The sequence below is a fragment of the Chironomus tepperi genome, unplaced genomic scaffold, assembly GCF_022539635.2.
Source record: "Chironomus tepperi strain 1889 unplaced genomic scaffold, CSIRO-AGI_Ctep_v1 contig_364, whole genome shotgun sequence".
In the NCBI taxonomy this organism is placed as follows: domain Eukaryota; kingdom Metazoa; phylum Arthropoda; class Insecta; order Diptera; family Chironomidae; genus Chironomus; species Chironomus tepperi.
The window spans coordinates 1,683,660-1,814,865 of record NW_027226486.1 but is presented as its reverse complement, the minus strand read 5'-3'; the positions used below and the strand labels follow the sequence as shown (position 1 = coordinate 1,814,865).

Below are 131,206 nucleotides of genomic sequence, written 5' to 3'. Positions count from 1 at the left end.
TTTTTATGTTAATCATTTGTCAAGTTCTCGATTCTATTCCTCCTTTTATTATCCACAACAACAACAACAAGTCTTGTGCCTTTTTATTATATTTAATTAAATTGTTTCTTTAATGCAATTATGCTTGCAAGACATGCAATCGCAATTTCACATGCAACATATGTGAGAGAATAAATCTTCATGAAAAAATTATGAGGTTCGTGTCATTTGCAGGAATTTGATTCTTTTGATTTGCATCTAATTTTCTCAGTCAAAAAATGTGCAGCCGTCTTAGATTTTTGTGGATGATGCGTTGATTAGAATGGAACTTTTGTAGTTTTATTGGTACGATTTGAATTGTAGAAAAATTCGAATTGTGCATGAATTTATAGGAAGTAGGAACTAAAATGTCTCTACAGTGCAGGAGTATTGCATAAACGTATGATGGCTGATTATAGATTCTAGACACAGCAATGCACAATAAGCCATTTGACACAATTTTCCATTTAGCAACCATTTCAAAGACGTACAGAGTTATATGTCCATTTGAAATTCATGTGAACTCCATATTAACTGCTCATCTTAGTTTGTGTCGCTAGAGCAGGCAATCAAGTCACAAAAAAGTCACATTGCCGAGAATTATCCTTTTTTGTCGTTCGAGGGTATAAAGGTTCGAATAACTTAGTTTAGAATCTATGCTAATGATGACCAACCGGTGTGTTGCTGAACTGAATGATGTGCTTCAGATAATACTCCAGTAATCCACAAAAAGAGCATGTTCAAATATCTCGATTGCATATTCTCATGACCAATCTGAATAATGCAAATCAGTTAATCGATCCATATTCCGATAAAAGGTCGACGTGACTCTGTCATTTTGCCAAGTTGAAGGCAAATCCAACACATAGTCAACCTCACGTCGTCCTGGTGTCGTTCCATAGTACGAAAAAGGTTGTCAGTTACTGGATTTTTATAGACAATTTCTGCATCCAGCTCTTAGACATATGTGGTATAGAATCAAAAGAATTAATAAATTTTGAAATTGATAAGTTTATGTACTCGATGAGTATAATTGAGCCCACTAAATTTCGTGAGCATACTCAAAAGCATGCTTTTTTTTCATGTCTTAGTATCAAAACGGATCCTTGTCATTACTGCCTCGAATCATGATAAATTCGGACAAGTTTACATGACTTTTCACAGAAATTTCAGCAACATTTTTCGAATCACCCATTAAAATTGAGTCGATTGGTATATGATGACTAATATTGAATAAATTTTTAAAAACAAATTTTACATCCACACATATTTTATATTTTGAAAAAAAAAATCAAAACAAATCAGCATGATGAATAAGGCAAATATAATCTGTGTTTGCATTATCTTGCCGAGAAACTACAAAATTGTATATGAATAATGGAATGTGATATCCGGAAATTGTCGTTGCATATGCTGCATAGAAAGCAAAGCCACATAATATATTATTAGTATAGCCTGCCTATTGCATTATTGTGGGGGAATTTTGCTTCTGTTTTCTTCAAATTGTCATGTTATACAAGCAGAAAAGTGCAGCGACACAATTTGCACCGACAGTAGCATTAGCAGCACGACATTATTATTTTTTTATATATATATTTTAATTCGATCCAATTCTCGAAACTAAACAGATATTTGATGACGTAAGATTGCATAAAAAATTTTCACACACAAATAGTCTTTTCCTGTCATTAACTATACTTTATTTTTTCAACTCCAGCACAGAAATAGACATGACGTTAAACTTTCTATTCAAATTAAAAATCAATTTTCTATTTGCTTTGCATTAATTCACAATGAAATTATGCTGTATTATTGGAAATAAGTAGTCAGGGATAGGGAACATGTGACTTTTGATGGACCCGAACAGCTCTACCTTTTCACTAGAGCATCACTACGTCTCCACGTCATCAGTACCAAGCACACTCAGCAGCCACCACACCACCGCCTCATCTTACTTACAGACCGGCACATCACGTCTATCATATCGTAGGATGCGTCACAGTTACTTTGAACTGAATTAATCAATTTTTGATTCCTCATACATTTTCATTGCCTGGAGATAACTTGTCGTCGTACAAGCACGTGACTCGTGACTCAAGTCCATTGATCCTCATATCAATGTCAAAAATTTATTAAAAATTTAAATCAAGAGAAATGAATTATTGAATGACTGAAATAAAATGTGGTTCGGTGACAGAGTTGGGAGGGTAGTGATTGTTGTGGATGGGCATTATGAGTAGTAAAGTGTTGAGTAAACTGTGTGCCGCGACACACTAGTGTAGCACTGAAATATTTTGAAAATGATAAGAATCAGATGTCGTGTACGGATTTGGTGATCGAGACTTACTACCAAGTTATTCCGAGACGCAAAAAAGTTTGGACAGCACTGAAGTAGTAGGAACAACTGTATATCCATTGAGGGGCTTAAGAAGTCTAAGGGTGGTGTAATTTGTAAGAGTTTGTGATCGAGATGAATTTTTTTGGTGAGGTTTTGACTATTTTAGAAGAATTTGGTCGAAAAAGACGACCCATCTCCCAGCATACTCACTCTCCATCAGCATACGATCCCTGTGTTCAAGCTTTGGCCTTTCCTATCACTCTCTTTCCTATTGATTACATGAATTTTTGTATAATTTCCTTAATCGGAGTCCCTAATCAGACATGTCATGCCGGTCCAAGTCAGCATCAAAAATGAGTCCATTTGCATCCAACCTTCAGGAACAGACAGACTACTCTACTTTAATAAATACAAAAAATTCAATTCAGCATCATAAAAATCCCAAATATTATGTATACGCACATAAACCTTCAAAACCACGTCAAGCATACCTCTGACTCATACTTAAAATTCATAAACAAAAGTTTGCCGGCAATAACAACTGCAACCTTTAAGCTCATCCACCACTCCGTCATTAAAATCCGGATATCGAAAGCGTATCACAGACATGACAATATTTTATGAATCACACAACTCTCGTACGTCTGTGAATATTACAAAATTCAGCTGAAAAACGACAGAAGATACAATCACTTATCGCGTCCCAAATATTCATACCACAGATTTACATTTCAATTAATTCCGTTACGCTACATCTCTTTATTATTTTGCGTTTAACGTTTAACCTAACTAACGTTATTCCCGATCGGCTATGTATATTTGTATTTATTCTCCCCCTTTTCTTCTTAAATAAACCACTAATGCCTCTCAATAATACTCGATGAAAAGAAGCAAAAAAGATCTTTCTTCTGTTTTTTTCAGGTCAGGCACGCTAATGGATTCACGATTTTACGGTGATTGATTGTTTTAATGTTGTTTTATCATAATTTGATTTAGACGAAGAGAATTCACAAGTGTTTTGTGATGTGATGTGATGGAGATGTGTTCAGTTGATGATGGTGTAACTAAGGTAGCTAGCTGTCTAGGCTGGTATAGGCTTTAATAATTTAACGGTCACAAATAATTTGAAATTTTAAAATAATATTGTCAATTTTGAAAACGGTCAATTTAAATTCAAATTTTACCGACTTTTTGACATTTGAAAAATTTAAATTTGAAAATTTGAAAATGTAACTGTCACAAAATATTCAAAAATTTACTCATTAAAAATTTGATAAGATTACCCTACCAACATCGTACCGTATATCATAAATTTATTAATGGATTCAAATTTCGGCACATGAGTTTTGTGACTCTGACTTGGTACCGAATTTGATTCAAATTGAGAATCATACCAAAGTCACGCCTATTTGTTGTCGAAATTTGGATTAATTAGCCGACTTGTGCTTTTCGGGTGTCCAAATGGCGTCCAATTGGACAGTTTAATTAGAACCAAGTGTCATCCACTGGGCACTAGCTTGGCAACTCTTTGGTGACTCCTGTCTAGATAGCGACACTTGTTGCTAACTATACTGTTTGCTTAGTACCTGCGTGAACATCACAACAATGTGTGCATATCCCATATACAGTATATCCAAAAATCCAAATTTTCAATTTCAAAAACGTTCAATTGAATTTCAAAATTTAACGGTTTTTTAAAATTAGAAAAATTAATTTCTTTTCTTATTAAGTTCGCTCTTTGATGGAGATGGGTCTGGACATTATGCAACGATTAGACAGAGGGTCTAGAAATTGAAGAGAATCGCCCCTTTGTCTAAAATTCAAATAAATTCAACGGTCATTAAAAATTCAAAAATTAACCTCAAAATCACAACAAAATTTATTTAAGTTCCTTATGCCTTATTCCTTATTCATGCCAAAAAACACAAAAATTTATAATCCACAAGAACCAAATCCGAGCGTGACGAGATTTCATTACCAAGAATAATATTAAATAAAAGAAAGAAAAGAGTCATATAATCCACGTAGGTTCCTTTACTCTGTCATTGCCAAGAGTGAAGTTCATGTGTAAAGTAGGACACATTAAAAATTCCACTCAATAATAAAAAAAAAACAGAAAGAGAATGTGAGGTTGGATATGCATTGGAAAATAAAAAGAATAAGTTTATTCTGGTTGCGAGAGTCAACAAAGTACAGCAAAAGTAGGACAAACGAGCACTGAACAGTTATACTTTCTTCAATTACCTCTTACTTGATACTTTTTTATAATGATGATGCATGAATCAAATGCTGAATGGAATTAATATTTTATTATTTTTATACGCTTTTATTTAGGTTGCTCTGTTTAAGACTTTCAAATTTTCAAGTACCTACTTCGACCACTTCTACTTAACTTCAAAGGCTGAAATTTGGCATAGTGGTGTATTATAGGCTAATATAGAACACATTGATAAGATTTTTGAAAAAAATTTAATTTTGCTAAAGTTAGGGCCAAAAAACTAGTTTTTTAAGGCCATAATCTACGATTTCTTGATATATTTCTACTTTCATGAAAGATGGAGAACTGAAATTTGGCATAAAAGTATATCTTAGATTACTCTGTATTATAGTAAAAAAAATTTTGCAAAATTTTAAAATTTCATAGTAGTTAGGGCCAAAAAACTAGTTTTTTAACTCAAAATTAAAAGAATTTTCGACATATTGACCACATTTTTTATCCGATTGATCTGAAATTTGAACAAAATCTTTTATTAAGCATTCTCAATAAAAACCAAAAAGAATTTTAGGAAAAAATTGAAAGTTGACGATTTTATAATAACAAACCCTAATTTTTGGCCTGTTTTAAAGTATGAATTTATCTTCATGGAATACAAAATCGAAATTTTTTAAAATTTGTGTACTCTGTTCTATTTAGGACCAAATTCATTTCGAATTAAAATTTAAATTGACATTTAAAAGCGATTTTTAGTCTTCAGTATTTACCATTCGGATACTAACAATTTTTGATAGAGAAAACTAAAAAGTAAAAAATAAAAATATGTAAAAAAATTTTTTTAAAGATACGCTTTTATTTAGGTGCAATGAAAAGTAGAAAATAATATTTAGTTTCCAGTCTCAAATTTAAAAGAGACAAATTTTTAAAATTCGACAAAGAAAATTATAATAAAAGCGTGGGCTTTGATAATGGCTTCTGTAGATTCGCCCACGCTTTTATTATAATTTTCTTTGTCGAATTTTAAAAATTTGTCTCTTTTAAATTTGAGACTGGAAACTAAATATTATTTTCTACTTTTCATTGCACCTAAATAAAAGCGTATCTTTAAAAAAATTTTTTTACATATTTTTATTAATATTCCTGCTAGAATGTTCGAGATGTGATGTGAAGGAAACAATTTCCATGGAACTTGGATTTAGGTCAATTGACGTTATAAAAAAAAAGTTTATTTTTATTGCCGTATCTTATTCATGCATGTACGATAATTAAACAGTAACCTAAATCTGCATTGACAATCTTAACCCGAGCGGCAGGAATGAAGAAGGCTCTGCCATGGAACCAATTTAATATTGCTGGATAGGTCACATACTGTCGAAAGTCACATGCTTCGAAAGCGGACTAGTGTTGTAGCTGAGGTTAGAGACACAAGCTTGTTAAGCCGTTCCTGAATGGAATGCACAAGATAAAAGGCGTCCTGGTGCTCCAAAAGCAACATGGCATAGAACGGTAATGAAGGTACGCCAGCTAGATGTCAAAACAGAGAATGTTTACACGCTTTTTGATTGGGTCAGCAATTGAGTCAGATAGAGGGCCTTATGGAGCAATCTAAGCTCCAAGTCGGAGGATGGTTCTAGTAAGTAAGTAAACCTCTTTTACTAACACCAAATGGAATTTTCGGCAGCTGTATGAAAAGCAAACTAAGGCAGCTTCCTTTTTAACGTAGTTCTGCATAGTCACATGGATGTACTTACCTAGGCCATAATTTGACTAGAATTTGACTAGAAAAAGCGAAAAAGCACCCAATTCGACTCGCCTTTCCCTGGGATCGAACCCGGATCGTTAGAGTCGGTTGTCCGACGCTCTAACCGCTACGCCACTGCTGCTTAGGTGGCTTTCATTTGGTGTTAATAAAAAAGCCTTAAAAGCTTCATTGGCGAACACTTATTCTCTTGTTGATTCTAACCTAGGATGGAAAAAGCTTGTGTCTCTCTTTCAGCTTCAACACTATGCCGCTTTCGAAGTGTGTAACCTATCAAGTCATATTAAAGAGGTTTCATTCCCTAACTTAGAATTCTTCATTTGTGTCACTCGGGTTTCTAGCATACAGAAAATTCAGAAACACAAGTTGATAAGCCTCACCGCAAAAAAAAAAAATCATTTCTATGTCTATTTGTGGCTGCTTTTATTTTACATCATCAACTTTCTCTCATTAATTATTAAGGAAATTTCAAATGACTCTAGGGTTGTTCAACTCTCATAAGTATCAATTTGATGCAAAGATCTCTAAATTTTATCTTTCGAGAAATTTTTTTTGATTGTTGTTGAGTGAAAGCTTTTCTATACACGAGACGAGCGAGAGATTTAGAGGCTTGGGATATATTCAATCTTATTTGAATGTCAAAAAGCTATGGAAATAAAAGATTTTTGATGAATGTACTCTTGAACTTGATGTTTACTAAATTATAGTCATTCATCATTTGAATTTTAAAGCTCTTTCTATTTTTTGATGTGCTATTTATAGATTGAAACTTTCTTAAAAACTCGAGGCTTATCCAAAAATATTAGACTGTGGATGTGCTGAATATTCAGCAAAAAATGATTTTAAGGAACAAAAAAATTACAACCAAATCACTTAAGATCGAAAAACAATAATTTTCTATAAGATTCGAACTTAGTTCCTCTTTCATAGTAAGAATTTTGATGAGTCCAACTTAATTCAGCTTCACTCTCATTCTTGCAAAATTTCCTATTTAAGCTAGCAGATTTCATTTAGTGGTGACATAGATGCAAAGAAGTATAGCCCAAAAAGCTAACATTGAAATTTAGTGTCAAGTAGCAGACAACTTAAATGGTAAGTGATCAAAAATTATAAAAATAGTAGTAAAAGGTTCAAATCCTAGCATTCGCGACTGCATCTGTGAATTTTAGATGCATCGAGTGCTTAAATTACAAGATAAAGTCGAAATTAGAAACACAAAGCAACGAACGATTAGGGCACTGGAAGTAGGAATGGGAAATTACAGCACAAAAAATCGGAAAGAAAGCTATATGCCCTAACAACCACAGAGTATTCATTAATAATACAGATAGACCACTGTGGTACCTGAATGCGATCTCTTTGCCTGTTAGAATGATTGTCTAACTCATAATGCGCACCTGAAAGAAATTGGGAAAATGGTATTCTTGATCCTACATAGAGACATGATTGAGCTGAGCTGAATAAAGAGTATTGATCATGGTATTAGGAATATTGGCAAGAGGTAGACATCTCACTATGGGGCAAAATGAAAAAAAAAGGGACATTCACTTTGTTTTTTGGACTTTTTCGAATTACATCTAGTGTGTATTATTTTCTTATACTACATATAGCAATAGACTTGCATGCCAAATTTCAGGTCATTTGGTGCTGTCTGGTCGATTCTGGAGCTGTTTAAAGTTGAAAAGTAGTGAAAAAACTGATTTTTTCACATCCTGTTTGACTCGGGAAATTCCATATTTAATAAAAAGATATTGAAAAACGGTTTTCGGTTCCTAAATGTACTATATAAGAGCTTTAATTTTATACATTGGAAAGTTTATATATACTGGGTTTTAGTGGCAGGGCTTTAGAAAATGTATGAAAATACCAGGAAAAAAAGCTTCAGGTGTCCGGAACTAACATTTTTAGGTCGATTTCCCCCATACGGAGCCATACTAGCTTAAAGTACTTACTTTCTAGTTTTCAAAACCGTTAAAACCTTTACAATAAGTACTGGGGAGCCAAAGTTATTGCATTTTAAGTTTTGGACGAATTTTTTTCTCAAAACTAATATTTCTAATATAAATTTGGAAAATATCATTTGGGAAAAGTTTTTTATGTGTTTGTATGCATTTAGCTATTTAAAAACGATTTATGAAGAAATTTTTCCAAAAAGTTCAAAATTCTCAGAGTTAGAGGTACATATTCTATTTGACGACTTGACCCTTTTTCTCGTCACTCAAACTGCTATAACTTTTACATGACTAAATATTTTTCAGTTCTGTTTCTTGTTTAGTATAGCTTATTATAATACCTTTCCAACAATATATAATACTTAATAGTTGGAAGTAGTCTTGGTCGAGAAAACGGACCCTGTTTGTGACTGACCCTTTACAAAGAAATTTTCAAAATATTCATTTCTAAAACTACCACTTAGAAATTAAATAATATAATGTTTTTGCGTTTTTTAGGTCAAAATATGATAGTTTTGAATCTCAAAATACAAAAAATCTCATTTTGTAAACTTTCTGCAACTTTAGGGGCCTTCATAGGTAATACTCAGGTAGTCTCTCCATTCTCAGATATGAAACATTTTTATTGACTTTTTTTGATTGATATTGAATATTTACACTTATTTTGTGCAAAATATATCAATTATAAAAAATGTGGGTCGAAAAAAAGTGATTTTTGCCTATTTTGTTAAAAACAGGCTAAGGTAGGTCACATTTAAGGCACTCCAGTAGTTGCTATGATTATGTTTTATACATATTTATTAAGGTATTAGTAGTATCTAGTAATAACAGAAAACAGAATACAAAAATATTGGTTCTAAAAAAAGTTATAGTCATTTGAGTGGCCAAAAAAGTGTCGAGGAGGGCAACCAGCATAGGCAAAAACACAAAAATTCAAAAATTTAATGAAATTCTTGAAGTTTTTTGAGTAAAAAATATTTTTATGTAGTAATAATTCAAATTATTGCGTTTTTTGTCAAAATAAACGTAAAATTATAAATTTTTGTGTTTTTGCCTATGCTGGTTGCCCTCCTCGACACTTTTTTGGCCACTCAAATGACTATAACTTTTTTTAGAACCAATATTTTTGTATTCTGTTTTCTGTTATTACTAGATACTACTAATACCTTAATAAATATGTATAAAACATGTATAAAACTTAATCATAGCAACTACTGGAGTGCCTTAAATGTGACCTACCTTAGCCTGTTTTTAACAAAATAGGCAAAAATCACTTTTTTTCGACCCACATTTTTTATAATTGATATATTTTGCACAAAATAAGTGTAAGTATTCAATATCAATCAAAAAAAGTCAATAAAAATGTTTCATATCTGAGAATGGAGAGACTACCTGAGTATTACCTATGAAGGCCCCTAAAGTTGCAGAAAGTTTACGAACTGAGATTTTTTGAGTTTTGAGATTCAAAACTATCATATTTTGACCTAAAAAACGCAAAAACATTTTATTATTTAATTTCTAAGTGGTAGTTTTAGAAATGAATATTTTGAAAATTTCTTTGTAAAGGGTCAGTCACAAACAGGGTCCGTTTTCTCGACCAAGACTACTTCCAACTATTAAGTATTATATATTGTTGGAAAGGTATTATAATAAGCTATACTAAACAAGAAACAGAACTGAAAAATATTTAGTCATGTAAAAGTTATAGCAGTTTGAGTGACGAGAAAAAGGGTCAAGTCGTCAAATAGAATATGTACCTCTAACTCTGAGAATTTTGAACTTTTTGGAAAAATTTCTTCATAAATCGTTTTTAAATAGCTAAATGCATACAAACACATAAAAAACTTTTCCCAAATGATATTTTCCAAATTTATATTAGAAATATTAGTTTTGAGAAAAAAATTCGTCCAAAACTTAAAATGCAATAACTTTGGCTCCCCAGTACTTATTGTAAAGGTTTTAACGGTTTTGAAAACTAGAAAGTAAGTACTTTAAGCTAGTATGGCTCCGTATGGGGGAAATCGACCTAAAAATGTTAGTTCCGGACACCTGAAGCTTTTTTCCTGGTATTTTCATACATTTTCTAAAGCCCTGCCACTAAAACCCAGTATATATAAACTTTCCAATGTATAAAATTAAAGCTCTTATATAGTACATTTAGGAACCGAAAACCGTTTTTCAATATCTTTTTATTAAATATGGAATTTCCCGAGTCAAACAGGATGTGAAAAAATCAGTTTTTTCACTACTTTTCAACTTTAAACAGCTCCAGAATCGACCAGACAGCACCAAATGACCTGAAATTTGGCATGCAAGTCTATTGCTATATGTAGTATAAGAAAATAATACACACTAGATGTAATTCGAAAAAGTCCAAAAAACAAAGTGAATGTCCCTTTTTTTTCATTTTGCCCCATAGTGCATCTGTAGAGCTAATTTTAAGCCAAGCTCCTATGGAAAGCCATAAATTCTGCAGCCAAGCTATTTGCTATGCCCAAATAGCTGCCACTTTGTGAAAATTCAACATGAACTCAGTAAACTCCCACCAAAGTGCCACTCTGACAACATTTTTAAACATATTCCATTTGAGAATATCAACTGAAATCCATCAATCAAAACAATCTCCGCTTCCTGGTTGACTCTTTCAATTAAAATAAAAAATAATAATTTCTAGAAACTCTTTCATTCCATTAAATTTTTTCTCTCACAAAGCCAGCAATAAAGCAAATTATCATAAATAAAACATTTTTTTATTTCTGCACACCATAACACTCGAGCTCAATAATCGCAACAAAGCCGAAAATGATATAATCCAATGAATCTGTTTTCATTTAAGTTTATTCACCTCTTATTGTCAAAAAAAAAAACGTAATACAAAAATTCATAATTAAAAGCCCGAGACGCAGAAGAGTACGATGTGCACGATACACGATTGTGGATGCGTTTGTGAATGGAAATTAGTAGCCGGGTTCGTGTGGCAGGCATGGATTATAGCGCTTCTATTTAGAGTATTAGTGGACAACCTGTTTGTCACGGCACAAGATTGTACTGCCTGTCTTCTTAAAGTTATTCTGTTAAGATCCATACTGTTTCTCTTTAAGACAGTGGTGATCAACCTTTGTGTCGTGACACTCGAGTGTGCTGGCAGTATTCTGTTGTTCATTGAAGTTGTTCTGCTTTCTGTTAGGATCCATACTGCTTCTTTTAATGGCAGTGGTGGGCAACCTGTGTGTCACGGCACATGACATTATGCTGGCAATCATTTTGAAGCTGTTCTGCTTTCTGTTAGAATCCAAGCTGCTTCTATTTAAGACAGTGGTGAGCAACCTATGTGTCACGGCACATGACATTATGCTGGCAATCATTTTGAAGCTATTCTGCTTTCTGTTAGGGTTCAAGCTGCTTCTATTTGAGACAATGGTGCGTAACCTGTGTGTCGCGGCACTGGAAACGCCATGAACCATATCCCGAGTGCGGTTTTGGTCGAAGCTTACTATCTAGATCTGCCTCGAGAAACATAAGGTTGGGTTCCCTGCCACAAATCCTACATCAAGTCTTCTTCTTCATTTGTGTCACCCGGGTGTGCCGCCTTTGCATTAAATAAGTATGAAAATCATTAAATAATGTTCACTTTGTATGTAAACCAACCGGCACTGCTTACTTATTTTATAATCCATAATTTTATGTTTCCCAAGAATCTGATTTTCAACTTTTAATGCCGAAAAAAAGAGATTTTTTTCTCTTTCCTGATTTTTTGTGTTTGCCTGCAAAATCTGCATACTAATGAGTAAACAAACATTAACACCTTTATCAAGTGATATCTTCATCGACACATTTGCAGTCACACAAAAAAAAATATAAATTTTTTCGATTGTTTGTTTGTCCCATATTTTTATTTATTTTTTTTCGGTTGAATTCCTTGACTCTTCTCGTTATTAGCATGTCTTTGTGTTACTCATGCCTTTGTCATTTCATATTCATATTAAAAGTAAGTCGATTTTGTAATAAAAATATTTGGAGATGACGAATTTTTTATTTTATTATTGCTTGGGGACCTCAATGAGTTCATCTTATCAGCTTCTCGCTTTTACTGCTGGAATTTTTTAATTGTTGTATATGAATGAATGAATTACTGGGACATTATTCAGACTTACTGTAAAAGGGGTCAAGTTGAAAAAGATGTAAATTTTATACAATTTATATTCCTATATTTGCGAATTTATATGTGGTTATTCTGGGTATGAGAGATACTTGTTGTGCAAAGCTGCAGGTTTGCAGCCTGGGACAAACTATAAGCTACAGCTGAAAACAGCAGGCCTACATGCATCTCTAACGCAGGAAATACAAACATGCGATTCTCTGCCGAACCCTAGTTTTTAGTCAATGAATGAGTTAAGCATGACTAAGAACAAAAATTCTCTAGAGCCTAAGTAGGAGTATCCAATTTTGTGACTCCAAACACAGGGACCTAATAAATAGGTCTGTATTGGATACTAAGTCATTCTCTTACTTCCAAGGCCACACCATTTGTTGATTTGATAGAAAACGTATAGTTCCGAATAAAAAATCTCAAATGGGACTCGAACCCACAAATCCCACAATTTCTGATCGCATACTCTAACCACTGAGCTATCAGGGTTTATTTGACTGAATGACAAATTGTGATATTTGAATTAAACATTTTTCCCAACCTCCATACAATTGTACTTCAAATTATAAGCCATTGAGAGGACATTACAGGAATCCCATTCCAAAATCATTCGATTTTTAATCTGTTAAATGTCTCTGCAGAGAAATCGGGATGATCTTTGGTCCAAATATTGCGCGATACGATCCCAGGTTCGAAACCTGTTATTTGTGATTCTTTTGAAGACTTTTAAATACAAGAACTACTTACTGTATGAGATGAAGACGAAATAGAAGCTTTGGACTAACTCTAACACAGTGGTGGGCAACCGTAAATTTTTACGGCTCACCTTGGTGGCAGGCCTCGATCGAAACCGCACAAGGTGTACGGTTCTAAGCACTTATATGAATTTTTGGAAGCACGCAGTTTGCTCTAACACTTTGTAGGTCTTCGCTTTCCAAAACTAATCAACAGCCATCATCAAATATCTCTAAATCCATCAATTCATGTCCATTCAAAGAGAAATTGCCATAAATTCCAAATAGACTCAAAAATTCCGAGAACATGCGAAAGCATTCAGTGATTTATATTGTTTATATTGTTTATATTGTCAATTTACTCTAATAATTCCACGGAAATTGTTACTACACATAGCTTTATAGTGAAAAGAGGCTCCATGATACATCGATGGCATTTTAACTATTTGTGTAAAGTATGCAAGTTATAAATTGCAATCGCATGAAGCAAAATATAATAATAATCCATAGAAATAGCAACAAGGCACACTCATAACAAAACAAACAAAGTTTGTGTAAGCTACAAAAACATGAAAATTAATGACTTAGAAAATACTTTCATTAACTAATTTGATGTTTCCGGTTTTGATAACTATTGAACATGCGGTATTGGATGGATCATTTTGGTATTTGACGATTCATGAATATTCTGGGACATGATTGGAAGTATTATGAAATTTTGTTGCATTTTGGGAATTTTATGGTGTTTATGAGCTGAAAACAAATAATGCAACAGTTGAGTTACGTTGCGAAATATACAAAAAATTGAATGGGGGTAAGTTTGTGTATTAATACACAATATGTTTCGTAACTATTTTTCCATCAGCATCTAATGATGAACACATTTTAGTGTATGGAAAATTTAGCATATTTCTCTAATAGTCGGGAAAGATTTGTATTTTGTGAATTTTAATTCGTATTCATCCAAAGCTGGAGGTCTAAAACTGCACACTTGGAACAGAGACAAGGTACAGTCAAAATTTTCAGGTCTGCGCATCTAAAACGCAGGAAATTCAGGTTTGGGGTTCTTAGGCAAACTTTCTTTATAATAGGTACATTAGACCAGTGATAGACAACCTGTGTTGCATCAATAATTGACGGAAATACCATGAACCGAATTCTATGTGCTGTTTCGTTCTAGGCTTACCATGTCCACGAGAGTGCAATATATTTAGAACCAAGTGCCAGCCACTTGGAAAATTTAGTTGTTTTTACAAGTGGCTGCCGCTTGGTTCTAAGTATATCAAGTATGGTGTAATTGTAATTTAAAGGCTCATGCAAGCCTGAGGACGCTATTTTTTGACTATGTCATGCCGTATTCCTTTCGAGTATCTGTTTTTGTCAATGGCAAGTCTGATTTTGTAGATGACAAAAGAGCACGATGGCGGCTAAAGAACACTGTAGAGAGGCTGTTGATAGAGACAGTGATATTTGATAATTGAGAGTAGTCAGCGAAAGAGTCAGTTTAAGACGCCAACTGAGATAAGCTATGAATCACAGATGATCTATTTGGGCAGCGAAGTAAGAAGGAAGTCTTTCGGGCAGTGTCTTAGATCGTATATCATATAAGCTAATTTTAAAGAACAGTCTCACTACCAAACCTCGAAATAGCAAACATCATATTCTAGTAGAATGTCCAAAATAACAGCTAAAGATGTCACAAAGCTGATTAATGGTTCTTAAATCTGAAACCACGCCAGTGTGACTCTAATATCACCAAATTCGTCATCACACCAGCCGTCACATTGCAATCACGAGATCTTATCGTTTTGACGTCAACAAGTCATCGTAGCTTCTTCTAAGAACCATGTGATGTCGCGCAACAATAAATCATGCAGAAGAACTTTAACATTTTTGGCCAACCACGAAAATATTGATTCACAGTCAAGAATATTTCACTTATTATGTTCTTACCAAAGAGATGAATGATCGTGCTTTCTCTAGAACTTTGTGCCCTGCATTCACACAGCACTTAATGTAATAAGTGTCGCAAAAAAAACGACAGAAAGTCTGATGACATTTCTAATGAATCCACAGCCAAAACAGGTGTCAGTCCTCCCTATTTACACTAAAATGCCGACATTTAAAGTACAAATTTCAAGAATTTTAACAATTTTTTGTTGCTTACAATTTCTAGATTCAAAGAAATAAGTTCCAATGCGCATTTGAGAATAATTCTTTTTTTTTTTGTGCAAGGCAAAAAAAATTGAGCAGAGAATATAATAGAATGCGAGAATTGAGTGAGGCATAAGGAAAAAAAAAAGATAGGAAGTGCACATTTAAGTGTATTTGAAGTTAAAGAAATGTTAAGTTACAACATCATTACATATTACATCTACTTGGAAAATTCACAAACTTACTGAGAATAATGTGTTGAAGCGCCGTAGTATATATACGACTATTTGAGTCTCTTTCAGCACCCACACCATGACATGAACTAAAAATTGAGAGGATTGAAGCAGCAGAGACTTATTAAAAAAAAAAAAAAATTGCGTATAAAATAGAATTCCAAAATAAGAGTAAATAAACACGACATGAGAATGTCGGGTATGAGTCGTCGTCGTCACTATATAGTGGGGAGTCACTCACTCACAAGATGAAGAAAAAAAAAGAGCTGAGCTGAGTTGATGTGAGCGAATGAATTAAAGATACTGAGATACATAAGATTCGAGTTTACTAGGCCGGTGAATGAACTGAAGTTTTTTTTTTTTTTTTATTTATTTATGTACACAAGAACTACCACCACAAATGAAGATGCAAAATAGATGCTTTCGCGATATATCCATATGAGAGTATAAAATAGAGAAATAGAGAATCTTATTCGTCGTCGTCGTCGTCATCATCGTCGTTGCTGTTTTAATTAATTTTAATCAATTTTCTTTGAGTCTTTTTTCCTTGCTTTATATTCTTCTTTAAGGTTGTAAGTAATTGCTTAGAAGATTGCATGAGATTCTGGTCTTTATTATATTTTTTTTTTGTACCCACGTGCACTATTATACAACTTCTTATATGTACTCATGCTTATGTGCTCAGAGTTGGAAAATACTCATGCTCATTCAACGGATACATCAATGAATGATTAGTGTTAGTGACAGAGTTGGTGTTGTGGTTAATATTTCTTTCATGCTGCTCTCCATGTGCTTTTTTATTTGGTTTGTTTTAGATTCATTTTTAGGCAAGTCTGCAAGTTAACTATGAGTTAATATACAATATTTAACACTAAGGGTTCTTGATGCCTTGATTTTAAAAAGGATTTTGAGATCAAGATGGATTCTGGATTCTCCAGAATATTACTATTTTGTCATAAATTCGTTTCAACTCTCATTAAAGAGGATTATTAATGTCTTAACGGCGGAAGATGCTTGAGATTGAAATAAAACAGAACGAATCTCGATCTGGATCCCGTTTAAAGAAACCACACGGAATGGAAATAATAGGTCAATCCGGTCTCAATACAGACCTGACTCTTCTGGTCAGGATAGGTTTTGCCAAATCTGACGAAATATGAAGCTCCTAGCCGGCATGACTCTATCATGGAGCAGGATTTGGTGAAGTCTTGTTAATTGCCATACTCACATTAATCTGAAATTCTCGTCTATTCTGCATCGTGTGCCATTTGGATCTGTCATAGTGTCAGGTTTCATTGAATTTGTCCTAGACCATAGTCACGCTAGACTATGACTGGATTTTTTATAAAAATTTTGTTAAAAATCTTTACCAAATCCAGCTTTACACCTACCTAAATCCGGCCTGTCTCTGTCTGATAACATGTTATCTGCTACAAACAAAAAGCATGATCTACTAGTGAAATCACTAATGCTTATCATCCTCAAATGGACTCCAACAAGCAAACCACACCAGGAAATGCAATAGAGAATAAGCTCTTTATACTCTATTTTATGATAAATCAGCTAAAAAATCAAGATTGATTTACCAACTATACCACGTGTTTAAATCTTTCGTTTTCTCATGAAATTACAGAATACTAAAGGAATTGCTGATACTACTAAGATTCTATAGACTATAAAGCAAATTAGATCTAGAACTTAACACTTTTGACTACACAACTGACTAACTTTATACTATAAAATTAAAAAATGATCCAATTTAAACAATTTCCATCTGAATTCCGAAATTCCAACCCTGACGTCAATGAACGAATGTCTATTCTATTTTACCCATCATCATCTTTTTTTTTTCTTTTTACGTCATTACAATAATCAGGTTGATGATTTCTTGTTGTAATTTGTTATCACAATAATGATTGCATTTTATATTCTATCATAGTCATAGACATAGCTTGATGAATCTATTTATACCCATAGAAAGAATGTAACATGAAATGAAATGTTCTGTGTAAATCATTATACGTAATTCTCACATCTATCAAGTCGCTAATCTCAAAAATAAATGTTAATGATCTATAGATATAGATATAGATAATACGATTGACCTTTTTGGAGAGTATTTGAGCAAATAAATAACACAAAAAAGGGGAAAATGTCCGAAAATAGTCAATAAAACCTTTTTTTCTTTATTACCATATCCAGCCGAAAACTATTGAGCGATCGATATAAATGCATAGATGTGTGCACAAAGTTCGTCGAACTTTGATTGTCGATTGGCCCACGAATCTTATCTATTTTACATATTGTTTTGTTTTGTTAACAAAGTATGAGTAGTGCGTATGTACATACCAAATGGCATTTCGATAGGTGCTTAACTCCACGTGCTTGTCATTCGTCACCTTTTTATTTTCATTCTTTTTTTCCCATTACTGTGATCACTGTAATCTCCCATGCATTTCTTTTGTTGACTGCATAGTTCATTTATTCTTATTTTTCATGTCATTAACATTTCTTTTTTTGTCTTGTTGCTCTCTGGATGTGTGTTTTGGATTGATTTAATGCCTTTTTGATCAGGCTATGATAGATTTGATTGAGAATTTTGGGAATTCTAGTTGAAAATATGTTGAATTTGTGATTTTTGAGGTTAAATAGCAATAATCAGACAATTTTAGTCCAAATGTCCCAAATTTAGCTGTTAAATGCTTTAGCTGACCTTATGCTGAACACAAATATCCATAAAAATTAGTTGCTCTATGGCCAGCTAGCATATTTTTAATGATATTCTGACGTCATAGCGGTGACTTGTCGATATTTTGAATGTATTGGATTAAGGGCTCGCCTAGCATTAACACATCGAAATGTTGGAACTACACATTACGAGAAGATAGTATAATTAGAATCAAGTGACAGGCAAGTTATGAAAATAACCAAATTCTTCTATTGACTGTATGTTGGTTATAAGTTCTAAGTATACTGTCGTTATCGGATATCTAGCCGCAGTCTAACTACACCATTGTCATTGGAGAAATACAAAATATTCCCAAAAGCTGCATGATACTAACTATTATTCAGAAGATGACAGACTGTGGAAGAGACCATAGTCGAAAGTCGGCAACTTGCGGAAGATGAACTAATAAGCAGGAAAACCCAAACTCTGAAATTCAAATTTCCAAAAAATGTCTAAAACTTCATTAGATTCCTAAAATTCCAAAAGGTATTCTAACCTCAAAAATCCATTACATACCTAAACTCGTTGAACTTAAAATACTTCCGATATTTTTCATACTTCTCAGACATTTGTTTTGCTCATATTTTTTTTTTTTACAAAAATTCTCTTCTTATTTTGTGTTGTTCCTTCTTTTTTTACAAAATCGTCAAAATCTTCAACACTTACTGCTGACACCTTACAACGTATAAGTCATTTTTTGATGCATAAAAATATGTGAAAGAAATAAAAAATAAAAGATTAACATAACATGAGAATGAAGCGAACGACACGAGGTTCATTATATGTACATAATGTAAAGGCATATCTTAGCATGCATATTTTGAAACCTACATGTTGTCATAACTTTTTTTTCATTATTTCCATTCCTATGAAGTTCACTTTTTTTTGTGATATTTGACAAAGATTGTTTGTTCTTGTTCATCAAACATAGCTAATGTTTGATAAATATGACTTTTAATTACCATAATTTAATGTCGTATAGTTTCTGTGTAAGCGTGACACGTGCGTCTTTAAGAATTTTTCATTCTAAAACACTACCGAGTGCATTGCTACGAAAATGAAAAGAAACAACAATAAAAAAAAAGTAAATCGTGACATTCGGATATGCCATCTGGCATCTGCAAAAGAAGAATTTCATCCACAGATATCTAAATAATAATAATAAAAAATTGAAACTAAATCGCTATGAGCGTCAAAGTAATAAAAAATTAAAAAGTTTTAGTTCCTACTGAGTGACTAAAGCGCATTTTTGTCTGAGCAATCAGAAATTGATCAAATTGATTTTAAGTTAGATAAGTTACTTAATATATGTAACGGTTGTTCAAAATTCAAATTTTGGAGTTCAAAATTTTCATTCGCAACCAACTTCAGGTATATTTCCGAGTTCAAAATTTTCATTCGCAACCAACTTCAGGTATGTTTTCAAATCAATTAAAAATCAAATTAAAACTATTAATTATCAAATTTAGGAATAGTTAGAAGACTTAAAACCATGTGAAGTACCAATAACTCAATAAAATTGATCTAACTAAGCTAACTTGGACTCTCTATGATGACAGGTTTAACAGTATTTCACTTGAAATTAGGAATTGACAAGCAGTAGCCAGTAATTGAGCTAGTTTTAGACGATATCTATGGTATAATCATGGAATATAAATCATCTGTACAGTCAGCGGACTAAGTATGTAAGTACGATGTCTGGAAACGATGGCCAGGAACTCCAAAAGCTATTTGGAACAGCACAGTGATAAAAGAATGTCAGCTCAACTTGCGGAAAGAACATTTTTACTAACTAGATGACAGATCCAGCAAAAAAGTCAGATTTAAAGCCTATTGTTGTAACCTAAGCTCCACATAGGAACATGATAACTGGATCTGGATATCTGGTTAACGAGTATTCAACAGCATCCAATCAACTAGACAAAGTGTATCATTAAGCTGCCTTCTATTCAGAAGAAAGGAAAAGGAAAGAAAAAGAAAAGAAAAGTAATTTAAAATCATAAAAAACAAAATATCATCCATTAAACCGCACACACATCCTAAATAACATCACTTTTACCATCATCTGAAAGTGAATAAGAATAACCGGCAGCAAGGATGATGATCGAAAAAGTGGCAACTGCAATCGCACCATTTGGAAATCGAATTTTTTATTTCTTCTATTAAAATTCCGGCACATTCCGCTTTCGCTTCCTTATTGTTGTTAATTTCGTAGGTTTTGGTCCTTAGATTGCAATCATATACAGCACAAAAAAGTGAAAGAACATCTTTTTTTATTCATCTCGAGTTTTTTGTGTGTTTTTTTTTTTTGTTCTTTGGCATGAGACACATGGTACACATAAAAAAATAATTTAGTTCCTTCTGTATTAAAAGCATTTCCGCAAATCTCCGCCTGATTTTTTTTATTATGTTCATTACTGTGTTTTTTATTATTCTTTCGGGATGCAAACAAGAAAGAAGCAAAAAGTGAAATTTTTTTGGGTGTCTAAATCTCTGTTTGGATATTAATGAACACACATGTACAATAATTTGACTACCGGGTGGATTTCAAGTGAGAGTTTCTTTTATTACTTAAATAAATAATTTATTAGCACAAAAGAAATGTGCTTCACGTGTCTTTGGTGATTTCTTTGTGGGATTTGTAAGTAAATGATGATGTAAATGTGGCAATTGGGAAAATTGAGGCGCGTAGACTAAGTTTCATTAGTGACTAATTAATACCTGCAAAAATGGTACAAAGTATAATCGCTAAAAATTCCAACAAATACCAGCGATTACTAAAAAATCATAAAAATGTTCTGAAATTATTTAAAGATTAGGAACATTCATTGCCATAAGGCAGTGGTGGGCAACCTTAGCAGTTAGAACCATTTGAATCCACACACAGCACGGTTCATGGTATTTCTAATTGTTCCGCAGCACACAGTTTGTCCACTACTGCCATATAGTCTAGTATATTCCAGTACCTTTTTGTAGGTATTTTGGGTTAACTAGAGAATTCTTTATGCTAAGCTGTTAATTAGTTTGAGATGGACTTTGATATGAACGTAAGTCAAGTTTTTGACAATTAAAAAGCATTACAGACATTATTAAAAGTCAATTATTTAATCGATGTCTGATGGATTAAATATCAAATAAGTTACAAGCAAGATGATCTTCAACATATTTTCTGTGAATTTGAAGAGCCACGTCGGACTGGTGCCTGATTTTGGATTTATTTACCGACTTGTGTTATTTGTGTATCGGCATAGTTTAATCTGCAATACAAATTGATACGTTTTTCGATGATTTCAGGATGATGTACTGAAGAAACTAATGGAAGGAAGCTATTGATAGAGACAGTAGTGGATTCTGTATTGGAAAACGGCAAACGATAACATGCTTGATGTTCTTAGAGAAAACAAGAAGTAACAAGAGAAGGTGAAACTCTTGAGGTTTGGTCAGCAACCGAGACACATCTACAGCCTCCCCAACTCCCTTAATGCTGTTCATTCATCAAAATTCAAAAGCAAAACCATTTTTTTAAGAATCTTAAATCTTCAACATCAACATCTGACAGGAGAAATTAAGCATCAACAAAAAAAGAAATTAAACGCGTGTCAGAATTGAAAAATCTGCCCCGAAACCAAAACTTCCGTGAACCGCTACCAACGTCAAAATATAAAAAAATAAAGGTATAAAAAAAAAATTGGATGTAATTTTTTTTTCCTACTTCCATCACAATTATAATGATCGCGATTGTGCCTTCCTTTCTTTCCATTTAAGCATAAGCATAAAAAATTTCGGTGCACATTTTTTTTTCTTCCTTTTTTACAGACAAGAAAGTCTGTATAATAATGGAACAGCATAATGGGCACGCTTCTGTTGAGCAGTTGAACACATTTTTTTATTCATTTCCTAGATATGTAAACAGATTGAATTGATTCAAATTTCACAAAATGCGGTTTATGAATAGGTGAAATTATCAAGTGGCTTTATTCTACCTGAAAATGATTTTTTTTAAGGGATGTGATGTGGCAGCAGAAGTTTATTAACAAAAAAAAAATCCATACTCACATTTTTTATGCTTGCAGGCATCAATATGATGTTTTCCTTATGACCACCCTCCAGTTCTTTAAGTTCTGTAAATCAACACAAAGCTGGATCCTTCAACAAGAACAAAGAACCGAACAATGATTAATGATTTCATTAGAAAGGAAAGAAAGAGACTCCAAAAGTGCGTAAACATTGATGTCGAAATGTTATTCTTACTGTTACAAGGATGTTTATTTATGTGCTCATGTGGCGTTTATGCTGTCAATACCGTTAACTTTTCTCTTTTTTTTACCGAAATAAAATTCGATTCTTTATGTCAATATTTTGATCTATGAGTGGGGGATAAATGTTTTACTGCTAATTTCTGGTCGGTTCCTTTAAGTCAGAACCATTTTTTTTAGTGATTTATAACTTTATTTAATTTATTTGCTTTGTGGTTCTTTTTGTGAATTATTGGCAGTGTTGTACGAACTTTTTTGTGGTAAGGCACACATTGATGGCAAGGATAGACACAACTCATCTTGGTGACATATCACATCTTGGTGACACGGCACAACTTCGTGTCACGAAACATCTTGGAGACACGGTACACCTAAGTGACACCACACATCTTGGTGACACAGCACATCTTGGTAACATGGCACACCTTGGTGACACGGCACATCTTGGCGACACGGCAAATCTTAGTGAACATTTATGCTGAAAGGCACACTTTGGAGGTTAGCCACATCTCGGCGTCATGGCATTTCATAGTGGCACACAGTTTAGTCATACCTGCCTCATAATCTCCACTTCAAATGGTCACCTTTCGATATATTTTTTTAGACAACAAAAGTTAAGGTGCATTACATGCAGATGCTGTCCATAACCATAATGCAAATCCATCATAAAATGACAATTTATGCCATTTGTTGTCCATCGTCACTTCCTTCTTTAGAATATTCCTTAATCCGTACAGTAAAAAAAAGGCTTACGTGAATGATAGATTAGTATCCAAATGGTACAGAAGCTAAGCCTTTTTGTGTCCTCACCAATCATCGAGTTCTTTTGTTAATAGACTTAAATCTTCAATTATTTGATGACCATAAGGTGACCCATTTTTTGTTGCTATTGTTATTGTATTCATAGACATTAAGTCTTTTCCTATTATTATCCACAAATATGCATAACGCAAACTGTCTTTTATATGCACAAATGCATATGCATGTACATGCTTGTAAATCAAATTGGAATTTCAATTGACCATTTGAAGAAGACCTAGAAAAAGGTAAATTTGCATTAATTTTTAACATCCTGTGAATAATTTTAGTGCGGCTTTACTTTCTTCATTATTAAACCAAAGTTTGTTGAGCATCCTGAGCTGTGAAATTGTGTGTTAAATGATTGTAATTTTAATGTTTTTGTGAATAAAAAGAATCAAGCTGCAAATTGTTCTTGATCGTCCGTTCTGGATTTACAAGTTTTACTGACTTTATTAATTTATGGATCATGCTCTAGGGTGATGGTAAACCTTTAATTGCGATATTTGCAGAGTTTGTTCAGCTTATGTGTCTTGTCTATAATATGTTATGTAAGTTGAAGCATCTTTGTGGGGTAATGAGCAATTTTTTATTCAGCATTGCTGTCAAAGTTTATATATTCCTTTCAGATTTCTTCATTTTTAAGGATTTAAGGCCGGTTTGACCTACCCGGGATAATCTAATCAAAAAACCCTATCCTACTTGACCCGGTTAGATAGAGCTATCCAAGGATGACATACCTACTCTATTCTTTCATCTTAAGGCTTCCTAGGATGTCCCACTAATCCTATCTTAGACATTCTATCGGCCATATGTAACATTATAATACAGATTACCTAGGTTACTCTACCCAAACTTATTCTTAATACTCTAGGCAGGAACCTGGTAGTAAGACAGGATATTGACTTTGGATAGTTCTACCTACTCAGAAAGGGCAGGGTGGGGTACCGTGGGTATGGTAATGTATCCCGGATAAGATAAATTAAGGTAGGTTCCAGGTAAGGTAGAGTATTCCGAGTAGGGTAGGATATCTCGGGTGAGGAAGAGTATTCCGGGTAAGGAAGAGTATACCGGCTATGATAAGGTAATCCGTGTAGGATATGGTATCCCGGTTGGTATATGATATCCCGGATAGGGTAGGGTATACCGGGAAGGAAAGGGTAAACAGGGATGAGTAAGGTATCGTGGTTAAGATACAGTATTCCGGATAAGATCGAGTATTCCTGGTAAGCTAGGGTGTCCCGTGTAGGTTGACAAGCCGACTCCTGGAGTTTTTAAGAGATGAATTCCTATATGATTTAACTCAATGTTCATCAGTTGACATTATATATAGTTAAAAATTTGGCATTTGTGGAACAAGATATAAATTGTCAATTTTGATGCTAGACGTACGATCAGCTAATCGCAGTCACTCGGGAATCATTATTTCATCTGCCTATAAAATGCGTTCCGTCACATCCATCAATCAACGCACAAACCCATCCATACTTAATAATTTAATGCATGTTTATATATTTATTTTTATTAAGCGACATGTACTATACATACATTGTTGCAGTTCTTCTTCATGTCTCATTTTTATTTTTTTTTTCATTGAACTTGATGGAATTCCTACTCGACTGTGCTTCTCTCACTTTGCGAATCGAAGCTCTTCTCTTGCTTAATATGATGAGAATATTTTTTTTTAATTTCACACATATTGTGCTACTTTGTCGCCGAACGTAATTCACTTCCATTCATTTTGACAAATAATAAAAATTGCAGAAATGAAGCAAAAAGGTACGAAAAAAAAAATCATTTCCTTCTTTCACAAGTTGCAAGAGATGGTTTGGACGCGAAGAAAAGTAATATACAGCAGAGATATATACATTGAAGAATATCGAAGAGTTGAGTCGTCTTTGAGAAAAAAAGTAAAAGAAAGGAACAAAAAAATAAAAGAAAGAAAGAAGAGAAATGGTCTTGTATCGCGATGTTGAGGAGTTCAATGAACCTCAATGGCAAATTCTGAAATTTTTGACCCAATTTTATACATTTAAAAATCTCTTTTTTGTTCTCCCTCTTCAGTCGTCTGTCTTTACTCAAAATTTTTTTTTTATGTGCCCATTTATACACCATTGAAGGAACTAACGATTGACTGTGTATATGTGCCATTTTAAGTTCCACACACCGAAAATTCTTTTTTTTTTTATTTTTTCTTTTACCTTTCCTTCATTCTGATCATTTCGCGAATATATTGCAGAAGAATGGAATCAACTACCTACTATATTTAATACATAATGAAGTTTAACGATTTTGTGCCGGTCAAATATATCTGCATATGTATGGGTTATGAGAAAATCTTTAATTTTTCATTTTAAAAAAAAAATGTTTAATATCAGGCAGGCAAACACAACAAGGCACACAACACAATCAACATATGATTCTTTTTTTATAAAAATAAAGCATAGCTATAATGGTAGGTACCAATAATAAAAATAAATTTCGCGCCGTATCATTTTGCTGCTAATTTTAAACTTTTTTTTATTTTTATTTGGTAGAGAAATCTTTCCAGGAAGTACTTTTTCACATTCATGAATTGACCTGAGAAGTCAAAGCGGATCAGCGGAGAGAAATTATTGTAATTCTTGTGGGATTTCAATCAATATTTTCCATGGAAGATGTGAGAAGAGTGCGAATTAAGAGCTTCACACAGGGGATTAGAACTGCTTTGTCAGGTTTGACGGACTTTTTTTTGTCGTCGTTGTCGTTTGGTGATGTAATGAGGATGGTGTCATTTTATTTGGGGATTGCTGTCCAATTTTGGGTGGAGTCTCCTACTTAATGCAAGCATTATGTACTAGGCTACACTAGGTATCACTCTGAAAGGCTATGTTAAATCTTTCAGGTATACATAGTGACCAGAGCGACAGAAAGAAAGCAATCGTAAATCCCAAATAAACCCCGAAATCTGCAACTCTTCTAAATGGATTATAAATAGAGTCAGGGCAAGTTTTGTCCAAAACTGAATATTTTTTACTAATCTTGACCAAAAAGAAGATAAGTTCAAGTTAGCTGCTCCATATTGTTTCTTTATTATGACAACGTCTTCTTTGACGCTCGTCAGATCAGCACATATTCAGATGTTCCAATCATATCACCAAAACATCCATAAGCCAAGCGCCAAGTGGATATCAATGGATTAATTTGACCATTTTCTCAAATCAGCCGTTACTTTACGTCTTGTCGCAGTGTCATCATTTCAATACATGCCAGAGGTCGAAGGCAATATCTAATTGGAAGACAATAGGATTCTTATGTCTATATGGGCTTCATACAGCTTAAGATTCTCCTCAACCTAATAGACAAAAAGCATGCTTTCCTGATACAGAAACAGAGCTAGAAGTCGACTCGAATTTTGTATAGAAGTGTCGACTCGACTCCATGCAGAATTCAAATCAACTTCAAGCTATGATATACGCCGGTAAGACCGAGTGCTGCAAGACCTTCATATACCATCAATTCCAAATCTAAAGACCTCCAGGCCATGAATGCTAAATATCAAAATTTGATAATCTTTCAAGTCAACCTCACTTACCCCATCATCACTACTCCATAGAAGGGTATATATCAAATATTTTGCTTATGGCATCAAAATTCGGTGCTTTTTTTTGATCGACTGAATCTGGGCATTACAATTTTTTTTTTTTTGGTTCAATCTCCTCTAGCTTCTCGGATTCTTTTACTATTTTGGGAATATTTTACGACATTCTGAATATAATACCCAAAGAATTTAAATACAAAAAATTCCTCTCGAAATAGAAGTTTAGGCTAAAAAAGATGAGAAGAACGACGTAATAGGAGAATTTCCAATTTTATTCGAGAGAATACAGTCATATTCGCGGAATTTAATACTCAATTCACCTTAAAACGACATATGTACATTATTGATATATCCATTCGCAGATGCGGCAACTACGTAATTATTGTGTGTAATCCTTATTTTATTGGTCGCATCCAACCAACTACGCACTTCATCTCTTTTTTTGAGTACGCATTTATAAAACCTTTTTTGTATTTGACTGGATTGATGGAATGTGCGTTTTACTTATCCATTTCTCTTGGTACTTTTTGCTGCTTTCTTTACATACAAAAAAAGAAAAGAATTTTTGAGAACAGAAAAGAGCATGCATGGGAAAAATGTACATGAATAAATACTTACGTACAAAATAAAACATTATTTACTATAAAAAAAATATATGATGTAATTCCCATGTGGCTTTTATATCATTCAATTACATAATATAGTCAATGAGCTCGGAATAATTATTTTTTTTTTTATTTTTGTTGCTCTGCAAATAAAACTTGGCTGCTTATTTTCGTTGGTAAGTAATGAATTCTTAAGCTTTATAGTCGAAACACAGTCGAATGAAATTCGGTTGCTGTAGTGTGAGGTGATTTTATTTTTTTTTTTTGAGCGACTGATATGGAGTTGAATGAAATAGTTGCATTGTTTGCGGAAAGGCTGTGAAATAATGCCGGTTCAAAACAGCTTCTTGGTTTTGTCGACGATGAAATTGCTTGACAGGGCTGTAAATTGGATTCTGTTGGAAATTGGATTGGAACCTTGATGTCGAATCCAAATCGAACTTAAGAATCTATCAACTGACCAATCAATTGCTTCAATTTCATAACATTTGTAGTCAGCTATGCAAACATGCTTGTTCATGTGATGAGAATATTAATGTAGGGATATACACGGTTTTAGAGATGTTCGAACGATTTTCGGAGCTAATTTTCATACAACTTTGATTTGAATTTTATGCCGACCCGAAAAGCACAAGACGATTAGTCGATCCAAAATCCGACATCAGACTGAGGTTACTCTGACATGGTACCAATTGACATGGTCCTTACTTACTTACTGCAACCATGTTCCTATGTAGAGCTTACATAGTATTCAACTTGAATCAGTTGTCAAGCTATAGTCACGCCAGTCTGGTCAATTGATCGATTATCCGGATTCTGCGATTCAGACGAGAATTTTAGGAAGTTGAACTCTAAAAATGTATCAATCCCGAATGACACAAATGGATAAGTCTGCGCGATGATTCCTTTGAGGTCTTGGACATATTTATTAGCTGAACGGCACAAGCAAGAAGTTCATATGAATTGGAACCAAATGGACTCCGAACTCCATGTGACTTTCAAATGGAACTTTGTATCACCTAGGTTAGCATTGTCTCTTTGGAAGCGGCATACACTGGCAGACAATCAATAATTTCAATGAGCGTGTTCATGAGCATACTCAATCTTTATAGTTAAGTATGCTTAATTTTACGAGTATACTCTTGACTATGCTCCTTGTTTGTTCCGCATAGCAACCATTTTGAAAAGGCAAGGAAGCTCATTCTATTTGATGTTAATTAGTTTATTCATGACTAAGCATTTAATAACTCGATGACAGACTATTTTCATTTTTGCAGCTCGGGAATAATGCGTATGCAAAGCTAAAGATGCACCTTGAAAGAAACTTCCACCTGAATGACAAATACACCTTATCCATCAAACCTTTCTCTTCCTAATTTAAAATGCATATAAAAATAATTCAGGAATAAGAAATGAAGATTTACAGAAACTTATCATTAATAGATGCAGCCACCACTTCGTTATACATTAATAAATTAATCATGATCTTTAAAAAATTTTGTTATATGCGGCAAAATGGCCTTCAGAAAAAAAGTTATACAACACAAGACAGTGAGGAGAGGAAAAAAAAGCACAACAATCGAACACATGTTCATATTCAATGACACTATGGAATATGAGGAAGACTACGTTATTGATATTGAAACATGATGTAAAGTTCAAGCTAAAAATGCATTTTTTTTTTTTGTGATGCGCAGAATAATTTTGGATACAATGAAAGTAATCAATCAATTGATTATTATTGAGTCACCAATACAATCAATAGAGAGTCACCGACATCATCACATGAGAGAAAATACAGAACAGAATGAATTAATTCTCATAATAAAAATATCTTCAATACATTTGTAGAAGGTGGAGAGAAGTGTAAAGGCAAAAAAGAAAAGAAAAGAAAGAAATGACAGCACGGAACAGAAAAACTTGGGAGAAAAGTTACAAATACAGACACGAAAATGATGAGCAAAAGTCAAACAGAAATGTGTGGTGAGTATGTTTCTTTCTTTTTTTTTTGATGTATTGCGAAATCTCAAGTAAGGCCAAAAGAGCAATGAACTAAGAAAGAAACTTAACTGACCTACATCTCGTTTGTGAGTGAGGAGGCAAGTGCATTGTAGTTGAGGAATTCTTTTTCTTTTAATTTCTTTTCTTATTGGCTCTTTTTATTATGTTCGGCTTTATCGATTGTTAGAAATGTTCAGTACTGTCTTCATTGATCTGGGAAAAAATTTAGATTTTGAGGTCTAGAAACTCAATTGACAGTACTGGATTAGCAAATGAAGATTCAGTAATGTTTAAGATTGCATATTCAATGCAGAATCCTTTACAAGATCCAGAAAGAAGAGATTTTCAAATTTCCCGCCAAAAACCACGCCGACGTCACTAGATGACATTGCACTTAATATTATTAAATCATTGACATTGACTGTGGTATTATTCACGAATTTTGCATATGATGTAAATATGAATAACGCATGTTCTTCAATATATTCGTGTTAAGTATGTAATTTACATTATGACACTGACCATTCAGCAGGCAGATAGCTTACCTCATATTTCTCGTAAATAACTGAATATTTTTTAATTAATAAAAATGTAATTTTCATTGGAATTTGATATAAATACTGCTTAATGTGCAGTAAAACACCAAAGAATGAATGACCTAAGTGCATATTTATCATTCCTGAACTAAATATCAATTAGAAAATTGATACAACGATTACATTTCGATTAGTGCTGCTTTGATTTTCATTCATATTTCTGGGAAACTTGAGTTTTTTTTATTATTATTAAAATAGAGGTAAAGTACTGCTATCAAGTTTCCTCGTGTTTGAGGTCGATGACTTCTAATCATAACGAAAAAAAATAATATTAGATTACTGAACTAGAGTAGATTCTTTTCGTTTCTTTTTATTACGGAATAAAATATTTTATTGATAATATAACTGTGTTATTTTTTGTTGGAGCTTCCAAAATTAAAGCTTCTGTTAAGAGTGGATTAATACTTAATGTTGACATTCTGCTAAGCTTCGAAGCAAACACTGAGAGTTTATTGATAAGAACACAGCATATAAAGTCGTAAGAACGTGGGTTCAATTCTATATAGAGAAGATTAGATGCTGTATAACTGACCTGGAATGCAAATGACATATGAAAGGCGAAAATTCTGATTTCAGGCTGGAATGACTATTGCCGAATATGGCGAAATGCGAATTTCAATTTCTCAGTGAGCTTATATTTCAAAATGCCGCTCAGCACAATTTAGTCTTACAATTTGAAGCAATCATCGCAGATTGGAAGAAATAATCGAAAGAGCCAATAACGTGGTCTTGGGACTTCCCTCCTTTCTTGGCTGGGGCACACGAGATCTCATTGCCTCGTTTAGAGAACGTCTGTATTCAGCTCTCTCTTTCGATAACTTTTGCCAATTCAGGATATTGAGAACTCTAGCTTTCTTATCAACACAACTAATTCAGGACATTATCGGTCTTCTTCTCGGCTTATATACTTACTTATTTTGCTGTCCGTACAGATCAATTGTGATTCACGACCATCCATAGATGTCGCCTAAAACTACTCACTTGTAAATTCCGATTCTAAGTTATAATGCGTCTTGATCGATAGCTTCTTTTCATGAGTTCTTTGGCCTCAAACATAATTGTCATCTCCAAAGTCAGACCTCAACTAATAAAGTTTCCGCCTAACAACATGTCTAATCCATCTAAATATGTCCACTTTAGCTAATTTTACATTGTCAACATCCCTAAAGAACTGATATATTTCCAACATTACTCCTGTCATTCTATCTTGATGCCGGATTTCTTCAACTTTTGCTCTCCTAAATAAAATGTTTAATGATCTAGACAACCTGAATTTTCAGTTCAATAAACTATCGACAAAAGTTAAGGAGTGTGTAACAAATCACCTGCCTGAAGCAACGATTTATAGCTTGATCGATTCACACAACTTTAGTTTCCTTTAATCAGTCGTTAATTAATTAAATCATATCAGAGCACACACACATACACAGTCAATTTCCAAAAAAAAGAGAGCTTTTAGTCCAAGAGAGTCGTAAAAGGAAGCCGAAAAATTGAGAATATCGCTAAATAGACATTAAAATCGCTTTTTATGATCCCCAAAAAACTTGATTAAATGAACGAAAGATAGGGAATGATGAAAAATTGAATCTTTTATCGCTCTTACCTTTTATTCGCATTATTGCATGATCATGTAGGCATAATTCTCGATTCTCAACTTTAATGTGTATATTTTTATTTCTTTTTTTTTTGTTGCTTCTTGTGTGTATCATGCTTGCACTTATTATTGATTCAAATTATTTTTCTTTTCATACCCTTCCGCGTTTCTGTTGCCATTACATTTTTTATGTCTTTTTTTTTTCTCTCTCTCTTGCTTGCTTCTTAATCCTCTCATTTAAATGCAATCTTTATTTATTGAAAAATTACAAGTTCAAGTTTCATTCATTGACGTTCCTATAATAAAGTTATATAAGTAAGTGAAAGAAAATTTCTTTTTTTTTTTGTTTTGCCTTCCGAGAGTCAGTTTGGTGCTTAAAGCATCATTAATGTTACACGTTTTTTTCATAGATTGTGATTGTCAGTGCACTTTAATCTCTCATCATGCATAGAATATAATAAATTATACACACTGACATGCACATCTTAATCTTTAAAGTTTTTGCCAACTCATACCTAACAATGCCTACTTAATGGCAAATCTTGTGGTATTTAATTAGAACTCACATACACGGTTTCTATAGATGCAGAAAAATAGCATCAATCGACTGTGTTAATAATGAAAACATGGAAGTGCATATTTTGTGTCTATGAAACTTTCATTTTGTCATTTATATTCAATGATTCATCATTTTCATACGCTTCCTCGATGTTCACACGGTGAAATTGTAGTGTATAGCTTTTATAGGATGAAAATATCCTACAATGTGTTTTATCTAGATGATCAGATCTATTTTATTGTTCTTTAAGATTTGCTCCAGCATAAAGCTTTGCCACACATCATGTAGGGTTGCATAACGCTTTAACTTACATGAAAATCGCAGCTTACTTACTTAGATATTGTTTTTCAAGAAGTAGCAACATCAATTAAATAACTAAGAATCTTAAAAGCGTAACTCATTATGATATCTCAAGCAGAATCACAGAAAGCAATTTTATGATATCTTTTACATTTGCCTAGACATAGACCTACGCATGGCTCTGGTGTAAATGTCAGTCAATGTTGTAGTGTAAGTCACAATACTTGTTTATTGATAAGTATAATAAGAAGAACTTCCGTACGGATTTGATAAATGAGATGTTTATTCTTTGAAGTTCTAAATCAGAAAAACAAATGTTTATTTGAAGGGGTGAACAACTACATATTCAAGGGGAAAATCAACTAATTGTTGTTGCAAATATAATTTGAAAACGAAACAGCAGTTGGCATATTCTCAACAGTCAATACTTATGCAATGGCTTATCAGTCGCCATCTCTGGTTGTCTATTCATTCTTCCTGATAACTTCTGTAGAAAGCTTATTCTTATTCCCAAAATTTAAGCTTTTTAAATTGAAATTCTTGAACAGGTTTAAGGAAAAGGCTAGATCAGCTTACACAACAGTCATATCTACGATAGATAGTTCTTAAGAATAGTTTGGAATAGCTAAAATAAATGTCTATGATTAATTATTACCTTTAACAGGAAATCAGCAGATGACAATTCCATTTTCCACTTACAAGCTCTAGATAGTCTCAAACAGTGACAAAAATCAACAGATTTCAATATAGTCTATTAAATAGACAGCCATGTGAATATGTCATCCAACTTTCAAGCCCCTTCCTAACAGTCTTCATGAATAAAATACGAAATTATTATTTTTAGAAATTTTGTTTACAAAAAAAATGCCGATCGATCAGTTGCATAATGTGCATTAATGACGATCGATGTTAAAGGAACTAAAATATTTTACAATGAGTCATTCATGAAACGTAATTTTTTATTTCTTAGTAAATTCATTACGGTTTTGTTAATTTTTGAGTGATTTTTTTTTGTTTCTCTTGAATATGAAAAAAAAAGTCCACCGAACAGAAATATAGGCCATTCGATGAAAGTTCATTAAACTCTTGTAGCTCGTTATATAGTATGAAGAAAAAAAGATGGAAATCTTTCTTACTCTCTATATATATACATTCATATGTAAAGGCAAGTGCCTATTTGAGCTATTTTAGTTACCAGCAAACTTAGAGTGGTAAAACTACCGTGTAAATGTCGTTTGGTTTGATAATTAAACCGAGTGGCAAATGCTTATATATGAGCGTGATGTTAAAATAGATGAGAACTGCCTGACTACCATAGGTATGCAAAAGAATGTGGCTTCAAAAGACTTCCTCATCGTAAATACCATACTTACATACATTATCTTGAATAAATCAAACTGTTTGACAATAAGCAGTATAGGATGAATGCAACAATGTTAAATTGGAATCAACGCGATTTCATTCTCATGCCTTCATATCTTTATATCATGTTGAGATGCTAGAATCTATTCTTAAGATTAAATTAACATTTTTACCTATTCCAAAAAAAAAATCGTGAATTTAAAGTTCTAACGGACTAAAGAACTGTCCATAAACTTCTCACTCATTTGAATGCGTACCAAAAGAATGCCAAGAAATTGATTTTTTTAAGAATCTCATACCTAAGCCAAAAAAAATTACATTTCTATCTCGCAGGCCAATCAAATAGACGAAAAAAAACGAGAGAATCCCGTTAAGTCCAAACGCAATTCACTTACGCATTTACATGTGTCCATTAGAATTTATGTTCACATCAGATGTTTCATGCTATTTCTACATATATGCCCATCAGCAAGGTTTCTAATAAATGGTAGTATGAATGTGCGTGAGTTGAGCTTATGCGAGGCGCTTTTTTAAGGTTGTTGACCTTTGCTCTATATTCTTTAATACTTTAGAAATAAGAGGAGATAACGCAAATTTGAGGCTGATTATGTGTTCTGACCTAAGTAATACTTTTCGGATTAGCTGTTGATGATGTAATGGATTGAGATTATGATTGTCTAATCTAGCTTTTGGGTCCATTTGGACTATCGATTCAATCTTTGACTGACATAGTGTGATACTTTTAGGTTAGTTCTATCAATGCTCCATTCTTAAGGTAATTTTGCAGTTCTCGTTCTTACAATTTCCGCGAAACTTCATACAGATCAATTGTAATGCATGGCCTCTCTTAGATAGCGTCAGATGCTGGTTCTATAGTCCGTTCCTTAGTACAATGTTGTCAAAAGTTCCAATTTCGTCTTTATCTTATAAGATTAAGCAGTCGAAGTATCTAAATTTCTAGAGATTAGAGATACCTCAAGCATATATGATCAACTGCTAATCAGGTTCAATTGTTCCTTAATACAACATTGTCAAGAGCTCCAATTTCCTACTTGTACATTAAGCAGTCGAAATATCTGAACTTCTCTAGATATCACAAGGAAGTCTTGAAATTTATGATAAACTGCTAATCAAGTTCCATTATTCCATCCTCTTATTAGAATGTAGGTCAATCCAGGTAACAAAGGAATATCCCCAACAAAGCACAAGTCCAAAGTCCACAACAACTCAAACCATTGAGACAAACAAAGAAAGAAGTAAGAATTATTCCAAGAAATATCGAAAATAAAAATCATCTGACTCAGACAGTCATCAGTTCAAAGAGAATGCATCGACGCAATAATACAATAAAAAAGACGAAGAAACCGGGTAGAACTTGTATAACGGTTTAGCTAATGTGGCTTTGCACTGTGGCCTACATTTCAACTGACTAATAAGACGGGATAAATATTATATAATCATACCAAGACCTGCCTTCATGATTTAACAAAAATAAATTACATCTGAGATTCTTTCTTTCTTCATACGTCTTCTGAAAGCTCTTTTTCATATTATTCATTTCTACTCTTTATATCCATTTTCTTTCAAAAATTTCAATTGTAATTATTAATGACTTTTTTTTTTATTATTTTATTAAATCTCCGTCCGTCATGAAATGGAATTTAGGTTAATAAAGAATGATTCTTGAACTCATCCAGAGTTGGCAGGACTTTTGGGAGTCCGGACTCTAAAAGTTTGAAAAGTCTTGATTCCATGGAGTCTAACTCCCCTTTTTTTGAGATTCTGGACATTATTGAGTCAGAATCCACTTTTTTTGGACGAGTCTCCACATTGGCAGGCGGAATCAGTTTTAGGTGACATCTGAGGGATGCCATGGATCCCAGTTGATCTATACGGTCATCAAAGTAAGTAAGTAAGCCTCCTTTAACATTTGAGTCCTGCCAATGGAGCCTGACTCCACCTTTTTTTCAGTGTTCGGACTATGTGGAGTCGGACTTCACGTTTTTTTTGAGAAGTGCCTCCGGACTCCAGTGAAACAACCACCATATTGCAGTCCTGCCAACTCTGAACTCATCATAATTATTATAGACATCCAATACAAGTTTTCCCCGAACATAATTAAAAGAGAATTAATTTCTTATAAATCTTTCGTAGGTGAATGATAAACCGCTTGTTGCTGTCAGAGTGTGGCCGTCTCAAATTCCAGTTAAGTTATTTTGAAATAAAAATTTACGTTACTAAGAAAAGTAAAAGTAACGGTCAAATAAAATTTGAATTTTAACGACAAAAAATTATTTTTGAAAAAAATTTAACGGTCATTTTTGAGACAGCCACACTCTGGTTACTACATACCAAGATGAAAAGATCGAATCATAAAAATGTTCAGCCATTCTCTTATCTTTCATTTAATGAAACAAAAATTTCTGTTAATAAAAGCTTTTTATGAGTACCTATAATATATTCACACGGTTCTTTTGGCCATTATTTATGCATGATTTTCGGTGTTTTATATTTTCAGTAGCTTTAACTGCTGTTTCGCTATGACTATTGTAATGAGATTTTTCACAAACTGTTATTATCGGAAAATTCGATAGTTATGAAATGTAATGGATGCTATATGATTTGTGGCTTGCTCTCGCTCTCTCTGTAATAACTATCTTCTGCATGATTTCAATGGTTAATGCTTAGCTTCAACGAAAAAGTTTTTTTTTTTTGAGTTTAATGAACCTTAAGATCTTCAAGCATTCGCGTAAATTAACTATTTGTCGTTTCTTATGTCAGAACGTTTTTTTTTTTGAGTAGGAATTCTTGGAATCTGTAATTGATTTTAAATCACTTTATAGATCTTTGGATGCTAATCAATCTCGGTTTAGTGGTTAGGTTAGCTACAGGAGTCTAAATACCAAATTCCGTTTGCGGTTTCGGTAACCAAGGTATGCCGTGGCTCAAACAAGTTTGGACAACACTGAGCTATAACATAGATGAAACCTTGTTGCTAGGGCCTTCTAAGAAGCATCAGGATGCATCCTTTTTTGCAATTTGAATTGTTTGCGATGTTTCAAGGATGGAGCGTAGCCTTAAGGGACTTGATGTATTATAAATGCGCTACAATAAGCCTTACTCTCATCTTTGAAGCTTCATTCCTATCTGTACATCCTTTGCAAATAAAATCCAAATCCAGATGTGATTAGGAAGTGTCCGATGGACTTGAGAATATTGCTTTTGGTATTAGAAATTAGTAAGTGATGGTCAGCGATAGAGCCAGTTTCAGGTGTCAAATGAGATAGGCCATGGATAACAATTAATCTGTACTGATTTAGACGTCCTGCATGTATAAGGTTTGATCCTGCATGGTCAAAGAGGCACTGCGGTCGCCGATCAGTTGACAAATCGAAGACAGTACCCATACACTTTAATGCTTGAAGGACCAAGCATTATGAGCTGGAGGCACTGCGATTTAAATCTATTGTACCACATCCTTTTAGACCTACAGTTTATAGTACGATCCGAAGCACTTGCACGCATACACTGAACTAAAAAAAGTCCAGTGTCTTGAACCTCTAAATACGACCACCCATTCTGTCAAACTCGTAAGCTTATGATTACTACTATTAAATTGATATTCACTGATCAAAAGCTTACTACCATTTGATTTTACATATTACAGGATTATGATCATTTAGCAAACTATGTTGTAGTCTCCAATATCCACTAACGAATGAGACTTTAATACCCCAAAAAAAATACAATAACTTCCATTAAAAATTTTAATGCGAAACTTTTAGCCCGAAACGATATTTGATTACAGAAAAAAAATACATAAAAGCAGGAAGATTAAAGCTTTCCATTCATTCAATAATCTTAATTTTTAATGATGTAAATTCGCAGCTTTTTTATTAACGAAAGAAATTTCTCATTTCTCTTTAAAAATCCACCAAAAAAAAAAAAAAATGAAAAAAAGTTTAACTTAACGGTGAATTTTGGAGAAAGGTTGGAACATTTCTTTTTCTCATGACATTAAAAGAATACTTTTTTACTATATCGAAAAAAAAAGACTCGAGAGAAAGAGATTATTTCCAACATATTATTTTATGTATCCATCAAGTTGATTCCAATTTTATTCAATGACGGAAATGTTTCATTGTTAATTTAAGTACAAAAGTTTCAAAAATGTCTTTCTGTTTATAATAAGACTGTTAGCCTCATATGAACAATGAGCGATATAAGATGAAAGCATGAACTCTTTAAAGTAAATGCAATTGACTCAAGCTCAACAATGGAGCACCAGTTGGTTGATCTGGAACATCACCAGCACTACCAGCAACATCCAAATGAGTATATTTCAATGGAATTGATGAACTTGCATCGTGCTTATCCAAGCCAGATGCAACAATCAAAAATGCTGCTGGAATTTGATGACCACGTGGTGTACGTGAACTTGGTGCGTTATTGCATTGAAGTAAGTCTTCGCCGTATCCTTTTGATCGATTAAATTCAAAATCTTCTTTACGAACTGTCGAAATTTCTGATGGATCTCCAATCAAGGCACCAGCTTTGCAGAAACTACTGTTATGTCCAGCATTCTCAGCTACTTTGTTGTCAAGTACACCTGTATAGTCACCAAGAGCAATACATGCATGTCCAGTTAAAGTTGCAATTGTATACAAGAAACAGTTTGGCAAATTTTCTTTTACAGCTCGTTCCTTCATTACACACAATGAATCAGCCATTGCCATTCTTCCTTCTGCATCGGTATTTCCAATACGAATTCTAACTCCAGCTCTTGATGTCATTACTTCATCAGCAACATAGCATTCTTCACCGACACTATTTCGTACCATGCAAAGTGCAGCTATGACATGAACGTCTTCAGGTTGTCTCAATTCAACAGTCTTCATAAAACCGGCAATTGCTGCAGCGCCACACTTGTCACGAGACATGCCAGCCATGATTCCTATGTAACAAATGTTAAGTTAACTAAAGAATTATTAGAAATTTGGATATAAAATTACCTCCAGCCTTAATATCAGCTCCACCAGTGTCATAAGTAACTCCCTTTCCGACAAGCATCAAGGTCTTTCTTGCCGGTTTTGGTGGTTTATATTCCATCCAGATAATACGACCTTGATGTCTAGGAACAGATCTTGCAGCTCTATTAACTGCTGCAAATAATGGATATTCTTTGACAAATAAGTCTTGGTCCGAAATGATGTTGATACTAATTTTTCCACTAGTAAATGCTTTTTCAACATAAGCAGCAACATTGGGTGGACTCATTCGTTCAGGATCACCGCCACCAATGTCTCTACAAATGTATAGTCCAGATTCGAGCCATTTTGCTTTCTCGATTAAGTCTTGAAGTTGATCTTTTTGGCTCCATGAAATGTAAAGGCATTTAATTCTCTGAGCCTTTTCAGGAACTTCCTCACGGTATTGAATTGGGACATACAATGCAGAAAGAGCACCAAGAATTGTGCTAAGTTCAGCATTCTTATATTTTGGTCTTGATGGAAGAATTAATGATGGATTCACACTTCCAGCCTTAACTGCACGTTCAATGCCCTTCTTTGCGGACTTAAAGTACTCGCGTACATCAGAATAATCATTTATATCCAATGGGGAGTGAATCACCAACCTATTATCATGCTTAAAACACGATACTTCCGAATCAAATCCCTTATCAATTTTCTTTGTTTCAGTTATGTAGTTCAATATGTCACTTGGCATACCATCATCTTGAACAACAACATAGCTATCAACATCTGATGTTGAGATGTTGGTAGAGTACTCTACAGCCTTTATCTCGCACGGCAAAAAACTAAAATGATAAAGCAAACAAATCTTATCAGTAAAATTATGTTGGAATTGCGACAATTTGATTGATTGTTACATTATAATCTATTACTGCAGAGAGTGGGTATTAATTCATGTCTATAAATCTTTAATAGCATTGTATTACTTCTATAATAGCTGTACTATGACTAAGCTATTTTAAAAAATTTCTTTGTGTAAATTTCTTGCACTGGATCTGCATTTATGTAAAATTTTACAGATTTTCTATTTTTATCGACTCTGATCACTTAAACTTCATATATTATGACTTGTACTTACTTTGAGCTCATTGTTCCAAGCAAGATTTCGGCAGAATGAGAATCAAATAATGAAATTAAATGATTTTTATATCACAAGTAACTTTTCTCTTATCTCGCTAAGTAAACTCTACAAAATAACAATAACAATTTATGAGGGAGAATAATTGAATGTTTTCAGAATGTTTTGTATACTCTGTACTTACTATTTCTTACTTAAATTAAATTTAAAATCGTCGATCAAACATTGGTTTTACAGAAATCAGAAAAAACAAAGATTGTTTTGGTATTTTAATTCAGAATTTTCCGAAGTTCAAATTGGTTCAAATATTCAATGACTGTTAAATTTTTAAATATCAAAAAGTCGTTAATTTTTTTAGAAAATAATTCAAAGCTTTATTTCGTTAACAATTTAATTCAAGCATCTTACATCAATTTCATGTAATTTAGATAGCACCAGAAATGTAGTCGCTTAATGAAGAAATGATTTCAGGGAATTTTTTGCCATCAATAATCAAAATCTTTCTAAATTGTGTCATTTTACCACCAACGCCTGTATCTTCTTCCACTGAAAACTCAAAACTGCCCAATGTCTCTTTTAAGAAGTGCTCTTCTTCTGGATTTGAATAAAGATCCTCAACGGGAGGTCCTGATTTACGGTAAAACTTGAGTGGCATAACGAGATATCCGAAATTATATGGCTTATTCTTCTCAACTGCTCTCTTTATCTCTTTACAAAGATTCTCAAGCATTGGAACTGAAATTTGTGCTGGGATGTTTACATATCGTTCATTTATTATTAATCCAGTATTAATTGAGTCATTTGAGAGGATGTTTTTAACTAATTTCAAGACACTGTCTGTTGCGTGCTTCTCAGCTTTGCTAATTAGCAGTTGTTTTATCTCCTGCACGAATTTAGTGTCTTTTCTGGATGTGAGATTGAGTACTGTTGTTACACCAAATGCTGGATCTTCATCATTATCATCCTCATCATCTTCTGGCATGTTTTCATCCCATGTCTGTTTAATAACAGATCCAATATAATCTTGTGAAATTATTGTATTTGTCATTTCTGTCAAGCTGATTGGTGCTGATAGGAACAATTGATGTAAGAGCTGCTTAATACCATTGAAATCTCCATCTGATGGATTACGTCCTTCAAAATCAATCATGATTTCCTATAATATAGAAATTCATTGTTTAGCCGGTTTCCCAATTTCTTGTAATTTCATATTTACCTCATGATTTTCAGCTAATTCTGAGCCTGAATCAGATTGATCACTGCTGCTGTCATCAGAATCTTGCATGTTATCATTTTCAGACGTTTTTTTGATCTTTTTCGATGTCATTTTTAGTTTAATTAATATTTCTTAGCGACTTTGTGAACAAAACGTGTTTTTTGGTGTAAGTAAAGAAATCCCTGGAAAGTGAGTGTAGTTAAAGCGCTTTTTCCGTTATTTTTGAACTTTTCGCGTGTTCTTTGTTTACAATTTTATTGATAAAGTTCAAATTTTAAGAAATTTTTTAGAAATTTAATTATAGCAGGCTATATTAAGTTTTAATATATTAAAATAGTATTATTTAAAAGGTAATTATACTTTGTAATCATGGCAATCAAAGTTATGTCCAAATTAATTCAAAAATCATCAAAATTTCAGATCCAAGAATTTTACATAATTTGAGATCCAGTGAAAAGGCCAAAGTGATCACTTCTATTGCCAGTAGTACAGTCTAATTGTGCTAAAGAGTACAAAAGTCTCCATTAAACAGTGACTTACCCTTCGTGACTGTAGAGAGTTATGCTTTTCTGATTTTTTTCTATCGCTCATTCAGTTTATGTTGAAAAATTCGTATGAATGAGCGTGATTGCATAAACAAGTAAAGGCACAGGCAGAAAGTAAGAGTGAAAAAAAAGAGAATTTTCGATTAATTCAACACCAAATTAGATGAAAAGTGAGAGTTGCATGCGGAAATTAACAATTTTAAATAAGCAATAATCTTAAGCATAAGCATTAATCACCTTAAAAGTGAATTTAACGCCAAAGAAAAAAAATATAGGAATTGTGAATAAGTGAAAAATTACGGAGTCTCTAGGAAAAATAGGAATTTTCTCAAAATGCTATCGTCCATAGCAGAAGCAACTGGGGCAAGTGAAGCCGCTTTACGACTTCTAGTATCTGTCTTAATCGGTAAGTTAAATCAGTTTATGGAAGTCTTACAAATTTTTCACTATCGATTTTTCCACATTTCTCACGTTATTCATTTTTCCTTATTATTGACTTTTCTTTTTTTCTCTCCCTTTTTTTTTGTCCACAGCTTATCCTATCGTCATATTTTATCGGTTGTTTCTACATAAAAATAGCAACATAACAAGGAATGAAACTAATTTGATATTTACTGTGTGCGGCATATTGATTTGTCTCTTTAATTATGGATATGAAGTATATCACTCATTGCTCAGCGTCACTTTTACCTATATTATCATTAATCTCTTATACAAATCAAAATATCTCGTGCCGGTATCGTTTATATTCCACATTTCATATTTATTAATAGGTATGTTCACTACAACTCATCGTTTGACATGTCATTGAAAATTATGTCATGGAATTTTTTTTTTTCACACAGGCTATTATAAAACGTCAACAGAGAACTATGATATTTGCTGGACAATGTGTCACTGTGTTATGGTATTACATCTTATTGGACTTACATACGATGTTTCGGACAGTGTGAAAAAACCAGAAGTGCTTGGTATAACGGATTCAAGACCATACAAAATTCCCTCACTGGTTGAAGTCTTTGGATTTGCATACTTTCCACCTACAGTCATTATTGGACCTCAATTCTCATTCAAAAGATATTACGAATTTGTGGATCATCAATATGATGTGGGACAACAGAATTTTACTTTTGGACTCAAACGTTTCCTAACTGGAGTGCTTTATCTGAGCGTTTATCAATTGCTATTTATGTTCATAGTACCAGATAGCTTCTTTATGACAACTGAATTTGATAATAAGAATCTTATCTACAAGCTCCTTTTAGTTGGTCTTTGGGGAAGAGCAAGTTTGTATAAATACATTTCATGCTGGATTCTCAGTGAAGGTGCCGCAATCTGTGCGGGTAAGCAATTTAATGATTGACGCACATGCTTTATTTTTTTATTGATAAGATTGATTAATTAATTTTTAATTGCGTAGTTCATAGATTATTTTTTTAATCCGTTGGGTTAATTTTTTAATCCAAGGATTAAATTTTTAATCTTCGTTTTTAAAGGTTCGGAAATTAAAAATTTACATAGTAATTTGAATTAGATTCATGCTGCAAGTCTCGTGTCTAGACATTATTTGCTCTAGATGCATTGACCGATATATCTTATCGCATTTTCTACTCTCTTTAAAGAGGCATTGACATTACATTATTTTTTTGTTTATTTATTTTATCGACAGGCTTAGCATTTGTATCAAGAGACGAGAAAACAGGTGAAGAAAATTGGAGCGGCTGTTCAAACATAAAGCTAAGCGTATTTGAAAATACATACAAATTTGGTGACTATGTGAACTCATTCAACGTACAGACAAACTTATGGGTTCTTAATTACGTCTACAAACGGCTGAAATTCTTAAACAATAGAAGCATAAGTCATATTTCAGCATTGATGTTTTTGGCTGTGTGGCATGGATTTCATGATGGATATTATATTACCTTCTTCTTGGAATTTATTATAATTCATTTCGAAAAGGAGGTAGTTTTTCTTTATCTAAAGTCCATGTGTTTAGTGTTCGGTTACTAAAATGACTGAGGAAAACATTGTTTCCAAATTAATCATGAGCGAGTGACTTCCTACTCGCTCATAAAATTTCTCAATCATTTTAGTTTCTGACAATATTTACAGCTTCAAGTGGAACAGAATCCACTGAAAAGTTGTTTAAGGGTATAGTGCAAAAGATTCAAATTCTACAAAACGAATCGTCGTGCTTCCACTTAAAATTTTTATTAGAGTCGTTCGGATATTATGTAAAGTCACGAATTGTCAAAATTCCAAAATTCAAAATTTATACTTCTAACGGTTTTTGAATATTCAAATTATTTGAACTTCTAGAGTTCAAAAATTTGAAATTAAATTATTCGTTAAATCTTCAAAAACCAAAAGGCTGTTAAATTTGTGCAATTTTATGACATGTAACATAATTGCAGAACGACTCTAAATCATATACATATCTACATAACATTTTTCTACTTTTGTACATTTAACCTAGATTGAGCCAATGTTTAAGAAAAATCCAAAATTCGTGGAATTCAATAAGCAACTTTGGGTACAAGTCATCATTTGGATAATCCTGAAGCTCTACACATTCGTCATTGCCGGCTACTGTCTCATACCATTTGTTTTCTTAAGCTTCTACAAATGGTGGGCAATTTACAAGAAACTTTACTTCTTTGGATTCATTGTAATCTTTCCAATGCCAATCTATGCCCAAATTATCAAGAAAGTAATGAATATTGTGTTCCCATACGAGAAGCCTGCAGCAGATGGAGTTGCAGCATCATCAAAAATGGATCAAAATAATACGAAGCATGATAAAGTCAATTAACGAGATAAGAGGACATAGTAAGTAGATTGAAAACCGTTTTAAAACGACAGATTTCATTTCTGCCCCGGAAGACAGACAATATAAATATTTGGAACTAAAAGAAGTAAAAAATTCTGGATAAGAATTTGATTGAAAGACGCTTTAATATATCAAAACCACTATAAACTAATTAATAATTTAATGAAATTAACAAAAGAAAAGGAAAGAAAACAAATATTTGGTAGAATGTATCTAGTCAGTCAAATATGAGAATCGATTCTCAATCCCCCCTAAAAACATACTTTTTTCTTCTATTTGATCTACGACATTTGTAGCTATATAGTCAATTATTAAATGGATCCACTTATGGATAGTAAGGAGGTAGGCAGGAAGGGGTATGAGAAGATTTTAATTGTTTGTGGACGACACGAACCATAAGTGAACAACCTAAAGTGAATTAATAATTTAAGAGAAAAATCGAAAGAAATTTAGAAATTGCCATAGAAATATGTTAGACTAAAGGAAGCACTAACGTAAAAAAAAAAACTATTAATAAACTCACGATATGTTATTGAATTTATTATTATTATTTTAATCATTTTTAATCGTAAATGACTCAGACGTCTGAGATCTTATTTATACTCAGCACGACTTCATCATCTCAATTACTATCCTATATAGATTCAAGGGTGATAAAATGTATTTTTAACGGTCAAAATATATTCAAATTTTATGTAGTCCATTTCTTTTCATAATCATTATGAATTAAGTCCAATAATCACCCTTAGATATCGAGTTTAAATAGTTATATCCACTTAATTGATTATTAATCTTCTTCTATTATTGAATTTATCGATTTTTGTGTGTATTATATATATTTAAAAAAAAAGTATATATTTGTCACGTGAATCATCAACCTGCCACTTTTATATTAAATAAATAATGATTTACGTGCGTTGTGATTTAAGAATATGGCTGTAAATTAAGCGTATATGACATTTATGAAGAATAATTTTTTGAGCTTAAAAGGAACATAAATTTATGCTCTAATTTTCATTCTCAATTTGTTATAAACGATTTTACAGCTAAAATTGTTAAATAATTTTTAAACAAAATGTAGAGACAAGTAAAGAACAAGAACAATGATTAATGATGAAATTTGATTGTTATTCAAATTATCGTTGCTCTTAAAGCATAAATCTCTTTTCTTTATTTTTGAAAAACGAACAGGAAGAATTCATCATTTCAATAGGTTAGAATAGATTTAAATATACGTTTCCGGACATATCTTTTGTTAAAGCGCATTGACTTTATTGTCAAAATTTACTTTTATGCTTATTTTGAAAATTTAACGGTTTCTATAAATTCAAATAAATTGAACTTTGTAAGTTCAAAATTTAAAAATTCCTTTAGAATTCAAAGTTTATAAAGCCGTTAATTTTTTCTATTTTCAATTGTGTTCAAAGTGACTACAGAAATACATTTTTATAGCAGAATTGTGCTAGAACAAAGAGTATGTAGCTCTATTAATTTCCTTCTTTCCGTTCCCTTTTTCAACTCTCAATAGAATTATTTCTAGTACTTTGACCTAAAAGAATGATAATGAAATATTTGCTCATGAAGAAGATTGAATTGATTCTTAATACCTAATAATATTGTTTTAAATGGCAGGAAATAAAGACATATTCGAAAAGATTTCCTGAACAATGTTCTCATACAAAACGTAGAAAATCTCATTCACAAAGGCCTATAAATTAAAAGAATTAAAAAAAATGCTAAATTACATTCACTAATACCGTATTATCTCTAATAAATAAATAAAAAAATGTGTACATATTCAATTGATTTTTAATCTATAATTGACATATAATTGTCTCTCGTCTTTAAATTCAATTTATCCCTTATCTTAACTTGTTAATAATTTTTATGATATCTCGTACTACCTAAATTTTATTCATTTTCAAATACGTTTGACTTGTTATCAATAGTGTCTCATTAATCGCTATTAATACCTCTTCAATTTTAGACAGTTAATTGATCGATCCTTGGGGATATTTTCGCCAAATTCGTGTGAAAATTTAATGAATTTGAAGTTAAATCCGATGGATTTAAATTAAATCCTCGGATTAAAAAAACGAATTTGATCCAATTTGGGAATTAAAGTTGATCCAAGGATGTAGAGGCTTCTTAGTATTGTCGGTAAAGAATTAAAAAAGTATAAATTCAATGAATCTAAATTCAAATGTGATAAAAAAGAATAAAACAGTTACGATGAGAAACCAATTAACAACGATTTTATGATGTAGATTAATGTAGGTACTACTTAATTTTTATTTCTGATTCACAAGATGATGAATACTTGATGATATAAAAAATCCTGTAAACAACTTTTTTTTGTTAACAAAATAAAAACATAATAAGAAGTGAAAATGACATAAAATGGATAAAATTTGAATAAAAAGTGAAATTGAGACAATTTTGATAAGTGACTTTATGCTGTAAATCAAACATAATATTTTATTTTTACAGAATGATTGCATTAAAATAATTCAATTGTATGTCCTCTTTTCATAAAATGACTGTGACTTAACAACAGCACATTTAACTTTATTGCAATGGATTTAATTCCTTTTTTTTTGGTTTAAAATTTCACTTTTGTTCCATTAAATTTAATTAATTATTTTTATAAAATATATAGTGCTTTCCACTAATAATTTCTTCACATCTCAGGTATAGTATAGAAAAAAATTCATCTTGTATGACCAGCATAAAAGATATATAAATTTGTTATGTATCAAACACCAACATAAAAGTTAACAGCATTAGACTTTTAAATCAAAAATTTCACGCAACAAAGGCTCGACTTGACTTGGATTAACATCCAAATAGACGGATATGACTTCTGCAAAAGAAAAAATTTAGTATGGATTATGATAATGTCATTAATCATTAGCATAATTACCTTCATTCAGTCGACGTACTTCCTGAAGTTTTTTCAACAACTGAAGGAATATTGAGCGAGCTTCGCAGCCTTCGTAAATGCTTTCAAGATAACGTCGTAGTAAAAAATAATAAGAATTCTATGGGAAGAAGAAAAAATTTAAAATATTAAGCTAGTCAGTGATTAAAATTAGGGATTGTAAAGTTATAATTTGCTCAATAACGTTCAGAAAAATTTAACGGATTTTTAAAATTTAAATTTTCATCCTAGTTCAAAAAAGTTCGAATTTTTTAAACAAGTTCAAAAAACTTTGAACTTTCCAATCAAGTTCAAAAAAGCTCGAACATTGAAGTTCAATAAAATTCAAACTTCTCAACCAAATTCAAAATTTCAAATATTTAACGGAATTCTCCAGTTAATTCAATTTTAATTTACAATATTATTAAAGAACATGCAATATCAATCATGAGCTTATCAGCAGATTCACAAAAAAATTAACAGAGATTATAACCCTACAAATGCGAAAATAATCAAACATTAAACCTCCAACAATCCAGTAAGGAAGATAAGAAAGTCACGACTTAGTCACCAAAAAGTCATGACGAAATGTACACACCTGTTCCAATTTTATGACATCGTTGTGTATAATATTAGCACGATCTGGACAAAATAAAGTGATTGCACAAAGTATAAGAACAACTCGTTCATCTGTCCGAAGTCTTACATCGAACGTTTTAATGAAATTCTCGTGTTCCTCATATACATTCCCCTTTGGACATAGCTTTAATATATCAGCTTTTAAATTCGTTCTATTCATTGACGGAATCTTCCATAATGCATTGTCTGAGTCATATTGCATGACACTACGTAAAATCATCATTTCTGTACAGCCTCCCTGTAATAAAAAAAAATTGGATATGAGCATCAAATGGAATTAAATTATAGATGCAAATTTACTCTTACCTTCAATAAAGCTATTTGATCTTCCTGACACATCTTTTTAAATCCAGATATTTTCTTACTCATTTTTATGAGTCTTCGTATAGCCACAGCTGTTAAATTAATGACTTTTAAGAGAATTGGATCAACGAAGCTTGTCTCTGGCTTCATTGATAGATTTTCACCCAATCCAAGAAATAGCAAATGATCTTCCTCAATTGGAGCATAAAGCGCACAATTTGCATCTAAAAGTTCTTGAATTTTCATCGCTTCCACTTCATTCAATTCCCGGCACGTGTTTCCATAATTTGTAATCATTTCTGGTGTATTATACTCCAATTTTATAGCTTCATTTATGATTGAATCAATTGAATTGACTTTATATGCTTGCGATTTCTTTCCGGATATGTCATATGCTATTTCCTTTAGAATCGCTGTTGTCAGCTGTTGATAGTCATTATTGTTCGAGTCTGAATCGTTGTATGAGCTTGATGGTGAATTGATTTGTGTACATGGTGATGGCATGGATATAATTGATTTTGGACTGTCTAATGAGCTGACATCAAGCATTGATTTAATTGTCTCATTCTCAGTATATCGTGTATTTGTTCCTGAATTAGTTATTAGTCGACTCATGTTTTGTAGACTTTCGGATGGACTTGGACTTGACATAAATTGTCTCATTATATCCATTGCATTTTGTGGTGCTTTTGCTAATTCTGTCATGAATTTTAGGACTTCTTTTGGTGATGACATGATTTTAAAGATGATTTGTAAGGCATCCAGAGGAGAGCTCATAAACTGGGTGAAGACTGACAGGGCATCAAGTGGCGATTGACTCATCATTTTGGATATGATTAACATACCATCACTTGGATTTTTTATTAAATGTGAGATGAGTAGCAGTGCCTGATTTGAATCATTGATTATTCGACTCATAACTGACAATGCTTCATCTTGTGTCGTCATAACTTGCTGAATTATTCTACTGGATTCTTTTGGAATCTCGGTTATTGCACTAACGATATCACTCACACTTGATTCTGATGATAATTTTATTATATTTTGATTGGATGAAATGCTTTGATCGTCTGAATCATCTGAATTGTTTGTAGCTATGCTCGGTGCCGGTGACTTTTCTTCCTTAATCTTCTTATTCATTTTATCATCAACTGGATCAGCCTTTAATTTTCTTTTGTTACGATTTTGTTCAATTTTTATTCTTTTAATTTCCTTGTCCTCATCACTCATGATGTATTCCTTCTTCATGCCTACTTTGAAGCACTTTTCTAGTCGGCATTTTTGACAAAATCGTCTTGTTATTACTGTTATCTCACAGACATTTGAAAATGGACATGAAAATTTCTTGTTCGATATTGCATTCCTTCTGAAAAATGCCTTGCATGATTCACAGCTTAAGACATTGAAGTTGAATCCTAGGGAACGGTCACCGCACACCTAAAAATATATAACGGATTTTTTTAATTTGAATTTTATTCTTATGAAGTTCAAAAATTTAAACATAAAAATGTCGTTAAAAGTCAATTGAGGAAAGATTGAGATTTCTTGTTCAAACCTGTGCATCTGCTTATTTTATATACACATTTTATATGCCCAGTAGCATGAATGTCATAAAAAATTCTAATGTCAATAGTCACAAAGACAAATTACAGTCTTTAAATCAATAGACATAAAAGAATCAAGAACAGCTTAGCGAAACACTTAATCAAATTTTTCTCGTTCATTTAATCAATTCTAATGTCACAGCTGTATTATTTGATAATGGCTTAATGAAATATAGATTGCGTTCTATTTACTTAAAATACTTTCTATCAGAATCAAAGATCCAGTGAATAATATCTCAAAAGATTAATTTAAAGTTATAGAAAGTGAGGAACGGATTGACTTTTGGACTCTTGGATGTTTAGAATTTACCAAAAACAGAGCGGAATTTACACTTTAATCAGAATATTTTTTTATCTTTCCGAAAATAATTTCTTAAAAAAACACTTAAATCAGCACTTACAACGCAAATTTTTTCACAAGACTGCTTGCTCATATTGTGTCAACTATAGTTAACCATTTAACACGTACATAGACATTAAAATATTAATTATTTTGCGAAAAAATTTAAAATTTTCTTCTTTTGCACTGGATGATTCAGTTTATGTACAATAAAAAGTATTAGACATAAAACTCTGTGTGTTTATGTCTGTGAATCGGTTTAGTACAGAGAAACTTTAGAACACGGCTACTAATGCTCGAGACTAATGTTTTTGAAACATAGATATATTTTTTATTCATACATTTCCTTAGTTCAATAGAGACAATAGACATGTTTGCTAGGAATTTTGCCGTCAAGTATAAGCCAATCAAGTCAAATTTTGTGGTGAGTATATCAAGTTACGTAAATTGAGCAAATAGAAGTTGAACTTTATACTTTTAATCCATAGGATCTTCCAGAAACATATAAAAGATTAGTTTCAACATGTAAGACTGGATGTTTATTAATGCATTTTAGTGATTATCGTTCCGGACAATATAAGAGTGTGAGTAGGATGGCTATAAATAATTTTATGAGTTGCTTGACCATTCTCAATGTCTAATCTTTTGCCAATTATTGCAGGTTTATGTGTCATGGTCGAACAATATTCGAGCGACAAATCCATTCGAGGAAGAGGAAATTGGCATAAATCCACAATTTGCAGATTTATTAGGAATTAAGGAAGGAATCAATATTTCATGCTCTGTCATCCAAAGTGCCTCAACATTAAAGTCAGTGTCTATAACATTATCGGACGAAGATTATCAAGTTGCTGAATGTTCATTAGACAGAATCCAAAATGACATGCTGGATCAGATCTCAATTGTTGCACGATATCAACCATTTGTCCTATGGCTTAATAAATCCATTTCCGTAAACGCAGCCGTCGGTAAATTTCTTGTTCCTTTTCTCTTTTTTTGCTTCATGCCCTTTTCACTCTCATTCATTCATTCTATAATTATACGCTCAGCTCACATTTCTATTTTTAGATAATTTAAGTCCATCTTTCAACTATGGACGTATACAAAATGACACTGAAATATCAATAAATAGGAAAATGACCCAAGCGGACTACATGCGACAAAAGACGAAAACTGCAAACGATTCAGACGCAAAGATGAAGCGACGGAGTGCCATCGAAAAATCAGAGACTGTTGATTTTTCAAGTTTCCCACAAAGTTTGAGACGTAATAACAGTTTTATTGAGTCACGTAAGTTTTTGGATACTCCAGACGCAAATGGAACTAGTCGTAGGACATCAAATGGATGGGATTCATTTGAAATGACTGCAAAGAAGCCACCATCAGTGAGTCCACGAAGTAGCATCAAGAGACTGTCTGCAAAGGAAAATGATAGTGCTAAAACATTTGTTAATGGACGTAGTAGTGATAGTGTGATAGAGTCAGTGCCGAAAAAACTAAATTCCTTAATTCCAAGTTCAAGTTTGAGTAATATTAAGTCATACGAAAGCAGAGATAAACACAACGACGATGATAAAGACTTTGTGCCAATTTCAAACAGTTTGAGTGCAAGTAATATTAAAAGAGTACAGGAAAAGTCAAAGCAGTTCCTCGAGCAATTATCTAATACAGAATCGCCAAAACGTAAATTATTAAATAGTGTAAGCTCGAGTAGCATACCAAAAATTATTGCCTCATCATCGTTAATGTCCGAATCAAAACAAAACCATAAATTACTACTTGAAGACATAAAGAAGGCACTGGCAAGAGAAATACAGAAGCGATATTTTATTAAGATAAAAATTGTAACAGATAAGAAAAAGGCAGGGAAATTCATGCAGATCAATGATATCTATATTTCTAAGTCGGCAGCAATTAATATAAATCAGATCCATAAAATACACACAAAGGATGATAAGGAATACCATGTACGAGTGAAATATAATGAAAGTGTGCCTGAAAATACAGCTGAAATTCATCCTGTACTAGCAAAAGTACTTAATATTGAGCAAGGAATACAATTAGAAATAATAGAAACAAAGCTTGTGTCTAATTGCTTAGAAAGCATTGAGCTCATCCCACATTCAGATATATCCGAGAATAATTTTGGCGTGCAAATCGCAAAAGACATTGACGAAAAATTCAAAAAATACGTAAATGCAAACTCACGAATCCTTCCATTGATCCTCAACCAGAACCAAATATTCAAACTTGATGACTACTTCCTTACTATTAAGCTATATCCATTATCAACAATTGCCTGTTGCATCGATAGTGAGATCCTTCGTGAGGATATAATTGAAGTGATTAAGCGAGGGGAACCGCATGAATTTGCTAGCATGTTACAGCAAGAAAAAGAGAGAGATAAGAGGAACAAGAAGAAAATGGACGAAGCTAATTTATATCAGTTAGATAAGATTGAAAAAATAGTCAATGACTTTACACATGATATACATCCAATCAGCAATAAATATCGAGTCATGAAATCAGAACAGAATAATTGCATTCTAGTCGGTCCAACACATTCAGGCAAGACAACTGTTTGTAATGAGATCCAGAAGAATTTAGAGGAACGGAACATAAGTGTGACTGTCTTTAACTGCTCACAATATAAAGGACGTAAAATTGAGTCAATAATTAAGGACATGAAAGTGACATTGCTGGAATGCCTAAAAACATCTCCATCAGTCTATATTATTCATGGACTGGATTCCCTTTGTTATCAGTCACACGAAGAGCAGCAGTCACAAGAAAGTGAATATCAACAGAAATTGGCAAATAACTTACGGCACTTATTTGAGGAATTTACTCATGACTATGGCAAGGCTATATCTTTATTAATAACAATTTCAAAATTGTCAAACATAAGTAAAATTATCCACAAGAGTTTCGGAAGCTACCTGTTCAAAAATGTCACTAAAATACCAAATCTTGAAGCTACAGACAGAAAGTCACTTTTTAAGCATTTCTTTGAGACATCATCTGTCAAATTAGACTCGACACTTGACTGGGATAAATATGCTAGAATTACTGAAGGCTATAAAATTGGTGATATAAGTCAATTTGCGGATCGTGCTGTATTTTTTGCCTTTAAGCATGACTATTCACATCCAATTGTGACTGAGGATATAATGAAAAAGTCATTAGCAATTTCCAATCAATTATGTCTCGAAGGAATCAAAACTGAGGCTGCAACTGATGAAGTTGAGAAGTTTGATGCTTCTGAGAAGATTCCAGGCATGGACGATGTTATTGAGACATTAGAGGAAGTTCTGATTTGGCCAACAAAATTCCCAAAAATATTCAAAAATTCTCCGTTAAGAAACCAAGCTGGAATTTTACTTTTCGGTATGCCAGGAAGTGGCAAAGGCTTTATTGTATCACAAATCACTAAAAGATGGAACTTAAGATTAATATCAATTAAAGGACCAGAATTACTTGCCAAATACATTGGACAGAGTGAAGAAAATGTCCGAAATCTTTTCGAAAAAGCAAAGTCAGCAAAGCCATGTGTTTTATTTTTTGATGAGTTTGAAAGTTTGGCACCAAGACGTGGACATGACTCAACTGGTGTAACTGACAGAGTTGTCAATCAGCTACTTACAGAGCTTGATGGTGTTAAGAGTTTAGAAGGCGTTTCAGTTATTTGTGCATCATCTCGTCCAGATCTCATTGATCCAGCATTGTTGCGTAGTGGACGTATCGACAGATTAGTCGAATGTAAGCTGCCAAATGCACATGAACGATTGGAAATACTGCGATTCCTTTCAAAATCATTAACACTTGATTCACACGTTGATTTGAAGAAAATTGCTAGTAAAATGAACAGCTTTACTGGAGCTGATATAAAGAGTGTGTTGACAACATCGAATATGAGTGCAATTGAAGAAGAACTGAATAGAACTAATGGTAAATTTATGGAACAAGTGCTTATAACTCACGAGCATTTAGAAAACGCTTTTAAGAGCACTCGACCATCATTAAATCAACAAGATATCGAAAAATATCGAGTACTTTATGATAAATTTAAGAATAAAAAGTCCGTAACGGTAGAAACGCCACAGAGAGTGAGTTTAGCTTAAGCACAGAAAAATATAGGTGATTGAACTTTTATGGGTTAACATTTTTTTATTGAAAACTTTTGGGTTTTGTTATGTTTTACCGGTGATAAATTCTATTTTGTATACTTTATGTAAACTGGACAGTTGTTAATCCTGGATTAAATGTAGGATTTATTTTTAATCTGTGGGTTAAGAAGAACAATCATTCAAGTTCAAATTTTGAACTTGACATTTTATTTCAAATTTTGGTTTTCCGTTATATTTTTAATTCAAAACAAGATTAGTCTGAGGCTTTTACTCCTACAAATCGGATTAACAGCTGTCCAGTTTACCAAGAATTGTTTTTTTATGAAAATAAATCAGAACAATTATCCATGAATTCAAGATAGTCATCATTTTTTGTTTTTACTTTATGCAACTTACTCAAGAAAAATTGTCCATGACTTGATTCTGCCGAGTACGTATTTGTCCAAAATTCTTCAGTGCTTATAAGCTGTTTATAATTACTGTCGTCGTACACACACAAAGTATTTTGCGGATAATTTATAGGCTTTGGTGTCAAGGAGAATTTTTCTTCTAAAAATTCCAAACATTGTTGTTTCTTTGTAAAGTCATTGAACTGAATTCTATCAGGTTTAGTCAGCATGTTTTCCATCATAAATACTAAATGATGATGAAAATTTTGAAAGGTCATTCGCTCTTGCTGTTGATGATGTATGTCAATCCAATCTTGAATACATGACAGTGGTGTCTCTTTATAACCAGCAAATAGCGCTGGATTCGCTAAAAGTCCTCTAGCTGACATAAATCCATTACATTTTGTATGCTCATAAAATTTATTTGCATCGTCTAAGGACATAACATCGCCGTTAAATATCACAGGAATGTCTAAGGATTTTTTAATTTCAGCTATTGCCTTATAATCTACTGGATGTTCTGAGGTCGATTTTTCACTTGGAGTTCTTCCATGAACTGTTATGAATGAAACATTTAATGCTTGCAATTGTCTACATAGTTCTATTGTACTTTTTATGTCTTTTGATAAAAGTCTGATTTTTATGGATACTGAGAAGTCTGCTGGAGTGTTCCTTCTTATTGTTTTCATCATTTCTTCAATTACTTCTGATTTCTTCAATAAATAACATCCATATCCATCCTCTTTTGCCCAACTCTGCGGGCAACCACAATTTAAATCAACTCCATCCACATAGTTCTGTATCATTTGAGTAGCATATAGGAAGTCAGTTGTACAATTAGCTGCAAATTGAGCTATTACTGGAGAATCTTCAATGTTTGTAGAAAATTCCTTTTGTCTGCATATTTCACTTCTAATGAATGAATTAGCTATGGTCATTGGTGTAAAACATATATCAACATTGTATTTCCTTGTTAACGATCTGAATTCTAGTCTAGAATACCTTACCATAGCTAAAACGTGCTTTAATTAATAAAAATGTTAAAAACAAAAGGATATAACTTACGAGCAACGACACAGCAAAACTTCCCATTCCTAGGATTCTTCAGCACTTCCACAATGTCACATTTTGGTCGATTTTCCATGATATTTATTAAATCAACTCAAGTAAATCATGTGTGATCAATCAAAACAAAGCAAAATTTTTGAAAATGTTCTAAAAATCGTTAAAATTAGTTCAAAATTTAAAATTGTGCTAACGATTTTGAAAAATTTGAATAGTAAGCGTAGTGACTTTTTTTTCGCAGGGAAACTACGTTCATCAATTCTCAATTCTCAAAATTAAAATTAACTTTTTCAAAGGAAATAAGTGAATTAAAGTATCAAAAATGAGCGTGGAGAACGCAGAAGTGACTAATAACAGTAATAGTGTAAGTTTTAAGTCAATATTCGGTGAAAAAACATGATTATTTCATAGTGGAAAATTTTTTAAGAAAAACGATCTAATAAAGTGAGCAAAGCAGAATCGGAACAGGCAAAAATCGCGTTTTAGGTCAACAGAAAGTATATTGAAAGAGCCGACTAAAAAATTTTGCTTCCGATTTTCAAGCATGTCTCGAAAATTTTATTAAACTTTAATTAATTTATTAATTAGAAGTTCTTTGAACTTTGGCTTGTAAACCTCAGTTTCTGTGCTTCCGATTCTGTAATAATCAGCCATTTTTTGTCTCAATAGTTTCTCATTGCTTTAGTATGGTAATAAGCGCTGTAACTATACGTAATTTTTGCTTCCCAATGTGCTTTGATGATTAATCAATTTTACGAATTTTAATTAAGAGCTTTTTGTGAAAATAATGCAACATTACTACTGTAAATTGTGCTCATTTATGCTGCCATAGGAAATTCCTATGAAATGTACTTTGTTTCGCGAATATTCGACAAATTAGACATCAAACTTTCTCTAAGAATTTTTAATTTGTATTAACACGTAATCTGGATCTTAGATCCAGTAACTAAGCATGAAAAAGCTTTTAAATGAAAGTGAAAACGTCGACCATTGATGTTTCTAGATTGTCTAATTGTTCCGTATTCTCATGCAGTACTACTTTATGTATATAAAAAAAGTAAAATAAATGTGAAAGAAGAAAATGATGTGTAGCAATTCAAAGAGGAAAGAAAAACGTTATCCATTCATGCCTTTTCGATTTATTTTTGCCAGTTTTATACACTTTATACATATATCTGCAAAAAAAAGCACTTTCTCTATTTAAGCATATAAATTTTCTCTATTCCAATAAATTATAATAAATTTTGTAATATATTGTATTATTATTAAAATATTTAGCACGACTATAAGATGGTGAATGGTGAGCAGCATGTAAATGGTATGAGCAATGGACATAGTGATAAACATAAGAGTAGTAGCAGTAGTCATAAGTCTTCAAGCAAAGATAAACATCGTGATAAAGACCGTGATAAGGACCGATCAAAAGATCATAAAAGTTCCAAGAGCAGTCACCGGTAAGACCTTGATATTTACATAAAAGACATGATACTTATTATATAAACACGTTTATATTGCAGCGATAGAGAGCGAGATGGCGAGAAACATTCAAGCAGCAATGGAAAGGATAAACACAGTTCGTCATCAGGCAGCAAGTCACACAAGAGTGACAAAGATCGCGACAGAGATCGTGACAAGGATAAAGAGCACAAGTCGTCAAGTAGTAAGGATCACAAGAGTTCCGATCGTGATAAGGATCGAGAGAGGTCTGATAAGGATAAGAACAAAAGTTCCAGTAGCTCTACTAAGGATAAAGATAGAGATAAGGAAAAGCATTCCAGTAATAGTGGATCAAAATCGTCTTCGTCGCATAAGAGCTCAACGAAAGACAAAGAACGTGAAAAGACATCAACCGGTGACTCATCATCAAAAGATAAGGATAAGGATCGTGACAAGCACAAAAGTAGCACCAGTTCTAGCTCAAAGAAACATAAAAGTAAAGACAAGGATCGCGAAAAAGATCGCGATAAGGACAAATACAAATCAAGCTCATCAAAGGACAAATCATCGTCGTCTTCACATCACAAGGATTCAACTGATAAGAAAGTTGAAGTCATTAAGCAGGAACCTGACATTAAAGAAGAAATTAAATCACCAATCAGAGAATTTTCAATCAATTGTGAGCGCCTCGACATGTCCCAAAATAGCTCATGTGACTACTCATTGTCACAATTTAAAGACGAAGAATCTTCACTGCCAATCAAGTCTGAATATGAATCCGAAGATAATAATTTTGTTGATTGCAAGGGTGAGCCAGAAGATGTAGATTATGAAAATGAGGAGAGTCGAGGTGGAAATGACTTCAATAATGCTGATGACGATGATGAATCAGAAGAGGATGTTCCATTGTCAAAAAGGAAAAAAGTTGAAAGTGATTCCGAAGATGATGCACCATTAATTGCACGTAAAAAAGCTAAGACCGAAAAGAAGGACAAAAAGAAGAAGCGCGTGAAAGAGGAATCAGATTTTGAGGACGAGGACGATGAATCGGATTATGGAAAGACTAAAAAGAAGAAAATAAAACGCGAATCTGTAGCAACTCCCGCAAAGGTACAATTTTTATCTCATTATTCTTATCAAATTCAGGTCCTTAATTCAATTGAATTTTTTTGTTCCTTTTTAGAAACCAGCATCAAAAGCTAAAGCTAAAGATGTACCAGAAAGTCCACAAAAACGAGGCAAAAAGAAGAAGGAAGAAGAAGAACAAGAAGTTTGGAAATGGTTTGTTGCTCTATACAATTTATTGACATCTCTGCACACATTTTTCTCTCATTCAAGAAACTTTTTTTTATTGTGCTGAAATATTAATTTTTATACAGCTACACTGAATTTATCGTCGTGTATTTGGTGGATGAAAATGGAATACTTATTGTCGACTCAAATCTTAATCCAATTTTTAATCTTAAGATTTAATTTTAATCCGGCTTACCAAATTCGACAGTAATTTTCAAAAATTATTTTGACCGTTATTATTCGAAAAAAAAATTATGGATTGATTGTTCTTCAATCAAAATTTCTCCCGGATTAATGTCAAATCACTTATAACCCAAATCGAAATCATTCACACAAACAAGTTTGTTGCTTTTTTTCCTCACAATTGCTCATTAATTTAATTACTAACTGCTTGCTTTGAGAGTGTGCTTTCGCATGACGATCGTTTCATAACTTGTTTATATTTTAATCAAGTAATTATTTTTGTATTTAATTAGGTGGGAAGAAGAAAAGAAAAATGATGGTACAAAATGGTCATTTTTGGAACACAAAGGTCCGGTCTTTGCACCGCCATATGAACCGTTACCGGATAGTGTAAAATTCGAATATGATGGCAAACGAATGAAATTGTCAGAGGAGTCGGAAGAGATTGCTGGATTTTATGCAAGGATGATTGAGCACGAATACACCAGTAAAAAAGCCTTTAACGATAATTTCTTCAAGGATTGGAGAAAGAATATGACCAAAAAGGAAAAGGAAGTAATAACTGATCTTCATAAGTGCAACTTTAAGTATTTTCATGCTTACTTCCAAGATCAATCCGAAAAGAATCGTAATCGTACAAAAGAAGAGAAATTAGCACTAAAAGAAAAGAATGAAGCATTAATGAAAGAATATGGAATTGCCGTAATTGATGGGCATAAGGAAAAAATTGGGAATTTTAGAATTGAACCTCCAGGCTTATTCCGTGGTCGTGGTGATCATCCAAAAATGGGAATGTTAAAGAGACGTGTTATGCCAGAAGATATCATTATAAATTGCTCAAAAGACAGTGAGATACCTAAACCACCTGAAGGACATCGCTGGAAGGAAGTTCGTCACGATAATACAGTCACATGGCTTGCATCGTGGACAGAAAATGTTCAAAATCAAGTTAAATACATTATGCTCAATCCAAGTTCAAAGATTAAGGGCGAAAAGGATTACATGAAGTATGAAACAGCACGTCGACTAAAGTCTAAAATTGACAAGATTCGTGACACATATACATCCGAATTTAAATCAAAGGAAATGAGGATTCGTCAACGAGCTGTCGCATTATATTTCATTGACAAATTGGCACTTCGTGCTGGTAATGAAAAGGATGAGGATCAAGCTGATACTGTTGGTTGTTGTTCGTTGCGTTGTGAGCACGTTACGCTACAAGATGAGGCATCTGAGGAAGATCAAGAAAGGTTTAAAAGTGAAGACAAGGAAAATGTCATCATCTTTGACTTCCTTGGTAAAGATTCAATTCGTTATTATAACGAAGTGGTTGTAGAGAAGCGTGTCTATAAAAATCTGCAATTGTTCAAGGAGAACAAGAAGAAGGACGATGACCTATTTGATAGATTAAATACAGCGATGCTTAACGAGCATTTAAAGGAACTTATGGAAGGTATGCATGATTATTAATTATACCAAAAAATAAGTTACTTAATTGATTTATTTTTGTAGGTTTAACCGCTAAGGTATTCCGTACATACAATGCTTCAATTACTCTACAAAAGCAATTGGACGAACTCACAGAAGACAGCATGACAGTACCCGAAAAATTATTAGCCTATAATCGTGCAAATCGAGCTGTTGCAATCTTGTGTAACCATCAACGTGCCGTTCCAAAAACTCACGACAAATCAATGGAGAATTTGCGTGAGAAAATTCGCGCAAAGAGAGATCAAATCAAGGAAGTCCAGCGTGAATTAAAGGTATGATTATTATCAGTATAAAATCCTCTGAATGAATACTGAATTGAAACTTAATTATAGGATATTAAGAAAGGTTCTGCAAAGGGATCTATTGACAAGGAGAAAAAGAAGAAGCAATTGGACAGATTAAAGGAGCAATTGACAAAGTTAGAAATACAGGAAACTGACCGTGATGAAAATAAAACAATCGCTTTAGGAACATCAAAATTGAACTATTTGGATCCTAGGATTTCAGTTGCATGGTAAGCTTTTTGACAATTTATAACGGCTTTTTCATATTTGAATTTATTAGTTCAATTTTTGAACTTTATTTTGTTTAAACTTAAAATTTCCGTTAAAAAAATAGAATCTAATTTATTTAATTTCGCATTCCACAGGTGCAAGAAGCACGGCGTTCCAATTGAGAAAATCTTCAACAAAACTCAACGTGACAAATTCCGTTGGGCAATTGAGATGGCAGATGAGGACTATACATTTTAAGATCAACTAAATATTTTCATTAACTTCTCCGTAATCCTATTTATCTTAAAAATAAGTAAATATCAGTAATAGGAAACGCGTCTAAACTATTTAGTTCCAATTATGATTTATTCTCTTTAGCTCCTTTTATTGTTTTTTTCTTCTTCTATTAATTTTGACACATTTTAGTTAATTTTTAGTTAGAATTGATCATTAAATCGTTTATTTGAGAACTTTATTGTAGCATAAAAACATAAAATTAGAATATGTTAAGGAGGAACATTTTGAAGAAAAAGAAAAACCCAATTTTTTGTGACTTTTTTTGAATTGCTTTAAAATTTAAAAGAAATTTCTTAAATTTTTAAGAGTTTTGATTTTTTTGATTCACTTATGTTAAGTTCAATTTTTTTAGAAATAGTTGCCAAATATCTGGTGACTTTTGTTCTTTCTTCGATATGATTAGGAAAAAAAAAATCAAGAGATAATTACATACAAGCAGTTAAATTAATTAGAGTATGTAGGATAATAAATGTTTAAACGATTTGAGAATACAAAATTCATTGTAATTTGACGATTAATGGATATAGGACCTAAAAAAATGCATTTCTTTTGGAAATAATCGTCAAACACCAAAAAATTGATAAGATGATTTAATGGACTTTATGCAATATTAACAGTGCGAATTGCAATTTGAATGATATGAGAATTTTTTTAATGGAAATAAATGAATCCTTGCAATTTTTTTAAAATGCTATAATTAATATTTTGTGGATGATTGTGATCCCCAAAAAAACTTGATGACAACTCCAGAATTAAAACTTTTTTCTGTAAATTTTTGGCTATAATTCTGGAGTTGATTGGAAATTCTGACAAATATCATAAATAATGGGGGTTTTTAGGGGTCAACATTGTGACCCCTAATTCACAAAAAAACTTATTTCCTTTGGATTGAATGAGAATTGATGGAATTAGGAATGTGAATTCTTTTTTTAATTAATTAAATAAAATGATAAGTTTAGATCACAAGGAAGTATGAATAATGTTAATTCTAAGTACACACACACAAGCCCACATGATATTTCATCCTTATCCACGCATGTAATTGATGTGCTTTCATTGTCATTGGGTTAATAAAAAAGAAAACTTAAGTTTTAAGCTGAAAAGAAGATTTAAATAGTGCAAAAGAAACTTATGCATAAACATTTTTTTTTGGACGTGAACTTCAAGTTCGGATATATATATATTTGTGCCCTTCCTTGAGAATGAAAATTGAGAAGAAATTATTTTAACACATAAAGTTTATTTTTCACTTCTTTTGGACGCAAATACATAAGGATCCACCTGCAAAATAGGTCGGGAAAAATATCAATTCTTTATACATTTCTCACGATATGTACGAAGACAACAACAACAAATCAACTATTGTATAGCTATAGACTATTTTTAAAACATAAAAATTCTAATAATTTTCTTCTGAGTTTGTAAGATGAAAATTTACCTAAAATAATTCAATTAAAAATTGATGAAAAAAAATCTTATTGCTTGTATTCAATTTTAATCATAAAGGAACAATTAATAAAATTTACATTTAATAAATCGAAACTCTTTATTCTACTTCCTGTCCTTTGATTTCAGATTCTTTGGTTTCGATGGATTAATTAAATCCAATCGGATTAAAAATAAATCCAGGTTAAATTTAGACTTCAATGCATACTGGGATAAATTTTGAAATTCTTCATATCTCACAACTTTAAGTGCCTTGCCTTAGTTTCCCCAATAATCAATCTCCAAATCACAACCGTTATACAAAAATTCAAAAAAACCGCACGGGAATCAGTTCCGTAAGATTATGAATCACTTCTTTGTTTACCTTTTTTTAATACATTAAAAATGTCAAATTGTAATACTTGTGGTAAGAGTTTCGGTTTCTTTACGAAGGAATTAGGATGTCCAAAGTGCAATAAAGTGTTTTGTAAAAAATGCCTGGTCTATAAGATAGCAGCTAGTGATAATCCGAAGAAAACTATTTGGGTTTGCTTGCGATGTTCGAAAGTTCAGGAAGATCCAATGATTGGAAGCAAAAATAAGAAGCCACCACTAGAAGAACTACTTGCTGTCAAGCCTGAAGAGCTTGCAATTCCAATTTTAGAGCCATCAACATCAAATGAGGATAATTCAATAAGAAGTCGATTGGATGAACTTAAGGGCACTAATAATCCAGAAATGACTGTTGAAGACTCAAATATTGATGATATTCAGAAAAGATTAGCGGAATTAAAAGGAGTTGACTATAAAAAGCCCACAGATAAGATATTATTCTCAAAAGATTCAAGAACAGAACAGGAAAAGATTGATGACTTATTAAAGCAATTCGTGGAAGAACGTGACATAAATCAGCAATACACAACTCAAACAGAAGAATCGTCAGGCTCGATTGATGACATTGAGAGACGTTTAGCACTTTTGAGAGGTCAAGATGTGTCAAAAATTAAAGCCCCGCTTCCAGATTACTCAGACGAAACAGAACAAGAGGAACTAGACAGGACAATCATGCAGTATTTAGAAGAAGCAAAATTGCCTGATTTAGAGGAAACAATTGAAAGTGAATTTATGAAATCGATTCCTAAACCTGAAAATAAGAAAGATATCGAGGAACTTCCATTCTGTGAGATTTGCAATGAAGATGCAGTCATTCGATGCCTAGAATGTGAAAATATTTTCTGCCATAGATGTTTTTTGGAATTCCACGAAGAAGAGGATTACAAAACTCATAAAACAAAGCCTTATCAAGCACCAAAGGAAAGCGGGGATTAAATTTATACGTTTTTAGTTCCTTTAAATGTCGCAAAATTAATATTTTATAGTTTTAAATTGACAACTTATGCTTATTTACATATATTTGGAATTTATTTATCACTTTCACATGAAATGTAAGCTAAGCCCCATTTTAAATTGGTCAAGAGGAATTTTAATGCCTTCGTCCACTGCTCTTCGCTGTTGAATTGTATTCTGAAATGAAAAAAAAATTGAATTAATAAAGAATTGTGCTATATTATACATTTTTAAAAAATAACGGTACTTTTGAATTCAAACCTAAAATCGGTACAAATGTTTCGACAAATTTGCTGTTGTATGGTTTTGAAACACAAGATTTTGGTTAAAAATGAATGATTCAACTTACTTTACAGAATAAGAATTTCCAGTTGCTGGGTCCTCAATCTTTCCTTTATCCATCTTATAAGGCAAACAAAATCCAGAATCACCTTTTTCCAATTCTTCTTTAAACTGTTGAAGACAATCTACAAAAGCAACCATTCCAGCATCGAATTTTGTATCCCAAAAGAACCGAAATCCACCGCTTCCATATAATGGCAGTTCTTTCTTATTTTCACCAAGCACTTCAATATACGAATGATTTCCATATGGAACTAAATTGTATCTCTTAAATGTTAAATTGATTTTGCGAGCTAAAGCTGACAAAAGAAGACACGTTTGACCCCATGCAGCATTAATTTCGCTCCAATCAACAGGTGATGATGGTAGACGACCAAGTCGAAAGTTGTTAATTGTTCCAAAATGTCCAGAGTGCCAAATATGGAAAGTCACATTGAAAATGTTGGTCGCTTTGAGCTTCTCTAATTGCGATTTTGAATAATTTAATTGACATTCGAGGCTACGATATTCATCTTCAGCAGCAATAAGCTCTCGTCTATGCTTTGTGTATTCTCGCCAATATTTTTCATCCTATAAAATCAATTCATAATAAGAAAGTTATTTCTATTTTACGTAACTGTATATAATTGAGCTACTTACTTCCAATTTGAGTCTTTTCTTTTCTTCTTCTTGGACTCTAATCGTCTCTTTTATTGTGTCCTCCTCTTTATTAAGTGTTTCGAGATCAGTTAATAATCGTTTTTCTTCTAACAATAAGTTTTCTAATTCCTTTTCGAGTCCCTCAACGTCTGGGATCTCTTCGTTCAGTTCTAGTTTTTTAAGATAATTATTATAGTCATTCCATTCACTTTCAGCTACTTTTAATTTCTGATCCATCATTTCTAGGAGGAAGTCTGAACAGTCTGTACATACTGGATGATTAATCTCTGATATTGATGATAGATTGTCAAATAATTCAGCTTTAAGTCTTAAGTTCTGACTTAAGGAATCAATTTCTACTTCTTTATCATTCTCGATCACCATAAATCCATTTTTTTCTGAGTCATGCTTTAGGGAAAACGGTGGGACATAATGATCGAGGCTGGATGATGATAATTCAATGTCTGATACATCGTTCTGTCTTACTGGTACTGTAAAATAATTAAATTAAATAAATTTGACTGAAAATTTTGGAAAAATTGTTTTTTTACGTACAATTTAATGTTGCAGTTTGAAGTTCATTAATATTTGAAAAGCTCTCGTGTAAGTGAATTGGTTGTAAGCATCTTGCACAACAGAAATAGCACGGTTCTGCGTTATTTGACATTTTATTAGTTTTTTCTAAATACAAATTTCTTTGTTTTTCGTCGCGATTCGCAAATATCTGCGATTTCAAATGTAAACACAGGGAATTGTAAAGGTTCATTGCCATTTTATTCATATTCACACTGTGTTTTTATTTATTATTGTCACAAAACTGAGGTTACAATTTATTAAATTAGACTTATTTTATTAACCTTAAAGATTGTCTGAAATAACTGTTGAAATAAATTTAAAAAATATCCAAGTTCAAAAATTCAAATTTCCAAATATCGTTAAAATCTTAAGTTCAAAAATGGTGTGAATTGAAAATTTCAAAACATAAAAATAATGAGTTAATAAAATGGATCAAAATATTAAGATAGACTCAGTGTTTGAGGAAAAGTACTGTATCTGCGGGCACTACAGCATTGATAAATTCACAAGTATTACTGACAGCTTCATCAAATATAAGGAGAAACTAATATCTCTTGTTGAAATTATTAAAGAAACTTTGTGTTTTCAGGTAATAAATAACTAAGTTTTAACAGATAAATAAACTAATGAGAAACTTCAAACTTTAGCCAACATTAGATAATTCATCAACAGAGATTTGTGAACCGTGCAAAACAAAAATACTTGATTTTTATAACTTCAAAATGAGATCCAGAACATCCAGAGAGAATTTCATTAAATCCAATGACACTTCTGCAACAGAGAAGCCGATGGAGCTAAAAGATTCTGACAATGCATCAATAGAGTTTAAAATTCTAGATATTATTAGAAATTACATTAAAAGCTACTCAATTAATCGCATAGAAGTTGAGGAAACTTCAAAAAAGTTCTTGGTCATTTCTGGATGTTCTGAGGAACTTAATATAAATGCATTGGAAGTAGAGCACTGTGATAATATAGAACCAGAAAAGATTATTGAAGAAGAGCCTGAAAAATTAGATAAATCTGAAGAAATAGAGCCTGAATATTTAGAAGAGTTTATTGACGATATTGATGACTTAATCGATAGAATAGAAAGTCCAGAGCATGACATTGAGTATGAGGAAGTAGTTGAATTTCAAGAAGATAATGATTCAAGTACTGCACTTGACAATGCAGTATATTTAAAAAGTTTAAAAAGATCTAGACATCCAGAGGAATGGCAATGCAACAAGAGAAAGAAGCTTAGAAATTCAGGCAAGTCATACCTTAATTCTAAAGGGAAAATTGTCAACGAACGAAAAATGCGTGAATCATGTGCTGTAACTAATTGTAGAAGCAATTGTCAATCACGTCTATCGGAAAAAGACAGATTAATGAATTTTAATAATTATTGGAACTTGGGTGACATAGTTGAACAACGGAAGTTCATTTTCAACCACATATTATCAAAAGAACCATCTAGAAGAAAATCTATTCAGTCAAACAGAACAGTCACATTACAATTTTATCTCGATACCCTAGATTCTCAAGGAAATCAAGCTTGTGTGCAAGTTTGTAAGAAAATGTTTAAGAATACATTGTCAATTAGCAATCAAACAATTCAAGGTGTTGTTACAAAATATGCAAATTCAGGATTTACAGACGTCAGAGGAAAGCATGAAAGAAAACTTACAGAAGCACAGGAATTGGCACGACAACACGTTCAAAAATTTCCATTCTTTTATGTATCGCAAACCGTGACAAAAGTTCAATTGTACAATATGTATGTTAATGAATGCAAGCAAAATGGCATTGAACCGGTAAAAGAGAGCAATTATCGAGAAATTTTCGATAAATTCAACACAACTGCCTTCTTAAAGGTTGAAAAAGTGCTCTGCGAAACATGCCATAATTTTTATCAAGGAACTGACGACGAAAGACAGTTACGGCATGAACAACACGCTAAACATTTAGAGGTATCAACAAAATGCAGGGATCGTGCACTCAGGAGAATCAGATACAAACGAGCTGCTGAAAAGAAAAGAGCTGAAAAGTCGAAGTTATTTAATGAAAATTGATGAAAATCAGCAGGATTTTAGAATTTAAAATATAACGGGTGATTAAAATTCAAATTTAAGTTCAAAATTTGAACTTGACAAATCAATCTTTGGGTTTACGTAAATCATCAGATTAAAGTTAAATCCTTGGATTAAAAAAATTGCGCTAAAAATTGAGAAAACAAATTCCAAAGAACTTTGGATAGGAATCAACACACATTAATTGAGATTATTGTGATTGAATGGTTTTTATTTATTAAAAGTACACTAAACTAATTAATTAATTATACACTTAATATAAATAGTAAGCAAATCTGTTTGTAATGCCCTTAAAAATTGGTTTTTAAGTGGTCGTCTTTCCTTTAGTACATTTCTCATTAGCATTTATCTATATCTAAATACTGATCCTTAATTTTGAACGCGTTTGTAATGACTGAATTGGAGATATTGAGAGTTTGACAGAACATTTTCTTGCAGACTTTAATCTGTTCACTAGATCCATCATAGTTTAGTACATCCAAGTAATGATGCATAATGCGAGAATATGCGCGATTTTTAGTCAATGCTCGTTGCGGACGAACAAGCTTAATATGATTTAAAATGAACTTTTTCTTATCGTTAATGCATTCGAGTCGCCAGTACTCTTTGAAATTTAATGATCGGTTACTTTCATTGACTTTATTCGAGCAGTCTTTTTTGCAGTTGCATGGTGGCCCGACGGTCTTTGCAGCCACAAGATATCCCTTAACTGATCGATAAGGTTGTCCAAGCGTACGGAGTTTCTTTTGGATTGTTGCAGCCCATAAATCAGGCCGTCTAGCTCGTTTCTTGTGTTGTTCCTTTGATGACTTCCTTTGGATAATTTCGGAACGTGACACAAAACGATTGCCGTCAAAAATTCGATCCTCACAAAAGGCTGGAAGTCTTGACAATGAATTATCACTTGATGAGCTTGTATTTTCTTCCTGAGATGTAAACTCTTCAAGGTCGATGCCTAAAATATCACCGGCTAAGCCTTCTTCCTTAATCTCCACCGGCTCAATTTTGACCTCAATTTCCTCTGCCTTAACATTATTAACATTCACTGGCTCTTCTTTAATACTTGAATTATTTTGACCTTGGAATGCATTTATGGATGTTGAAGACGATACTTGCTCATCTTCATTCGATTTCTCTCTTGGTCTTATAATTAATTCCTTCGTACTTTCATTTTCCTTAATTTCTTGCACTGAATATTTCTTAATATAACTTTTAACTATTTGTACGGTCGTATAGACAATAGAATTGTCACAGTGATGAACATCGTCAAGTTCTTTTGCTGAATCATCGATTTTTTCAAGTTGCACTGTGATATTCGCTTTGCATTTAATTTTAAAATTATAAAACTCCAGAACCCGACTATGACAAATTTTACATACAGCTGATGATATAATTTGATTATTTAACTGAAATTGAATAGAAATTGTAGTAAAATTAAGGAAATTAGAATTGTCTGTAATTACCTCATCAAAGCTTAAAATATCTCTCAAGATCTCATGAAATGGCGTATATGTCGAGTCTATTTTGATAAAATTATCACTTATTCTAACAAATTCGTTAATTAAATCTATTTTAGCATTGCACAAGAGGCAAATTTTTTGTTCCTTTATATTGTTCATTTTTCCTATGTTGAAATTCTAGAGAATCTTTATTTGATAGCAAAGCTCTGCTGCGAATCGCAGACTTTGTGTATATGTATTACATACTGTTTACAAACAAACAAAAATCGCTAGCCAAGATAATAAGAAGTTCTTTTTCTTCATTGCATTCTTACTCTCTGTCAATGTTTTTGCTCATACGTGTGATTGTAGATATACAAAGAGGTCGTATACCTTCTTGGCTACCAAGGTCATTAGATTTTGGACTCGAACCAACGTTTTAAATCATCACCGGTATGGGAATCTAGTTCAGTGTGGTTGTATTGATGGCTCTGTGTGATATATGAGCCATTTGGTGTAACATGATTTCTGGTGAACACTATGACTTTTTTGTAACGTATAAAAAATATTTGAGTTTTAACGGTTTTCAAAAATTCAAATAATTTAACGGCTTTCAAGAATTTAAAAGTTATGAAAATTGTAACAATAATTCAAAAATTTTCTGGCCGTTACATTTTCAAAATCAAAATTTTTGCCTCAATTTACATCTCTGCTTGAAATGCATCCATAATTTAAAGCCCACAGGTTCTGGTACAACAAACTTCTTCGTACACACTCACACATTTCTCTCGAAGATTCTCAAAATTGTCTTATTTTTGCGTTGTTCTATTTAAATTGAGTCGTCAATCTCATTTTGTGTGTACTTAATGCTCATGAAATTTTCTTGTTGTTTTCTTCTTAATGTCCATCGTCAATCTCATCTCTCACAATCTGTAAATAATATTTAATCATGTAAATTGAATTGCTTCTAATGGCACGTAATGGACCGAATTATTTGTATGACTTCCTATCGTTGATTATGTGAGGTTTAGGGACCAGTTTTGTGAAGCCATAGAAAAAATTCAACAGAAAGGATTATTACGGCGCAAAATGATGCGTCTTGGAATTGGGGGAATTCCTTTTTGCTCATATTTATTTTTCTTTGAAATGAAACAATATTTTTGCTGATTATGAAAGTTCTTTAGTGTATTGCTTAATAATGTAGATTGAGATTCGCAGTATGACTCATAAATCTGTTCAAGTAGTAATTTTTCAATATGCGCAACGGCTTCTAGAAAATTTGAAATTTTAACGGCTTTTCAGTTTTTGAATTGTAATGGATTTCTAGTTTTTTGAATTTTGAACTGCAACGAACTTTTAAATTTTTGAACTTTGATAGGTTTCAAACTTTTGAACTTCAACGGATTCCAAATTTTTTGAATTCTAAATCGAAATTTAGCATAAATTTCAAATTTTTAATAGCCGTTAAACAATTTTTCATACATTCATGGATATTCATTACATCATTCAAAGTCCAACAATTGAAATAAGCTGAAAAATAACAAAAATTATCACCATAACGATAAATTTCTCGCATGAAATTTTCCACGGATATACTGTAACGTAAAATTGCCATAAAAAAGACGAAATTTGTTTGCATTTTTCTTGATAATTAACCATGATTTTTGTTTTATTTACAATGAAATGTTTTTCATTAGATACTTAAAAATACAAAAAGCTGAAACTCATTTAATTATTTTTTCCTATACCGTCCTTCTTTTTCTCTCCGAGTTGTTTGTGTATTTAATTAATTTTCATATTCATTTATTTTTTTTTTTCCTCTTCAAGATTCATTTCTTTGTGTGTGTGTGTGTTTATTTCAATCAAAACTAATTAATTCCATTTTCCTAAAATATATAGTAATGTGATATAACGACTTTTCATTGTATGCTTTTTTGTAAGAAAAAGAAGTGTACAATGGACTTGATTTTTTTTTTGTTTTTTTGCGCTACATTAATTCATGTTTTTTTTGGGGGGTGTATTTATGTGCTGGACATAAAAAAACAGCATAGAAAATTCATTCATGTCCACATGTCCATAAACATTTTTGTAGGTAAACTTTTTTTTTAGGTATTTTTGTGGTAGTTTCTCTTCATTTTTTTTAATAAGGTTTTCTATTAATTTTTTTTTATTTAGTCAATGACAACATAAGGCAAAATTGTTAAAATTTCATCATTATATGATCTAACATTCATCACTTCATGCCATTCGCGAAATTCTATATCACGGTGCTTATGCATTGAAAATTTATCAACACTTTCCAATTCCACTTTTATTGTATCATTTAATGACACACTTTTCTTTTCATCCTTAACACTTGTATCATCATCATTATTGCCATTTTTGGATACGACATCTGATGATGTTTCGTGTGGCGGTGGAGGAATTGAAAATGGTGAATCATCATCAAATGTTTTTGGTATTTTATCGAGGGTAAGAAAATTATAACGCGGTACTACACGTTTCCATAGACAATGTTTGGCATAATCAATATTTTCATTATCTTTTGAATAGTCTTGCTCTTGTCGTTCTTCCATGATACCATTAAAATATCCATTAATTCCATCTTTAAATGAATTATGAAGTTCTTGGATATCATGTTGTGTAACTGGATCACGTCTAAAATGTGAACTTGCTGGACACATTGGATCTTCGTCACAGACATAAGTAATAATTGGCACTCTTTCCATTTGTTGAATTGATGGTTCAGGCACAGCCGAATTTATCATAGATTCTATTCTTGATGACTTTACGGCATCCTTTTCAATTTTCACTTCAATAATTTTTGGTAAATTATCTCGTGGCTTTCTACTACGGACCATCTCTTCAATGAGATTCTCATTTGCATCATATTCGGGATCAAAAATTGATTTCACAGCACTATGGCGCGGTGGCGGTGATGGAGATCTTTCAATATCCTCCACAGCACAAAAATCATCAGTCTCGTCATCGTCTTCCGAAAGGTCAGACTCATCTGGCTTTTTATTATTCATATCACCATTAATATTGACTTTAATTGATTCATCGAAGCCATTTGTCGGTTTAGGTTTTGTCTGTTCATCATCCTCATAGGTAATGACTTCACGAAATGTACATGTACATTCAACTAAATCTCCATTATCATCATATGAGTTTAACTCTTCAAATTTGGATCTTAATGCCTCATCAAAATCAATTGGTGGTAATTTTGAATATAATTTAGCAATTTCATCTTCTATTGTCAATGGACGTAATAAAGATGTTGCAGCCAGTTCTTGAGTTGTGGGTTTTGTGAGTTGTGAATTCTCACTAATTGGTTCCCTTTTAATTTCAGTCACTTCTTTCTTCACTTTCGGAAGTTCAAAATTGCTATAAGCTGGTTCCGGTGGATTATATGATGCTGTCGTAAAATTATTTACTAAAAAAATTATTAAAAAGATAAACAGTTAGCATACTGTGTGCGTAAGACATTCATTTAGGGCAGAAAGTAGTACAGTCACTCGATCACTTACTATCTATTAAAGTGCATTTTCTTGGTACAAAATTTCAGTTTGAAAAATTTAACGGTCAAAAAATATTTGAAAAATAACGGTTAAAGAAGATTTAAATTGTCAAAATTTGAATATTGACCGTTATTTTTTGACACACTTGAAGACAGTAGAGTCTGATTCGACGAAGAAAATACACTCTAATTAATAACGAGTAATACAGAGAAGAAACAACAAAATCAATAAATGAATATTTCTCTGTTGCGTATAAAAAAAATATTTTTTCATCTTCTCACTCAAGTGCTTACTAACCTCGATCCAGTGAATTTGAATCGTGGACATCGCCATTAGTCCAGCTCATGGACGAATTTTGATGTGATTCAAGCATCTGTTGAAGCTCAAATGTAGTCTTATTTCGCTTTCCAGCTGATAATGCAATCTTTTGTTGTATTTCAGCTTGAAAATCTGGAATATTCCCATTGAGAGTGGAATCAAATCCTTTGGAACCTTTACGTCGACCCCTCTTCTTTGGTTCCTCAATTTTTGGCGGCGCAGGTGATTGTTGTATTTGCGGCGGCTGTTGTACAATATTTTGCTGTTGAGTAATTTGTTGTTTCTGTTGCTGCTGTGGTGGTAATGGTGGCTTTTGTGGAACAGGCACATTTGAATGTAATTTATTGTTAATTAGTTGATTTAATTGATTACTATTGTTATTATTATTATGTGGATGATGATTATGATGCATCGACGAGCTATTACTATTGTTATTGGCATTTAGCATAAGTGGCGATGAAGTTGCTCCAAAATCAGATTTCTTCATCATTTTATTCTTCCTATTATGATTACTATTCTCATCAATTATATCACTAGATACATCAATATTATTACTTGATGGTACTTTACGCTTCCCCAATAAGCTTTGACTTTGACTTTGTGATGACTCAATAAAAATACCACCATTTTGATGAATATGCGAAATTTTTTGTGGAACAGGCGACGTGACTGCTTGATGATGATTCTGTGATTTTGGTAATAAATTTTTGAAGCTTGTTGGTCCATTAACAATGCGAGGAGGTTGACTATTTGGTGGTGATTGTGATTGTTGCGTCATAAATTGTGTATCAGATGAGCCCTGAGAGATATTTTGTGGTGAATTGGGTTGTGATGGAATTGAGGCTGCTAATCGCTCCTTCCATTTTCTTAATAAGTTTTTAATACGCTTTGCGAGCACTTGATCGTTAGCTTTGTTCTGTCTGAGTGCTTGGAGGTCTTTGATGATTCGTGTATTCTGTAAGGCACGTTAAAAATCATGTTTTAAAGATGGAAGACATTTATAGCTTAATAATCACTAATTACCTGTACTTCGCGATATGATTCGTGTGTTATATTGAATGCTTCGAGACATGTTACAACTTTAACTACTGCTGATTTATTCCTTATCTGTTGGATGTAAGATAAATGGATATTAATAGGTGTGGATAGAAAAGTTTAATTTTCTCAAAAGTTATGTCAATTTGCGTGAAAAAAATTTGATAGAAATGTTAAATGACCTTATATCTATCGATTTAAATAGAGTATAGAAGATCCAGTGAGGAAAATTTAAGCAATAAATGACATTTTCAAATAGTAGAAAAATGGCTGCCATCTTGCTTTTTTTGATTAAGTGAAAATTTCAAGTCGTTATTATATATATAACGTTAAATATATGTAGGCAGTCAAGAGCCGAACATTATTGCTGAGAATAAATTCTCTTATTCTCTCCGCTCCCCTCTCACATTTGGAGACTTTTAATACCCGATCTCTCACGAACGACATCATCATGTATTGGTGAGCGAGATACGATTTTTGTCATAACACGTTATAATTATACACATTTTCACATCACATAACTCATTTAGTTATAACACAGCACTTTCCGAATGAATTTTCATTCAACACGATTTGAGTATTTTGTGAGCATAATTTTTATTTTTCTTTAGCAAAGAGGTCGGTTTTCAGTCTCCTGCGAACTTTTTCAACGATTCAAATAATTTCATCATTTTTATTTTTCCCTATACCATACAATCTTTTTTTTTTGTGTATAGAATAAATTTTTTTTTTCTTTCTTTTTCATCATCATATACACAGTGAGTGAGTGAAAAAATGTAATGGAGTTTCGAAAAAAAAAGATCATTTTTTTTTTCTTGTGTAAAAAATTTTTCCCGTAAGCTTAACAACTGAAAAAATTAAGGACACTCGAACACGGTAATTATTTATTCATTTAATTGGTTCTTTCATCAATTCATTTATTTTTATTTATCCTTTAAAATTTCCTCTCCATTCCTATTCCATTTTTCGTTTATGTATTTTTTTTTTAACATTAGAATTTCAATCTAGTTTACTTACATTAAAATTCTCGTCCAAAGCTTGCGTCAATGAATGTGCCAATTCAATTACAGGAATATTATTCATATTAGCACTAAATGGCCAGCAGAATGTGTTTAATTAAAACCCCAAATTCGCTTTTTGTGGGCTTTAAAAATTTAAAAAAAAAAATTTATTTTTTTTTCTCTCGACTTTTTTTTTTATGATGGCACGAGATTGGATATAAAATGAAGGAAAATTATAAAAGTTGAATTTTGTCGAGACTTGGTGCCTTTTTCACCTGTACTCGATAAGATTGAGTTAAAATATTGTTAATTAGTGCTATAAATTGACAAGAAATCAACCGGAAGTTCCTTATTAATATATTTTATTAAAAAATTTCTTCAGCATTAACTTCCTTCTTCAACGAAAAATTGAAACTGAACAGAACAGTTGATTTTCCCCTGCAATATAGTTGAAATTCCCCTATACATATCGGGGTTATCTACTATTTTTGCTGTTCGCATGTACTGCCCCTCTGCGAATCGCAGATATTTTTTAAATTTTCCGTTATTTTCATCTCTTTTGTATTCATTAAATATTCAATAAATACTCATTTAAACCACAATTTATGGTCTTTTACTGTCTTATTGTAATGCAAAATTTAATGCTTTTCAGCATTTTTCAGTATATCAAACGAGGGCATGTTCAAACATGACAAAAATATGTTTATTCATTTATTGACTAAAAATTCCTTACAGATAACAAATTAAAATACAGTTATCAGGTATTTAGACTTCATCCTCAAGGAGGCAAACATCCAAGATGCAAAATCGTGATCGACACATAGGACAATTACATTTTGAGTTCAGCCACGTTTCTCTCTCTCCTTGATCCTGTCTGCTAGCGAACCAACGTGCTAAACATGAGGAACACCACATTGGTCGACAAAAGCAATTTGTACACCTATCATCGCCTTGATCAAAGCATTGCTTGTTAATTTTTACGTCAGGTTTTTTTACCATACATGCGAAACAGTTGTCGAGATTTGCTTGATTAACACGATATCGAGGATTTCTTTCTATTTCAGTTTTAAATACTTCGACGAATCGATCAATAATTGTCGTACGCAATTTAACTGATGATAAAATCTACAAATAATAAAAAATATATAGTCATTTACAGATCATATTAACGGGACATAAAATCCAATGCTCTAATTGACTACTAGACTCATAATACATACCGTGATTGGACGATTTATTCGATCTTGAAGCTCTTTAAAGTCCAGTGAATTGATTCGAATCTTGAATGGTCGGATGCCGGCACGTGTTGGGGTCACTTGAATAATTACAAATTGTGCTGAATCGTTGGTGTCCTGAATTGAGATATTATGTGAATCTGTATTTACAGCAATTAAGGCAGAATCAGATTGATGAGCAATATGGACAAAATACAGCGATGTCTTCATGATCCAATTTTCTGTGACTACAATTTTCGTTATTGCACTGAAAGTCTTAGTAAGTTTGTCAGCACTTCTAAATTCATTGTTGATTTGAGCAGCCACTGTCGTCCATGATGCTGGATCATTCGGTGTATTACTGTATTTCTGAAGTATCTTAGCAATTGGATGATTACGCCAATTATTTTGTTTATAGTAATAAATGAGACATAATGCACCGATAGGCAGCAATAATGCCAACACGATTAGAAAATACCAAAAATATTGAAGGAATACTATTTTAGGTAATTTTACCCCAAAATAGAGATAATAGATCATAAAATATACAATTGGAAGTACTGAATGTACCATCAGCATAAGACATGATCTATTTATGTGATAATTTACATATAATATTGACTCAGATCCTAAATAATTTGCAAATATACTCTCGATTGTAAAGCCTAGAAAACAATAGGAACTGATAAGAAAGTTTGTGGACGAATGAAAAATTAAGTGATATTTACCTAAGCTGATAAACTCTTTAGGAGGATATATTACGGCAAATAGTAGCAATAAATAGAACAGATTAAATCCAACTTCCTCTTCTGACATTTTTGTTTTATCATAAATTTTATTTTTATACTCTTAATATTATTATTATTATTAATTTACTTATGTAGTCTCATTATCACGATAAAGTGTTACTTCCACGCTTAGAACGAGAGTTGCTTTTCTCTTGTGTTTATTCCTTGCAATCTCAAATTTGACTAATTAGTTTTATGTCTAGTTCTAGAGATGACCATTTGCATCTAGGCAGCACTAGTCGTTAATAAAACTCTAGACTAGTTAATAGACATACAGGTAGTCAAATAAAAGTTTGTCAACTCAGAAATGGCAAAGTATTCAGAAACTTTTAAAGATTAGGTACATTAAGCATGTCAGGTATCCAAAAATTTTGGATATCTTTCACTACCTGAATTTTTAAATCGAAAGGATTTATCTTTTTTCATTTATACCTAACATGGCCAATTCATGGACAGTGAGCATTTCTTGAATTTCTTTTAAAACAAAATGAACTAAGTTCGGTTAAAAAATAATTTAAATTTGATCGTTTTGGATTCGGAAAACTTCGGGATTTAAATCCTGTCAGATTAATCCATATGGATTAGATTAAATTTTTAATCCTTCTAAATTAAAGCTTAAATTTTTACAATTTTTGACTTATTGTAATGACAATTTTTCAAGACCATGTGTGGAAGCTCTCAACTCTCGTCCATAAGTCGTGCTTCTTGAATTGGTAAAAATTAATATTAATGTGCGGACCGCAAAAAATACAGAAATAAATTCAAAATCATAAAATCTGTTTAAATTTGAGACAAAATGAAGTCCTCGAATCTTTTGTAGTCATCATTTTCCAATTTTTTGGCACTTTTCATGGTTTCATCACAGCTACTTGAAGACTGATTTATGTCTTCTGGATTTTTCTTAGGTGTTGTATCTGCTGTTTTACTTTGAAACAGTTCCACATCATTACTATCCTCAATGATTTCAATAATTTCGGACTTTTTTGAGTTCTCAATGATTTGAATGTCATCGTCACTTTCGCAATTTGAACATGTGAGATCCACAAATTTCTCAGACTCTCCCGTGTGTTTCTTTGCTATTGTTGTTTGATCAGGTCGTGATTTTTCTTGTCTTATCATCTCCAATTCCATTCTGAGCTTCAAATTTTCATCCTTTAATTTCATATTGTCTTGCAAGTATTCATTATTTACGGTGTCGATTATCGAGTATGCTTGACATTTTATTCCATATTCGGTTTTGATTGTATTAAGTTCAGTCCTATTACGAACATATTTTTATGAAATATGATGATTAATTATTTTTTTAGTAACATTCAGAGTTGGTCTAATCAATTAATTAATTCCAGCATAAATGACTGGAATTTCCGGTACTTGGGAGTACAAATGTATTATACTCAATATGTGATAAGATTATTTAATTAATAACTGGAAGTTTCCAGTTATCAACCAACTCTGAATTAATTAATTAAATTATACTCACGATTTCTGCAGCACACTTTCCTTCATCTGATCAATCTCCATTGATTTTTGTAGTAATTCTTTCTGGAGTTTTTCATTGCTTTGTACTAAATTCTCGGAAATAACTTTTTGACGTTTTAGATCATTTGATAATTGTGCATTCAACTCTGGTTCTTCAACATTGAAATATAGCTTCCTTATTGACCTTTTATCATACGGTTTTCGACATAATGGACATGTAACTCTCGAATTTGGTGCTCTAATATAATTGCACATATTGCAATTCATTAATAACAAATGATTTATGACATTTTTCTTAACTTACGATTTTTTCCATCCTTCCAGACAATTCCCATGATACAAATGGCCACAACGATTCAGGACTATCACGTCGTTGTCTGTATCGAACAATTCATGACATATAATGCACGGAATACTCATAATTTGTGAATAAATTGAAAAATAATTTTTCTCTTGTTCAATCTATTTCAATTTCTGGTTTAATAATAACATTAGAAATTACGAATCGTATCTCATGTTATATTTCAAACGTTCCGCCAGCTTTTGAACTTTTGTGAATCGCATAGAATTAACTTTTTACTCTACCCGAGTAGATCCAATAGTATTTCATAGGTCAACTTTTGAAATGATTGTAAATAAAGTTTTAACGGAAAATTAAAATTTGAAATTGAAAGTTCAAAATGAGGTTCAAAGTTTGAACTGAAAAATTCAAAATTTAAACGGTTTAAAATGACAAAAATGTGAAATTAACTTCATTTACAAGGCCCCATAGAGTCTAGAACCTTCATGTGTCAATCGGGATTTTTCTCCTTATCATTAATTTTTTCATGCAGAAAATCACGGTCGTTTACAATGTGCAATTATGTTGCATATGCACTACAAATTCCTCTCAATTCTACCTTAACATTCACCAAAATGTAATATCCTTTAAGACTAACTACTTTCCATTATCTCAAGTTATTGAAGAAACGTTAAATTTTAAGGTAAAATTAATTTAATGAATTTATTAATAATTCATTAACTGGATCTTGTTTAATTCAGTTATCTCGTGATGATCAGCATGTATGCATAGATTGTAAGACAAAAGTTATCGATTTCTTCATTTTTAAGCGACTTAATGAAGAATCTCGAAAATTATTATCGAAAGTTTCGACAATTCACGTGTTATCTAGTCAAAAAAATGTTCTAGTCACAGATCAATTAGTCACTAATCAACAAATTAATAATGATGAGTTATGTGATGATGATAAGACATCCAGCAGTGAGATAAAATTAAAAAAGTCATGCAAAGAGACATGGATACTTAATAAGAGAAAGGTGGCCAAAAATACAGGCAAGTCATACATATCATCAAAAGGAAAACTTGTGGATGCAAAGCAAATGAGAAAAAGTTGCAACTCATGTCGACTTAATTGCTCGGAAAAAGTCACCGAGGCTGATCGATGTAAAAATTTCGAAAGTTTCTACAAACTTGGAGACATTGGAAAGCAAAGGTCCTTCCTATACAGTCACATAAGAATTGTCTCCCCAAAAAGAGGCCACAAGACGAGAAAAATTCAAAGACATTTCTACTTGGAAAAAGTCAATGCCAGTGGATCAAGTGAACTCATCAAGGTCTGTCGATTTATGTTTCTCAACACATTCTGTATTAGTTCTCAAATGTTAGACACAATTTATCGGAAATTCGCATGTAATGGAGTAATTGATGATGATCAACGTGGAAAGTATGAGAGGCACAAGATCCGACAAAAGGAATCGACAATAAATATGGATGAAGATTGATCACGAAAAGCAAAAAAAAAGTTTTTATTATTTGGGCTATTTCCTCATTTCTTTAACAAATTTTTCTCTTAAGTGTTACAAGGTTGCTTATTGGGGTCGATTTAGTCAAGTGAATTTTTTTCATGCGGACCGGTGGAATCGATTGAATTCTGAATTAATGGAAATAATCTAGTTGGCTTAGATAAAACCCGGATTTATTTTTAATCCTTCTAGATTATGTTCAAGGATTTATGTTTTATGAAATTTTTAATGGAAAGACTTGACACAGCATGAACATGAATATGCTGAATTAAAATTCTACTTACTTGAAATCGACCCCAATAATTTTATAAGCATAAATCTATTCTTAATCATCATCCTCATCATTGTTGTGTTTTTCGTCCTCAACTTTATCGACGGGTTCAATCTTTTTTGGCGATGGAGGTCTTTCAGATTTTCGAGGCACATATCCACATCTACAGAAGTCTATTTTATTGCATCGTACCATAAATGTCGTTTCCACTTTATCAATGAGATCATCTTTGTTTCCTTCTATTTTATAGTTCTGTTTGCACTTTTCACACCTGACTGTTGCCCGTACCCTTGACTTGCCGATAAATGAGAAGTTGATTACTATTCTGGTTTTGTATTTGTCATAGACTAGTCTCCTGAGAACATCGCCGTATTTTTCGCTGAATTTGTTGGCTTCTGGATTAAATAGATTCACTACATCGACAACTGAGAGATCTAAGGAACCTATATCGTATTCAATATCTGAAAAATTATACATATTTAAATATTTTGCTTGATCTAAAATGTTTACTGGATCTTACCTCTAGGTTTTGATGGCCGACCTCTTTTAAGTACCTTTGGAGGTGGTGGAAGTTCCTCATGAGATGTTGTTGGTTTTGAGTAATCTGATGAATAGTCTGGATCTGTATCATTATCATCATCGTAGTCATCATTAAAATAATTTTCTTCAACAGATTCATCAACCATGTTCTGCCCGCATAAAAGGATTGGTTCTTGTTTAATGACTGTTGGATCTATGGCATTCTCTTCATAATCTTCAGGTTGTACATATCTGCGTTTCTCAGCATGTTGTGGCTGTTCATTTGATTCTATAATTAACTTTTTGCTCTTTTCGTCAACTCGAATTTTGGATATTGAGCATTTTTCAGTGTAATTTTCTATAATTTTGTATATTGAATGAATTATTTTGCTGGATTTTTGTACAACTGGTGGCTTTGATTTTTTAGAACTGCTCTTCGGAATGTGTGACTGAACTTCCTTTATTTTCTGCTTAAAGTGATAAAATTTTAATGATTTATCCTTACAGTCTAAACATATTTCCATCGATTCACCATCTTCCTTTGATATCTACAAAAACAAGATCATTAGTCACAAATTAAATCATTGAATTATGTTACTTACATTGATATTTAGAGATTCCGCTAATATTTGTCTGAATGGAATAAAAATTGTTGAATATTCAACAAAATTATCATTTATGCCGAAAAACTGACTCAATTCATTACTTCCACATAAGCCACACATTTTAGCTTCAAATATATCAGTTATATTAATTCTTTTTGTCGCCATTATACTTTAATTAAGCATAAAAATTATGCTTTTATGTTATCTTGACAATAATTTGTTTACTCGAGTTTCAGTTAGTTAAAAGAGCACTGTTCGGTTACTCGACTCTTATAGAGCGCATTTAATTTTCAGAAAATTTTTGAGTTCAAACAAGTGTCAAACAGACAAACTGAAGAAAAGTTCAAAGTAACCTGGAAAAAAATGCTAAAAATCGGAAAAATTCAAAAATAATTTCACGGTTTTTTCATGCATATATTTGAGCCATTTAAATTTTAAAAACTTAATCTCATGGAACTAATATCTTGTTTTGTACAATTTTCTGATCATTTAATTGCTTAACTAATTCTAATATTTCTTTGTTTAAATTAAGGATCATGTCTAGTTTATCATTTGGTTCTGTATTTGTGCAGTTTTCATCGAGGTTTTCTGTTGTATGAGGTATAGAATTATCCGGTAATTCATAAACTTCTTCTATTTCCTGTGGTTCCTTCTTAATTTCAATATCTGGGATTTCTATATCTTGTGCATCACTGCTGTCTGGTTCCTTTTTTATCTGTACGTCACAAATTGATGAAACTTCTGATATTAATAAATTCCCTGTATTTTCCGTTGGTGTCTTTTCCATTATCAAAAGCTTCTCCTTACTTTCTTCAATTGTTACTGCCTTTATTGAGTTCTTCGATACATAATTTCCGACAATTTTCATAATTTCCTGAAGTAATGGACTGAATTTCTTTTGTACGCTTTGAGATCGTTTTTTGAAGTGATAAAATTCGATGATTTTTGGCTTGCACAGTGCACAAATGTCTGATGAATCCTTTTGAACCTAAAATGGACTATTAATTATATGATTTCTAATGAAAATTTCACAATCTTACATTAATTCCAACGGTGAAAAATATAACTTCCACAAAACTCAAACAATAATCATTTTCACGAAGTGATATCTGAAATGTGTCCGTAAATCCTATGTTTCCTGACTCGCCACAAATGCAGCACTCGAATATCTTCATTTTCTCTTCAAATTTTCTTTTTTTAAATAAGTTTTCCGAGAATTTTTCCATTTTTCTTTTTTTTACGAAGATTTTTGAAATTCAATTGTTTGTAAACAAACACTGGACAGAGTTGGAAGCAGAATGGTACTCGAAATTCAATATATACTGGTTTGATTAGAAACTTTTAATACAATTAGGTAACACATAATATTGACATAGGTAAGTTGTGTATGCATTTTTCCTCTTCCGAAACTAACGAATTCTTAAAATTTGATCTAAGTTCACTAGATCAACAACTCTGGAAAAATATTCAAGCACGTGCGATTAGCAACAAATAATAATTATGGAAATTCTTAAGAAATCAAAGATTACTAGAGTAGATAGAAAGACATCGGATAAACCAGCTCCAATAATAGGTAAACACCAATTAATTACATTAAATCCAGCGTGGATTTTAAAGTTTTAAGTTACTTTTCAGCAACATTTCAAAATGCAAATATAAATAAGGAAATTGCATGTCAATCAGTTTGCAAAAGGGTGGCAACAACAACTGATGGAAGTAAATATGCATTAATAGCAACAGAATCAAATGTCTACAAGTCAGATTTATCAAATGCTGGAAGTGAATTCCAAGATACATACATTGCAATTCACAATAAAAAGACAAAGGAAATTAACTTAATTCAGGTAGAAAATGCATCATTTAAGCATGTCCTGTATGATGATACAAGATCCAGTTTTGAACATAATATCTTGGATACTGCTAAAATATTGGCGAAGGAGTTTGCAGGCAAGAAAGGAGCTATTGCATTTGAAAGAAGCCAAAGAACTAAAGTTAATTCATCGATTTTGGAAGATTCAGTCGATAAAATGATGACATCAGTTGATACAGACAAATTCTTCGAAAATGATATTTTTGAGCAGTCACAAGAAGATCAAAATAAATTCCGTGACTACATATTTCCAAGAATTGACCTCAATGAGTCAACTGAAGGTAAAAGTGTTCGTGAAATTTTCACAGTCAGTAACTTAATTGGTGATGAAATGATTGAGCATTTATCGGAAATAGCTATTGACATCCTTAATATTGATTCAAAGAACTTACCATTCACAAATAAATTCATTAAAAATGCTGTAATATTAATTCAGAACTCAAAAACACCAGAATCGGATGATAATTTAAGGAAAATGGCAATGCTTATTTATGCTGAATCCCTTATTAGTTTAATCAACAATAAATCGAGGATTGTCCATTCCTCTGGACTGATGAAATTCTCAAATCAATTAGCACAGGATATATCAAAGAAATTCTTCATAGCTGGCTCAAAACAGGCATCAAATTTTACGAGACAAAAATCAATAGTATTCTATGTGCTCTTGACACTTTTATGCTCAGATTCATTGGAAGTAAGCCTTACTGATATTCTCGACTCTGTGGATTTATCAAAGAAAGAGTTAGTAAAGTATGCATATATTATGGGATGTAAAACGAAAGGAGACCTTCTCTTACTCAAGAATATATCAAAATTAGACAAAGATGCAACTTTCCAAGTACCATTAATGAAAGGCAAGAAGGAAAAGAAAGGAAAGTAAAAAATTCCGTTGTGAAATATTTTTGAAATGTAAATTGAACTTGACGAAAGTTCAAAAATTCGCTGAAAATTTGAAAATCAGAAAACCGTTAAATTTTGCTAGAATTAAAGCATATTTTTTATTGAATTTTCAAAATAAAGGTGGAATAAAACTTATTGTTACTATAAATTAAAAATCTAATTCATTATAACTCATTGGAACTCCTGAACGTCCAACTTCAACTTTAGCAGCACCATCTTGACCCAATCGCATGTCCAAACCTTGGAAGGTTCTTTCCTGAAATTTATTAAGTGAATCGATTTCACTAAGCTGATTATTGCCAGTTTCCATTAGCGTGCCATCATTATTGACTTTATTAGCTTCTTCATCATTTTCGTCATTTAAATATCGTAATTTTCCAGTTATTAACGACACATCGGAATTGACAACAGATGCTTCATTTGATGATCGATAAAGCTTTCCTTCCGGTAACATTTCACGAAAATCAGTGCTGTATGTGTCGGGAAATTGATTTGACCAAGCTGGATTTAAAGCCATTTCAGCCTCAAAAACGGATATAAGTGGCTTATAGAAATCTCGTGAATTATAGAGATTATTTTCCGAACATCCAACGAGAACAAAACAGTCAATTTCCGAGAAGTTTGCTAATTTAGCAGAATTAATCTTTCCGACCGAAAAAATGTATGTCTTAATATGTCTACGTCTAGTAAGATCCTGAATATGCTTAATAATATCCAAATAGCCTTTCATTGTAAGCGTACCAACAACAATACCGAGAGTTTGCGCATCCTTACATTTTTCGATATAATGACTTCGTTTCATGAGGAACTTTGTGTCCATAGCCTGCATTTCTTGTAAAGTATTGGTCGTTATGTCAAAAAGAAGCCACTTTTTGCACTTAATACCCATAGAAATATTGAAGAATGATTGATTATCCTTGCCTATATAAATGCATGTATAATTTTCAGTGCTCTGATTGTTCTTTAGTGACCAGCATAGTACATCAGCTTCTTCAGACTCTGCAAGCTTTCCTATATCGATATTTATGTAGTTTAATTGATTAAGTTTGTTCGCGATACAATCTGAAAAATAAGAGTTTAATTAACAGTTCAGTAATTGTGATTGATAGAGGCACTTACCGATAACGTGATATGATCCGACGTCATAGAATATAAAGACTTTTTCCATCTTGTCTGGAACTTTGGAATTAAAGCACTCAATGAATTTGTCTACATCTACTTGATTTTTAGGGAATATGTATAGGACTGGTAAACGAGTAACTTTCGAAAGGCAGGCATGTCCGAAATGTATTAAACCATCTGCTTGCATGTGACTTGCTGCTATCTTAAAAGATCCAGTAGAAAAATCATGAATATTTTATTAGCTTTATATAATCCTTAAAAATCATACTTCGTCAATGCAACATGATCCATAAGATGTGTCAGCGAGAATGAATATATGTGAATCAACATGCTTGGCTAATTCAGACTCAATTTGTACAGCTAAATGCAGAATATCATCAGAAAATTGTAAACATATTTTTGTGAGGAATTTTTCGCGTATAAACTTGATGCACCGATTTAAATCATTTCCCGTCCATATGTCCGATAGCTTAACTGTCGTATCTATCTGAATATCAACTTGTTTCTCAATAACTTCCTTATCGGAACTAGAAAAATTCACAGACATATTTTCTCTTTCTTCCACACTTTTTGTTATGTCTGTAGAATGGATTTGCTTCCAAATTGAAATGTGCTAAGTCCTAAATTGCTTTAAATAACTAATTTGCTTTTATCGGTGAATTATAGATGAATCATCTTGTCTGACCACGTGATGTTATTTATTTGAAATTTTTATAGGTATAACTGTCAATTAATTTTTGAATTTTATGCTTAAAAGTTTTTGAACCTTGACGAAAAATGATAAAATTCAAATTTTTATAAACTGGTAACTAGATAAGGTATAAAAATATTTAAAAACACAGATAAATCTTAATTAATCACATTATTATACCGCATGTTAGTTAAAAATAGTTCTTGGACATATCTCAATTTCATTTGCACAACCTAACTTTGCGATTCGCAGGGGAGTGTAATTTTTGGACGTCAAAAGTGTACGACCCCCATTTGAAAATTGATTGAAATTTTTTTAGAGAAAAAATTAAATTTTGATCAAAGATCGCTATGGCATCGAGAATTTTAAAGATTACGAGTACTCTTCGAGCATTGCCAAAAGCAGGAACAATCCAGGTAAGTCAGAAAATCCATGAATTTAGTGTTTTTAAGGATTTTCAATGATAATTTTCGAAATATTTCTGATGATTATGCAATTGGATAGAAATGCAAAAAATTAAGCCAGTTCCGGCATAAAATAGACTATCTTATGCCAAAACATTTGCATTCCATTAAACCAAGTCAGTTACAGTCAGTAGGAAATGTTTTTAAAGTGAATTAAGAAAGATACAGTAGACATAAAGCCATGACACATTAGGTTACAGACATAACAATTTTACTGATATAAAGCATTCTTAATTTTAGCGATTGAAGTCAACGAACGCAGCAGATTATGCACGAGCACTCGTAAATGTTCCACCAACAACAGTTACAACATTAGATAATGGACTAAGAGTTGCAACTGAAGACAGCGGTTCTGCAACAGCCACTGTTGGATTATGGATCGATGCCGGATCTCGTTATGAAAATGCCAACAATAATGGTGTTGCACACTTTTTGGAACATATGGCATTCAAAGGAACCGCCAAACGCTCACAAACCGATTTAGAATTGGAAGTTGAGAACATGGGTGCTCATCTTAATGCCTATACAAGTCGCGAGCAGACAGTCTTCTATGCTAAATGCCTTTCAAATGATGTCCCAAAAGCTGTTGAAATTCTTGGTGACATTATCCAAAACTCAAAACTTGGAGAATCAGAGATTGAACGTGAACGTAGTGTAATTTTGCGTGAAATGCAAGAAGTTGAAAGCAACCTTCAAGAAGTTGTTTTCGATCATCTTCATGCCACAGCTTATCAAGGAACACCATTGGGAAACACAATTCTTGGACCAACAAAGAATATCAAATCAATTACACGTCAAGACTTGAAGGACTACATTGATGCTCACTATCATACACCAAGAATTGTCTTGGCAGCATCAGGTGGCGTTAAGCATGACGATTTAGTCAAATTAGCATCAAAGGAATTGGGAAAATTGAAGAATACATTTGATGGAAAGGCACCAACTCTTGAACCATGCCGTTTCACTGGCTCAGAAGTTCGCGTTCGTGACGATTCAATTCCATTAGCTCATGTTGCTATTGCTGTTGAAGGATGTGGCTGGACTGATCAAGATAATGTTCCATTAATGGTTGCTAATACTCTTATCGGCTCATGGGATCGCTCACAAGGTGGTGGAGTCAACAACGCTTCACACTTGGCTAAGGCCTCAGCTGAAGACAGTAAGATTTGTTTTTAATCCATGAGATTTAATTTTAATCCACTGGATTTATTTATTTTCAGACTTGTGCCACAGCTTCCAGTCATTCAACACATGCTACAAAGATACCGGCTTGTGGGGTATTTACTTTGTATGTGATCCAATGGCTTGCGAAGACATGCTCTTCAATGTCCAAAGCGAATGGATGCGCCTCTGCACAATGGTCACCGAACATGATGTTGCACGTGCAAAGAACTTGTTAAAGACAAACATGCTCCTCCAACTCGATGGAACTACACCAATCTGTGAAGATATTGGACGTCAAATGTTGTGCTATAACCGTAGAATTCCTCTTCACGAACTTGAGAAACGTATTGATGTATGTGCCTTAATATGCTTAATTTTATAGTTTAAGGAACTAAATTTCACAATTTTTATTCCACAGAATGTCACAGCCGATAACATCAGAGACGTATGCATGAAATACATTTATGACCGTTGTCCAGCCGTCGCAGCTGTTGGTCCAGTTGAGAACTTACCAGACTACGTGCGCATCCGATCAAGCATGTATTGGCTCAGAGTCTAAATTTGTTAATTTTAAAACAAACAAGTAAGAAGATAATAAAAAATAATAAAAAAATTGAGCTACACACTTAAATTAGCGAAAAATGAGGAAAAAATTCAAATCAAGCAACTTGTTAATTCAAAGAAACATAAATCCTGTATGATGTAAGTCGATAACTAAACAAATTAATAAAAAAAAAACCTATTCAAAACGAATAAAAAATTATGGACGATATCGAGGAATTTCAATTTCAAATTTTTCGTTCATACATGATATATGGATATGTAAATGCTGCCAATATCAATATCATCGATAATGATTCAATGAAAAATTAATTCAACAAAATTTGTTATGAAAATTTTTATCCATCTTCAATTTTTAATGATAAATTCTTGCACATACTAATAAATTATATTCCATCTTATAGATTCTAGATCATGAAATTGCACTGAAGATGATGGAATGAATAACAAATTAAATCAATTTTCCATCTATGTGCATCTACTTTACAATTTATGCTTAAGATTTAACATCGATGAAAATTATGAAATGAATGAATCTGTTTTGAGGGTGTTTAAGGCGCTGTTTAAGCTATATAACCATAATAAGGTATTTATGTCTGTATCTAGAATGACTAAAGAGTCGAAAACTGCGTTCATACAGTGTCCTAATTTAAAATGACCGTTTTGTAACGGATTTTTGAGATTTGAATTCCAACTGAAGCGAATTCAAAATTTTTGAATAAGGCGAATTCATAGTTTTTTGTCCTGCAACTGTGAAAAATTCAAGAAAATCGCTGTTTTCCAGTTTCACTTGTGTGCTTTTGGTAACCACGTCGTTGGATCTGATTTTAACTATTTTCGAATTGTAACAGACTAGAAAGGAAGACCATGGATCACAATTGATCTGTACGGCCAGTGTACAATCAAGTAAGTAGCAGCTAGACAAAGTTGTTTACAAAATACAAATATTCTTAAAATTCCAGCTAAGAAAATATTGTGTATCTTGCAGAAAGTTATTCAATTATGTCTCAATAGCAATGATTTATGATTATTGCAAAAATATTGCATTGGTTATCATCAAAATAATTGAAAAATTTCACATGAAGAATAATTACGTAAGGAACATCTATAGATGTAACATGATACATCTTATTTATTTTCGATTAAAATGAATTTGTCTATATATCCTTGTCCTTGTTACACAAGCAGCGTGCTGGCAAGGATATGCAGGAACAAATTGAAATATGAAAATGGTATAAAGTCTGTTTACATTGGAGTTATAGCTGGAAAATGTATGCGCATGCATCAATATTCCATTCTTCCAAAATTTACTCACTTCCATTCGCTCTCAAAAGGAACTTTTTTGTTATGGAGCAATGCATTGCTCTCGTCAGTATCTCTTTAGATTTTAGACAAACAAGATGAATTGCTGATCCATAAAAAGTCATAAACATAGATTCATATAATTCGATTATTAGAAGGAAATGAACAATGATATGTAGTTTATTCATAAAAGGATCAAATGCCACACCCGAGAGTACTTGCACAAAAGAATTTTTAGTTATATGAGATGACATAGTTGACGATAGAATGAAAACGGAAGAGAAAGTAGATTCAATAAAATATTTCTCAATCTTTTAAATTGGATCCCTTTTTCCGCTTATATATCTAATACGTACAATGACGTGATAGTGTGAAAGGATATAAACTTAAAGTCGTAAAATGTGTGATTTCATCACAATGTCAAGTAAAACGGTCTCGAGATACATTCTAGGAAAAATTTAGAGGGTTCCTTTTTGTTAAGTAAAATAAAATTTGATACTTGAAAATAAAGAGAGACAAGGCATAAGGCATTGCATGTTTCCCAAACAATTTATTAATATGAGACAATAGATACATACGAGATTGAACATGAAACTTATGGATGTAAACCGAGTAGAATGAAAGTTTTAGAAAACTGTTTTTTGATGAAAATGAATAGAAAAGAAAAATGAGATGGAATTGGAGATGATGAAGCATTTATACTATATATTGTTTGTGGGATAGTTGAAGCTTTAGTATTTGAAGTTTAAAGAGATTTCGTTGCAATTCTTTTAGATTTTGGTTGAAGATTAGCTTTAAGAAATTGTTAGAAGCTCAAATTTCTTCTTTGATGTTACTCGAATAGCACAAGTAGGTTTGTCTATCCAAATTCCGACTAAAGTCTGCCATGACTCTTGCATGATGCCGAAATTAAGTCGAATCCGAAACCAAGTCAGAGTCACGTAGTTCTGGGGTTGGACTTTGGACCGATTAACCGATTTGGAATATTCAAGCTACTGAGGTGGTAACGAAGGTGGCGGTGATGTTGGTAGTGTTATACCTTGCTTACCTCGCTGGTTTTTTAGATCAACTGTGATCAATATTCTTAGTCAGCGTCTGAAACTGACTTTCGCTTGTTGTCTTTTGTTAATTATCAAGTAGTTTCTAAGAGGTCCCAAGTCAGAGCATAGTGCCATCAACCCGGCAACATAAGTGCGCCCTTAGTGACAACTCGAGTTTATTGCAAATTCTACTAAAATCAGCAGAAAGCATCATTTGACTACAGTTCAAACAACCTACAATATCTACCTGACAACTCCCACTCGCTCCACTTCCAATATTCACATTGATTGATTTTAATGAATTTCTAAATATTCTCATAAAATTCTCTCATTAGACTCAAAACATATCAATCATATCGACAATATAAATCAGTCATACTCACAACTTATGCTGATAAAAAGTAAATAGAATAACAATTCTAGAATTCATTTATTTGTTCTCGATTTTATTGCATTCACTCCTGTTGCAAAAGGAGTATAAAATCAGAAGCAAAATCTCTCATCAATTATCCATAATATAACTCGAAGCAATTTTGAAAACAAAAGCATTTTAAACTCATGCATGAGTTATTTTCATAATTTTTTACCACAGATTTCTTTTCTTTGCTTGTTTCTCATGAAAAACGGAGAGAAAAATTCGAAAGCTGATAAAAAATTCTTGCAAAATGAAGATGAAGGATACGGAGGAATTTGTTTAAAGAAATAAAGAATTATGGAAGTTAAATATTTAAGTTTTTTAGAAGTTTTTAACCTTTGAGCGCATTTCTAACCGTCAGTTCCGATGAAAAATGTTTGAACGGAACACAATGTTTTGAAATTTAATGAGGAGAATCGTTGGATGAAACACTGCAGTCTGGAATCCTGATAATTCTGATTGAATATGAATTCTGGATTCTAACCAGAACTCGAAGTCGACTTAGATTTTATCTGAAATAGTTCATGTAAATTTCGGGCCGACCTCGAGCATGGCGACGAAGCGACACCCTGAGGACTGCATTGTGCTACTCCGCCATAAAAACTTGTATGACAATACAGCAAAATGCATTAGATAACCACAACACCATCTTCGTTACCCCTCATTGCTGATTTACACAACTTTACACAAAATATAATACGACATTGAACGTCAACGATAATCAGCAAAGTTTACAACAAACTTTATCAGCTTCAGTGCAATTTTCGGTTACCAAAACCATAATTTTATCGCAAAATACAAGAACAATGGGTCTTGTTCTTAAACACTTATTCCACTTATTCCTGCTGGCATAACCAACCAAAATGAATAAGACATCACTCTTGAGTCCACAAAGAAAATGCACTAAGAAAGTTTGTGCTCTCAAAAATTATTATTAGAAACAGGGAGAATGGAAATGAAAAAGTATAGAAAATAGGAGAAAGTATCCCAAAGCACAAGCAACACAAAAAAAAAGTTTTTTTCCTTCTAATTTTTTGCCGTTGTTGTTATCACAGAAAACACAAGAGTTGTGATAAATTGGCGAACAAACATTAGCAAGAGCTGCTTTTTCGTACTTTTTTTTTGTGAAAAATGTAGAATGTTTGCAATGATTTTTAATGCACAAAAAAAGAAGAGAGAGAAAGAGAAGAAGCAAAGAGCAGTGGCATAGATAAAGGAGAGGATGTAGAACGAACATAAAGAAACAGTGTAATAAGATTAATTTATGATTATAAACACAAGCTTCACATTTTTATCATCCTCTTTTTCCTTTTGTTTCACACTCTTTTCGAGTTTTCATCTCACCTTTTTGCAGGTGTCAGGGTTGTTGATCTGGTGGATGTGTGGAGCACGTGTGGGGAATTTAGTCGATTAGTTGTCCATTGATAGGCTAGTTATTAGACAGTCACTGACTCCAAAAACACGGTTTAGTTACTCGATTGCTTCTACGTCGATACGTTGTTGGTATGAAATGAGGATTCATTGACTTGATGGCTGCTTTCGGTCCATTTCAGGGCGAATAATGAAATATGCCTCGTCAGTCTGTTTGGGTAGTAGATAAAAATGACATCTATTCCTAAGTTAGCTCTACCAATGTACCAATATGGTCGTAGCAAGACATTTTTCGATTAGCTAACTCATGATTGTTGCCTGAAAATTCCAACTCTCAATAAACGTCATTTGCAAACGACCATTTGACAAATTTAACGCAGATCATCCTTAAAACTTTTCTTTCTGTCCCAAAAAGTCGAAATCCTGCACCAGGCGGGTTTGACTCAGACATGTTGGTTCTAAACTGAATCTAATATCAAGTCAGGATCACGTCATCATGGGGTGACGTTTATCCGATTTGTGTTTAGTCCAAGTTTAGTCTTAGTGATGACTAATGTTGACAAAATGCTATTTGTTGCACTAAGAACTAGTTATACTAGTCAAGTAAACTAGTCTATACTAGTCAAGTACAGTAGTTTACTCCTGTGAATTCTCTTTTAATTCTAATATAGATGGATTATACTAATCATATTTATAACAAGCCTACCAACCCTGCAAGGTGCAAAATGCTTTTTGCCGTCGTGTGAATTCTCTTAATCCTTCTTTATACCTTCACGAGCATTGACAACGAGTAAAAATCACTCGAGAGCATTTTAATTTTCCTATGTGCAAAATATTTAATTTCATTTTATTTCATCTCTAACTTTTTTTTCTTCATACTTTGAATGAAATGGAAATGGAAAAAAAGTTAAAGCTTCACATTTTAATTATTGAGTGGCATTCATTTATCGTATGATTTATTGAAATTTATGCTAGAATTAAGAGAAAAATTAATGGATTTTACTGAGAAGATATCAAGGATGTGTATAATTAGCTAAAGAAGTTCAAGAAACCAAAAAAGTATAAATTAGTGTGTTTGAACTTCTTGGTACAATTATAGTCGAGTTGTATTTCATTAGAATTAAATGAAGAAGTTTATCATTAAAGGAATCACACAAAACCTTTAAATTTTGTCAAAGTTTAAGTTTGTGGGAAGTTAACGGTTCAAAGATTTCATTCATCAAATGATACAGAATCGGATATTGACTCATGATTAAGGAATTCAATAGCGGTATTAAGATTTACGTAATAAATCCCTTCTAATGAATCATTTTTGGGTTGTAGAATATAAAACAGACTTAGTATTGTGAACAGATTGGAATTTTGGGTGTCGAATCATATATGTATGATAAATAAGACGATTCTGTTATTACGTGGGTCAGATCGAACATATAATCGACTGAACATCTGATTCATACTTCTCAATTATGATGGGGTTCGAGGGTTCGAGTGTTCAATTCCTGATCTCTCATTCATCAACGTGTTGTCTTTCTGACAAGGGCTCGCACAAGACTACCGACATTACAATCATGATTCACAGATTGCGTCGGTTAAGCTTGGCCAGTGGTGAGCAACTTTTTAGCTTTCGCGGCACATCTTGATGGTAAGCCTCAATCGAAATCGCACACGGCATGTGCTTCATAGCGTTTCCAAAAATTTTTAACACCACAATGAGTGTGTCACGGCACATATGTTGCCCAGCTGAGAGCTAGTCCCTTAAAGATGCCGAAACTAGTATTTTAAATCCCAAACTAACAGCATAAAGCAGATTGTGATTCACATAATTGATGACAATTCTTGTCCAGAATTTAATTGATTTTTAATTCAATGAAATTTCATTACACCATGCATTTTGAACTCTGCTGTGTGCTTAAAAAATTTATAAGCTTTCCATTTTAAATAAATTAAAAATTCATTGCAATGTTACTCATTAAATCTGGATTAAGTTCTTTACGTAATTTCAATTTTAAATGCATACATTATGGCAGTGGCTGGGCAACCTTTTGTTTTGGGCGGCACGTCTTGGTGGAAAGTTTAGATCAAAATTGTACACGGCTTGCGGTTCATGGTGTTTCAAAGAGTTTTTGTGCGGCACACTCACTAGCAGACAGAGAGCATGCTCTTAAGAGCAGAGAATACGTTCATGAGCATGCTTAACTAACATATTAAAGTAGAGCAAGCTCTAAAAAGCACAAAATTTGCCTACTAGAGACGGGTGTGCCGCAGCACACAGGTTGCCCACCACTGCATTAAAGCTTTGTTTATTTGCTGATTTTCTGTTCAATTATTTACGATAAATAATTAATATGCCTCATTTACGGCATTTATCCATCAGAAATCAATGAAAATTGATTATACTCCAATTTAAAGGAATTTATCGTCATTGCTGACTCAGTAATGTGCTATGCTAAAAATTGAATTTAATTAATTTTCACTTACTTTCTTTTACTTCCCATTCATTCACATATATACAGCACATTGAACAGCGCCGGAAATTGATTTATCTGGCAATTGTGAGAAAAATTGTGCCATGAATTTTTTAATTAAATGCTATAAAGAGAAGCTGAACTGTTGCTGTAAGGAAATGTTGGTTGAGTAATTGTAACGTTCTTTAATGTGCCTACCTTTCCTGTATAATAATGTGAAAATTACCTTCCATTATTCCACATTAAATTTTTCTTTAATTTTTGCCATTTTTAAAAGGTAGCTATTGAGTACATAGTCATTAATTTTTCACCTACTTTAAACAGAACAGAAAATTGTTAAAAAAAATATTTTTAAATTTTTTAATAGCTGGATCTAGAGATGAAAAGAGTCATTTTCATTCAGGTAAAGAATAAAGATTTTAATTCAAACATTATAAAATCATGAATTGTGAACCACATCGCAACTTGCTATAATTGAATCAATTTAAAATTTATATAACCGAGGCACTAAAAAGAGGAAAAAGTTTGCGAAAAGCTCTTGAGGGGGAAGTTGTTGGTCGGAAAAATTCATTTAATTATTCTAAAAGTTTGAAAATTGAGAAATTGTTGTGAATTTTAAACTTAAAAAATTCAAATTTTTAAAATCCGTTAAAATTTGAATTTTGAAAATCCGTTAAAATTAGAATTTTTAAGATTCATTAAAATCTGAATTTTGAAAATTCGTTAAAATTTAAATTTTCTAAGATTTAAAAGTTTGAAATTTGAATTTATTAGGATATCCAAATTCAAATTTCCGAAATCCGTTAAAATTTAAATTGTTTAAATCCGTTAAAATTTGAATTAATTTGAAATTCTAAAATCAATTAAAAATTATGTATATAAAGCCATTTCCCCCTAATTCACACTTTATCGCCACTCACACAAATTTGTTCAACTTGAATTCAACCAGCGAACTCTCTAGTGTAGCAATTAGGGGCCGAGAATCATGAAGACTATGACATAAAAAGTGGCAGGAAGGAGAGCATAAAAAAAGGAAAAAAATTGAAAATTGAATTAAATTATTTACGAGTTTTAATGGCTTTTAACATGAAAAACTTGGTTTTTTGTATTTGACGGCTGACTATTTGGTGCTACTCGTCATGCAATGGAATTTTTCACAGTTTGGGACATTTGCAGCAATTTAATTTAAAGATATGGCTGTTTAATATGAAAATCGATTGTCGGTGGTGTGGAAATTTAATTTTGTATAATATATAGTTTGCTGTCTATGCTGCTCCTCTGAACATAAATTGCTTTAAACTACTGAAAATTACTTTCTTCATGTACATAAATCATTGGGTATATTTATGCAGAAAAACAGAAGACAACTGTAAACTTTCTACTTACTCCTTAATATTTTACTGCATAACTTTTTATTTTGTTGTAGTTATTTGATTCCAGCTGTGTGTACACAAAACATTTTTCGGAGAATAATTAATTAAAGTTTTCATGACTTAGAAGATTTATGAATTGAAATTCGAACTTCTCTATGCTGCAATATTTCAACTATTGAGGATGCTGTTTGTGGGTTTTAAAGATTCTTGGTATTCCTGATCTTTCTACAACTGAGATTCCATTCATTTCCCAATAACATAGTCCAAGTGGGATTCGAACCCACGTCCTCTTAATTACATGTCCAATGCTCTTATCTCTTGAGCTTCTGAGGGCTTCTAGAGAGTGTGGCACAATGCTCACTTAACCCTTCTTTTCGAAATACGCATAATTAAGAGTTCCCGAGACCGAGAACAAGACTCAGATTCCGATGAGTAAAACAAAGGAGCTCGGAGCTTTTAAGGCTCCGCCAAAATTCTTTTGTCGCTCTGCAAGACATCGAAGAATTCCTTTGGGATCACGGATTCGGTCTCGGTCTCAAAAAGTCCTCGAAACCGAGACTTCAGAAAGCCCAACATCCTCCTACACAGAATCTTTGAATGATTCCTTTTCCTGAGTAATTCTCCATCAATACTGTCCAACAAACTACAACTACGACATTCATTAAAACAAATCAAATATACTAAATTGTCAGATTCATATTTAAACAAAATTTTAATTCTACACTAATTTGACAATATTAAATTGCAAACTTGTTCCTTTACAACACAAGATTTGTTAATGAAAAAAGGAAAATAGTTTTTGAGAAAAAATCATTCTGAAAAGTTTTGTATTTAGAAATTATTGACTCAAATGGAAATCCTTAAATTGAATTATTTCCGAAGAGTTTTCTTGTGAATACTTAATCAAGACTTATTACATTCAATTTTACAGGGTGTAGTTGGATGCAGAGTTGCAAAACAGGGAACTGGCATAGACAAAAACTGTACAATTTCTTGACAATTTGTAGGGTTTTATAAGAAAAGGCACCTGCCATAGGTAAAAACAGTACAGTTTCTTGATAATTTGTATGGTTTGGTATGGCACCTGTCACATACAAAACCGTACAATTTGTATGTTTTTTTTTCTTAAAAAACTTGATAATTTGTATGGTTTTATTAGAAATTTGTATGGTTTTGTAAGAAATTTTTATGGTTTTACCAGAAATTATCGAGTTTTGTAAGAAAAACCATACAAATTATCAAAAAATTGTACGGTTTTTGTCTGTGACAGGTGCTGCTTTTTAAACAACTCTGGTTGGAAGGGTGGATGAGTAAAGCATGTAAAAAAAGCATGAATTTTATTTATTTTCTCAACATTATAATGATGAAAGGAACTTCTAATATGATTTGTGAGGATTAAAGGCCTTTTGTATTGTCAGATAAGGGAAGGGAGATGAATAAAAAAAAGGGTAACGAGAAATGAAAAGTTTATCTGCAAACATTTGCATTGATATTCAAATATTTTCATTTTTCGAAGCAATGACAAACTTTCTCTTAACGAGTTGGTATTGTGTGCATAAATTTGTTAAGTCAACAGTTATCTAACAGCTTAATGCCATTTTTTTTGTGTGTGTAAAGATGAACTTGTAAAACAGCTGAGTCCTGATTTTTTCTTCTTTTTCTGTATGAACAAATTTTGTGTTATTTATGTCTATGTCTATATGCTGTATATATGCTTTATAACATGAGAAAAACTGGATTGAGGGAAGGAGAGGGAAGGAAAATATTAAATTACACATCGGAAAAGCATCATTTTTTCATTGAGTAATAAAGCTATGAGGAAAGTTGTTCAGACTTTTTTTTAATGGGGTTCATTTAGACAGAAAGTCTTGTAGACAATTACTCAATTGTCCTTGTTGTTGTACATCGATTTTCAAGGAACAGAACCAAAATTAGTAATGAGAAGGGTTCGGCAAAATTAGAGACGGAGATCACTTGAGTATATAGAGAAGTTCTCACTAACTAGTCAAAATTGAAGGCAAGGAGGTACTGAGGAAGCCGAAGAGATATTGGAAAAGCCAAGGAGTGGTAGTGGAAGCCGAGGGGTAATAGATGAACCCAAAATCTGGTTCTAAAGCTGACCAAATGTCAAGTACAGAATGAGCTTTGTGCAGGGACATGTAAGCCTGTTTAATTAACCTTGCCTGTAGGGTGACAACTTCATAGTTAGCATAGGAATATTAAGGCTTCCTACTTACCATTTCCGAATCTAAAATGCATGAAGAAAGCAACAGAATCCAAACAAAGCTGGATTATAAATTCAGACCAATCAACAAATTGAATTGCTTGATATCAGTTTAGTAAGCAGAGCTTCTAACTCAAGTACCAATAATTACTCATTTATTCTATCGACCTACATTTTTGATCATATGATATGATCCATATCCTATTAAATTCTACACAATTTCCCATCAGTCGTTACTTACGATCGATCATCTATTCACATCAAATTCCTTTATAAACTAGATGGAAAAAGGAAAGGAAAATTCTCAATTAAGCTATTGGATTTCAGGTTGTATGAGTGTAACTGAAGGACATTGTTGACTTTGTGACTGAGGATGTCAATGAAATAAAAGAGAGAGTCTGTATTAAGTTCATTAAAAAACTTCCCTTTTGATTCTTCTTTGGAATTGATTTTTTTTTTTGGGGAAAATTTAATTTTCAATTTTATGTCTGTGAAATATGAAGTCTTTGTGTAAAGTTTTTGATAATGAATAGAATTTTTTTTGGGAAAAAATGGTATGGACATTTGAATTTAATAAATTTGTTGATGTAATTGCATTTATTTGGAACTTTGACATTTGATTTATGAAAGTGAGGGTATGGAATTTATGGTTTTGGGTCTAGACATGATGTAAAATTTTAAGAATATATATTAATTCCCTGGTTTTGGAAAGATGATCATATCTGGTAGTCAATGAGTATGCTTACATTTTATCTGAGCCCAAAGTCAACTTGGATTTTGTATCCGAACAGGATGACTTGACTCTAGTTCGGCTAAAATCAAACGCCATGTTAGAGCCACATCGGTCTGATGTCACGTTGATGGGGTGTCATTCCGGTCTGGTGTTATGTCACGCCGCTTTGGTATCATGCCGGTCTGATGTCAATTCGATCTGATGTCACATCGATCTAGTGACACACCGATCTGGTGACACATACGTCAATTGACACACCGGTCTAGTGTCACACTGCTCATGTATCACATCTGTCTAGTGTCACATCAGTCTAGTGTCACACTGGTCTAGTGTGGTTTTGGATCGATTAATCGATTTGTGCTGTTCGGAATATGAAAGAGTCGACTCGAATTGACTTGATTCCATACAAAATTCAAATCAACTTCAAGGTCTTCATATTTCTTTGACGGATCACATTAAAACACTCCCTGTCTGTTAGACCATAACTACATCTGATGTCCAATCATTTCATTTCATTTCCAACTTCTCCCAAGAGAATCCGAATTTCTCTAATCATCAAAGAAATTTTCTAGAAAAAAATTCCTAACAGTCTATTAGTCACATTAATCTCCGAACATCAACGAATGTTTGACTCCAATATTTGACTGAACTCCATCCACAACATTAGTAAACAATTCTAGAAAATAAACATTCATAATTTATCCTCTGAGGCATTTCATTTCAAAGTTAAACATTTAGACAGACGAACACATACTCGAATGAACTTTCATTGACCTATAAAAAATCAAATTCATTTCCAAAGTTTTGATTTTTTCTTTGTTGAAAATGGCATTAAATTGTAAAAACAGAACATCCATACGCTCCATGCTTCCTTCAACCCATGAGACAATAATTCAAAACTTTTTTCTCAGAAAAAAGACTTTTTTCTTCTATAAATAATATGTCTCATGAATATGAGAAGCTATGAGACACACATAAACACAGAAGAAGATTCACGGAATAAAGGAAGAAAAATGGCAATGAAATGTTTGCAATATTGAAAATGTATTGATGTATTTTCTGCTTCGTCAAGTGTAACACGACATCGAATGTTGACAAAGCAGCTGATGTAGAATGAATCGAAGTATATTTATCTTTTTCTTTTCCTTTCCTCTTCTATTGCTCCTCGGTTAGAAAATTTTTCACGCTTGATGTAAAATACTTTCTTCCTTCTTATTTTTATTTGAAATCGTTTGATGCTTTTTTTTTTTTTTTTGGGGAAATGCTGTTTTGTTATTTAATAAATTTTTAAAGTAAATATTGGATTAAAGGAAGAATTTGTGAGATTAAATTTCTTGAGATTGTTCCAAATTTTTACAGGATACAAAGTCTGTTTTAAGATTCACATTTTTGATCTGGTTTGGGATTGTTTAGAAGTTAAGTAACGCTTAATGTTGTGTTTTAAGAGCTCACCCCCTTTCAGCTTACTCTGCTCTTGAGAGCATGTTTTTTTGCCTCCTAGTGACACCGAAAAGCTTTGTAACCAAATCTTGAGCTTCATGACACTCACGTACCCAATCTACTCCCTCTTTCTCTCATTTCCTTATAGTCCACCCTTAAATCTCCTCACTCTCTTATCCACTCAATCCCTCACCCCCTTAACCCTTTTAGCTTGTCCTCTTTCAACTCCCTAACTCCATCGGCCTTTTCAGGGATACTGATAAGGTTTCTAACCAAATATTGAACTCCTTAAGACTCTAAATTTTGATTTTGTCAGTTCTTAATATACATTCAGTCAACTTCTCCGTAACAAAATTGTAAATTGACCTTTACTACCCCATCCTTTAAAAACTCTCAAAATGTTTGAGATTTTTCAAAAAAACTGAAGTGGATAATCCGAAATCGAGGATAATCCACTTTAGTGAAACAGACTGCATAACTTCTTTAAGCTCTTCAATTCATCCAACCCTTCTTCTCACCCATTCAAGTAAGAATACGTAATTTCTGAATGTTCCCTATGTGAAATACGGTAAAATGATAATAATGTTTGCTGTATCATCGTAATTTCGTCTCACTGAAACCGGATTTTACAGCATGTGAGTCGCAATTTAACCGGCATTTGATATGTACTATAAAAATATCAAACAAAACAAAAGCTGTTTTGATATTCGCAAAAAGGAACATGAAATGTCTTTTGTAACTTTGTCTAGTTTGTCCAGTCCTAATTTTTTATAGCTATTAGGGCTATTTTAGAATAAGAAAAAAATTAGAACAATTCATTCGATAACCTTGGGATGTCATTAATCAGTTTAAGGTGTTTGTTGATTATTTCAAACCGTAAATTTCCTGATTGATAATATATAAATCATGTCCTAAATAATCTTTGATCTCTTTCAATCAAAAAGTTAAAATAATTCTAGAAACTAGACTCTAGCTTCTGATATTTTTGAATGACGCATATTAATACTAAACAATGATCAATTATTATCAAGGTTCAAAAATTTATATGACTAAACACTCAGCCGTTCTAAAAATTCCATCCATTTACATATTATCGCCTTATTAACACTTGAAAACAGAAGTCAATCATTCATAAAAGTGAAACTATTTTAGGTATGAATCATTTAGGTAAGTCAATATGGTAATTTTTGAGAGACATGAATTTTATTCATTCGCTCAGTCACAACTCGTCACACTTAATGGTTACTATTTATGGTATATACGTATTTACGTAAGATAACGTTTGTTGCTAGATTATGCCTCGATACGTTTTTTGCCATCTCATTCTTTTACGTCCATACGTCTGGCTGTCTCATAAACTAAATTTTTATCATAAAATCTAAATATTGTCTCTCAAAAAAATCACATGCGCAAAATATTTACAGATATTTATTTATTTATGATTTGATTTGGCACTTTATATGGCATACGGCTGCTTATGAACGTGATAGACTTGTGCTTTCATGGGAAAATACGTCATTTAAACCACGTTGATTTGAGTATTTTGTATTAAGCGCAGTTCAGAGATGTGGATATTGATATTGATTGTGTGGGTTGGAATGACCTCTTTGTGAAAGTCATGATCATTATTAATAACTTTATGAATAATGAACGCTAATTTAAATGCATTTTTGTGATGTATTTGGAGATATTTTAAGACTGGATCAGAGTTTACAGTAAATTTTCGATATATCTGGTCAAAAGTAAGATTTTATGATACCGACACCAACATTTGCCGGTCTTCGCCTCGAGAATTTGATGAAACCGAGACTTAGGGATACCTTAGTCACAAGAATGAGTTTCTTTTGATTTAACTTTGACAATTTTGGGAATCAGAAGCAACCTCGTGATATCTTGACGTCAATACAGTCTCTTGAACCCTAAGTCATAAATTTTGTGGAGATTGGATGGTAAAATGGGTCAATATCCGAGTGGACACCTAGTTAAAGACGACTCAATGCCAAGATGCTGTTTGGTTCTCAAGCAACACAAATGACGAGGGCTTCGCAAGGGAGTACTCGGAGATCATACGTAGGACATCCATTAGGCTGCCAAATAGAGGTTCGATGTTAACAAAAGAGCCTTAGGGGAGCCTTACAATGCTCCATGACGATCTTCTTTATTTGTGTCACTCGGAGTTCTAACGTCAGTCAATGTCATCTCGAGATATGCATTCAATCCTAATAACTCTTATATAACAGCCATGTACTTCAACATCAACTTTCCATCTCTGATTTAATAAACGTTTTGGGTTTTTTTTTGCTCCATTCAAAAAGTTCAAATATTTATTTTCATCAAGAAATACAAATAACGGATTGTCTGCGTTGATCACATCCGAAAAAAGAGCAACGAAACCAAAATTCACAACAGTATCCAAAAAGAAGATATTCAACATTGCTTTTTATTGCCACGGAAAAAAAACTGAAGCAATGATGTCTGGGTTTTTCGGAATTTCCAAGCACTTTCCTTTTATGCTCCATCGTAATGAGAAAAAGTAAGTACAAAATAAGGCAGCAACAACAACAACGTTAATCCGATAAGAAAACAGAAAATGAGGAAAAGTAGATAGTAAGCTAAAACTCATGCCTTACAAAATACATCATTTGTGTCTACTTTTTGACATCCTCCTTAAAATTTGCTTACATTTCCATATCTATGTAATTCTTTGTATCTACATTCTAATGTAGTTTGACTCATACATAAACATCTGCTTATGTATGCTTAAGGTGTCACATTTATCAAGTAATCAAAGAGCATGATCTCTTAATACCGTTGCAAATTCTTCAAATATTCTTCTTATTCATCCTTGTTATTGTAAATAAAGTAAGGACGATAAGACTTTTTTATCTGTACTTGTGTGTACAGAATAATTTTAGAAATTTTCCATTTTAGTTTAAAAGGATTTTTGCTTTTGGGGTTGTGTTTTAGTTATGATTATCAAGATTTGATGATGGAATGGAGGGGGAATTGATGGGAATTGATGGAGGAAAGAGGTATCTTGGATTAGAATAGTGTCGTTTGATATTTGCACAAAGCACATTGGTGCAAGGGTGTAGAATTGTCTCAAAATGTGATCTATAGCACAACATCCATGTATCCTGCGTCGATGCTCCGATCACATCGACCTGCAAGATTCGTTGACCTGCATAAGCGCCGACATGCAAGATACATGAGGTTTGGGTTAGAAGCTATAGATTACTTTAAAATATGCAATCTATAAAGGCTTTGCGATGTGTTGACATCATCGATCGCATTGCCAATTTTACTCTAAGCCTCCTAATATAATATTCAATCCGAACCCTGTGTATTTCTGGCTTATTCCTCAATTTCAAAATTTTGTGCAGTGCCTGGTTGCAGAGTGACTCAGCTCCACTTCTGTTAGGAGTGTCAGTTCTAATTTCTAAACTATACCCCAATTCCAAAAATTTATCCCAATTTTAGACACGGGCCCCAATTCTTGACTCCTTAAACGTACCCCAATTTTTGACTCTTACCACAATATTTGAAACGTACCCCAATTCCAGAAACGAGCTCCTATTCCTCAAATGCACTCTAATTTCTGAAGCTTACCCCAATCCCTTAATACATTTGACACCTAATTAATCTCCCCTCTACTCAGAACTAGATCTACCCTCTACCAAACCCCCAAAATTCATACTTTATGATAAATTCCATTTATAAACGAATCCATTTAGCATTTTTTTTTGTTTCGATTCTCTTTTGTCCTTTTTTTGCCATCTGAAAGCTGCACAATACAAGAAAAAAAGAAGTAAATTGGCATTCGATAAGTAATAGAAAAGAAGCAAGCAAGTAAGAGATGACATTAATTTTATTTGCTTTTCCACTTGAAAGAAAGCTTCTTTCTCTCATACTGATGTTAAATGGATGGAAGTTTTGTTGGGTTGTCATTGAAAAAAAAGTTTAAAATAAATTGATAATGCAATTTACGTCTTCGTGATAAGTTGTTCTTATTATTCTTTTGTTGAAAATTTTAAGTTTTTATTGTTTCTTATTGTTGCAGTTTTTTAAGTTTTTTTTCGGGATTGTTTTGAAAATTTTAAATTTATGAAGCTTATAGGAGAGACTGGAAATGGGAATATTTGTTGAATTTTACATTGTGCTTTATAGATGGTATCTAGAAGATATTTGTCGTCATTCCCATATCTTATTGAATCGTCAACACCTTATAGGGATGCATTCCGGGAAAGAAGATTCAGGGGTGTTTGGGGTCAACCCTTTCCCCATTTAGAATAAAATCTTCAATTAGCTAGAATTTTTTAAAATACTGACGATGCTTTTGATGCAAAATGCAGAATAAGTCGTTTTAAATCATAAATAATTTGTAATTTGACTTGATATTCATCATTAAGTTGAATTTGATTAAGCTTATTCCAAGATTAATCTAATTTTTATCCGATTTTTAATGTTAATAACAACAAAATAACATGATGAAAAAGTCTTAATCGAAATGGATCTCAATATTTATTTTGTTGTTCAAATCTTAATCTTAATTTAATACAATAATTTATGTTATTGTTGACAATTTTTTAAAAACTTGTTTTTTTGGTAATTTTCTAATCATTTTTATTCCGGTTTGAGCATGCTATTTATCTAGTTAGAACTGGCATTAGAACATGTCATAGAATGGACATGATATTGTTTACAATTCGATAGAATCCAAATAGAATCAGAATTCTGTTTATTGTAATTAATCATTTTCGATGCCCACTTACTAATGCGAATATTCGAGACATTGCTAAAAAGAACCGTCATTTTTACTGTCAAAAATTACGAATCACGATCATTCCTGAGTCGATAGAAATACGTAAATTGATGGCAAGTGAATGCCCAGTTGATGACTAGTTCTAACGAAATTTTACGTAAACACACGGGACTGCATCTTGATGTAGGTAAGTGTTTGTTTATAAATTATTTTGACAACTTCCAAAGAACTAGAATTATTCATACTTAAAAAATTTCATGGAAATACCACATTAAGATTGCTAGCGGGAAAGATTAAAAATGCAAGAATTTTCTCACAAATGTGATAATTCCTTAATGCTTAAGATCTTGTGATAGAAATTGTGCTCTATGATCCATTTTAATTAAATTTATCAGTAGAACAATATAAAAATTAACAGAATTAAACTTCAATTAACAACTTTATTGGAAATTCACCAATAATATTTGATATTTACATTCTCAAGCTGCTGTATGACTAATAGCTTATAAATAAATAAAATCGGAATTGATTTATATAACATGGAAATATTAATTACATGGAACATTTTACAGCTGTGATATTGAATGATATTTGACATTTTATGGGAATACGAGCATAAAATTGAGAGTCTTGTGAGTTTTGAGTTAGGTAGCTGTTATTGAAATTGTGAATCGTGTTCAATTAATATCCAAGCTTAATAAATCATTATGTTGAAGATTTAACTGATTTTATTATTGATTCTAATCACAGAAAATACAGCAGATTCAGACTTGCTTCAGACAAAACCCAAAATTCACCATGGATCACATTTAAACTCAATAACTTAGTTAAAAATACAGGAAAATACTCTAGACACTGTAATGACAATCTTCCAAAATTATTTCCGCATAAAATAACCCACAATATAATTTTTGGATCATTTTTTCCACATCTCTTGACAAGTTAAACTTTTTTGAATTCAAAAATCAATTATCAGAGAGAAATTCCTTACATTTCGTGATCTTAAGACTGATCATTTATGAGCATATCTCTCTTGTTGATATAACTTTTGTTAATTTTAACATAAGATCCATCAATGAAGAAACTGGTTTTTCCCCGCGAGAGTTAAATTTGCATTTTATAAGCACGAGAGAATTCAAAAGTCTCAGTTTATATTTGATTGCCGAAGAAGCGAGAAGTTCTTCCAAAACTTAACAATAAGTCCCAAAAAAACAATAAAAAATGGATAGAAAAAGAGACAGAACGTTTTCTAATAGAACAGCACTAGTTCAAAAAGATGATAAACTTGTTGAAATTGATAGAAACATGATTCGTAAATATGAAATTAGAAATGACCAAATTGAAGATTCTGACACGTCAAGCATTGAAGATGATCCAGAAAAACCTAAAGAACAGAACAAAAGGCGGATAAAAAAGATTAAAAATCCAGAAATTGACAAAATTGAAACCCAAAGTAACAACGAAATAGAAAAACGAGGATCCTCACCATCAAGATCAAAGAAAACCAAAAAAGCCAAAAAAGGATTTTTCGGACAATTCTTTGGTTGGTTTGATAAGAAAAAGGAAGTGATCAGAACAAAAACAAGAAAGTACGGAGCACGCTTTGGGAGATTGTCGTTCAAAAGAGACACAGATGAGAAGATCAGCGCAGCAGCGATCGCGGCTTTAGCTGGAAGATGAACTGAAGGCTACAAGCTGTAGACTAAATATGATTGAAATTCTTATGAAGGTGAACTAAGTCATTTATGTGCTGAACACAAATGTGATATTTGATTATAGCGGCATAATGACACATGTGTTAGGCTGCATATATCCACAAAACTATGTAGATCTTAATACTTAATAAAGAAGCTCTCAAATGTGCTTAGTTTAGTTCTAAGAATAGTTAAAATTTTGAAAATTAAGCTGAAATATTGTATGATTTAATAAAGAGTTAATAATAAAGTAATTAGGATGAAAATCAGCAGTTAAATCAAAACAAATTCTGTATTTTCATTTTTAAACAACTTGACAAAGTGTCTATTTAGTTAATAATTAGACTTACGGTTGACTTTTGTCATAATTTATGGAACATTCCTTAGAAAATTTCATTAGCCTTCCGTAGGTCTAGTTATAAGCTAGACTTTATGTCGAATTGCCCATTCTGGAGTCTTTATGTCTAGGTTCCAAGCTGCAAGGTTTCTGTGTTTTTTGACAAACATTTGCTTTGCAGAAATAAAAGGAATTTCCAAAAAAAAAAAAAAAAATCAAATATATCCGAGACATTGTTGCCGATATTAAGCATAATAAACACGTGATGAAGAATTTATACAATAAAAAGTCGTTGACACAACTTTATTACCATTTTTTTATGTGAACATTATTGTTTTTAAAATACAATCAAAGTATATCATTTATAACACTCTTTGCATTCAAGGTATTGCGATGTCATATTCAATAAATATATGGGTATTTAAGTCATATGATTAGAGTAAAGATTGCAGTTATTTTTACTACTTATTCCCGAGCGACGCAATATGGTGAAACGCATTTTTGCGACCATGTTCCTATGTGGAGCTTAGGTTACAACAAAAGGCTTTCCATCTGACTCTGTTGCTGTCTCTGTCACCTAGTTTGTACAAAGTCTCTGTCCGCACGTTGAGCTTACATTCCTTACTGTTCTGCGCCAAATAGCTTTTGGAGCTCCTGGTCGCCTTTTTCCCTGTGGATTCCATCCAAGGGCTGTGTTACAAACTTGTGTTTCTGTCCCAGCAATGACAGCCCAGTCTTCAGGGATACTTCTTGTCTTATTGCTACGGTGACATAACAGTGCCCTATCGATTATGTTGTGCATTTCGGTACTTACTGTGAGCTTAGGTTACAGCAAAAAGCTTTCCATCTGACTCTTTTACTGCCTTTACTCATGATCTAGATGATAAATCTTCCAAACTGCCTTCAACAGAGCTCATTCTTATTTGTTGTGATCTTGTTTCTAATCATGTATCACTAATAATGATCATTGAACAAGAAGGTCACAGTTAGTGACTTGTTTGCGAAGGCTTGTCAAGCGAAGAGAAGAGCACACAATATTTGATCTATTAAAAACAGATGCTTGATATCTTTAAGAAGCTGAAGACTTTCTATATCCGAGTGGACAGCTTGCCATAATGTCTTGTTAATAACTGGACCTAAGGTCGACAAATGACATATTTAACGGATTGTTTCAGAGAAATTATAGTCAATCGTAAGTCTAGAATGAATTGCGTATTTGGAATAGATTCTAAAAAGCTACTTAAGTTCTTCTATTTTTGTATTTATTTATATTCGATTGTATCATAGAATTTGCTGTGAAAATTAACATACTAGACTGCTTCAGTCTAAATCTTAAACGTTCACGTTTTGTTTTTACCGTCAATAAAATCAACTAGTTAACACATAGTAGGAAATTATTCTAAATATTCTAAATAAGAATTTTCCCAAATTGTTTCCACGTAAAAATTATCCCACAATTAAAATCTGTCGACAAGCTGGACTTTTTCGAAAAAACATATACGCCGCTATGTTGGAGAATACAAAACACTGAGAGAATCTTACCTTTTTCGTTCAAAAGAGCGAGTGTGCTTCTCTCTTGCCTTTATAAGTTTTCATTAACATAATCATATCCACATGGTTTTTCCCCGCGAGAATTAAATTAAATTTTTACAAGCTTTTTATAAGCACGGCTATAGAAAATTCAACATCAGTTTACATTTGATTGCCGAAGGAGCAAGAAGTTAACTTAAACTTAATAAATTGTGCTAAATTGAAAAATTTTGAAAAAAAGGAATCAAAATGGGAAAGAAAAGTGACAAAATATTTGCAAATAGAACAGCACTAGTTCAAAAAGAGGATAAAGTTATTGAAGTTATGACACGTAAATTTGAAATTAAAACTGACCAAATTGAAGATTTTAACACATCAAGTACGGAAAGTGATCCAGAACATCCAAAAAAAGACAAAAAACAGCGGATAAAAAAGACCAAAAAATCAACAGAAATCCAAAGTGACAGTGAAAGTGAAAAAAGCAGTTCCTCACCGAAGGTAAGGTCGAAGAAAACCAAAAAGAGCAGGAAAGGATTTTTCAATAATTTCTTTGGAATTTTTGACATCAAAAAGGAAATATTCAGAAAATCAACAATAAAGTTTGCAGCACGATTTGCTAAAAATTCATTCAAAAGGGAAACAGAAGAGAAGATCAGCGCTGCAGCAATTGCAGCTTTAGCTGGAAGATGAAGTAGAGTCAAATTAACAATAAGTGCTAACAACAAAGACTAATTAATTTACATCACAAAATATGGTTCAAATTTCAAAGCATTTGTGCTTGGATTACAAATGTGATATTTGATATTAATGACATGATGATACATGTATTAAGTATAGATACTTAAAACTATGATATTTATTGAGACAAACTCTTAAATTGGCTTAATTTAATCTTAAGTAAATTGTTAAAAGTTGTAGCATGAAGTGACAAATCTTACGAATTTCTGAATAGTTACTAATAAAGTAATTAAATCAGCCATAAAAACAATGAGAATCATGTTTTATTACTTTAATTGTTGGCTTATTATTTAGCAAGATCGTAGCCGGTAGATATCGGAAATTGGCAACTGGAAGCCATCGATAAAACCAGCTTCAGGTGACTACTGTGGGAGATTATGGATCACAACTGATCTGTACGACCAGAGAAGTAAGTAAGTAACCGGTAGGTTTTAATTACTATTTCTTCCTTGGCGAAGGTGCAAGAGTGCCCATTGCTGCATATAGAGTTCGTCGGAAGTGAATCTGACTTTAGATAACTTCTACTAGTTTCCAATTCCCAGTACTTTTGCATCGTTGCTCACACAGCAATCCTATTAACACTCAGAAGATACATGACGCATAAATATCTGTAAATCCGATCCTAATCCAAAATCTGGAATCTGAACTTAACTATACTTACTTACTTATCTCACTGGCCGTATAGATCAACTGTCATCCATGGCCTCCCTGAGATGTCGCCTATAACTGGTTTTACCGCCGGCTACCGCCTGCCAATTGCCCATACCAAATGCAATGTTGTCTCTATCGACAGCTTCCTTCCAGGAGTTCTTCTGTCTACCATGAGCTCTCTTACCATCCACAAAGTCTGATTTAAAGACCTTATTTAGTGGAGCTTCTACAGGTCTTCTAATAACATGTCCAGCCAATCGGAGTCTGTTTACTTTGACTCTTCTTGTAATATCAGCCTCTCCATATAGTACAGTTCTAAGGATTCTCCTTTCAAAAACTTAACAAGGAACTTAAACATGGTGACAGGTTTTTGAACATTTTTGCTTCATATACTGTCCAAAATATCATTTAATCATAGACAATCACCATTATTTTGGTATTTAAAAGGGGGTTAAAGCACTCAAACACCAAAAAAAATGCAGCAACTTATATGAATCATTTAACAGAGAGATTTACCAAAATTCCTTACATTTCTTGATTTAAAGAGCAATTATTTTTGAGCATGTCTCTCTTGTTGATATAACTTTTGTTAATTTTAACATAAGATCCATCAATGAAGAAACTGGTTTTTCCCCGCGAGAGTTAAATTTGCATTTTATAAGCACGAGAGAATTCAAAAGTCTCAGTTTATATTTGATTGCCGTAGAAACGAGAAGTTGTTCCCAAAATTTAGCAATAATAAATTGCGTTTAATTGAAAAAACTTGAAAATTACCAAAAAACAATCCAAAATGGGTAGGAACAGTCACAAAAAAATGTTTGCAAATAGAACAGCATTAGTCCAAAAAGAGGATAAAATTACAGACATTGACGGAAATGTGATTCGTAAATATGAAATTAGAAATGGTGAAATTCAAGATTCCGACACATCAAGCATAGAAAGCGATCCAGAGCAACCAAAAAAAGTTAAAAAAGTACGGACAAAGAAGATCAAAAAACCAGAATTTGACAAAATTGAAACGCCAAGTGAGGATGAAAGTGAAAATAGAAGTTCCTCCCCATCAGATTTAAAGCAGGTCAAAAAAGGCAAGAAGGGATTTTTCGGTAAATTCCTCGGATGGTTTGATCATAAAAAGGAAGTAATCAGAACCAAAACAAGAAAGTATGGTGCACGTTTTGGTAGAAGGTCAATGAAAAGAGACACAGATGAGAAGATCAGCGCAGCAGCAATGGCGGTTTTAGCTGGAAGATGAACTGAAGGCAACAAGCTGTAGACTAAATATGATTGAGATTTGGATGAAAGTGAACTAAGTCATTTATGTGCAGTACACAAATGTGATATTTGATTATAATGGCATAATGACACATGTGTTAAGCTGCATATATCCACAAAACTATGTATAATACTTAATAAAGAAGCTCTCAAATGTGCTTAGTTTAGTTCTAAGAATTGTTAAAATATACTTACAGTTGCTAATAAATTTACTAATATGGACATATGCATTTATCATCTGGAGATTGAATTACACCATAAAATTCAAGCTGTATAGTCTTGTTGACTCAAAAATTGTGTGTGACTTTAGTATTATCTCTTTTTGTACAGTCATATTTTAGTCTTAATGTCAAGATCGTAGCGCTTTTTCGGTTGAAGATTTCTGTGCTCCACAATGGATCTTAATGAAGACTTTAAAGGTCCACAAATTACACAAAAATAAGCAAAAAATATAGATAATAAGCAAGAAGATTCCAATTGCAGCATTGAACTGACTAAATGAGTTAATATCACAACAATTTACATATTGAGCAGTCACGAACAAGTCATGAACACAAAGTAATTAACATATGCACATCATTCAATCAAAATCATTCGTCTAACTCTCACCGTAGATGACAAATCGAGGTCATGCATAATATGTATATATGGGCATTGAGGTGCTGTGATAACAGTGTAGATCAGTGGTGAGCAACCTGTTTGTTGCGGGACAATAGTGTGTTGCCAAATATTTTGGGGTATGTCATGAACCGTATGCTGTGTGCAGTTATGGTCAAGGCTCACCACCAAGGTGTGCCGAAAGAAAAAAGGTTGTCCACCACTGGTACAGCCGCAACACATGCATTTCTATTTTTTTACGACTTATTACTGCATAGAAATTTATGTTAAAACTGGTTTGTTGCTTAAATATTATAAATATTTGTAAGCTTAGCTTCAACTTAGACACTCCTCTCCTATTGCACTATACCGGTATCAACAAATGCTGTCAACCGGCAACTTTGTTAGTATAATTAGTTATTCGTTCCAATGTGGTTGTCCTTGTAAACAGTTATACAGTCTTTATTAATGTAGATCTAAATATAGCTACAAAACAGTAGTGTGCCTCAAAATATACAAATATAGAAGTCTATTACTCTCGGGATTCACTTAAACATTTGGAGGGGAATTTATTCAAGCAATTGAGGGGATCCCCTCCGGGATTTACCTTCCCTCCTTGAACGCAATAAGTGAACGGCCTTCTAATCATGAAAGTATCTCTAATAAATCTTTAAGACGTGTTTGTAAATAGTATAATACTTAGGCAAAACTTGTTGCATATGCAAAGGTTATGTATGTGATAGATTGATAGATTACAGATATTTGGCTAATAATGAAGGAATAGGTAAAGCAGCTAAAGTTGATGAATACCATTGAATCCTGAATATGTTGTGAGTCTGATTTCGAGAATTTGTCATAGTTACAAATCCTGGAATGTCACAACGTGTTAGGCAAAAAAAAAAAAACATTAGCTTTGAGAATTTGTCATAGCTGTGCGTTTATATGCATAGACAACATGTAGGGAACAAGGGTGTATTTAAAAGAGTTAAGAGAACATTGTGCCATGGAGCACAGTTGATCAGTATGCTAGTAAGAGAGGCATCATGTATTTTGAGAAATTCTGTCCTCTCCCTGGTCCTCTCTTAGATAAGACTCTAAGAAGTTCAAATTTTCTTTGGGATATGATCTCTATTCAGTTTTCCTATAAGAGCAGTCAATGTTAGTCATTAAGAATGCATTAATTATCATTCAACAAATCTTAATAGCGCCATAGTCACATGTGGCTGTGATGGACAAGCAGTGATGGACAACGTTTTATGTTTTGTGGCACACCTTGCTGATTAGCCTCGACTGAAACCGCACTCTTCATACGGTTATAAGCATTTCCATAAATTTTTGAAGGCAAACTAGTGTGCCGCGACATATTAAAATATCGCAGCGTACCAAAGGTTGCCCATCACTGCTTTAAAGTCTAAAAATAATTTCATTTTTCTAAAACAAATAAAAATATTTCCAAAAAACCGATAATAAAATCTTGAATATATCAACCCAATAATCCACAGAGATGATTTCACTTCGCAAAATACCAGGAAAAAAGTTTAAAAAATAAAAAATTTATCGCATAATTCAAAACAAAACTCATTTCAAATTAGAATAAAAAAAAGTATGAAAATCGAAATTTGATAGCTTAATACTTTATCAATATTAATGTGTCATTTTTGAAAAAAAAGGCAATAAGAAATGTACTTGAATAAAAACTTTAAGTGCGCACTTGTTACCAAAAATTTTTTATAAGCTGTCACAATAAAACTGTCACAACCTTTTGTCAGCAACAGCAGCAGGAGGGGATAAAATGTGGTAAAAAAACGCGACTTGCTTACAACTTCGCTGTGTGCTGTGATCAAAATTTCTACGCACGACAATTTGCTTCCGGATTACTGGAAAGTTTTTTTTAATTAAAAAGTATATTTGGTAATAGAATAGGACATTTTAGGAGCTTCCAAAATAAAGGAGTGGATTAAGTATAGAATTGAACATTTTGGACCCATATCAAGAATGATTATGAGAGCTAGTCTATTAATTTGTGATAACAACAATCCTCCCTTTTATAATGTTTAATAAAGGAAGACCATCCCAAAAGAAATTCATTCACGTTCTATTCAATATGCTTACGATCAACCGTCCTTTGGCTTCCACTAATAAAATGTGAAAAAAAGGAAAATGAACTTTTGGAAAAATTCACACACAAAGAAGAAGAAGAAGGAAAAGTTCAAATTGGGGACATCCAGTCATTATGTAACCAGACTCCAGATGTCGGACTCTACTGGACTCTGGGAGGTCGGACTCCACTGGACTCCTCCGGGTGTCGGACTACACTCGACTCCGGGTGTTGAACTCCGGGTGTCGACTCGACTCCGGGTGTTGGACTCCACTCGACTTCCGGGTGTCGGACTACATTAGACTTCGGGCGTCGGACTACACTCGACTCCGGGTGTCGAACTACACTCGACTCCGGGTGTCGAACTAGACTCGACTCCGGGTGTCGGACTAGGCTCGACTTCGGGTGTCGGACAACACTCGACTCCGGGTGTCGGACTAGACTCGACTCCGGGTTTCGGACTAGACTCGACTTTGGGTGTCGGACTAGGCTCGACTTCGGGTGTCGGACAACACTCGACTCCGGGTGTCGGACTAGACTCGACTCCGGGTGTCGGACTAGACTCGACTCCGGGTGTCGGACTCTACTAGACTCCGGAAGTTTGACTCCACTGAACTCCGAGAGTCAAACTTCATAGTCTAAAATGGAGTCCTGTCAACTCAGTCCTCAACTTCTCCTCTTTGGATCAAAACCTCCCTGGTTATAATCCCCTCCAGCTCCTTTACGTAACAACTATACAGACCCATTTGGATGAGATGAACAAAAAAAAAAAGTAAAAGGGATCAATGATGTGTAAAATATGACAATGAATAATAAATGTGGCAAAGCATTTACTTTTCTTATTTTCTTCTTACTGTCTTTTTTATGGATGGGGTACTTCAGGTGTTTTGGTTTCGGTCACTTACGTTTGTGAATATTATGTGGTGTAATAAAATAAGCAAAAGAATTAGTTGATAATATTGGATATTTTTTTGGGGTGTACTTGATATGGTTGGATTAGAGACAGATAAAGAAGGAATGTTAAGGTGAATTGGATATGGATTGATAGTAGAGTCAGCAGTTTAGTGTGGATGGGAGTTATTCAATGATGTCTGTTTGTTATTGAATCTTGATGCTGGTTTAAAAGATGTTCACATATCTTTGAGTAGCTTAAAGTAGTCGTTAAGATACTAATACGTCGCAGTGTCATTTGCACTAGGAAGCAGTTGAGTGACTTGCTGGTCGAATAGGTAAGGTCTTTGGCTCAAATTGTTGTGTCAACCCGAAAGTCGTGGGTTCGAATCCCAACCATATCCAGAATTGTCCTTTTTCGGAAGCTTAGATCGAGGGCTTGTCGAGGACAATGTTGGATTAAGGAACGAATCAGAAATTGTAAGTGTAGCTGAAAAAAAAGGAACGAGAGAACTAACAAGACTGCTTTATGATTGAAATAATGTTAGATCTGGCCTGATCATTACTGCGAGTATTACATCTCGCGCACCGATGATCGGAACCAGCCGTCCCGAAACTGCAACTTCGCAACTTAACAGTTAATATGGCAACGTAGCGGTGCCCTTGCGAACTCGATGTGCTGCTCGGGTAATCCATTTTATGGAGATAAATGAAATTTGTCGCCTCATGCTGCTTGATCTAATTCCTAAATTCTAGTGATTGATATGCCAATTTTCCAATTGAATAATCTCCAAAGAGTAAGTAATTCAATATAATTAAAACCACAAATACTCTACACATTCTCACATCCACAATTTTCAGACCAAAATCATTCAATTAACATTTTATTTCTCACAATATTTCATGACATCCTTTTTTAAAAAGTTCTTTCGTCTCGATTACATAAATACAATTTGGGAGGAGACCACTTCAAAAGAGCTGAAAAATGTTCAGCTATAGAAAATGTGACATTTGAAATAAAATTAAACACAAAATTGATTTACAATAGAAATAAGAGACAGACACAGAAATAAAAACGAGAAGCTTCAATTGCAGTGTCAGCACAAAAATAAAATAAAATGTTATCTCTTTTTATTCATGCAATCAAATGAATATATAGTTTTTGAACGAGAGCTGAGACAGAACAAGAGTGAGATGTGATGCTAAGTGTTATCTTCAATACGAGAAAAAGGAAGAGAAGCAATTTATTGAAAATTTCACTAAATTATGGTTTTTGTGGTCTGTCTATGCAGCATCATTTGAATTTTTTCGCCGTTTTTTGAGCAGTTTATTGTGGGTTGAGGGTGCTGTTGTTCATGTATTGTCCATTTGGCTGACGTAAATTTGGGAATATGGAAATCAAAGTATGGGCTTGAAATGGGGAATCAGTTTGAAGCAGAGACGTAGCCAAAGGGGAAAGGTGTCATTGTAGTTCATGACCTCCCTCAGGCGTCTCCTAATGTTGCCTTTAATGCTGGTTCCGTACGCCATTTATCTGTTTTTCAACGGCTTCCAATGAAGCTATCTCTTTTAACCAATCAGGTACAGATCTCCTAGCAACATGTCCTACATGCCTAAATGCTAATTTGATGCCCTAGTTCTAGTCCTGATCCTAGTCTTGGTCCAAGTCCTAATCCTAGTCCAAGTCGTGGTTCTAGTCCTAGTCCTAGTCCTAGTCCTAATCCTAGTCGTAATTCTAGTTCTAGTCCTAGTCCTACTCCTTCCTGATTCTAGTCCTAGTCCTAGTTCCGGTTCTAGTCCTAGTTCTGGTTCTTGTCCTAGTCCTGGTTCTAGTTCTGGTTCTAGTCCTAATCCTGGTTCTAGTTCTAGCCCTGGTTCTAGTTCTAGTCCTGGTTAAAGTCCTAGTTCTGGTTCTTATCCTGAACGTAGTCTTATTCCAAATCCTAGTCCTCATTCTTATCCTGCTCCAGGTCCCAGTCCTGAAGCATGAAAAGACATTTTTCAAATATTTTTTCACCGTTAACTTTAACCTTATTTCCAAATAACTGTCATGTGACATTTGTTCCTTTAACAAAATACGTCTTCGTCACTCACATGAGACAACATCTATACTAGATTCTCGTCTAGCACATTTTCTACTCTAGTGTAATATAATGTATTCCAGCACATCAAATAGGGGGAGGTTTGTAGCACTGACAATCGCTTTTTCGAGTTTACAGGAAATTTATTGCCACTTTTTTTCTCTCTCTTATATTTTTATTCTGCTGTAGCTTGGTGAAAAATTGCTTTTAAATCTGCTTTCTACTTTAAAGTCCCCATGTCATGTTATCAAAATGTTTTATTCTTACTTTTCATCTCTATCCTTTTTTGCTTTTTTGATAATTTAAAAGCCAATTGGCTCAATTTGAGTGGGATGAGTCGATAGAAGTTTATGAATCTTATCTAATTCCTTTGTGACTTCTTCTTTTTTGTGCCAGCACAAATGGAGCTTATGTTGAGGTAACTTTTGATTCTCTTTGTAATTTTCTTTCCTTCTTTTGTGCTGAACGTTGCAAAATAAAATCAAAAGACAAAAAAAATGTTTTTACCCATGCGGTTTGCTGTAAATGGAGAATATCATCGGGGGCTGTTCATAAAGTACGTAACACACTTGAGGTAGGGCAATGAGGAGTGGTTTCAAAGAGATTTGGTTACAGCAATGGTGGGCAAATTTTGTGCCTCGCCACTATACTGTGCCAGACTAGTATGGCAAAAGGTTGCCCACTGGGTTATAGAGAAAGGTGGAGATAAATGCGATGCCAGGAAGGCCATTAGGGACATGGATATCCTCCGAGAATTGAACTTTGTAACGTTTTGTTTTTATTTTTAATTTTAATTTTTTGCTTTTTTTGAAAAAAATTTCAGTTTTGCAAATCTTTCTGGCTATGCGATGGGGTGGATCTCAAAAAGACAATTTCTCTGGTTACATAACCCCAGAACTGCCCCTTCAGACATTTTTCTTTTTCTTCATAAATTCTTCAATAATGTCTATAAAGTTGCAAAAAAGGAGTGGGTATTTACTTTGTAATCTCACGAGAATGGATGTAATGATTTTTATGGATGAGAATCACTTAATGGATGTGAGTTTTAATGTTGAAATTTTTTTATGCTTTTGATACTTTTTAATATTCGTTTTGACTAATATGATTGCTTTATTTTAATGTATCTATGATAATTTTGTTGTTAAGCATATGGTGTCGTTTTCGTGAATTTAAGGAATTTTTAAAAAAATTCTCATCATTTATGTGGAACGCAAAGGGTTGACAATGGGTTTGGATAAGAGCCGAACTCCATATGAAATTCGAGCTGACTTCGAGATCTGATTGAGAGATTTTGGAATTTTTGTTTGAAAAACATTTGCAAATTTGGGATATTGAAAATCTAGCGTCCTTATCAACACAGCCAATCCAGGATATTTTTGGTCTTCTTCTGATCTTTTGCCGTCCACAAAGTCTGCTAAGACCAGAACTACATATGAAATTGAAGTCGCCCTCGAGCTCTGAGTGAGATGTTCTAAATTGATATCTTGAAAATCGTAATGCAAATCGAAGTTTGTCCAAAAACTGGGGTAGAGACAAACTGAGCCAAAGGCTTCCTCATTCCTAGTTTGGAGATTTGTCGGGATAAAGACTTCAAAACATTCTGAAATGGTATCGAACTGAGCTTAGATCCGGCATCATGTCAGAGTCGATCCGAATTTGTGTCAGACTTCGGAAAGACTAATCGACTTGTGCTATTCGGGAACGGAAATGATTCACATCAATTATTGATTCAGTTAAAAAATTATAGACACTAGACACATTTAACAAATTAAACCCTTTGACTACACTTTTTCAATAAATACTTCCCATAAATACTTACGAGTTCAATACGAAATATTTCAATCCAAAATACAAGGAATTCCGTCAATTTTAAGCATTTTTATATCCATCACCATTTGAACTTCCGTCATTTAATATGAAACAAATTAACAAACTCATAATATATTGATCATAAAAATTCAATATCATTTTCCAATTTTAAAATTTGCACATTTACATGCACACATAGTCCTCATAGCATTTAAATTTTATATTTTTAATTCATTTAATAATTTTTTTTTTATTCCAGTCAACATTAAATCCACTTGGATGGAATAATTTTTATGAATGCTTATACAATTTTATCGCAAACCATTGCGCTGAATTAATTTTAAAGCGGATAAAATTTTATGTTGAATCATCGAATGTGATGTACATTAATGCTGCTGCTATTCAATGAATGAGATGGCGAGTATTAATATACAATTTTCAACAATTTTAAGCTACGGAAGTGACTTTTTGAAAAAAAAAAAAAATAATTTTTATAGAAATAACTTTATAAAAAAATATATATGAAACATTAATTCAATTAACTCTCGTTGTGCTTCATATTTTATATCATGATCAACACAACTTTTTAAAAATTCATGAAACATGAAGGATTTGTAGGGAAAATATGAAAGAATTCAATTTAAAGTTTGGGTTTTGGTATTAAATTGTTATATTTTAACTTTCATTTATTGCCTTATTGTTAGTGTACGCTGTAGTTATTTGGTACTGCATACTAGGTGGCCTACCCTATTAGAAACTGAAACAAGGTCTCAGCGATATTATGTAGTTTTAAAACTCTTATGAAAGCTCAAATGAAAGGAATTTAATTTGTCTAGTCAATGTCTACTACTTAAAAGGATGACTAATCGTATCCAGAATCCATTAATCATTATTGTATATGTAGACATTCAATTGACTAATCATCAATATTTTCAAATCCCGGAATTCCAGATCATTTTACGATTTTGTAAACCCGAGACTGGAAAAGGGTTCAATCTTCTTAGCCTGGGATTGAAATATTTGCTACTAGTTCTTCTACTACTACTACTGCAATCATATGCTCATTTGCTTCTAAGTGGATCGAAGGTTGCAGTGAAATGCTTATCATCTAACTCTTTATTTGTACCAACTCTCTGTAATGCTGACATTTGTTCATCACTGTTCCTCGCAAAGTAGCTTTTGGAGCTTCAGGACTTTTTCCTTTCAGATCAAATTCCTACTAGTCTATTCGGTTATCACATTGCTGAGACAGATTTTCCTTGATTTGATAGAACGACTCACTCATATTCCAAGGAGAACGGTTATGATGCCCATATTACACTGTGTAAAACCCAGCTTGTTTCCAAGAGTGCCTTTAACAGTCCAATTATCACAGATGCTTTTTTATGGTAATGTATGTTAGATATTTTATGTATGTTACAATACTGACTTTGTGGATGGCAAGAGATCGCGTGGAAGACCAAAGAATTCCTGGATTGCATGTGTTGAAGAGGACGCTAGAGTTCTCAATATCCCTAATTGGCAGAAGTTATCGAAAGACAGAGCTGTCTACAGACGTTCTTTAAACGCGGCAATGGGCCCGCGTGCGCACAGCCGAGGAAGTAAGTAAGTAAAGTATTAATTCCTTAAATTCCACCATATTAAGGACATCATTTACAATCCCATCCCAAATTATATCAAAAATTCATAAAAATAATTTAATTCCTCCAAAACAATTTAAATTCCCATTACATCCATTGATAATTTTATTTTGTCAACAGCTGCCACACACAACAACAAAAAAAAAACTAAAGAGCTTATTTCCAAGAACTAAAAATCATTATTATGTTCCATTTAATTCCACATGTGGACACGAAATATCCATTTTTCAATTCAGCACATTTTGGGATGGATGATTCATGTTTAACAACATTGTATAAAAAAAAAAGTTATATTACATTTTATGCATGTAGGTGTGAGTGAGAGCTTTGAGGAAGTAACAAAAAAAAAAGCTTTTTACAGCTACAAATTTCCTTTTTTTTATTATTTTATAATGCACTAAACTAATGACAATGTTAATTAACATCTCCTATGAGAGGAAGCACTGAGTATGCTGAAAAAAAAAGAAGCCATTCATTTATGTCAATTTGTGAACTATACCACCAGTACCATCCATTATGAAGACCAGCAAGAGCTTATCACTTACATTTTTGTGTCGTCTATACAGTCACGAGTACCCTTCCGTCGTCTTTTTTTTCGCAAACAATTTGAAAATGGAAAATTCGCATAAAAAATTATTCCTTTTGTGTCAGTTCCTCCACCATATAGTCAGTAGGAACACTTTATTGGAGGGAAAGTATCATAAATTACGTCCATATGAGATTTGAAAAATGTGTTAAATGATAATTTATGGACTTTTATACACAAGTGTTACTATTGTACTAAATAGGGTCATATGCAGTGGCATCAAAAGGCATTTGAGCGAGAGAATGAGATATCTTTGTTCGTATTGTGTATGTTGCCATTATGGCATATTGCAGCTTTACCATCACATTTTTGGTGTGATATGGAAAAGTTCAGTTGATATTCAAATACAAATATGCGCACATTTAAGGGGGATTGGTGCTTGATGTTGCACTAAATAGGCTGTTGATGCTGAATTGATGCTGAGCTGGATTGTCGCTTAGCTGGATTGACGCTTTGCTGGATTGACGCTTAGCTGGACTGACGCTTAGCTGGATTGACGCTTAGTTGAACTGACGCTTAGCTGGATTGACGCTTAGTTGAACTGACGCTTAGCTGGATTGACGCTTAGCTGGATTGACGCTTAGCTGGATTGATGCTTAGCTGGATTGCACTCAGCTTATTAGATGATTTGCTGGATTGACGCTTAGCTGGATTGACGCTTAGCTGAACTGAAGCTTAGCTGGATTGCACTTAGCTGAACTGACGCTTAGCTGGATTGACGCTTAGCTATATGGACGCTTAGCTGGATTGACGCTTAGCTGGATTGACGCTTAGCTAGATTGACGCTTAGCTGGATTGACGCTTAGTTGAACTGACGCTTAGCTGGATTGACGCTTAGCTGGACTGACGCTTAGCTGGATTGACGCTTAGCTGGATTGACGCTTAGTTGAACTGACGCTTAGCTGGATTGACGCTTAGCTGGACTGACGCTTAGCTGGATTGATGCTTAGCTGAACTGAAGCTTAGCTGGATTACACTTAGCTGAACTGATGCTTAGCTGAACTGATGCTTAGCTGAACTGACGCTCAGCTTATGAGATGCTTAGCTTGAATTGAAGTTTAGGTTATTTAACGCTTAGCTGGATTGACGCTCAGCTGGATTGACGCTCAGCTGGAATGACGCTCAGCTGGAATGACGCTCAGCTGGAATGACGCTCAGCTGAAATGACGCTCAGCTTATTTAGACCCAGGTCATGTAGAATGTAGAATTAGAAAATTTCCCTAATAGCATTTCCACCAAACTCCACATCCCCCTATCACATGCATAGTCATTTTAATGAAAATTCTCATTTTGCATCCTATAATTTATGACTTTATAAATTTTCGGTATCGTCTGTATGACATTTTTTTTGTGTCTGTGTGAAGCCGTAAAGTCACATCAGTTTCTGTTAGCTAGTACCTCTTCATATTCCTATACTCCTTACATGTCTCTCACTTCTCTCTTTTTTTCGACTGATGTGTGTCATGCATCAAAAAGTACGTTCGCAGTATGTCTCATGTGCATTTTTTTTTGGGATTTCTAGTATTTCATGATTATGCCATTTTCATGACATCATCGTCAACGCGCGATGTCTCAATTCTATTCTGTTATTTTTTTTGTTACTAACAAAATAGGATTGTAAAGTAAGATATTTTTCGACTGTTTGGCAGGGGTGGGGAACCTGTGTGATGCGGGGTAATACTTTTTGGAAATGCCATGAACTGTATGCTGTGTGCGGGCTTTGGTCGAGGCTTATTTATTTACTTATGCACTTCACTGGCCTTACAGATCAAGTGTGATCCATGGTCTCCCTTAGTTAGCACCTGAAGCTGGTTCTATCGCTGAATATCGATTGCCAAGTACCAATACCAACTGTCTCTACCGACAGATTCTTAACTGAATTTGAGGCTTAGTGCCGTGAAGAAATACAGGTTGCCCACCTTTTGATATTAATTATGATGCGATGACATCCGGTAAATTATGAATATTTGTGTCATAAATGTCGTTAAGCTTCATTCCCAACTCTGCACAGTTGCATGGGACCAGGAAATACCAATAAAATGCACCAAAGTTGCAAAACAGATACCTGTCATTGTCAAAAACCGTACAAATTACTGTTTACTTACAAAACGATATAAATTATCAAGAACAATTGTACGGTTTTGGCCTGTGTCATGTACCTATTTTGCAACTCTGTAATGTCCCTTGCCACAATTTGTGTGTCGCAAATACACAAACCGAGTTGTTGTGCCTTGAAACAGTGGAAAAGCACCTGAATCCGACTGGGATCGAACTCGGGTCATCAGAGTCCGTAGTCCGACACTCTAACCACTACGCCACTGCAGCCTAAATAGTTGCCTACCACTGACTGCACATATTTGTGTATATATCCATGCTTTTTTCTCGTCGCTGTCGTGATATTTTATTTAACTGTCTCATGGCATTATGGTAACATACAATTTTCATTTTCTAGCATGTTGCATTTTTTTTCTGAGCTTCGATGTGATATTTCCACTCATCTTTTTTTTTTTTTCTTCATCCCAATGTGGATAAATTTATTCAAATTTGATGCCATTTTTATTCACATACATGAAATATATTTCCATTCAACTCTAACATTTTTCTGAGATTAACTTTTTTTTTTTTGTTACTTTTTGTTATAGAATTCCATGAGATACGACAAGAATTGGATTTTATGGCTTGATTCTTGGATGTTATTTTGCTTAAAAAAAATTCCTTTTTATCGAGATATGAACTGTCTTGTTGTTATCAAAAGCATTTTGTTTATAAAGTTGTCATGCTTACATTAATCTGTCGTTTTAGGGATACACAAAAGTTATCTTGAGTGTCAAATGAAAATGGAAAAATATGACAATAGCTGTTGGATGTTCACTTGATTTGTGTATGAAAATTTTTCGTCTGGGAAATTTTATTTTTTGATAAATTTGTTGAGATTATTTTATGAAGGAGCTGCTGTAGATTTTGATGTTGGATGTGGATGGTGTATATAGTTGCTATTGAGAGATCAGGATAAAATAAATCACTGGTAACGTAGCTTAGTGGAAGATTTAGAGGGAGACTAGGGGTGGAACTCTCATTATGTTGCACAAGCTTAGAGGTGGGATCTCAATCAAATGGTGCGGAACTGATCAGTTCCGTTTTTTATCAATTTTGTATTTTTATGACCATTTTGATCCATTTTAAACCCTTGACATTGTCACTAATTTGCTAATATACTAATTGTCGTTGTCTGAGGCATTTTTTGATGCTGTTTGGAAGAACTTCTCTAAGGGTGTAAACTGGGGGAAGTGGAAGGCAAGGGCCAGACAAACCAGTGGTACAGTACTGTACTTATTGTACTTAATGTACTTACTGTACTTACTGTAATTACTGTAATTACTGAACTTACTGTACTTACTGTACTTACTGTACTTACTGTACTTACTGTACTTACTGTACTTACTGTACTTACTGTACTTACTGTACTTTCATACATTTTCATATACTTTGTATTGTACTTTCATAAATTCAACAAGTACAGTAAGTACAGCTCTGTACTTTTGGAGTGTCTGACCCTTGGTGGAAGGTAGATGCGAGTATAGCAAAACCCAAAAAATGTTCCAAGAAGTTTCTAACTTCGCTGACCGTACAAATCAATTGCAATTCATGATTTCTATCAGATTTCGCCTGAAATTGACCCTTGGTGACCCTGGTTGCTTGCGAATTTTTTAAATTGAACTCAAAAGTCCTAAGAAATTAAAGAGTTTTGTCCTAAAATGGTGAGAAAGCCCATCCATGTACAGGATTCACCAGAAGTTTAAAGTTAGGTATTTTCCTAATTTTTACTGGTTTTTGAATTATTTTGTCAAAAAAGCTTAGAAAATTTAAGAATTTCTTAAGTAAATTGGGTTCAGATTCAAAAACACTCATCTTAGTTACGTCCCTTGATGACATCTGATTAGATCGACTTAAACTGATGGATGATGAGCCCAACTCCTCACCGAAAAACTTCCAGCAGTAAACAATGTCTTAAAAAAGCAATCTGTATCTGTAAATCTAAAGTAATGCAAAGTGTCTAAGTAAAGACACCACAAACTCCGTCTAAAACTCTTCTACTCCCACCCCAACCTCCATCTTAATATGACAATAACAATGAATTTCAATTTATGAAAATAATCACTCAAGAAGTGACATAACATCATCGTTATCATCGCACATCTTCCATTCTACATCCAAACACACATATCATGACTCAATCTATGTATGAAAAAGCAACGACAAATTCAGACTAAAGCATATAAAAGTAGGATAATTTCCTCCATCTCTCAAGTTAGTTCCATTTTTTGAGAAATCTCAAGACATTCTTGCCTCGATAGTGCAATAAATCGTCATCTCGTGTCATCTAGCGATGTTACTGCCACATGAATACTAACATATTAAACTTTAATGCAGACGAAAAAAGAATAGAAGCTCGATTCCTTGCCATTTTCTTTCCCAATATGTATGTATGTACATTGCACAATATTCCACATGAGGGAGTTAAAACAAACATATAAAATATGAAAGGAATATTCCTTGTGCCATTATCATCATTCACAATTTTAAATATTCAGGATGTTTCTTGCTCCTGATATGCAGATATATATGGATGTGAGAGTACAGACGAAAAAAAGAAATTTCACTGAATCCCATTCTTTCACGAGGCGAATGACGTCAGGAAAGAAATGAAAATGTGATTGAAATAAAAAAATGAAAAGATTTTTTTTTTGGTTGTGCATTTTTTGGCTCAAAATGGGCAGTATTAATAGTTCACTTTAGTCAGAGTGAAATGCATGTTGACCAGGAAACTGATAAATAGCAGACAGAATAATCTTAACACATAATAAAGGGCTTTATAGACAATTTTGACGTTTTGCTTACTTGCTGTAATAGCCGTTGAGTTCAGCTATGATGGAAAACCTCTCTTGGTTGGCGTCTTAAACTGGCTTTATCGCTGGCTGCCCTTTGCCAATTGGCTGTCTCTACATTGTCCATATTATATTCAAGAATTGAACTTTATTATCCAAATTTAGGACAAAACCATTCAGAAAAGTTACTAATGTTGATGGATGAAGTTAATAGACATCATAAAGTAAGGCATAGAAAGTAAAGGAACCAGGCGTTAAGCTTACTAAACTTAAGACGGAAGGTAGACACACAAATTGTGGAGTTCAAGGAGATTTTATGTGGATTCAAATTAGCTGATTTTAATTCCTTTGAGCCCGGGAGGACTACATGTTTTAGGAATAGCTGAAAATCCGATACTAGGCCCGGTGACTCGGGACTCTGGCCCCAGAGTAGATTCGACACAATCCTTCATCAGGTATAGTCTGAATTCGATGTCAACCTGAGTTTTGCATGGATTCGAGTCAACTTTTTCATACAAAATTCGAGTCAATTTCGACTTTTGCTTAACTGATCAAAAATGATCCAAATCATGAAGCTTGGCATAGAAAATAACTACTAACAGCTATTAAACTCATGCGCTCAAGTCCCTCTCATCACCTTCACTCGAACTTTCAACATTTCTCTCCATTTCCACAAAATTTTCTTCTTGCTCTCAAATATTTTTTTTTAAAGTTTTATAGTTTTTCTCCATATTTTATGACATTGTAAGTTATGTAGATTTACTTTTTACTATTATTTCCATATGGAAATATAATTCAAAAAGAAGAATTCATTCCATTTCCACAGAAGTTTTCATTTCATCTATTCATATTTTTTATGTAAGTAGTTGGAAATAGTTGTTTGAATAGGTTATGTGATGATAGTCTCAATGTAAAAGAGACACAAACTCGATTTTGACGAAGGAATGACAAATACAATCTTTCCTATTGAACTTTGTATTTCTCATCATATGTTGACTTGTTGTTTATGTTTGTGTTCCTCTTTTTTACATCACACAATTCTTGGATGTGTGTTTTTTTTGAGGTTTCATATGCGTCGATACATGATATGTCATGTGAAAAAAGGGAAAAAGACAAATTTTGTTGACAAATATTTTCATTTCTGCTTGATATTTGTGATGCTTCAGCATTTAAAAATATTAGATTTTTTAAGGAAAAAGGGTTCGTATGATTTATGAAAGGATTCAGAAGTAAATTGTAAATTGGAGGACTTGAATTGTTTTCTCGAGCGACACAATTGAGGAAGGCTCCGCTACGGAGCTTTTGAAGCACTGCTAAAGCTCTTTTATTAGTACTAAGCCACTTCTGTGATTTCTGCGAGACGACACAAACTAAGTCTCCACTACGTGAGAGACACAACTTAATAAATTTCTGTCACATGTGATGATACAACTGAAGTCTCCGCCACATTTCATGACACAACTAAAGAGCGCCACGTGAGATGTCACATATGAAGAAGTCTCCTCAACATGTGGTGACACAACTGAAGAAGCTCCGACACGTGTTGTGACACAACTGGAGAAGCTCCGACACGTGTTGTGACACAACGGAAGAAGCTCCGACACGTGTTGTGACACAACGGAAGAAGCTCCGACACGTTTGATGACACAACTGAAAAAGTCTCCGCCACGCGTTGCGACACAGATAAAGAAGTCTCCGCCACTTGTGTGGCACAACTGAAGAAGTATCCGACACGTGTTGTGGCACAACTGAAGAAGTCTCTGACATGCATGGTAATACAAATGAAGAAGTCTCCGCTAAACGTGAAACACAAAAGATGGTGTCAAAACTACGTGTGGCGACACAAATGAAGAAGTCGCCGTCATATGTGTCACACGGATATCACAAGATCAGCATCAGCATGATAGTCAAATGAAAGCCGTTTAGTGTCAATAAAAGAGCTTTAGAGGAGCTTTTAAAGCTCTCTGGTTTTCAATTCTTCATTCATGTTGCTTAAGTTTTGACTGATTGCTTTAAAAGCATTCAATTTAAAGTACACTCTTAAAAAAATTCTAAAATTTAATTTTAGATTTGTATGAAAAAATCTAAAATTTAGTTTTTAACATAGCACCTAAAACTAAATTTTAGATTTTAAAACTAAAATTTTAAAATTTTAAAACTTAAATTTTTAATTTTAAAATTTTAATTTTAAAAATTTTCCATAGAAAAACTAAAATTAAAGTTTTAAAATTAAAAATTAAAATTTTAAAATTCTAAAATTTCAGTATTAAAATCTAAAATAAAGTTTTAGGTGCTATGTTAAAAACTAAATTTTAGAATTAAAAATTAAATTTTTGATTTTTGATTTTTATTTCCTATGATAAGGAGCAGAAAAATGTCAAAGTAGCCATTTATTAGGACTAATAACTCACACAAGTAAGTAAAGAGAGGGAAACATGCATTATAAGTTGATATTTTGATATCAACTTTTTCTAAATTTTTCATACAAATTTAGCTCATACTTCAACAAGTCATTTCTGGGTGCTCTTGTGAAGTTTTATGAGAAAATTTTTTCTAAAAAATTAGTTTTAGAATTTTAAAATTCGGGTTTTAGAATTTTAAAATTAAAATTTTAGAATCTAAAACTAAGTTTTAAAATTTTAAAATTAAATGTTAAAATTAAAAATTAAAAATTAAATTTTTAAACTGAAAAAAAATTTATTCTAAAACTAAAATTTTAGAATTATTTTTAAGAGTGTAAGCTTTTCAATATTAAACAGTAATTTAATTGAAGTAAACATCACATTTTCAAGAGTTTTCCATCAATACTACTGAGTCATTTACTCATCTAAATTGATCAAAAATAAACAACCAAATTTATCATGTAACGAAGAGACCAAAAACATGTTACATCATTCCGGTAAGTTGAATGCATTCATTTATGAACTATTTTTTTTGTGCATGTCTGATGGCTAATAGCCAATGATATGATGATTAAGAATCGAAAAAAAAATAGTTGTTTTAAATTCCCATTTATTCCATCAACTAAAATTGCTGATGCTTGCATAAACCACATTTTATTCACATGAATTTACGCTTCATGATATCTTCTTTATTGTCAACGGTGGCGGCGGCACAAGAGTGAGCCATTTGACAATTTCCCAAAATGTGTCATCGTGGTTGAATGCTATAAAATAAATGAAAAATTTCTTTTTTTTGCACTGTTATTTTTTTGGTATCTCATTTGATGATGATCATTGTAGTTGTGACTGTATTTCTGTTTGAAAATTGCAATTGGCGAAAAACTAGGTCGTATGAGCACTTGGAAATTGTCATTTGATGAGTGAGACAGAATAAAAAATGATAATAATTTGATGGATGTTTGAATAGAACTGATGATCATTGCATCATTTTCAGTTACTCACAAAATTTCGCTGCTGCTCATAGCTACAGCTTTAATTAATGTGTCAGGATGTTATCAAGCTTTTGTGAAATTTTGTGAAGCTTTTGTGGAAGTTGGAGAGAAGTTTATGTAAGATTGTAAAATTCCAGAATTTATTGGTCTTCATAAGTTTGAATTTAACAGTTTTCAAAGTTTTGAATTTAACGGTTTTCAAAAGTTAGAATTTAACAATTTTTGATTTTTCCAAGTTGTGAATTCAATGTTTCCCAAAAGTTTGATTTTAACGGTTTTCAAAAATTTGAACCTAGTGCTTTTGAAAATTTTGAATTTTTACCGGCTTTCAAAAATTTGAATTTAACAATTTTATCAATTTTCAATTCAAATCAAAGTCAGCTTTTGCAATAGCAAATGAACACAAATCCAACCTCATTCATCAAAATAACACAATCATGCACAAAAGCTTTCATTATCACAAAAAATTCTTAATTTTCCCAATGGCAAAAAGAAAAAGTTTAATCATGCTTTAAAAACCATTTTGGAAATTTAAACTTCCAATTAAATTTATTCTCAGGTAATTATTATAGTTGATTGCAATCATTTGGGATTGAATTCCTTCTAAGGTAGAATCCAAAATTTTTAATAATATTCGTATCTCAAAATTCTCTATGAACTCTTGATAAGCTTTTCATACAGAGACATTCAGACATGTAGACACAATCTATTTGATTCACGTAGCACGTACATGCAAATTATCTAAAGAGAACAACTTATATGAAATTTAAATTCGTTTCTCGTCTTTTTTTTTAGAGTTGATGTTCAAAATTTAATTTATATTCATCACAGATTAAAGATAAATACGAATAAAATAGGAAGAGACACAAAATTTAATTTCGAACATGGATAGGAAAATTAGAAAATTAAGGAAAAATTTTTTTTTGCTTCTGTTCAATGGAAATACATGACATTTTTTCAATATAAATTTTAATACAATTTTTTGACATTTTTTTGTTGTACATTCTTAAAAATTAGTTTAAAAGCAATTACTTGGGAACATTGTAGTCATGGATCTATGATATATTGAAGGAATTGGATATTCTGTATGATAATTGAACTAGTAACTTGAATTTAATTCTAACAGACATGGGTAACGCTTTTAGGTATTGTAGTCGAATTTTCGAAAATGAATTCGAATTTTTCTATTATTGTCAAATTGTTCGAAATTATTGTCAAATATTTCGAAGTTACTGTCAACATTTTCAAAAATTTCGAAATTTTTTCGAGTTTTTCGAAATTATTGTCGAATTTTCGAGATTATTTTTGAATTTTCGAAATTATTTTCAAATTTTTCGAAGTTCTTCTCGAATTTTTCGAAATTATTTCCAAATTTTTCAAAATTATTGTCGATTTTTTCGAAATCATTTTCGAATTCTTCGAAAGTTTTCGAAATTGTTCTTGGACTTAATATCCAGTGCGTTTAAGAAGGAAATCCCATTCTATCCTC

The 131,206-nt window shown here is 32.8% G+C and overlaps 19 protein-coding genes and 2 long non-coding RNA genes across 23 annotated transcripts; 9 read left to right on the top strand and 12 right to left on the bottom strand.

The window, feature by feature from the left end:
- Positions 1-38,016: 38,016 nt before the first annotated feature.
- On the bottom strand, positions 38,017-40,151 carry Dip-B (Dipeptidase B). The gene is made up of 3 exons (XM_070646706.1): positions 40,044-40,151; positions 38,945-39,750; positions 38,017-38,886 (listed from the first exon to the last, which is right to left on the bottom strand). Exons 1-3 carry the CDS (start codon positions 40,052-40,054, stop codon positions 38,177-38,179), a joined length of 1,527 nt encoding a protein of 508 aa, XP_070502807.1. The 5' UTR covers positions 40,055-40,151; the 3' UTR covers positions 38,017-38,176.
- A 237-nt stretch (positions 40,152-40,388) lies between these two features.
- On the bottom strand, positions 40,389-41,424 carry LOC139095357 (protein BCCIP homolog). The gene is made up of 2 exons (XM_070646693.1): positions 41,260-41,424; positions 40,389-41,199 (listed from the first exon to the last, which is right to left on the bottom strand). The coding sequence occupies exons 1-2, from the start codon at positions 41,368-41,370 to the stop codon at positions 40,468-40,470; spliced, it is 843 nt and encodes a 280-aa protein (XP_070502794.1). The 5' UTR covers positions 41,371-41,424; the 3' UTR covers positions 40,389-40,467.
- A 368-nt stretch (positions 41,425-41,792) lies between these two features.
- On the top strand, positions 41,793-47,083 carry nes (lysophosphatidylcholine acyltransferase 3 protein nessy). Its single transcript, XM_070646714.1, has 5 exons — positions 41,793-42,210; positions 42,338-42,577; positions 42,650-43,147; positions 43,474-43,769; positions 44,284-47,083. Exons 1-5 carry the CDS (start codon positions 42,138-42,140, stop codon positions 44,617-44,619), a joined length of 1,443 nt encoding a protein of 480 aa, XP_070502815.1. The 5' UTR covers positions 41,793-42,137; the 3' UTR covers positions 44,620-47,083.
- A 68-nt stretch (positions 47,084-47,151) lies between these two features.
- Hr96 (Nuclear hormone receptor HR96) lies at positions 47,152-50,697 on the bottom strand. The gene is made up of 5 exons (XM_070646951.1): positions 50,505-50,697; positions 48,503-49,936; positions 48,156-48,434; positions 47,561-47,678; positions 47,152-47,500 (listed from the first exon to the last, which is right to left on the bottom strand). Exons 1-5 carry the CDS (start codon positions 50,535-50,537, stop codon positions 47,421-47,423), a joined length of 1,944 nt encoding a protein of 647 aa, XP_070503052.1. The 5' UTR covers positions 50,538-50,697; the 3' UTR covers positions 47,152-47,420.
- A 10-nt stretch (positions 50,698-50,707) lies between these two features.
- On the top strand, positions 50,708-54,935 carry Pex1 (peroxin 1). Its single transcript, XM_070646950.1, has 4 exons — positions 50,708-50,867; positions 50,932-51,027; positions 51,105-51,411; positions 51,512-54,935. The coding sequence occupies exons 1-4, from the start codon at positions 50,814-50,816 to the stop codon at positions 54,562-54,564; spliced, it is 3,510 nt and encodes a 1,169-aa protein (XP_070503051.1). The 5' UTR covers positions 50,708-50,813; the 3' UTR covers positions 54,565-54,935.
- On the bottom strand, positions 54,585-56,155 carry Dus4 (Dihydrouridine synthase 4). Its single transcript, XM_070646952.1, has 2 exons — positions 56,025-56,155; positions 54,585-55,971 (listed from the first exon to the last, which is right to left on the bottom strand). Exons 1-2 carry the CDS (start codon positions 56,101-56,103, stop codon positions 54,890-54,892), a joined length of 1,161 nt encoding a protein of 386 aa, XP_070503053.1. The 5' UTR covers positions 56,104-56,155; the 3' UTR covers positions 54,585-54,889.
- A 96-nt stretch (positions 56,156-56,251) lies between these two features.
- Top1 (topoisomerase 1) lies at positions 56,252-62,761 on the top strand. Its single transcript, XM_070646537.1, has 8 exons — positions 56,252-56,388; positions 57,303-57,478; positions 57,542-58,571; positions 58,645-58,742; positions 59,231-60,390; positions 60,450-60,700; positions 60,761-60,942; positions 61,078-62,761. Exons 1-8 carry the CDS (start codon positions 56,347-56,349, stop codon positions 61,178-61,180), a joined length of 3,042 nt encoding a protein of 1,013 aa, XP_070502638.1. The 5' UTR covers positions 56,252-56,346; the 3' UTR covers positions 61,181-62,761.
- A 224-nt stretch (positions 62,762-62,985) lies between these two features.
- On the top strand, positions 62,986-64,226 carry LOC139095412 (abscission/NoCut checkpoint regulator). Its single transcript, XM_070646756.1, has one exon. It carries the CDS (start codon positions 63,050-63,052, stop codon positions 63,971-63,973), a length of 924 nt encoding a protein of 307 aa, XP_070502857.1. The 5' UTR covers positions 62,986-63,049; the 3' UTR covers positions 63,974-64,226.
- Positions 63,983-65,708, bottom strand: Atg6 (Beclin-1-like Atg6). The gene is made up of 4 exons (XM_070646755.1): positions 65,528-65,708; positions 64,973-65,463; positions 64,341-64,903; positions 63,983-64,168 (listed from the first exon to the last, which is right to left on the bottom strand). The coding sequence occupies exons 1-4, from the start codon at positions 65,637-65,639 to the stop codon at positions 64,066-64,068; spliced, it is 1,269 nt and encodes a 422-aa protein (XP_070502856.1). The 5' UTR covers positions 65,640-65,708; the 3' UTR covers positions 63,983-64,065.
- Positions 65,709-65,959: 251 nt separating this feature from the next.
- Positions 65,960-67,875, top strand: LOC139095219 (uncharacterized). The gene is made up of 2 exons (XM_070646502.1): positions 65,960-66,137; positions 66,196-67,875. The coding sequence occupies exons 1-2, from the start codon at positions 65,976-65,978 to the stop codon at positions 67,603-67,605; spliced, it is 1,572 nt and encodes a 523-aa protein (XP_070502603.1). The 5' UTR covers positions 65,960-65,975; the 3' UTR covers positions 67,606-67,875.
- LOC139095220 (uncharacterized) lies at positions 67,808-70,055 on the bottom strand. The gene is made up of 3 exons (XM_070646504.1): positions 69,768-70,055; positions 69,087-69,606; positions 67,808-69,029 (listed from the first exon to the last, which is right to left on the bottom strand). Exons 2-3 carry the CDS (start codon positions 69,240-69,242, stop codon positions 67,962-67,964), a joined length of 1,224 nt encoding a protein of 407 aa, XP_070502605.1. The 5' UTR covers positions 69,243-69,606; positions 69,768-70,055; the 3' UTR covers positions 67,808-67,961.
- Positions 70,056-70,700: 645 nt separating this feature from the next.
- On the bottom strand, positions 70,701-75,353 carry LOC139095218 (mediator of RNA polymerase II transcription subunit 26-like). Of its 3 annotated transcripts, none has more exons than XM_070646500.1 (4): positions 74,363-75,353; positions 73,925-74,008; positions 72,881-73,856; positions 70,701-72,498 (listed from the first exon to the last, which is right to left on the bottom strand). In XM_070646500.1, exons 1-4 carry the CDS (start codon positions 74,387-74,389, stop codon positions 71,234-71,236), a joined length of 2,352 nt encoding a protein of 783 aa, XP_070502601.1. In that variant the 5' UTR covers positions 74,390-75,353; the 3' UTR covers positions 70,701-71,233. The 3 variants fall into 3 exon arrangements, with proteins under 3 accessions (XP_070502601.1, XP_070502600.1, XP_070502602.1); XM_070646499.1 differs by having other exon boundaries at positions 74,954-75,353; XM_070646501.1 differs by lacking the exon at positions 74,363-75,353 and adding an exon at positions 74,119-74,344.
- On the top strand, positions 72,899-75,539 carry LOC139095221 (uncharacterized). The gene is made up of 2 exons (XR_011544841.1): positions 72,899-74,812; positions 74,932-75,539. It is a non-coding gene; the product is annotated as an uncharacterized lncRNA (long non-coding RNA).
- A 79-nt stretch (positions 75,540-75,618) lies between these two features.
- On the bottom strand, positions 75,619-79,030 carry LOC139095345 (E3 ubiquitin-protein ligase TM129). The gene is made up of 5 exons (XM_070646679.1): positions 78,723-79,030; positions 78,420-78,656; positions 76,880-78,197; positions 76,158-76,816; positions 75,619-76,062 (listed from the first exon to the last, which is right to left on the bottom strand). The coding sequence occupies exons 3-5, from the start codon at positions 76,965-76,967 to the stop codon at positions 75,703-75,705; spliced, it is 1,107 nt and encodes a 368-aa protein (XP_070502780.1). The 5' UTR covers positions 76,968-78,197; positions 78,420-78,656; positions 78,723-79,030; the 3' UTR covers positions 75,619-75,702.
- On the bottom strand, positions 77,720-78,673 carry LOC139095454 (putative leucine-rich repeat-containing protein DDB_G0290503). The gene is made up of 2 exons (XM_070646806.1): positions 78,420-78,673; positions 77,720-78,197 (listed from the first exon to the last, which is right to left on the bottom strand). The coding sequence occupies exons 1-2, from the start codon at positions 78,671-78,673 to the stop codon at positions 77,720-77,722; spliced, it is 732 nt and encodes a 243-aa protein (XP_070502907.1).
- Positions 79,031-79,083: 53 nt separating the features above from the next.
- LOC139095344 (uncharacterized) lies at positions 79,084-81,861 on the bottom strand. The gene is made up of 3 exons (XM_070646678.1): positions 81,614-81,861; positions 81,013-81,559; positions 79,084-80,953 (listed from the first exon to the last, which is right to left on the bottom strand). The coding sequence occupies exons 1-3, from the start codon at positions 81,779-81,781 to the stop codon at positions 80,547-80,549; spliced, it is 1,122 nt and encodes a 373-aa protein (XP_070502779.1). The 5' UTR covers positions 81,782-81,861; the 3' UTR covers positions 79,084-80,546.
- A 148-nt stretch (positions 81,862-82,009) lies between these two features.
- On the bottom strand, positions 82,010-82,876 carry LOC139095393 (uncharacterized). The gene is made up of 2 exons (XM_070646725.1): positions 82,657-82,876; positions 82,010-82,604 (listed from the first exon to the last, which is right to left on the bottom strand). Exons 1-2 carry the CDS (start codon positions 82,840-82,842, stop codon positions 82,065-82,067), a joined length of 726 nt encoding a protein of 241 aa, XP_070502826.1. The 5' UTR covers positions 82,843-82,876; the 3' UTR covers positions 82,010-82,064.
- Positions 82,877-82,972: 96 nt separating this feature from the next.
- Polr1E (RNA polymerase I subunit E) lies at positions 82,973-84,507 on the top strand. Its single transcript, XM_070646549.1, has 3 exons — positions 82,973-82,992; positions 83,054-83,189; positions 83,252-84,507. Exons 2-3 carry the CDS (start codon positions 83,117-83,119, stop codon positions 84,364-84,366), a joined length of 1,188 nt encoding a protein of 395 aa, XP_070502650.1. The 5' UTR covers positions 82,973-82,992; positions 83,054-83,116; the 3' UTR covers positions 84,367-84,507.
- Dph2 (Diphthamide biosynthesis 2) lies at positions 84,460-86,106 on the bottom strand. The gene is made up of 3 exons (XM_070646548.1): positions 85,777-86,106; positions 85,506-85,710; positions 84,460-85,448 (listed from the first exon to the last, which is right to left on the bottom strand). Exons 1-3 carry the CDS (start codon positions 86,053-86,055, stop codon positions 84,535-84,537), a joined length of 1,398 nt encoding a protein of 465 aa, XP_070502649.1. The 5' UTR covers positions 86,056-86,106; the 3' UTR covers positions 84,460-84,534.
- A 348-nt stretch (positions 86,107-86,454) lies between these two features.
- Positions 86,455-88,590, top strand: UQCR-C1 (Ubiquinol-cytochrome c reductase core protein 1). Its single transcript, XM_070646696.1, has 4 exons — positions 86,455-86,615; positions 86,904-87,822; positions 87,884-88,179; positions 88,246-88,590. Exons 1-4 carry the CDS (start codon positions 86,550-86,552, stop codon positions 88,384-88,386), a joined length of 1,422 nt encoding a protein of 473 aa, XP_070502797.1. The 5' UTR covers positions 86,455-86,549; the 3' UTR covers positions 88,387-88,590.
- Positions 88,591-105,534: 16,944 nt separating this feature from the next.
- Positions 105,535-107,850, top strand: LOC139095356 (uncharacterized). Its single transcript, XR_011544862.1, has 2 exons — positions 105,535-105,700; positions 106,264-107,850. It is a non-coding gene; the product is annotated as an uncharacterized lncRNA (long non-coding RNA).
- The last annotated feature ends 23,356 nt before the right edge of the window (positions 107,851-131,206 follow it).

Excerpts from the sequence above, each read along its gene's own strand:
- Dip-B (XM_070646706.1), bottom strand. Across the intron at positions 38,887-38,944 it reads AGCTGATATTAAGGCTGGAG|GAATCATGGCTGGCATGTCT; the intron begins GTAATTTTATAT and ends TTTGTTACATAG.
- LOC139095357 (XM_070646693.1), bottom strand. The coding sequence starts at position 41,370 with ATGACATCGAAAAAGATCAAAAAAACGTCTGAAAATGATAACATGCAA. Across the intron at positions 41,200-41,259 it reads AATTAGCTGAAAATCATGAG|GAAATCATGATTGATTTTGA; the intron begins GTAAATATGAAA and ends TCTATATTATAG.
- nes (XM_070646714.1), top strand. The coding sequence starts at position 42,138 with ATGCTATCGTCCATAGCAGAAGCAACTGGGGCAAGTGAAGCCGCTTTA. Across the intron at positions 42,578-42,649 it reads CATTTCATATTTATTAATAG|GCTATTATAAAACGTCAACA; the intron begins GTATGTTCACTA and ends TTTTTCACACAG. Across the intron at positions 43,148-43,473 it reads AGGTGCCGCAATCTGTGCGG|GCTTAGCATTTGTATCAAGA; the intron begins GTAAGCAATTTA and ends TTTTATCGACAG.
- Hr96 (XM_070646951.1), bottom strand. The coding sequence starts at position 50,537 with ATGAGCAAGCAGTCTTGTGAAAAAATTTGCGTT. Across the intron at positions 48,435-48,502 it reads ATCAAATAGCTTTATTGAAG|GGAGGCTGTACAGAAATGAT; the intron begins GTAAGAGTAAAT and ends TTTTTATTACAG. Across the intron at positions 47,679-48,155 it reads ATGTCATAAAATTGGAACAG|AATTCTTATTATTTTTTACT; the intron begins GTGTGTACATTT and ends TTCTTCCCATAG.
- Pex1 (XM_070646950.1), top strand. The coding sequence starts at position 50,814 with ATGTTTGCTAGGAATTTTGCCGTCAAGTATAAGCCAATCAAGTCAAAT. Across the intron at positions 50,868-50,931 it reads CAATCAAGTCAAATTTTGTG|GATCTTCCAGAAACATATAA; the intron begins GTGAGTATATCA and ends TTTAATCCATAG. Across the intron at positions 51,412-51,511 it reads TTCCGTAAACGCAGCCGTCG|ATAATTTAAGTCCATCTTTC; the intron begins GTAAATTTCTTG and ends TTCTATTTTTAG.
- Dus4 (XM_070646952.1), bottom strand. The coding sequence starts at position 56,103 with ATGGAAAATCGACCAAAATGTGACATTGTGGAAGTGCTGAAGAATCCT. Across the intron at positions 55,972-56,024 it reads GTTTTGCTGTGTCGTTGCTC|CTATGGTAAGGTATTCTAGA; the intron begins GTAAGTTATATC and ends AGCACGTTTTAG.
- Top1 (XM_070646537.1), top strand. The coding sequence starts at position 56,347 with ATGAGCGTGGAGAACGCAGAAGTGACTAATAACAGTAATAGT. Across the intron at positions 56,389-57,302 it reads TGACTAATAACAGTAATAGT|CACGACTATAAGATGGTGAA; the intron begins GTAAGTTTTAAG and ends TAAAATATTTAG. Across the intron at positions 58,743-59,230 it reads GAACAAGAAGTTTGGAAATG|GTGGGAAGAAGAAAAGAAAA; the intron begins GTTTGTTGCTCT and ends GTATTTAATTAG.
- LOC139095412 (XM_070646756.1), top strand. The coding sequence starts at position 63,050 with ATGTCAAATTGTAATACTTGTGGTAAGAGTTTCGGTTTCTTTACGAAG.
- Atg6 (XM_070646755.1), bottom strand. The coding sequence starts at position 65,639 with ATGTCAAATAACGCAGAACCGTGCTATTTCTGTTGTGCAAGATGCTTA. Across the intron at positions 65,464-65,527 it reads TCAAACTGCAACATTAAATT|TACCAGTAAGACAGAACGAT; the intron begins GTACGTAAAAAA and ends ATTATTTTACAG. Across the intron at positions 64,169-64,340 it reads GGAAATTCTTATTCTGTAAA|AATACAATTCAACAGCGAAG; the intron begins GTAAGTTGAATC and ends TTTTCATTTCAG.
- LOC139095219 (XM_070646502.1), top strand. The coding sequence starts at position 65,976 with ATGGATCAAAATATTAAGATAGACTCAGTGTTTGAGGAAAAGTACTGT. Across the intron at positions 66,138-66,195 it reads AAGAAACTTTGTGTTTTCAG|CCAACATTAGATAATTCATC; the intron begins GTAATAAATAAC and ends TTCAAACTTTAG.
- LOC139095220 (XM_070646504.1), bottom strand. The coding sequence starts at position 69,242 with ATGAACAATATAAAGGAACAAAAAATTTGCCTCTTGTGCAATGCTAAA. Across the intron at positions 69,030-69,086 it reads ATATTTTAAGCTTTGATGAG|TTAAATAATCAAATTATATC; the intron begins GTAATTACAGAC and ends ATTCAATTTCAG.
- LOC139095218 (XM_070646499.1), bottom strand. The coding sequence starts at position 75,019 with ATGAATAATATTCCTGTAATTGAATTGGCACATTCATTGACGCAAGCT. Across the intron at positions 73,857-73,924 it reads AATCATATCGCGAAGTACAG|AATACACGAATCATCAAAGA; the intron begins GTAATTAGTGAT and ends CGTGCCTTACAG. Across the intron at positions 72,499-72,880 it reads TTCAAATTCACTGGATCGAG|TAAATAATTTTACGACAGCA; the intron begins GTTAGTAAGCAC and ends TAATTTTTTTAG.
- LOC139095345 (XM_070646679.1), bottom strand. The coding sequence starts at position 76,967 with ATGTCAGAAGAGGAAGTTGGATTTAATCTGTTCTATTTATTGCTACTA. Across the intron at positions 76,817-76,879 it reads TAAAGAGTTTATCAGCTTAG|GCTTTACAATCGAGAGTATA; the intron begins GTAAATATCACT and ends ATTGTTTTCTAG. Across the intron at positions 76,063-76,157 it reads GAATAAATCGTCCAATCACG|ATTTTATCATCAGTTAAATT; the intron begins GTATGTATTATG and ends TATTATTTGTAG.
- LOC139095454 (XM_070646806.1), bottom strand. The coding sequence starts at position 78,673 with ATGTGCAATTATATTAGAGCACCAAATTCGAGAGTTACATGTCCATTA. Across the intron at positions 78,198-78,419 it reads GAAAGTGTGCTGCAGAAATC|GACTGAACTTAATACAATCA; the intron begins GTGAGTATAATT and ends TGTTCGTAATAG.
- LOC139095344 (XM_070646678.1), bottom strand. The coding sequence starts at position 81,781 with ATGGCGACAAAAAGAATTAATATAACTGATATATTTGAAGCTAAAATG. Across the intron at positions 81,560-81,613 it reads CGGAATCTCTAAATATCAAT|ATATCAAAGGAAGATGGTGA; the intron begins GTAAGTAACATA and ends TTGTTTTTGTAG. Across the intron at positions 80,954-81,012 it reads TCGGCCATCAAAACCTAGAG|ATATTGAATACGATATAGGT; the intron begins GTAAGATCCAGT and ends ATAATTTTTCAG.
- LOC139095393 (XM_070646725.1), bottom strand. The coding sequence starts at position 82,842 with ATGGAAAAATTCTCGGAAAACTTATTTAAAAAAAGAAAATTTGAAGAG. Across the intron at positions 82,605-82,656 it reads TTTTCACCGTTGGAATTAAT|GTTCAAAAGGATTCATCAGA; the intron begins GTAAGATTGTGA and ends AGTCCATTTTAG.
- Polr1E (XM_070646549.1), top strand. The coding sequence starts at position 83,117 with ATGGAAATTCTTAAGAAATCAAAGATTACTAGAGTAGATAGAAAGACA. Across the intron at positions 83,190-83,251 it reads TAAACCAGCTCCAATAATAG|CAACATTTCAAAATGCAAAT; the intron begins GTAAACACCAAT and ends GTTACTTTTCAG.
- Dph2 (XM_070646548.1), bottom strand. The coding sequence starts at position 86,055 with ATGTCTGTGAATTTTTCTAGTTCCGATAAGGAAGTTATTGAGAAACAA. Across the intron at positions 85,711-85,776 it reads GATCATGTTGCATTGACGAA|ATAGCAGCAAGTCACATGCA; the intron begins GTATGATTTTTA and ends GGATCTTTTAAG. Across the intron at positions 85,449-85,505 it reads CGGATCATATCACGTTATCG|ATTGTATCGCGAACAAACTT; the intron begins GTAAGTGCCTCT and ends CTTATTTTTCAG.
- UQCR-C1 (XM_070646696.1), top strand. The coding sequence starts at position 86,550 with ATGGCATCGAGAATTTTAAAGATTACGAGTACTCTTCGAGCATTGCCA. Across the intron at positions 87,823-87,883 it reads TAAGGCCTCAGCTGAAGACA|ACTTGTGCCACAGCTTCCAG; the intron begins GTAAGATTTGTT and ends ATTTATTTTCAG. Across the intron at positions 88,180-88,245 it reads AACTTGAGAAACGTATTGAT|AATGTCACAGCCGATAACAT; the intron begins GTATGTGCCTTA and ends TTTATTCCACAG.